We start from the raw sequence: 144179 nt of genomic DNA, 5'->3' as shown, positions 1-144179 counted from the left end.
CCAGAAAATCGCAATGTGGGCAGCAGTCACCAGAAAATCCTAATGTGGGCAGCATACACCAGAAAATCGTAATGTGGGCAGCAGACACCAGAAAATCGCAATCTGGGCAGCAGACACCTGAAAATCGCAATGTGGGCAGCAGACACCTGAAAATCGTAATGTGGGCAGCAGACACCTGAAAATCGTAATGTGGGCAGCAGACACCTGAAAATCGTAATGAGGGCAGCAGACACCTGAAAATCGCAATGTGGGCAGCAGTGACCAGAAAATCGCAATGTGGGCAGCAGTGACCAGAAAATCGTAATGTGGGCAGCAGACACCTGAAAATCGCCATGTGGGCAGCAGACACCAGAAAATCACAATGTGGGCAGCAGACACCTGAAAATCGCAATGTGGGCAGCAGACACCTGAAAATCGTAATGTGGGCAGCAGACACCAGAAAATCGCAATGTGGGCAGCAGACACCAGAAAATCGTAATGTGGGCAGCAGACACCTGAAAATCGTAATGTGGGCAGCAGACACCAGAAAATCACAATGTAGGCAGCAGACACCTGAAAATCACAATGTAGGCAGCAGACACCTGAAAATCGTAACGTGGGCAGCAGACACCTGAAAATTGTAATGTGGGCAGCAGACACCTGAAAATTGTAATGTGGGCAGCAGTCACCTGAAAATCACAATGTGGGCAGCAGTGACCAGAAAATCACAATGTAGGCAGCAGACACCTGAAAATCACAATGTAGGCAGCAGACACCTGAAAATCGTAACGTGGGCAGCAGACACCTGAAAATCGTAATGTGGGCAGCAGACACCTGAAAATCGTAATGTGGGCAGCAGACACCTGAAAATCGTAATGAGGGCAGCAGACACCTGAAAATCGCAATGTGGGCAGCAGTGACCAGAAAATCGCAATGTGGGCAGCAGTGACCAGAAAATCGTAATGTGGGCAGCAGACACCTGAAAATCGCCATGTGGGCAGCAGACACCAGAAAATCACAATGTGGGCAGCAGACACCTGAAAATCGCAATGTGGGCAGCAGACACCTGAAAATCGTAATGTGGGCAGCAGACACCAGAAAATCGCAATGTGGGCAGCAGACACCAGAAAATCGTAATGTGGGCAGCAGACACCAGAAAATCGCAATGTGGGCAGCAGACACCAGAAAATCGTAATGTGGGCAGCAGACACCTGAAAATCGTAATGTGGGCAGCAGACACCAGAAAATCACAATGTAGGCAGCAGACACCTGAAAATCACAATGTAGGCAGCAGACACCTGAAAATCGTAACGTGGGCAGCAGACACCTGAAAATTGTAATGTGGGCAGCAGACACCTGAAAATTGTAATGTGGGCAGCAGTCACCTGAAAATCACAATGTGGGCAGCAGTGACCAGAAAATCACAATGTAGGCAGCAGACACTAGAAAAAAAAATGCACCTGTGAAAAAAAACCAAATCACTTACCTGACAGAAGTCTTCTCCTCTCCCGGCATCTGGCTCGCAGCTCCCCGAGTCCTCCTGCAGCACATCTCCCGCGCTGACAGGCAGAGTGCAGGGCTACGGCAAGATGGCTGCCGAAGCCCTGTACTGGAGACACAAATAGTCTCCAGTGTAGGGCTTCTTCGGCGGCCATCTTGCCGTAGCCCTGCTCTGCCTGCCGGAGACTATGCAGGCTGCTGGAGTGGGGCTGCGGGGAATGAACTGGCGCAGCGTCTATTAGACGCTGCGGCCAGTTGAGCACCTTGCTGGGGGGTCCAGAGCAGCGCTCCCCCTACGCACAGTGAGCGGGCCCCAGAGCAGCCCCGGGCGGCAGGGCCCCCCTGCGGCTGAGAGAGTCGCATCCCCGGTAGGTACGCCGGTGGTGACAGCCTTTCCTCCTCCGGGCCCCTGACTTGCTAGGGGCCCCCCTGCAACTGCAGGGGCTGCAGGGTCTATTCCTACGCCCCTGCTCTTGTACCCACTCCCAAGGTGCACATACCCTGTAAATTTGGGGTATGTAGCATGTAAGGAGGCTTTACAAAGCACAAAAGTTCGGGTCCCCATTGACTTCCATTATGTTCGGAGTTCGGCCATGTTCGGCCCGAACCCGAACATCTAGATGTTCGCCCAACACTACACGTGACCCGTTCGGCCAATCACAGTGCTAGCCGAACGTTCGGGTAACGTTCGGCCATGCGCTCTTAGTTCGGCCATATGGCCGAACAGTTTGGCCGAACACCATCAGGTGTTCGGCCGAACCCGAACATCACCCGAACAGGGTGATGTTCTGCAGAACCCGAACAGTGGCGAACACTGTTCGCCCAACACTACTCAGGACCACCATTACGTTATTCAGCAATTTATAGTAAAATAGTTCTTCTGTGGAATGTGGTATAACTTTTGTACCTCACGCTCAGCGATGCCCCATAATCTCCCATAACCTTGTTGCCAGTTGAAACTTAGAACATCTCACAAAACCTGATGTTTATTACAATTTGCCTGATGCCTATTACAATTTGCCCCTCGTCAAAATCTTGAGGTCGGTTTAACACTTATTTTTTGTGTTTCAGTGGGGATATGATGCTCCTGCAGCACCCCACCACAACACAAAAAATGACAAACTTTTGACCCTGAAGAAGAGTGTCCTAACGGGGTCATATGCTTAGTGCCCTCCACTCAGAGAGGTGCTCCCTGCTGGGCAGAAAGTATGTTGCTGGAATTCCCATCACTCAACCACTCACTCCCAGTCCCATCCAGCTACCACCCTATCTCACTCCTACCCTTTGCTTCAAGATTCCAGGAGCATCTAATCCACCAATGCACCAATGCTTGGCTCCAACTCCCTATTTGATCCCTTACAATCCAGATTTTGGCCTCCCACTCCACCAAGACTGTCCTCACCAGTCGTTAACGCTCATCAAGATCGAAGGAAAATCCTTAATTCTCACCCGCCTAAACCTCTCATCAGTATTCATCACAGTCATTCATCCCCTGCTCCTCCTGTCCCTGCAATTTGCAGGCATCTAGCCCTAGCCTGGTTCACCTCCTGCCTCTCAAATCATTCTTCTAAGACCTCCTTCAATGGTTCCTCCTCCACCTCCTCTTGTTTGTGGTTCCTGAAGACTCTGTTGTTGGCCCCTTGCTGTTCTCACTTTACACCTCCTCCATCGGCAAACTTATCTCTTCTGTGGGCTTCAGCTACCACTTATATGCAGGCAGAACTCAGATCTACCTCCATACCATAGACCTCTTCACCACCACCATGGAGAAGGTATTCTAATGTCTCTCAACCATTTCCTCCTGGTTGTCAGCCATGTCCCTGAAGTTAAAACTGGATAAAACACAACTCCTAATTTTCCCACTCAATGCAATACCCTGCGGACATCTACTGTCGACAGTACCATCATCTGCCCTACTACACAGGCCTACTGCCTAGGTGTCATTCTGGACTGGGCCCTCTCCTTCAATTGCCACATCCAAACTATTACTAAGTAGAGATGGCCCCAACATCAGATTTTATGTTCACCAACCTCGAACGCAACCTTCCGCAAAAGTTCGAGTTCGCAGGAAGCGGGCAAACCGCCATAGATTTCAATGGGCAGGCGAATTTTAAAACATACAGGGACTATTTCTGGCCACAAAAGTGATGGAAAAGTTGTTTCAAGGGGTCTAACACCTGGAGGGGGGCATGCCAGAGTGGGATACATGCCAAAAGTCCCTGGGAAAATTACGTATTTGACTCAGAGTAGGGTTATATTCCCTAAAGGGCAGAAATCACATTGCATTCCTAAATTGGAGGCATAAAGTGCTTTAAAACATCTTGTGTGTGTATACATCGATCAGGTAGTGTAAGTAGTGTACTGCTTCACACTGACAGACCAAAATTCACTGTTTAATGCACCGTAAACAGCTGTTTGTGTAGTGATGGCCATGCTGGTGCGCATGTTGGCGAGAGTGCATGCGATGGCAGTTTTCCAGCCCATGTGGTCAGGCTGAGGTAGCTCAATGACAGAACAACAGTGACTGTCCAGCTGATCGAATTTGGTGTGTTCACAATGAAGCAACAACCTTATTATCTTGGGTGTGCCCCCAACACACTCATATAGGTCATTGCTTCATTGTGATACGCAAGCCCCTTTACCGCGGCAAGGTAACAATCACGAAGGGGAATTGACACATGTACTTTCGTTTTGTTGTTGTTGCATCCACAGTGCAGCCAGAAAAATTAGGCATGTACACACACCAGAAAAATTATTATTTTTGGTAGCGGCCGCTGCTAGCAGCGGCCTTAAATATTCAGGAATCCACCTGGAGTCCTGGACCCTGTTGGTGGTGGCAGAAAAGGCAGTCAAGTGGCCTGCAGGCATAGATGATGTGTGGGGACTGACTTAGTCTTCGGGTAGGCAGTTGCGCGGCGTGCAGGCAGAGATGCCATGTGGGGACTGAGCTAGTCTTCGGGCAGGCAGTCACGCGGAGTGCAGGCAGCGATGCCGTGTGGGGACTGACTTAGTCTTCGGGCAGGCAGTAGACCTCTGGGATCCATGCCTCATTCATTTTAATAAAGGTGAGGTGCTGAACGCTTTTTTTGACCTAAGCGACTTCTCTTGTCAGTGACAATGCCTCCTGCTGCGCTGAAAGTCCTTTCTGACAGGACACTTGAGGCGGGGCAAGCCAGAAGTTGGATGGCAAATTGTGACAGCTCTGGCCACAGGTCAAGCATGCGCACCCAATAGTCCAGGGGTTCATTGCTGCTCATAGTGTCTATATCCGCACTTAAGGCCAGGTAGTCGGCTACCTGCCAGCCCAGGCGTTGACAGAGGGTGGATCCCGAAAGGATGAGGCTCAGGCGAGGCGTTGGACTAAAGAAAGTCCGCACGTCCGGCATCACCATCAGATCGCTAGAGCGTCCTGTCCCCCCCGTGTGGACATGGGAGGAGGAGGAGGAGGATTATTGGCACCTTTTTGCCGTTGTGCTGTGACATCACCCTTAAATGCAGTGTAAAGCATACTTGACAGATTGTTGTGCAAGTGTTGCATCCTTTCAGTCTTTTGGTAATTTGCTAACAACTCCGCCACGTTGTGTTTGCACCGAGGGTCTAGTAGCGTTGCCACCCAGTACAGGTCGTTCCCCTTGAGCCTTTTTATGCGGGGGTTCCTCAACAGGCTGGACAGCATGAAAGACCCCATGTGCACAAGGTTGGATACCGACCTAATAGTCATCTCCTCTTCCTCTTCCTCACTTATGTCAGGGAAGTTCTCCTACTCCCGCCAGCCACGATCAATACCACGGGTACCTAAAAGGTGAGCAGCACAAGCCCCCGCGATGTTTGCTGTGGTTGTTCTTCCATCTCCTCCTCAAAACCACTTTCCTCCTCTGACTCCCCTTCCCCAGACGCGTCCTCCTCCCCCCCTCCTCTTTGCTGCCGCAGGTGTTGATGACAAATCTGGTGCTGATGGTGCCCACAACTCTTCCTCTTCCTGTTCACGCTCCTCTACAGCTTGATCCACCACTCTACGCACGGCACTAGTGGTGCTTATCTGAGCTAGGATATCCGAGGTACTCGGATATCCTAGCTCTTTTTTCACTATTCGAGCTCGAATACCGAGCTCGAATAGTATTAGCTATCCGGGCTGTGCTATCCGAGCGCACTCAGATAGCAAGCAGCTATCCGGAGATGTCCTAGCTATCCGAGCTCGGATAGCGTCACGAGCTCGGATATCGTCACGACAGACGTCACCTCGAGTCCTCACAAGCAAATCAGAGGGCTCCCAGCCCTCTGACTGCAGCCAATCACAGAGGGGGAGCCTGGCCAAGCCCACCTCTATAAATAGCGGACGCCATCTTGCCTCACTCGTCCTGCTTGCGACTAACTGACTGATAGTACTGAGGGACTGCTCCAGTGCTTTTTGTCTGTGTGCAAGTGCATTGCTATTGTTCTAAACGTAGCGTTTTTACACTCCAACACTTGATATTCAACTGTATTGCTTTGTATTGTAGATAGATTGTATTTTAGGCAGTTTAGTTTGTGTGATTAATAGGGGGACTAGGGAGGGAGAGAGACTGTCACTGGTGCTGCTGCAGGCCTGCAGCCAGCAGCTAGGCCCTGTGCCTAGGCAAGGCAGCCTGCCCTGCTCTGTGCTCTAGTCTCTAGTTACCTTACCTGTGCTCTCACCTGTCCTACTCTACTCCTGTACTACTACTTCTGTGTTAGATAGATTTGTACTATTTTGTAGTTAGCAAGGCCCAGCTTTACTGCTATACCTGTCCTGCTGTATCTGCTCTCTGTAATCTAGTCACACCTGTTCTATTATTTAGCTAGATTCTTCTATTGTTTAGTTAGTAGTACTGTAGTGTACTGTACTCTAGTCTGTGTATAGGTACCGTCCGTCACCGTGTTACCTAGGGTCTTTGTGTGCGCAGTGCACGTCTGCACTGTCCGCACCCTCTTGTTAGTGCTGCACCCGTCCTATTGTTTATATACTACTTCTATTGTGTATTCGCTGACTTGTACTGTAGTCTGTATATAGGGACACCGTCAGTCAGCGTCAGCTAGGGTCTTTGTGTGCGCAGTGCACATCTGCGCTGTCCACACCCTCTCGTTAGTGCTACACCCGTCCTATTTTTTTCTATTACTTCTATTGTGTATTTGCTGACTTGTACTGTAGTCTGTGTATAGGGACACCGTCAGTCAGCGTCAGCTAGGGTCTTTGTGTGCGCAGTGCGCACTCTCTCGTTAGCGCTACACCGACCTCTGCTGTAGAGTACACCTGTCCATCACCTCACACACCCACCACCACCAGTCCCACCCCATTAGAGTACCCCACTTGTCCCACCCACCTTTACATACATACGTTTTTTTTTCATTTGTATAATATTAAAAATATACAATTTCTGGCACTGGCAGCCGCGGTTTGGGCAGGGGCAGCAAGGGGAGCAAGGGCATCGCCAAGAGAGGAGGTCGTGGGCGTGGCAGCCGTGCCACCACCACCATGCGCAGTTCTGCGTCTGCACCAGTAGCTATTCCGCCATTAGCCACTGGCCGTGGACGCCTTGGCCGCCCAACAGCTGGGAGTCACGCTGCAGAGACACAGCAGCAGCAGCAGCAGCGTGTGGCCCAGATGTTCCTCCCACCGCCAGGTCGTAGCCGTCCTATTGAGGAGAAGGACGCAGATGCTGTGGTGGAACTGATGGTGGATGAGCAGGCCACCATTAGCATTAGTCCTCCACCCCTGCCACCACTCCTGTTCGCAAGAGCAGCAGCAGCCGACCAGCACTGCCTGGGGAGCAGGAGGAGGAGGAGGAGTGCAGTTCTCCAGCCCCAGCGGGCGACACCAGCACCCTGTCACTCAGCACCTTGTTATCCCCAAGCGCAGTGGGGTTATGGAATGTTGTTGCGGCAGAATTGGCGGAGGAAGGAATGCTGATGGGCACTTTGGGGGATGATGCTTTGGACAGTCAGACAGTGGTGACTGTCCATCCGCCCATGCATGCAGAAGGGGAGTTTGGGGGATCCCAGCAGGACATGTTTGCGGAGGGGGAGGATGATGATGACAGGGTGTTGAACTAAGACTGGGTGCCAGGTCCTGGGAGTGGGGATGTCATCAGCTCTGAGGAGGAGGAGGAGGATGCGTCTGCGGGCCTTGCTAGAAGGATCAGCATCGCAGGCATGGGCAGGATCACAAGTGGGCGTGGTATGCAGGCCACACAGCGTGCTGATCAGGAGACGAGTTCTGCCAGTGCCACCACCAGCCGCACCAAGAACCCCCCCCCCCCAACCACCACAGGGAGACCAGCGGAGCAGCAGCACCTTCCAGCCGAAGGGGCAACTTCACCTCCCCAATATGGAATTTTTTCACCCTGCCATATTTGGAGTGCAAGTATGCCACCTGCAACCAGTGCCGCAAGCAGCTCAGCAGAGGGATGGAACCCTCTGCGTTTGGCACCACCTCTCTGGTCAACCATCTTGCAGGGAAACACTTTCACGAGCATGAGGAGTTCGTGAAGTTGAAGAAAGCTGGCAGTGGCAGACCCGCCACCACTGCGAAGCCGTCGGCAGCAGCCACCCCCCCTCCTCCACCTCCTCCAGCAGCACCAGCAGGAGTGCGTCAGCAACGCACTGCTCCTCCTCCCTCTGAAACTCCTGCCGCCGACACTGAGGCCTGTTCTGGCAGCCAGTCCTCAGTGGCCTCCTCTGCTCCCTCCACTGCTTCCTATGCCAGCAAAAGGCCTCGCCAGACCCTGCTCAGCGACACCTTCCAGGGGGTGGTCAGGGTTCTGCCTCCCAGCAGCCATCGCGTGCGTCAGCTGAACGGCTTGCTGGCACGGGCCATGTGCTCCCAACTCCTGCCTTATTCCCTTGTGCAGGAGGGAAGCGACATGCGTGCGCTCCTGATGTGTGCAGCCCCCGATTGGCCAATCCCCAGCCGACATTTTTTTGCATGCACGGCCATCCCTGCACTTCACCGCTCTGTGATGGCCAATGTCGGGAGAGGGCTGGAGCACGTGGTGGGTCAACGGGTCCACGTCACCATGGACTCATGGAGCAGCCGGTTTGGGACAGGCCGCTATCTGTCCTTCACTGCGCATTGGGTCAGCTTGGTGGAAGGGGGTGAGGAGGGGGGAGCAGCATCGGGCACTGTCAGAGCAGCAGCACCAACAACGCAGTGGGTGGTGCCACCATGCAGGGTCAGCGGAACAGCAGCAGGTTCCTCTGATCCGCTTCCATCCTCCGCCACACCAGCCCAAACCCCCCGCCTCAGCAGCAGCGTGAAGCCCCGCCACTGCCAAGCGCTGCAGGAATTGGTCAGCCTGGGGAAGACTAAACTGACGGCGAACCACGTCCTGGCCAAACTCCGAGAGCAGGAGAGGAATTGGCTGACCCCCAGAGGCCTCAGAGTCGGAGAGGTGGTGTCCGACAATGGGGCAAACCTGGTTGCTGCCATCAGCAGGGGAGACCTGACCCACATCCCCTGCCTGGCGCACGTCCTGAACCTGGTAGTCCAAAAGTTCCTGCGGACCTACCAGGGGATGGACTGACTCCTTGAGGCAGCAAGGAAGGTCGTGCGTCATTTCCGGCTCTTGCCTACAGCCGTAGCGAGCCTGGAAGAGGTACATAAGGAGCTGCACCTGCCACAGCACCGGCTCATGATCGATGTTCCAACTTGCTGGAACTCCACCCTGGCGATGTTGGAGCGTCTGGTTGAACAGAGGCAGGCTGTCAGCCAGTACCTTGCACGTGCAACAGTTGCCTCCATCACTGCAACTGAGCGTGCCGCCACCAACCTCTCGTCCATCATCTCCACAGAGGACTGGGGGCACATGCAGCAGGTGTGCTCAGTCCTGGCACCCTCCCTGCAGGCCACCAACATGGTCAGCAGGGACCATGCAATGGTGTGCGAGTGGGTCCCCTTGGTGTGTGTGCTGGACAGGGCCCTGTATGCACTGGTGGAAGAGGGAGCGGCAGCCTTGGACCAGCAGGAGCTGCAGGCAGCTTCACAGGCCACTTCTAAGGAGGAGCAGGGCTTGGAGTTGGTGGAGGTCCCTGACCTTGCTGCTGATGAGGGGGAGCAGCAGAGCGCAGCTGGACTGGTGCGGGGGTGGAGAGAGGATGAGGTGGAGGAGGCAGAGGAGGACAGCAATGTCGGCTCTGGGGCTGCCGATGATGTGCCAACAGACGTGGCCAGACTCTTCCCAATGGCAGCGCACATGCTGAGGTGCCTGCACAAGGACCCAAGGGTGATCCAGATGAAGCAGAAGGAGGACATCTGGATCTGCATGATGCTGGACCCACGTCTGAAGGGGAAGCTCAGCCAGTTCCTGCCTGCAGGAGGAGACCGTGCGCAACAAATGAGGGATTTGCAGCTGTCCCTTGTTGAGCGCTTGGAGGAAGCCTTCCCTCAGACATCCACACCCACTGTCCAGCCAGCACAGAGGCAACAGCAGGTGCCTGCATCCACCAGCAGCAAGCGCACGCGCACCACAGACCTGCTGTCTCTGACCCAAGAGCTCTACATGAGTGTAGAGCTGCCAAGGACTAGAGAGGAGGTGCCTGCAGCAGCATCCTTCTCCAGTCACAGGCAGCGCTTGACCTGCATGGTGGCTGACTACATGGGGTCCTTCAGCGGGCTTGACAGCGTGGCCCCTGTTGATCCCATGGAGTATTGGGTCAAGCACCTGCCGATCTGGAGCGAGCTTGCGCAGTATGCCCTGGAAGTGCTCTCCTGCCCCCCTTCCAGCGTACTGTCAGAGCGTTGCTTCAGTGCAGCCGGTGGAGTCATCACTGAGAAGCGATCTCGTCTGTCTGACAAGTCTGTGGACAGACTGATGTTTCTCAAAATGAACCAGGCTTGGGTGGAAGGCGAATTCCTGGCCCCTGTTGTCGGCGAGAGGGGGACATGAAGTGGCGCACACACACATTACACCTGCTGCTGCTGCTGCTGTATTTCTTCCTGCTGTCTGTGTGTCTCCACTGCCAGGGAACACATTACAAGGTGCTGCTGCCCATGCGCCACCAGCTATTACAATCAACAATAGCTGCATTAATTTGAAAAAAAAATGTAATTATTTTAGAGGTGTCCGGGTTGAAAACTGTGCTGTCCCAATTGTGTATTGGACACAATGTGGGCTTCACGACCGCTGTCTGGAACCTCATGCTATGTATTTACGGCCCTGGAACCACCGCTAGGAACCAGGGCCTACTATGTCTCGCTGCCTGCTTTCCTGCCTGCTGCCAGTCTGCCACACACTCATCCTCCTCACGCTGCCTGCTGTTATATTTTCTCCTGCTGTCTGTGTGTTTCCACTGCCAGGGAACACATTACAAGGTGCTGCTGCCCATGCGCCACCAGCTATTACGCTCAAAAATAGCTGCATCCATTTGAAATTTTTTTTTTTTAATTAATTTAGAGGTGTCCGGGTTGAAAACTGTGCTGTCCCAATTGTGTATTGGACACAATGTGGGCTTCACGACCGGTGTCTGGAACCTCTTGCTGTTTATTTACAGCCCTGATACCACCGCTAGAAACCAGGGCCTACTATGTCTCGCTGCCTGCCCTCCTGCCTGCTGCCAAATGCCAGTCTGCCACACACACTCATCCTCCTCACACTGCCTGCTGCTGTATTGCCTCCTGCTGTCTGTGTGTTTCCACTGCCAGGGAACACATTACAAGGTGCTGCTGCCCATGCGCCACCAGCTATTACGTTCAAAAATAGCTGCATCCATTTGAAAAAAAAAATTGTAATTAATTTAGAGGTGTCCGGGTTGAAAACTGTGCTGTCCCAATTGTGTATTGGACACAATGTGGGCTTCACGACCGCTGTCTGGAACCTCATGCTGTTTATTTACAGCCCTGGTACCACCGCTAGGAACCAGGGCCTACTATGTCTCGCTGCCTGCCCTCCTGCCTGCTGCCAAATGCCAGTCAGCCACACACACTCATCCTCCTCATGCTGCCTGCTGCTGTATTGCCTCCTGCTGTCTGTGTGTTTCCACTGCCAGGGAACACATTACAAGGTGCTGCTGCCCATGCGCCACCAGCTATTACGCTCAAAAATAGCTGCAGCCATTTGAAAAAAAAATTGTAATTAATTTAGAGGTGTCCGGGTTGAAAACTGTGCTGTCCCAATTGTGTATTAGACACAATGTGGGCTTCACGACCGCTGTCGGGAACCTCATGCTGTTTATTTACAGCCCTGGTACCACCGCTAGGAACCAGGGCCTATTATGTCAGTCACATCACACTGCCTGACACACACTCCTCCTCCTCCTGTAGCTGCATTGAGCTTCTGCTGTCTGTGTGCTGCTACCACTGCCAGGGAGATCAGAAGAAGAACTATTTTCTGCTGCCACCTGCCCACCCACTCTCCTACCGAGTACCGACCGACTATTACCACACACTACAAATAGCTGCAAGCCTGCAACTACTTCCTCCTCCTGCTGATGTCTGTGTTTTACCACCGCCAGGGTACACAGAAAAAGGCGCTGTGGCTTGCAATGTGCCACTACCTACCTATTATGCCACCAACACAAATATAACTATGGTGTTATTAAAATAAAATATTTCCACAAATGAAGTAAAAAAAATATTACAAAAGAAAGGAAAACCAAGACACATAATATAATGATAGAGAAGAAGAGGAAGAAGAAGATGACGAAGAAGAAGAAGATATAGAAGAAGATGAAGAAGATATAGAAGAAGAAGATATAGAAGAAGAAGAAGAAGAAGAAGAAGAAGAAGAAGATATAGAAGAAGAAGAAGAAGAAGAAGAAGAAGAAGAAGAAGAAGAAGAAGAAAAAGAAGAAGATATAGAAGAAGAAGATATAGAAGAAGAAGAAGAAGATATAGAAGAAGAAGAAGAAGAAGATATAGAAGAAGAAGAAGAAGAAGATATAGAAGAAGAAGAAGAAGAAGATATAGAAGAAGAAGAAGAAGAGGAAGAAGAAGAAGAAGATATAGAAGAAGAAGAAGATATAGAAGAAGAAGAAGAAGATATTGAAGAAGAAGATATAGAAGAAGATATAGAAGAAGAAGAAAAAGAAGAAGATATAGAAGAAGAAGAAAAAGAAGAAGATATAGAAGAAAAAGAAGAAGATGAAGACGTAAGTGAAGACTGTTACAACAACCATTTTGGACACACCTTCTCATGCAAACACTTTTCATGAAGTTAATTTACTATTTTTGATACCTTTTTTATAACTACTACATCACCACATAATCACTTGATGTTTTTCTTCATAAAAAGGTGGTTTCATGCATCATTGACCTCCAATACAAGTTTTACAAGCTATTTAAGGCCAGCTCGAATATTTTACTCGAATACAGACTCAGATAGTGACGTCGGATATCTGAGGTCGAATCGGATATTCGATTAAATTGGATATTGAACTTCGAGTGAATTCGGATAGTTTACTATCCGAATTCGACCAAACTCGAATAGGATAATGAGGTATCCGAGCAACACTGCACGGCACACTCTAGAAAGATAGCATATGGGATCAGGTCGCTGATGGCGCCTTCACTGCGACTCACCAGGTTTGTCGCCTCCTCAAATATATGCATGAGCCTGCAGGCATTACGCATGAGTGTCCAGTACTTCGGCAAGAAAATCCCCAGCTCCCCAGAGTCTGCTCTAGCACCGTAGCTGTACAGATACTCGTTGACAATTTTCTCCTTTTGTAGCAGGCGGTCAAACATGAGGAGCGTTGAATTTCAGCCAGTCAGGCTATCGCAAATCAAGCGCCTCACTGGCAAGTTCTTTTTCTGCTGAATATCAGAGAAGCACGCCATGGCCATGTAGGAACACCTGAAATGCCCACACACCTTCCTGGACTGCTTCAGGACCTCCTGTGAGCCTGGGAACTTACACACAAATCATTGGATTATAAGATTCAGCACATGTGCCATGCAGGGCACGTGTCAACCTGCCCAAACTGTTGGTGTTGTTCATCTTGTAACAATAATGTTGTGGATCAGTAAAGTCACCACAAACATGTGTGAATAACTCATGCAACATCTGAGGAGAGGCTGTTGTGCTAGTAGTGGTGGTGGTGGCTGCCGGCTAATTGGTAAGTAGTTGTGGGGTGCCCGAATCAGAGCAGGAGGAGGAAGTTATATCACAGTTCCATCCGGAAGCTGAGGAAGATGAGGTGTTCTGTGTCATTAACCAGACAACTATGTCCACAGAATTTTGGGGGTTAAGGGTATGTGCCCTCTGAACACTGTGCATTGGTCGAGGGCCACACGAAATCACACCAGCACGACCTCGAAAAGACCTTCGGGGTGGCCTGCCTCTGCCTGTCATTTTTTCCACATTGGGGTTATGCAGTAGTACTAACAATATTTAATCGTGGTAGACAGTGTGTGTAATCACAAAGAGGCACACATCAGTGTCAAATACACAGCAGCTCTGTGTGAGTATCACAGGGCTGTGTACTTTAACACACACAAAGAGATATCCTATAGTATGTTCAATTATCACAAATACAGTTGCAAGCTAAGCACAGCTTATGATGATAGACAGTTTGCTGGCTTGTAATAGGCAGAAGAGTATAGTTGAACTGCAAGGCCCAGAAATGACTGTGGCCTGTCCTGTATGCAGTGTGTAAACCAAACAGACGGATATTCTATAGTATGTTCAATCACAAATACAGTTGCAAGCTAAGCACAGCTTATGATAGACAGTGTGCTGGCTTGTAATAGAAGAGGATACTAGAACTGCAATGACTGTGGCCTGACCTGGCCTTTATGCAGTGTGTAACCCACAAAGACAGATATCCTATAGTATTTTCAATCACAAATACAGTTGAAAGCTAAGCACAGCTTATGATAGACTGTGCTGGCTTGTAATAGATAGAAGAGGATACTTTTGAACTACAAGGCCCAGCAGTGACTGTGGCCCATGTGGAGTGTGTAACACACACATACAAATATCCTATAGCATAGATGAGGATACTTTTGAACTACAATGTGGCCTGGCCTGTATGCAGTGTGTAACCCACACAAACAGATGTCCTATAGTATGTTCAATCACAAATACAGTTGCAAGCTAAGCACAGCTTATGATAGACAGTGTGCTGGCTTGTAATAGAAGAGGATAGTAGAACTGCAATAACTGTGGCCTGGCCTGTGTGCAGTGTGTAACCCACACAGACAGATATCCTATAGTATGTTCAATCACAAATAAAGTTGCAAGCTAAGCACTGCTTATGATAGACAGTGTGCTGGTTTTCAATAGATAGAACATGATAGTAGAACTGCAAAGCCCAGCAATGACTGTGGCCTGTATGTAGTGTCTCTCTCTCTCACACACACACACACACCACACACACAAAACACAATAGAACAATATAAGCCCTCAAAAGGGCTTTTGTTTTGGGGTGCTTTCAGCAATAGACAGAAGCGCCTAGCTAACTGTCCCTGTCTCTGCAGCAATCTTTCCCTTACACTCACTACAGCAGAAGCAGCAGACTGAGAACATGGCCAAAGCTGCTGTGTTTTTATAGGGGGTCTGTGGGGGAGTGCAGCCTGATTGGCTTGACATGTGTCTGCTGACTGTTATGTAGAGGGTCAAAGTTTAGCCGAATGATGAGATATAAGGGGCAGGTCGAACACGCTTAGTGTTCGCATCCCACCGCGGACGCGAACAGCTGAAATTTGCGTGAACTACCTGTCCGGCGAACCACTCGAGCGGCGGGCCATCTCTATTACTAGGGCCTGCAATTTCCATTTAAGCAACACCTCCAAGATCTGCCCCTTCCTGATTCCAGATGCTGCCAAACTCTTTTTTAATAGACTGTTTGCTTTTTCCTTTTACCTGCAAATTTCCCCATTTCTAAGCCTTGCACTTACTTATTCTTAGCCCTATTCCCTACAACTAAAAGATGTGGTGGCAAATTCGATAACCGGATTTAACAAGGAAATTAACTTGTTTCCTGCAACTAGTGATATCCACAATTAAACATTAGGCTTAGCTCTGATCCAGGAAATTCATCTAATTGTCATTAAGGGTCAGCAAGGAATTTTATTTCCTCTCATGAGGTAGAATTGTCGACAATTTCCCAGGGGATTTTGTTGTGCCAAAATTGGGTTTAAAAGTGCTGGAATAGTAGAGAGAGCTTAAAGTTGATTATATGTGTCTTTTTTTAACTCAGTTAACGTTGTGGTTACCTATACCCTTAAATCTCGAATGTGTTCACATACTCACTCCTAAAACTTTTGGCTGCCCTTGAAGTAATACTTTGCGAAAGTCTGATGTAAATTCTTCTACAGCGGATGGAGCAGGCGGACCTGGCGGTGAAACGTTTGATGGATTGTGTCCCCACTGTGAACCCATCATCGTAGGTTGTTGTTCTGAGGTATATGGTGGGTTTGGGGCTGGTCCTGATCCTGAATAATGTAAAAAACACAAATAAATATTGCTTAATTTAGCCACTGGTGTGGCTCTTTGGAATGTGTCATTTTATGCCCTAAGCAAATAATCATCAAGAATAGAAGACTAATACTGCGTAATCCTTAAAATGTACTTATACTTAAAGGATTTCTATCATAAAAAACTGTAAAATGTTAAATGTTTCTGTGCACATACAGTAGCAGTAAAAAGTATGTGAACCCTTTGGAATTATATGAATTTTTGCACAAATTGGTCATAAAATGTGATCTGGTCTTCATCTAAGTCACAACAAAAGACAACAACAGTCTGCTTAAACTAATACTACACAAATAATTACATTTTCCATGTTTTTATTGAACACACCATGTAAACATTCACAGTGCGGGTGGAAAAAGTATGTGATCCCTTGGATTTAATAACTGGTTGAACCTCCTTTGGCAGAAATAACTTCAACCAAACGTTTCCTGTAGTTGCAGATCAGATGTACACAACGGTCAAGTGTCATTTTTGACTATTCCTCATTACAGAACAGTTTCAGTTCAGCAATATTCTTGGGATGTCTTGTGTAAATCGCTTTCTTGAGTTCATGCCAAAGCATCTCAATCAGGTTGAGGTCAGGACTCTGACTGGGTCACTCCAGAAGGAGTATTTTCTTCTGTTTAAGCCACTCTGTTGTGAATTTGCTTCTATGCTTTGGGTCGTTGTCCTGTTGCAACATCCATCTTTTGCTGAGCTTCACCCAGTGGACGGATGGTCTTAAGTTCTCCTGAAAAATGTCTTGATAAACTAAGGAATTCATTTTTCCTTCGATGATGGCAATCCGTCCAGGCCCTGACCCAGCTAAGCAACCCCAAACCATGATGCGCCCACCACCATACTTCACAGTTGGGATGAGTTTTTGATGTTGGTGTGCTGTGCCTCGTTTTCTCCACACATAGTGTGTGTTTTTTTCCAAACAACTCAACTTTGGTTTTATCTGTCCACAGAATATTTTGCCAGTGCTGCTGTGGAACATCCAGGTGCTCTTTTGCAAACTTTAAAAATGCAGAGATTTTATTTGGACAGCAGTGGCTTCCTCTGTGGTATCCTCCGATGAACTCCATACTTGTTTAGTGTTTTATGTATCATAGGTTTGCTAACAGGGATGTTAGCATATGCCAGAGACTTTTGTAAGTCTTTAGTTGACACTAGGATTCTTCTTCACCTCATTGAGCATTCTGCACTGTACTCGTGCAGTCATCTTTACTGGACAGCCACTCCTAGGGAGAGTAGCAGCAGTGCTGAACTTTCTCCATTTATAGACATTTTGTGTTACAGTGGACTAATGATGAACAGCAAGGATTTTGGACATACTTCTATAACCCTTTCCAGCTTTATGCAAGTCAGCAATTCTTAATCGTAGGTCTTCTGAGTGCTCTTTTGCGCGAGGCATCATTCACATCAGACAATGCTTCTTGGGAAAAGCAAACCCAAAACTGGTGTGTGTTTTTTTTATAGGGCAGGGCAGCTGTAACCAACACCTCAAATCTCATCTCATTGATTGGACTTCAGCTGGTTGACACCTCACTCCAATTAGCTCTTGGACATGTCATTAGTCTAAGGGTTCACATACTTTACATGACATGGTGTGTTCAATAAAAACATGGAAAATGTAATTATTTGTGTGGTATTAGTTTAAGCAGACTGTGATTGTCTATTGTTGTGACTGAGATGAAGATCAGATCACATTTTATGACCAATTTGCGCAGAAATCCATATAATTCCAAAGGGTTCACATACTTTTTACTGCTACTGTATACTGTATATGTAAGATCGGGGGGGAAATTACAGGAGGGGGGCAGAGCTGTGGGGGGCCCCTAACTACTAACCTTCCCTTTCTCTGATACAGGGGACAATACTGTTTTTGTGGCTACACTTGATATGGGTGTGAAGATCATGATGGCCACACTTGTTTTATGACCCGTGTGAGATGGGCACCAAGGCCATGGAGGGCATCCGGGGAAGGCAACGGAAGGGGTGTGAACATTGAGGGGCTCCATCAATGTTTTGCTGGGGGGGCCCCAGGAATTGTAGTTACGAGACTGTGTAAGATTTCCATGTGTCTCAGAGAAAAAAACTCTATAGATTAAATTTTTCCCCACGTAGCTACCACCATGCTTAGATGTGACATGATGCAGTTTGCTGCCTAGTAACGGCAACGTGTGTCAAATTCTGACACGTGTGAGGTCACAAATACTGCTATTCGGCTGCATGAAATTGCAGCCAAAGGCGCTCAGTGGCCGGCTGATTGGAGGCTGAATTGCCCAACCTGAATTGCCTAACAGGCATGCAGTGCAGCCTCCCATGTGAAAGAGGCCTTAAATATAAGAATAAGAATAATTTAAAAGGTAACAACAATGTGGTTATGAGCGCTTCTCTGTCTAGGAAAAAGGAACTAATCAGAATTAAATTGAGCACAAATGGATCGCCACACAATGGGGGGTAACATCCCTAAAATAGTATATGTATATGTAATATAAAATAGTATATGTACCTATGTAGCGCTCAACATAAAAGTTCACGTAAAATAGTAAAATAGTAGACCATGTCGGTGATATACAGTCCCAGGATACACAATCAATCCACACAGGGTACTCTCATCGAATCAGATGGCTGATTATGTTACAGATCAGCAAAAAAGGCACATCAGAAAGATCTTTGACCACTTGAATCCATTTGTATCTGGAACTCAGAAAAAATAAAGGCACATAGCGTAATCCAGCTTCAGATGGATGTGTGTGACGGATTGCGGAGAAGCCGCCGCGCGTTCTGACAGTGAGGCGGCGGTGTCCACGCACAGAGCGGCGGTTTCCCCGCAGCAACATGCGTCTAGTTTGTCTGGACCCAGTAGTGCACACAGATGGAGAGCTACGCACGCGCGCACCGCAAGACAGGCTCTTTATGCCAATAGGAGAAGGGTCAGCTGATCGAGGCGGTCAGCTGATCCCAGCTCAGCACTTGTTTGGTTGATGGGAGCTGGGCGGCGCTGGAGAGCGCTTCACTATATATATCTCTTGCTGTTCAGTTGCTGGTTGTCTGGCGTTGCGAATACCTATGTGTTAGCACTCAGACCTTAGTCAGATCGTTCAGTGTGGTGGAACCAGGTGGATCTGGGAATCCACACTTAGCCAGTTTACTGTGTATCATCTGTGTTATTCATTAGACCAGTTCCAGGGTGTAGAGACCACGGACCTCACACCCCAGACTAGGAATACTGTGTATCATCTGTGTTATTCCTTAGACCAGTTCCAGGGTGTAGAGACCACAGACCTCACACCCCAGACTAGGAATACTGTGTATTATCTGTGTTATTCCTTAGACCAGTTCCAGGGTGTAGAGACCATGGACCTCACACCCCAGACTAGGAATACTGTGTATTATCTGTGTTATTCCTGTTAGGAACCTGTTCAGGACTTGATCTACCTGCTGGTGGCAGTGTGTGCGGGACTTATGTACTTTCTATATCCACCACCAGGGGGCTGTGCACTTCATGTCATCAAACTTGCAATCCTCAGTCTTACCTGCAGATGGCATCAGACTCTGGAGTTTCTTGGGACTTCCACCTCCTGCCAGCAGAGGTCAACCTGCTTGGGACTTTGCAGGCCGATCTGCTGACACACCCAATGCTCACCTTACTTAACCACCTGAGCGGTCTGGACGAGCTGAGCTCGTCCAACACCGCCGGAGGTCGCCGCTCAGGCCCTGCTGGGCCGATTTTAATCAAATAAAAAGCAGCACACGCAGCCGGCACTTTGCCAGCCGCGTGTGCTGCCTGATCGCCGCCGCTCTGCGGCGATTCGCCGCGAGCAGCGGCGAAAGAGGGTCCCCCCAGCCGCCTGAGCCCAGCGTAGCCGGAACAAAAAGTTCCGGCCAGCGCTAAGGGCTGGATCGGAGGCGGCTGACGTCAGGACGTCGGCTGACGTCGATGACGTCACTCCGCTCGTCGCTATGGCGACGATATAAGCAAAACAAGGAAGGCCGCTTATTGCGGCCTTCCTTGTTTATTCTGGGCGCCGGAGGCGATCGGAAGATCGCCTCCGGAGCGCCCTCTAGTGGGCTTTCATGCAGCCAACTTTCAGTTGGCTGCATGAAATAGTTTTTTTTTTATTCAAAAAAAACCCTCCCGCAGCCACCCTGGCGATATAATCAGAACGCCAGGGTGGTTAAGACCAGCTCTCATTACAGCAGGTGCCAGAACATCACATAGCTTCCCCTGTGCTTGTTGAACTCTGGTCTCCTGTATTCCTGGTCCTTTGTATTTCTGGTTCTATCCTGATTATCTGGTATTTGATTTATGGCTAGCCTCTGACCTTGCTTCTGTGTTGCGATCTTGTACTGCGATCTGATGTGTATTTATATATATATATATATATTGTATATATTGTATAGAACCTGTATATTGTTCCTGTGTGGTTTCCTCAAATAAGTATATACTGTATATTTGTGTATGACTTCTTAGTTAGACTAGTTAGGGTTTTGGTTGCACTATTCATTTGTTTGTATATACACTGTGTGGTTGTGCTTAATAAACACCATTCACTTATTTCTGTGTTCAGTCTCCTTATATCCTGCTGCAAACAGTGATCACATGTGCTTGCTCTGTGGGGTTTGTAACAATTCCTTAGACCAGTTCCAGGGTGTAGAGACCACGGACCTCACACCCCAGACTAGGAATACTGTGTATTATCTGTGTTATACCTTAGACCAGTTCCAGGGTGTAGAGACCACGGACCTCACACCCAGACTAGGGAACTTGTGTTATCATACATCAGACTAGTTTCAGGGTGTAGAGACCACGGACCTCACACCCAGACTCGGGAACTTGTGTTATCATTCTGTTATACATCAGACTAGTTCCAGGGTGTAGAGACCACGGACCTCACACCCAGACTAGGCATTGTTTGATATCTGTTATGACTTATTGCTTTCCTGACCACTCCTCTGATCTCTGATTCGGTACCTTGCACTTCTGATATTCCGTTGCCAAACCCTGCTTGCCTTGGATACCGAATCAGCTTCCTGTCTTTGTACTTTATCTGTCTGTGTGTTGCCGACCCGGCCTGCCCGACCTTTCTGGCTGTCACCCACCCCTTGGGTGCTCAGTAGGGATGCTCATTCGGATTCCGCGGAAATGCAATTTCCGAAATTCCGATTGGAAATTGCATTTCCGCATCGGAATGCGGAAATCGGTAATGCAAGTGCGGTAGGCGGATTTCTGCCGGAAATTGCGGAAATTCCCGCCGGAAATCGCGGAAATTCCGCCCGACTTTAACATCGATTTTCTCAAAAACTATAAGGTCTTTTTGAAAACTTTTTTGCATCTTGTTCACAAGATTCAGTTTAATAAATCCTGAAAATTTGGTGTTTCTAGGACTTAAGGGGGCTTTGCAATTAACCGCTAAAGTCGGTGGATTTTTACTGTAATGTAAAATGCAGAAAATCTGCATCTGCCTATTTTCTGCATTTTACATTACAGTAAAAAACCGCTGACTTTAGCGGTTAATAGCAAAGCCCCTGCAAGTCCTAGAAACACCAAAGTTTCAGGGTTTATTAAACAGAATCTTCTGAACAAGATGAAAACATTTTTTTCAAAAAGACCTTATAGTTTTTGAGAAAATCGATGTTAAAGTCGGGCGGAAATTCCGCATTGGAATGCGGAAATTGTAGCGGAAAGCGGAGTCGGTAATTTGCAATGGCGGAATGCGGATTTACAGCGGAATCGGAAATTGGCATTTCCGACCATCCCTAGTGCTCAGCCTTCCTGCAGGGGCCCCCTGCTCCTCAGAGGGGGCACTGCTGCAAAACCAGTCAGGGTCTCCTCCTGGAGTCCTTGACTGCAGTAGAGTCTGTCTCTACTTATTGGACCACCTGCTACCCCGGTGGTCCAATTTCTACTGTTACACCAAACACTTACACGCTTCAGGTGTCCAGAGGTTAGCAATATATCTATATTCTGCAGATCATCAATAATCAGGTATATATCTGTATTCTTGGTGAGACTGCAGATCACCAATAATCAGATTCTCTCTGCGTGCTGACACCAATCGTTACAGAACGCCAGACCAAACCAATATGGACGCACTTAGCAGTCGTCTTGACACACTCACCACCTCGGTGGAAAACCTCATCAGAGTGATGGACGGTCAGCAGGCCCAGATCTCTGCTATATCTGGGTCACTACAAGTCCTTCAGACGACTGTAAATTCAGTGCGATCCCCTCCAGTTACAGACTTGAGAATGTCTGTACCCGAAAAGTTTTTTGGCCATAGATCTGACTTTCAGAATTTTATGAATCGTGTAATGTCATATTTTGAACTGAGGCCTAACCTGTCAGGAACAGAGGCACAGAGAATTATCTTTATTAAGACCTTACTCTCAGGGGATGCTCAGACCTGGGCGTATAATTTAGAGTCAGGGCATGAAGCACTCAGGTCAGTTGAGGAGTTTTTTAAGTCCATGGTTATAATCTATGAAGAGCCAGACATTTCCTCTACCGCGGAGCGGAAGTTGAAAACCTTGCGCCAGGGCAAGGATCCTGTGGAGGTTTATGCAGTGGAGTTCAGGAAGTGGTCGGTGTCGGCCAGGTGGGGGGCTTTTGCATTGCTGCATTGTTTCCTATCAGGGTTATCAGACGCAGTCTCAGGATTGATGTTGGGATATCCTGAACCAAAAACCATTGAGGAAGCAATCTCTTTGGCAGTGCGGGTTGATCGTCGGTTACGATATCAAAGAAATACCTGTGGTAAGGACCGAATCAGATATGTCTCCTATACCACTTCTCCACCGGCCTCACCGCCACCTGAGCCAATGCAAATTGGTCAGTCCAAATTAACGCGGGCAGAGAGGAATCGCAGGAAAACAGAACAGCTCTGTTTGTACTGTGCAGAGGAGGGTCGTAGAGTGCAGAATGGCCCCAGGAAGTCGGAAAACGCTGCCGCCTAGGAGTAGTCAGAGGTAATACCCTAGGCGTGCAGTCTTTACCTCTACATGACAATCGTCTGCTACTTCCCTGTTCTGTCACATGGGAGGGTCAGACTGTTTCCACTGAAGCTTTCATTGATTCCGGTTCAGCGGCTAATTTAATTGATTACGATTTTGCTAACAAATTGGGAATACCCATGCACCCTTTGGATCAACCGATCCGGGTCACTGCTGTGGATGACTCTCCTCTGCAGAGTAGGCACCCCTTATCTTGTACTCCAAACTTGCAACTCAAGGTGGGGGTCTTACATGGGGAAAGTCTGCAATTTCTGGTTTTGCATATGGCAACCTCTACCATCATTCTTGGCATGCCCTGGTTACAAATTCACTCGCCTCAGATAGACTGGGTTTCAGGTCAGCTAACGAGCTGGTCATCCCATTGTTATCATCATTCTTTAGCGAAAGTAACCATGGATAATACCAACATTCAGGTTGAAGGTGTACCGAGATAATACGCAGAATTTGCTGACGTCTTCTGTCCTAAGTCAGCGGACAAACTTCCTGCCCACCGTACCTTCGATTGTCCCATCGATCTGAGATCTGGTTGTATGCCACCCAGGGCAGGGGTCATCTTTATAACCTATCTGGGCCAGAGAAACTAGCTATGCAGGAATACATCAGGGAAAACTTGGCGAAAGGGTTCATCCGTCCCTCTCGTTCACCAGCAGGGGCAGGTTTCTTTTTTGTAAAGAAAAAAGACGGAGGCCTCCGTCCTTGTATTGATTATCGAGGCTTGAATAAGATCACAGTGAAAAACCGCTACCCTTTGCCATTGATTGACGATTTGTTCACACAGGTGACCAATGCCAAGATTTTTTCCAAGCTAGATCTCGGGGGTGCATACAATCTAGTCCATATCAGGGATGGTGACGAATGGAAGACGGCCTTTAACACACCCGACGGGCATTACGAGTACCTGGTGATGCCCTTCGGGTTGTGCAATGCACCGGCCGTCTTCCAGGAGTTAATCAATGAGGTGTTCAGGGAAGTGTTGGGGAAGTTTGTTCTAGTTTACTTGGACGATATACCGATCTTTTTGTCCAGTCTCTCTGAACATCGCCAGCATGTCAGATGGGTTTTAAAGAAGTTAAGACAGAATCAACTTTATGCCAAACTGGAGAAATGCCTCTTTAAGGTAGAGTCAGTAGCCTTCTTCGGGTACATTATCTCCACTTCTGGTCTCTCGATGGAAACAGGGAAAGTTTCTGCTGTCCTGGAGTGGCCTCAGCCTGTGGGGCTGAAGGCACTTCAGAGATTCCTGGGGTTTGCTAATTACTACAGAAGGCTCATTAAGGGGTACTCTACCATCATCTCTCCTCTCACCAGTCTCACCAGGAAAGGGGCTGACACTCACCACTGGTCACCAGAAGCTCATGCGGCCTTTTCGACCCTAAAGAAACTGTTTTGTTCTGCCCCGATACTGAGGCATGTTGATGTCGCCTTTCCCTTCATTGTAGAGGTTGATGCCTCAGAGGTGGGGGTGGGAGCTGTGTTGTCTCAGAAGTCAGGTTTGCAGGGCAAGCTGCACCCATGTGTCTACTTTTCTCGCAGATTTTCACCCACCGAGAAAAACTACGACATCGGCAACCGGGAGCTCCTGGCCATCAAATTGGCATTTGAGGAATGGCGACACTGGCTAGAGGGTGCAGAACACATTATCACAGTTTATACAGATCACAAGAATTTGGAGTATATTGAGGGGGCTAAGAGACTAAGGCCCCATTCACACTTGCATTTTGGCAAGTAAACGGACCGGATCCTAATCACATCCTGACCTGATCCTGATCAGAACCGTACGGTTCCGATCCAGATCCGATCCAGATCTGGTCCGTTTGCATCAGGCATGCATCAGGCTGCCATCCGGATCCGTGGGCAAAAAATAGCGAAATTTTAGAAAAAAATTTTGGGGTCAGCAGAAGGTGCACCTGGTGCACCTGTAGAATCAGGTTCCTCCGCTGTAGGCCTCACCTCCACCTCCGACATTCTGCCAAACAGCTCCAGCACGTCTGTCACTGCTGCTCCACTCCAGACATGCTTGACCCATGTGTCCTCATCCGAAATGGCCGCTTGGATACGCATAGGAAGTGGGGTAGAACGTCAGGTTTTTGTAGGCAGTGTGTTCTGTGCCTTCCATTTCCCATTGGTTTCTGTGTTCTAGATGGTGCTGTCAGGCTCAGGTCCGGCTCCGGTCCGGGTGCGTGGGCCGGAGATCCACACCCAAAAAATAGCGCATGTTGGAAAAGAGTCCATCATGATGGCCTCACGCTTTCCTCTATGCGTTGTCAGGGCAACACTCCAGCGCCCTTTGATGACACGCATTATTGGCCACATGTACGCAATTTACTGCCCGCTCAGCACGTAATTTAAGGGACCAGAAAACAACACCCAGGCACTTTGGCGCCAGGTGTGTTGCTGACAGATTGCTGGTAAGCTTTATTCCTTTTTTGCTTGAATCTACCTTTATATTTATTGCTTACATGCGACCTTTTTTAAAAAAAACCCCACTCCTTCATTATGGGCAGACTATTTCAAGTTTGTTCCAATAATCATGTTACCTATCAGTTCAGCTTCTTCCCCCTTCTTTTAAATTACATGTATATTCCTTCCTTCACACACCTTTCCTTGCCACCCTAACCCACACCACTCGAGCCGTTCCTTTCCCACTTCCTGAAGTATACAACTCCCACTCCTTCCCCACATCCCTTGTCAGTGTAAACGCACATTTAGAACCCCACTTCCCTGCAATATACTAACCATCCCAAACTCCCCCATAGCCTATTTCAGTCAATAACGCACATTTTAGAACAAATAGATTAACTATCATTTGAGCATGTTTGTCTTACCACACACCAACACGTGCCTTTGTCTTTTTTTCCCCCCAATAGTGTACTCCTACGTTTACTGCCTGAGGAAGCGGGCTCATACCCGCGAAACGCGTTGTATATCTATACCCTGGAGTGTACCAATAAATTGATTCTGATTATATTACACAGTTTTTGTGTCTGCTTGGAGGGGGCGGATCCACCACAGCCCCCTCAGCTATTTTTAATATTTTAATTACTGTTTTTATTCTTTTGGCGCCTCTGTTCAACTTATATTGCACTTTACATCCACCCTTGGTGGAGGGGGATACCCTTCTTTTCTCATCTACAGAGAGCGACTTCTTAATCCTGAGTGGGGACAGGTCAAACTCCTCACCTGCTTATACAGTGGTTGCCTGGAGGTAACCCTGGTTTGTGAGTATAAATCTACTCCTTTTCATTTATACCAATTGCCATAACCTACTACACCATATCGGGCTCTCGGTTCTCTCTCCTTTTGTAGATTCTCTCTGCATGCTGACACCAATCGTTACAATGTGCTAATCATGCAGAAGACCAGCTAACAGCGCTTATCAAGTCCTTGATCATCCGGACTCCTCTTAAAATATGCAGCTCCTTAAAAACTTAAAACAAACGCTGCATAGCGGAATACTGCTTTATTTAAAAAAAGTTTAAAAGCATATCAGTACACTCACATTTAAGTAGAAACAATGCGCATTATATATAAAATCCTCAGCATCCCACAGAGCTTCCACACTTGTATCTCCCAGCTCCAACACGCCAGAGGCTCCGCCTTACCGGTTTCGTCAAATGACTCATCAGGGCCTCTGATGAGTCATTTGACGAAACCGGTAATTTATCCGTCTGAAGTTGGATTACGCTACGTGCCTTTATTTTTCTGAGTTCCAGATACAAATGGATGCAAGTGGTCAAAGATCTTTCTGGTGTGCCTTTTTTGCTGATCTGTAACATAATCAGCCATCTGATTTGGTGAGAGTCCCCTGTGTGGATTGTTTATGGATTGGTTGTGTATCCTAGGACTGTATATCACTGACCTGGACTACTATTTTACTATTTTATGTGAACTTTTATGTTGAGCGCTACACAGATCTATACATATCACAATTTAAAACGCCTTTAAAGTAAACCAGAACAATATAAACAGATCGAACACATGGACAAATGAGCTTCAATGTTCCCTGTAAAAATAATAATGGATCTGTACCATAAGAAGTCCACTGCTGAGTTGGGTAACCTGCTCCTTGGCTTGCATTTTTCCATTGGTCCATCCTTGGATTTCTCTGTCAGATGAGAAAAAAAAAAAAACAATGTTAATTTAATATATGCTACACCATACATTCTTGCACTGTTTACTTATAAAACACTTTGCTAAATCATTGATGCAGAGGAACCCAATAGCTCACAAGCTTGGTCATTCAGTGTCTGTGCATTAAAGGGAACCTTAACTGAATGGGGGGTAAAGAGTTTCACTTACCTGGGGCTATTACCAGCCCCCTGCAGCAGTCCTGTGCCCTCGGAGCCGCTGGATATGTTCATTTGGATGATTAAATGATGTGTTCTGTTGTGACCAGTTGGTCACTGTATATAGTCTGCCTGATGTTATCTATATTATTTCTTGTGTATATATATATATGGGCTCTCCTCACGCCCTCCGTCTTTGCCCCGCCTTCCACCAGATGACAGACAGCGGCTTCGGCCGCTGATGTCATTGCGTCTCCCGTCCGGACGCCTGGCGGCTGCGCGCTTGCGCTGTCGTCATGGCGTCATCCGGCATGGTCCCCTAGCTTGTCCGCATGCGCGGCCGGCGTGGTGGGATAGCCGGATAGGACGGGAGAAGGGGGCAGAGCCGGAGGACATTGGAGATGTGTGTGGACGGGAGGGACACAAAGGAGGCGTCTACCTCAGCAGGTGAGCATTTCAGTCTCCTATCAGGTCCGCTGGAGTGTGGATGTAACTGATTGGTTTACAACATTTTGAAATGATTGGCTACTGCTGATGGGTGGCACTATATATGAGTAGGTGTATCATTGTATATTGTACATGCAGCAAGCTTGATAAAGAGGCGTATGCCTTGAAACGTCGCATTTAACTGCTGTCATGTTATGACAAAATAAAAGAGCAATTGATTATTCTTGATGGTGCCGGCTCTTCCCTATGCCTTCAAGATTGATCCAGAGTGCTGCTGGATCCGGGCCTGGGCACATCGTTTGAACGGCAACTTGGTGGATGCTCCACATCTCTTTTACTCGGAGCCGCTCTGGAATCCTCCGGTCCCCGGCTGTCACTTAGTTTCGTTTTTGACAACTCACCAGTCGGCCGGCCGCCATGCGTATTATTGGACGCATTGCATACTGCAATTAGCGCGGTTGTGGACCGCGACGGGTACAAAGATACGCGTTGCTGCATATCTACGCGTGCAAAATGCGGCAATGCGTATTTTTGTATGCATTGCGGTCTGCAACAGCGCTAATTGCAGTAGGGAATGCGTCCAATAATACGCATGGCGGCCGGCGACTGGTGAGTCGTCAAAAACAAAACTAAGTGACAGCGGGGGACCGGAGGATTCCAGAGCGGCTCCGAGGGCACAGGACTGCTGCAGGGGGCTGGTAATAGCCCCAGGTAAGTGAAACTCTTTACCCCCCCCTCCAGTTAAGGTTCCCTTTAAGGTTAGAAAAAGGGGGCCAACAACAGCCAAATACATACCAAGGCAATGCCGAATCTTCCGCTAGTATTGTATAAAATACCGTATTTACAGGCCAGAATTTTCACTTTCTATTTATTTTTTATTCTTTTATTCAACCTTATACTATTTACATCTTCAGGGTGATACAGAGACAAAATACGTTGCTCAGATATTGCCTAGCAATGCATCTATACAGTATTGGGGCACAACAGTGTCACTGGGAAGATCAGGTTCGATCAAGGAAGGCAACACACATGGCATACAAATTGTGCGTGTGTATGCAGCCTAAAGGTGGCCACACACCATACAATTTTTTAAATATTTTTTCAATTCTAGAATTGCAATACATTTTTTCTGATTGATTGTAACATTTCAAAACTTTGACCAATGTGCCACACACATATGTTCAATTTTTCCTCAATTATAGAAAAAAAATTATTGAAAAAAAAATTGCTTTGGTTTGTACATCAAATAATTAACAGTCTATTCCACACCAATTCAATTTCAAAAGTGGGTCATTTTATCGTATGATGTGTGGCCATCTTTAGAGGGAAAGTCTGACAAATCAGGGAATTTGCCTGCTCTTGTGTTATGTTGCTGTTATTGCTTGTCTTATATTTGCAATTCACACTGCTCAGTAATTTGTTGTATGTCACTACATTCATGCATATATATATATATATATATATATATATATATATATATATATATATATGTATATATATATATATATATATATATATATATATATATATATATGTATATATATATATATATATATATATATATATATACCGGTATATACAACAATATTTCAACAAGACATGCCATGAAAGTAAACCAGTTTGGAGGAGAGAATTGCAATGTAACTGTGTGAGTAATAAGAGACAGTAGATGTGACAGAAGAGAGAGGACTTTGTGCTTTTGTTCTATAGGTGATAACAGAGAGAGAATATCTGAAGTAAACACTGATAAGGAGTAATATAGTTCAGAGAAGGAAGGGCATACATTCACACACTGGTAACAAGCCACAAGGAAGTGCATACTGTATAAATGATTTACATCTCCTGATACTTATAGACTTTTAGTTTAGGATATCCAGACAGTAGTTTACTGTCCCTATTAGTTTTTATTAAGCATAGAGAACTGCATTTCTCATTTAGCACGGAAACTAATGCTGTGATACATAGATTGGGTGGGGGGTTCCTATCAGTTGTTCGTAGAATGAAGTAATAGGAGATAACAAGCAGCTGCCTGCCACCCATCAAGGATGACATCTATGAGACACGTTTGGTCGTTTGCCACATGTACACACACCTGATTGTCATCCAACAGACCAAAATCAGACGACGATCGTTGTTGGATGTGTGTTTGAGCCTTAAGAGGGACCCAAACGATTCTTAGGCAGATGTAGTCATCTACAGTATCTACTTAACACATTCTGCCAATGGACTAAGGCTCCATGTGCCACAGCCGTGTTCATATGGTCTGGCGGAGGGTGAGTTGGGTGCAGGGTGAGTCGAATGATGGCTCTCCCTGCTGCCGTTAAACTCCCCAGCGGCATTAAATACTATTCCCCCTCTGAGTCATTGCAACTTGGAGAAGCCCCAAATTATCATTGCTGCTATGGGCTCTAGTTTGGACACCCGGCACTGAGCACCGTGTGCCGAAACAACCTACTTCGCCACAGCCCCTCTCCCATTCCATACGCAGCAACTTCTTCTACATGCACAGCTCCATTGGGTGACTGCTCTCTACTTGCATGTTGTGCTCCCCATTTTCAGCATCCCTTTTTCATTTGCAGCCTTTTCTTCCATAACCAGCAACACCTCTTACATCGCCAGCCACCTCCTTGAGCAGCAGCCACCCTAAGCCTAGGCCTATGCGACTTTTTCAGAATTCTGATAAAGTTGGGGTACAAGATTTGGTTTCCATCTCTTCCTGTAAAAATATTACTCTCAACTCCTATGCCAAGAGACCAGGAAAGAAGGATTGCCTTGAGCAACATTATACATTTCATGCTAGATCACAAAGTTTATAAGACTGTGTCTTAATACTGAAGCCTGCAGGTCACTGCCCCAGCTGGGGAGGGAGCTTCATCAGCCCCTTCATCATGGTTTGAGACTGTAAAGACAAGGTGCATTTTGATATGCCTAGGCCTTACACTTACCATCCCAATAGGATCTGGACCAGGAGCCCTCAGGAAGTTCGTAGAGGAACTCCAAGGATTTCATAACCAACCAGATGTATTGGAATTCAGAAACTAAAAAGGATAGAACCTAAGTACATTCTCTATTTTATCCACCTTTATTTACTTTAGCTGTATTATTTGTTAATAGAGATGTCGCGAATCTCCGATTTTCGGTTCGCGAACCTTCAATAGACTTCAATGGGGATGCGAACTTTGAATAGAAAAAATTATGCTGGCCCCCAAAGTGAGGGAAAAGATGTTTCAAGGGGTCTAGCACCTGGAGGGGGGCATGGCGGAGTGGGATACATGCCCAAAGTCCCGGGGAAAAATCTGGATTTGACGCAAAGCAGCGTTTTAAAGGCAGAAATCACATTGAAGGCTAAATTGCAGGCCTAAAGTGCATTCAAACATCTTGCATGGGTATACATCAATCAGGTAGTGTAATTAGAGTTCTGCTTCACACTGACACACCAAACTCACTGTGTAACGCACCGCAAACAGCTGTTTGCGTAGTGACGGCTGTGCTGGACTGGTGCGCACCGTGGCCAGAGTGTAGGCCGTGGCGTTTTTCAAGCCCATATGGTCACCAGGCTGTGGTAGCTCAATGATAGAACAACAGTGACTGTCCAGCTGATCAAATTTGGTCTGACCACAATGAAGCAACAACCTTATTATCTTTTGTGTGCCACCCCCACCCGAGACACTCAAATAGCCGGCGGTCATTGCTTCATTGTGATACGCATGCCCCTTCACCGCGGCAAGGTAATGATCACGAAGGGGGATGGGCACATGTACATGCCTTTTGTTTATTTGTTGCAGCCGCCTGCAGTGCAGCCAGAAAAATTAGGCAGGCAAGTACACGCACCAGAAAAATTAGTGTAGTGGCCGCTGCTAGCTGCGGCCTCAAAATTCAGGAATCCGCCTAGAGTCCTGGACCCTGTTGGTGGTGGCGGAGAAGGCAAGCGGCCTGCAGGCAGAGATGCTGTGTGGGGACTGACTTAGTCTTTGGTCACGCAGTAGCCCTCTGTGATCCATTCCTCATTCATTTTGATAAAGGTCAGGTACTGAACACTGTCGTGACTTAGGCGACTTCTCTTCTCAGTAACTATGCCTCCAGCTGCACTGAAGGACCTTTCTGACAGGACGCTTGCAGCAGGGCAAGAGAGAAGTTGGATGGCAAATTGGGACAGCTCTGGCCACAGGTCAAGCCTGCGCAACCAGTAGTCCAAGGGTTCATCGTCTCTTTTCGCAGTGTCTACATCCACACTCAAGGCCAGGTAGTCGGCTACCTGCCGGTCCAGGCGTTGGTGGAGGGTGGATCCAGAAGGACTATGGCGAGGAGTTGGACTAAAGAATGTCCGCATGTCCGACATCACCCTGAGATCGCTGGAGCGTCCTGTCCTTGCCTGCGTTGACTTGGGAGGAGGGTTACTGCCAGTGGTACCTTGATTGCGTTGTGCAGCCACATCACCTTTAAACGCATTGTAAAGCATCATCGACAGCTTGTTCTGCAAGTGCTGCATCCTTTCCGCCTTCTGTTGAGTTGGTAACAGGTCCGCAACTTTGTGCCTGTACCGAGGGTCTAGTAGCGTGGCCACCCAGTACAGGTCATTCGCCTTGAGTTTTTTGATACGGGGGTCCCTCAACAGGCTGGACAACATGAAAGAGGACATCTGCACAAAGCTGGATGCAGACGTACTCTCCATCTCTTCTTGCTCTTCCTCAGTGACGGGACGCAACTCCTCTTCCTCCCCCCAGCCACGAACAATACCACAGGAACGTGGAGCAGCAGAAGCCCCCTGTGACGGCTGCCGTGGTTGTTCTTCTTCCGCCGCCTCTTCCTCCTCCACAGAAACACCTTCCTCATCACCATCATCAGAGTCTGACTCCTCTCCTTCCCCACACGACTCCTCTTCTTCCTCCTCCTCCTCCTCCTCCCCCCTCTGTGCTGCCGCAGGTGTTGTGGAAACATCGGGTTTGGATGTAAATCGCTCCCACGACTCCTGCTGCCGTAACTGTTCTCGTTCACACTCCTCCACAGCTGTATCCACCACTCTACGCACGGCACGCTCCAGGAAGTAGGCGTAGGGGATCAAGTCGCTGATGGTACCCTCAGCGGGGCTCACTAGTTTGGTCACCTCCTCAAAGTGCTCCATGACCCTGCATGCATTTCGCATCAGTGTCCAGTTGTTGGGCCACAACATCCCTATCCTCCCAGATTGTGTCCTTGTACTGTAATTATACAGGTACTGGGTGACGGCTTTCTCCTGTTCTAGCAGGCGAGAGTACATCAGCAGGGTGGAATTCCAGCGAGTCGGGCTATCGCAAATCAGGCGTCTCACCGGCAAGTTGTTTCTACGCTGAATGTCCGCAAAGCGTGCCATGGCCTTGTAAGAGCGCCTGAAATGCCCACACAACTTCCCGGCCTGCTTCAGGACGTCCTCTAAGCCTGGGTACTTGGACACAAATCTTTGCACGACCAGATTCAGCACATGTGCCATGCAGGGTATGTGTGTCAGCTTTCCCAAATTCAACGCAGAAATGAGATTGCTGCCGTTGTCACACACCACTTTCCCGATCTCAATCTTGTGCGGAGTCAGCCATTGCTCCACCTGTTTGTTAAGAGCAGCCAGGAGAGCTGCTCCAGTGTGACTCTCCGCTTTCAGGCAAGACATGTCTAACACTGTGTGACACCGTCGGACCTGGCATGCAGCATAGGCCCTGGGGTGCTGGGGCTGTGTAGCTGGAGAGGAGATCGTGGCACCAGCCAAGGAGGAGGAGGAGGATGATGACAGCGAAGAGGTGGTAGCAGGTGGAGAGGAGGTGGCTGGAAGCCTGCCTGCAAGCCGTGGAGGTGTGACAAGTCGGTCCGCTGCGCAGCCACGTACTCCCTGCTTGCTGCCATTGGTCACCAGGTTGACCCAATGGGCTGTGTATGTAATGTAGTGGCCCTGCCCGTGCTTGGCAGACCAGGCATCCGTGGTCAGGTGGACCCTTGACCCAATGCTCTTCGCAATAGATGACACCACTTGCCTCTCAACTGCACGGTACAGTTTGGGTAAGGCCTTTTGTGAAAAATAATTGCGGCCTGGTATCTTCCACTGCGGTGTACCAATGGCCACAAACTTATGGAAAGCCTCCGACTCCACCAGCTTGTATGGTAATAGCTGGCGAGCTAATAGTTCCGCCACGCCAGCTGTCAGACGCCGGGCAAGAGGGTGACTGGCAGACATTTGCTTCTTATGCTCAAATACTTCCTACACGGACAGCTGGGTACTGTTGTGGGCAGAGGAGAAGGAACCGCTGAAGGGAAGAGGTGGTGTGCAGGAGGGTGGCTGTGAAGGTGCAAGGGAGAACGTGGATGAAGACGATGCACCTGAAGTAGGAAGAGGAGAAGGAGGGTGGCTTGTCTTTTGTGTGCTGCTTTTCCTCAGGTGTTCTTGTGATAGCTGTTTGTGCCTTCTCTCCAGGTGCCTTCGTAAGGCACTTGTCCCTACGTGAGAGTCGGCCTTTCCACGGCTCAATTTTTGCTGGCAGAGACAACAGATGGCTTTGCTCCGATCTGAGACACACATGTTAAAAAATTTCCAAACCGCTGAGCCCCCCTGGGGTGATGGCGCTACAGTGGCATCAGCAGCTGACGTTGAAAGGCATGTTGGCTGGCTGTCCATAGCTGGCGATACATGGCGCTGGACACTGCCCCCAGCTGTTTCTGAGGACGAGCTCCCTCTGCTTCTATCATGGAGTCGTCTCCTCCTACTCCTCTTTGACTCCCCCTCTGAACTGTCCCCCTGGTCATCTCCTCTACCGGGAACATACGTGGCATCCGTATAATCGTCATCATAATCCTCCTGCCCAGCTTCGCTTTCCTCAGACACCTCCTCAACAGCACCAACTTCAGGTGGTTCATCATCCCCCTCCTCACACGTTACGTCCATACTATCGCCACCTAACTCAGACGTATGAGGTGGTGTACCTGCGCCTTCTTCTTGTTGTTGCAGTAGTGACTGTGAATCAGTGATTTCTCCACCACCACCAAATAACTCCTGTGAAGTGTCAAATGCAGCGGATGTGGTGCTTGTTGTAGCGCTGGTGGCTGCGGGAGATGAGGTGTTCTGTGTTAAATACTCAACCATGTCCTCACAATTTTGGGAAGTGATGACATGTGCCTGCTTCTGAGCACTGTATTTTGGGACAGGTCCGCACGAAATCACAGCAACACCACCTCGCACAGACCTGCCAGTGCCTGGTGGCCTACCTCTGGGTCTGCCTCTACCTCTTCCTCTACCTGGTTTGTCCATTTTGTCCATCTCGGGTGGATGCTAGGTATATGCAGTGAGCTGGGTTCACTCAAAACAACAGGTAGTTAGATGCAGTGAGGTGGGTTCACTGAACAGTAAAGGTACTTAGATGCAGTGAGCTGGGTTCACTGAACACAACAGGTAGTTAGATGCAGTGAGGTGGGTTCACTGAACAGTAAAGGTACTTAGATGCAGTGAGGTGGGTTCACTCAACACAACAGGTAGTTAGATGCAGTGAGGTGGGTTCACTGAACAGTAAAGGTACTTAGATGCAGTGAGGTGGGTTCACTGAACACAACAGGTAGTAAGATGCAGTGAGCTGGGTTCACTGAACAGTAAAGGTACTTAGATGCAGTGAGGTGGGTTCACTCAACACAACAGGTAGTTAGATGCAGTGAGGTGGGTTCACTGAACAGTAAAGGTGCTTAGATGCAGTGAGGTGGGTTCACTCAACACAACAGGTAGTTGGATGCAGTGAGCTGGGTTCACTGAACAGTAAAGGTACTTAGATGCAGTGAGGTGGGTTCACTGAACACAACAGGTAGTAAGATGCAGTGAGCTGGGTTCACTGAACAGTAAAGGTACTTAGATGCAGTGAGGTGGGTTCACTCAACACAACAGGTAGTTGGATGCAGTGAGCTGGGTTCACTGAACAGTGAACGTACTTAGATGCAGTGAGCTGGGTTCACTCAACACAAAGCTAGGTATATGCAGTGATGAGGTGGGTTAAGTAAACACAACAGGTACTGGGTATATGCAGTACTGGGTAGTACAATTTGCAGCTCCCTGTCACACACACAGGTAGTCACTGAATGTGCTGGGCTGCTGGCAGTGGCACACACAGTATCAATTAGCAAGGCTGTGCATGCAACAAAAGTGTCAGTTTGACACACAGAAAAAAAAAAAGTACAGGATGAGCTCTGAAAAGAGCTGTTGAGGGGGTGCTATAAAAGCAATAATAATCAGCCACGGAGCAAGCTAAGCAGCCAAGAACCTAACTAATCTGTCCCTAGAAGAACAAGTCTGCAGCAGCTGTCCCTAGTCTGTCTCTAGCAGGCACACAAGTGAGGCTAATGGCTGCCGCAGCCTGCCTTATATAAGGGGGAGTGGGGCTCCAGGGCTTAGTGTAGCCTGAATGGCTACAATGTGCCTGCTGACTGTGATGCAGAGGGTCAAAGTTGACCCTCATAGTGCATTATGGGGCGAATCGAACTTCCGCAAAAGTTCGCCTGGTGCAGGCGAACGCGAACCCCCAAAGTTCGCCTGGAACCGTTCGCAGGGCGAACCAATCGCTACATCTCTATTTGTTAATGATGTTTTACACTTTTCTCTATAATCACTTAGAGGGAGTGTTAGTTTAACTTTCCCAGGGCTTCTTCTATCCCCCTGTAGTCCTTCTGGTCCCTTACCATCATTCTACTCTGCCCCGTTTAGCCGCTGTATCCCTCAGAATTCCATGGCCACATGCCTCTTTGATCGTGCTCTTGTAGCCAGGACAGTTTGGTGCATTCACAGTTGCAATTCTTATGAACTGCGCAAGTGATGGATGCTCCTGTCCACAGGATTGAGGAGACGTGTGGCCTGGGGCCATGCATGCAGCTTTCAAAGGGGTACAGCGACTGAAGGGAGCAATGCGCAATGACGACAAGGGACCTGGAGGAGTACAGGGAGCAAGAAGAAGCCCTAGGCACGGTAGTTAAAGGATACCCGAGGGGACATGATGAGATAGAATTGTGTATTCACACTAATATTGATGTTGTGTTGCCTTTTTATACTTTCTCTGCCTGAAAGGGTTAAACATGAGGTATGTAAGTGGCAGTTTCTGTCTGGGTCGGACTACAGTGTAACTCTCACTATATAACATTTTCCTGGCAGAAAATGGCTTCTGAGAGCAGGAAAGAGATACAAAAGGACAATAGTTCATAGATTTTAGCTCTGAGATACTTCAATGAATGAGTCTTTGAGCAGAGACAATGAAACCGTAAAAACGTAAAAAGTAGTTTTAGATATAAATAAAAACAGGGATATCTAAAAAAAAATCATTTCTAGGAGAAGAAGGATAGATGCAATAGTTTATATCATCAGTTTATTTTCATCTTGGTGTCCTTTAAACTGGTGACAAATTTTACTTAACATTTCCTTTAATGCACTATTTTTACTTTCTTAACCCTCCTGGCGGTATAAAAAATTCCGCCAGGAGGCAGCGTAGCAGTTTTTTTTTTCTTCTTTAAATCATGTAACGAGCCCAGGGCTCGCTACATGATAGCCGCTGCTCAGTGGCATCCCCCCGCCCGCTTCGATCAGGAAATCCCGTTCAAAGAACGGGATTTCCTGGAGGGCTTCCCCATTGCGACGGGGCGGGATGACGTCACCGACGTCAGCGACGTCGTGACGTCATTGGGAGTCCCGATCCACCCCTCGGCGCTGCCTGGCACTGATTGGCCAGGCAGCGCACGGGGTCTGGGGGGGGGGGCGCGCCGTGACGGATAGCGGCGATCAGTGTGCTGGCGCAGCTAGCAAAGTGCTAGCTGCGTCCAGCAAAAAAAAAAATTAAGTAAATCGGCCGAGCAGGGCCTGAGAAAACCTCCTGCGCGGCTTACCCCGAACTACGTTCGGGGTTACCGCCAGGAAGGTTAAATAAATGCTATAAAATCATTTTAGGCTAATCATCCTGCTCTGAGTATACACAGTTAAAACCCACCGCTGAACGTTACTGTAGAGATATTGGGCTAAATGCATTTCACTTTTTCTCCTGTGTTTTCTCCTAGGTGATATTTTCACAACTTGTAAATAAAATACCTTTTACACCACCAGCAAGCAAACAAATATTCAAAATAATTTTAACAGTACTTTTTGGCCTACTTGTTCTTACTTTTTCCATTGCAAAGTGCTAAAAAGTTAATTTAAATTGAAGATGAAAACTCAATCAAGATGAAAAACTCAATCAAGATGAAAACTCAATCAAGCCCAAAATGTGAACAGGCCCATAGAATTGTATGAGCAGTGAGTTTACATTCAGAATTATTCTGCAACGCAACTGAGCACTTAAGCAAAGATTGTTCTGTATAGCTGTCACCTTTAGGTCATGTCCCTGTATTAGACACATGGTGGCAAGTCTCTTGTTAACCTTCTCTCACCTGGCTGATTGTAGTTCCAGTTGCTGGAAAATCTATGTACAAGCTGTGAGAGGTCAGGGGATAGTGACACCTCAGGTATTCTACTTGTTGAAAAACCCTTGTTATTAATAAAGAATTTGGAAAAAAATTAAATGCTGAACTAGATCGTTAGACAAGTACACCAACCCCCTGCTGTGCAAAACCTGGAGATCAGCCCCTCCCCCCAGAAGTGACCTAGTCAACAAGATCCATACGAATTACGTAATGTAGAAGATTACGTCATCCTTTCGGTAGTCCACCACCTCACTTGAGAAAACCTGGAACTCTAGTCTGCGTATCGTTTAGCTGCCCTATGTTGTTTGCTACCTTTTGTTCTGCTGCTCTCACACCCTTACCTGTATAATTCATTGTATGAGAAATGATTCATATTTTCAGTGTAATTTTTTTCACACTGTTTATTTTATTTCATCTTACTCTGTTTTCACTAAGGTCTAGTTCACAGTGCTTAGTTGCATTGCAAATAATTCTGCATGTCAACTTGCTGCCCATACAATTCTATGGCCCTGTTCAAAGTACTTCTATGGCCCTGTTCACAGTTGTAATGGATCGCGCTACTCTAACTCACTGCATGAAAGCTTTAAAATAAAGTCTATGTCCAGTTTCCATTGCAGTTCACACCCATTATAACGCATGTGTTATGCAACACACCACGGTAAACCTAGTTTCATGGTTTTATTTAGCATTGTTTTGTTTTGTTTAACCTATTGGGGACCGACGCAGTACAAATCTACGGCGGGTGGGTGACGCTGCGGTTCTGACCGGACGTACACTCTACGTCCCATTCACTGCACATCCCTGCCCGTCCCCGCCGCACTCGACGCTCTGTCCCTGCCGCAATGTGCTTCCCTGCCGCCTCTATGACAGCAGAGCACTGTGAGCCGGGCAGGAGCCGTTTTCATTGGCTCCTGGCCCTGTCATTACTGTAAGCCAATCCCATTGGCTTACATTGAGTGACAGGGTCAGGAGCCAATTAAAGCGGCTCCTGACCGGCGCACAGCGCTCTGCTGTCATAGAGACGACAGAGAGAGCAGCCTGCGGTGGGGAAAGAGCGGCGTGACCAGCGGGAGCAACAGATTATTGCGGCCATTCGTCGGGATGTGGCGTTTTAGCATACCAGCAGCCTCTGGTCCTTAAAGAGGAACTCCAGTGAAAATAATGTAGTAAAAAAAGTGCTTCATTTTTTACCATAATTATGTATAAATGATTTAGTCAGTGTTTGCTCATTGTAAAATCTTTCCTCTCCCTGATTTGCATTCTGACATTTTTTACATGGTGACATTTTTACTGTGGGCAGGTTATGTAGCTGCTCCTAACTGTTTTGGCTGTTACAGATAGCTGTAAGCAGCTATTCCCTGTCTGTGAACATTGTTACATTGTGGCAGTTTGCCTAGAGTACCGCGGTACTCAGAGCTTCTTGTGGGAGGGTTTTCAGCACAAAATCAGTCACACAGCGCCCCCTGATGGTCTGTTTGTGAAAATCATTATATTTCTCATGTAAAAGGGGGTATCAGCTACTGATTGGGATAAAGTTCAATTCTAGGTTAGAGTTTCTCTTTAAGTGGTCAGAGGCTGCTGGTACCGAAGTGTTTAAACAAAATTTGAAAAAATACTCAATAAAAAGAAAGTTACCAAAAAACAAAAAACAAGTACACCGACATTACGCAATGGAAAACAAACTCTTTAGTTGGGTACATTTATCTCCATCATAAATACACAATAAACTATATGGCATATTACTTTGGACAGTTATCAATAACCAGCTGCTATCTCTGATGTTAGTGCTATATAACAGGCTCTTGATAATCACTGCTTTCCTTATATGAAAAGCAATAATACATTTTGTTTCCATAACTACCAATAACTGCAAACATTTTAAAACAGCACAAATCTTATCCAGATTATTTGTTCAGCCAAAAGTAATTTAGATGCATACATGCCAGTTATATTGCCATTAATATGATTCTACACGCTGGTGTGGAATCATATTAACCCTTCAGTTACATCTGACAATCAGTGTGTCACAGGTTAAAGCATTTCATTTCTCAGCTTAAAGAGACTCTGAAGTCTCCCTAAAATGAGGTTTTTCTTTTAAAAACCTCATTACCATTATTGTCCGACCTAAAACGCTGCATCCCCGCGGCTGAAAACCCCCTCGATCACCCCAAACTCACAGGGGTACACGGCGGGCTCCTTCCGCATAGAGGCAACGTGGCTCTGCCTCTATGCGCGTCAATCAGCGCCGGATTGCCGCCTTTCCCTCGCCCCTCCCCTGCTCCTCTCAGTCTTCCTTCAGCGCTAATTGATGCGCATAGAGGCGGCAGCAAAATCCACGACCAAGAAAGTAGTGGATTTTGCTGCCCTGTACCCCCGTCAGTTAGGGGTGATCGAGGGGGGTTTCAGCAGCGGGGATGCAGCGTTTTAGGTCGGACAATAATGGTAATGAGGTTTTTAAAATAAAAACCTCATTTTAGGGAGATTTCAGAGTCTCTTTAACCAAGATGTTATCTCTAGTCCTAGAAGGCAAGTCTGGATAAGCATAGTTCACGATTCGTATTCAGAGAGCAAGGCACTGCTTTGCTCCTTTGACCACTTAGTCACTTCAGCCTACAGGTGTTTTCACCTTCAGGACGGAAGCAATTTTCCCTGTCAGCGCTCCTCCCTTTCATCCGCCAATAACTTTTTCACTACTCAACACATGTAAATGATCTATCTTGTTTTATTGCCACACATTAAGCTTTTTGTGGGCGATACTTGTTTTCAGTAATTACTTTATTTTCTATGCATTTTATAGGCAAATACACACACACACACAAAAAATACACTATTTCTCTGATTCCAGACCCTATAGTTTTCAAATAAGCAGTGCTACTATAAATAAAACCCCCACATTTTATTTGCCCATTAGTCCGCCCTTATATCCTAAAATAACAGTAATATACCCTCATGACACACATATAAAAAAAAGTCCCTAAGGCAATTATTTATGTTTTTGTTTTGTTTTTTACTGTTTTTTTTTTTGGGGGGGGGGGGGGGGGGGGTTAATCATATTTCTTTTAATAAAAAAAAAATCTCTGGCATGTAATTTAACTTTTTGCCACTAGATGGTGATAGAAACGCTCCCTGGTTTACTAGGAGGTGTTCTGTGTTTTTTTGTAGTTCATTCACGTACTTTATTATGAATGGACATGGCCCCTGATCGGGGTCAGGGGCGCCTCTAGGCACAGGCAGTACAGGCCATTGCCTGGAGTGCCATTGGTCCTGGGAGGCACCATGTTGCTGGATTAATCCCCACCCCCAAATTAAGCCCCGCCCGTGGGTGTTCTATTTCTTGCTTCTGCTGCATCTACTTAGCGTAAGTTGTGGGCAGCTGGCTTCCACTTCTGTGCCTTGTGCTTCCTTCTTTCCCCCTTTGTGCACCTGTCTGTCCCTTTTGTGCCGCCTTCAGTCTCCCTGTGTCACCTCTGTCTCCTGTGCCCCTTTGTGCCTCCTTATGTCCCCTTTGCTGTATTTGTCCCCTTGTGCTACCTCTGCCCCCTGTTTCTCCTTCAGTCCCACTCTGCCTCCTTCTGTCCCGCTGTGTGCCTTCTTCCTTACATGTACTTTCTGGTGAAACGCTGCCGCAAAAGTGTAATTTCTGGTGAAACATTGCCGCATTACAATTAGTTTCTGGTGAAACATTACCCCAATACGATTATTTCCTGGTGAAACGCTGCCGCATTACGATTATCTTCATGGGGGCCACCATGGGGGCGGGTGGGCACCACAGGTTTTCTCGCCTGGAGTGACAAAATGGCTAGAGGTGCCCCTGATCGGGGTCATGTCCATTCAATACAGGCACTGCAATTGGTTCTTGGTACCGCTGCTTGCAAACTGGACAAGAATATTCATCCAGTTTGCCTTAAGCTGCGCCTTTCTGGACAAAAATACTCGTCCAGATAGGTTTAAGTGGTTAAACTGCAGTAATTATATAATTTCCTCATTTACCCACAGAAAGAGGATGCAATCTTTAGAAACATGGGTTTAAAAAAATCGTTAAACAACCACTATAGCGGAAATAAAGTAAACAGTTAAAGTCAGACAGATCTGACAGGTTTTGGACTAGTCCATCTGTTCATGGCTGGGTTCTCAGTATTTTTTTTTATTCTTGTCAAAGGCATTCCCTGAGCGGCAGTTGCTAGTGTGCAAGCCAGTAGGGAGATCAGAGGCCCCCTAGCCTATTCACCTTGCTGCAAGGGACTGTGTATTGACCTAAGGAAGTGGGCTAGTACCTGCGAAATGCATTGTCTATTTTGTGTTTTAAATAAATACTTTTCAAGTTATACTGGTTTTTTTTTGTCTTCAGGAGAGATAAGAGATTACCTCTTATTCTAATTTTATTATTAGAAGTTTATTTTTATATATTTTTTTACACTTAGGCACCTTCATCCTTACAAGTATCCTGTAGGGAGGCTGGCTAGGATCTTACTAGATGGACTAGTCTAAAACCTGCCATATTTTAACTGCTTATTTTTTTCTCTTTAGTGATCCTTTAAGGCAATCCTTGTATTTTGTAATAGAAAGAGTTGCCTACAGTTACAAGTTCAGTCTCTCTATTAAAAAAAAAAAAAACCGTTAGGAAAATCTTGCATTCATACTGTATAACTGATGCTGGGAAATACTAATATTGTGCTGATTCACATTGTCTCCTTTAATCTTAGCATTAAGTCTGATAGCGTAATCTGACATTTATTATACATGACAGAAAAAGCCAAGGGACAAAAGGTGGTGAACCTGCCTGCAGGGATAGGATACACTTGTTCAGTGCCAAAGGTTGCAGAGAAACTGCTTTAATTAAGATTAAACGTTTTTAAAGTTTTTTTCCTAAGGAATACCAATGAAGTTGCTGTAGCACTTCACTGGATTTGATTTTCCATCTCATCTGTCTTACTTTGCCTATTTTTCATCATGTCACCACTCAGTGCTGGGCCGAAATTACGCATGAGCGTAATTACGCATCGTAATTCAATGTAAATTTACGCGTAAGCGCTACGCGTCACTTACGGTCTTACGCGTAATTATTTACGCGTAAGGAGTTAAGTGGTATCGTAATTACACTGTCTACCGTAATTGCTAGGTATGCGTAATTTTACGAAGACTTACGCGTAATTTTATGCGTAATTACTAACGTAAAAACTCCCCTTTTCTAAGAGTAGCCAATCAGTCAACATCCTAAGCAACCAATAGTATCTTCTCCCGCCCTTCAGTATATAAGCGTACGTTTTGACGCATACGAATGATGTGTACGCAATAGCTGTCACATTGATGGCTATTGCGTACACATCGTCCGTATGCGTCAAAAAATACGCATTAATGGGTATTACGGCACTACGCGTAACATCGTAGTGTAAGCGCCTACATTACGGTATCCTGACGCGTAACTGCGTAAGTTAACGCGTAATTACAGTGATGAACCGTAGATAATTTCCTACGCCGTAACCGTAATTGCGTAATGCGTAATAGCGTCAAATTACGCGTAATGATCCGTAAGCGTAGATTTTTCCATTACGACCAGCACTGCCACCACTACACTAAGCTTTGAATTGCTCCTAGGTTACAGGCCACTGTAAAATTAACTATGTATGTTTCCACTGTGTCAGAGCTCTGGTGCCTGACATCCACCACACTTATTGGCCAGGTTACACCACTCATATTGTGTCAATATCACTCTTGGCTGATGGCCATGGTTCGTGAGTTATTTTACCAGCATGCAATGTCTGGTGGTGATGAGTTGCCATATCTGTATATTGCTAAGTGCTGTGCAATAAATAGTAGGTGTTATAAATCATAACTGGATCCTGCCCAACTGAGCTTATGGTCAAAGTCGATTGAGTGGCACAAAGTATACAATAGTTATGACAGATGTCACTGTAGTTAGTAAGGGAGGAGAGCTTAAAGTGTACCTGAGACGACATGTGACATGATGAGATAAACGTGTATGTGCAGCACAACACATATTAATAATGAGGCTGTTTTACTCATTTGATTTTGCTGCCTAAAATAGTTAATTTTTAGGGATGGAAGTGAAAGCTTTTGTCGGGAATATACTAAACCTCACTGATAAGCAAATTACAGCCATAAACTGTTTCCTGGCAAAATACAACTTCTGAGAGCAGGGGGAGATAGAAAAATGTCAATAGTTCATGTACAGTGCTGCCCATAATTATTCATACCCCTGGCATATTTTGACTTAGTTATTTTTATTCAACCAACAATTTATTTTTTGACGGGAAATGACATAGTTGTCTCCCAAAAGATAATACGACGATGTGCAAGAGGCATTATTGAGAAGAAAAAAAATCTCAGCTTTTATTTACATTTAAGCAAAAAGTGTCCAGTCCAAAATTATTCATACCCCTCATAAACTGTCACAGTCTGTGGTAAAATCCAAAGTTCTATACCATTCCAAATAGTCCAAGCTGTTCTAAAGCATCATAATTACTCTGATTAATTGGGAACAGCTGTTTTAATCAACTCAACAGGTGAAAAACAGCAGCTTTTTGCAGTTGGTTTGTGGACAGTCATGGCTAACACAAAGGAGCTTAGTGAGGACCTGCGGCTGCTCAAAAGTTAGGAAAGGGCTGCAAGGCAATTATTAAATGTTTTCAAGTTCCATTGGCTACAGAGCAAATTATTATTAAAAAATACAAGATGTTCTGCACTGTGGAAAATCTCAGAGGACATGGTCACAACCAAATGTGATACCTGTGCTGGCTAGGCGGATAGTGAGAGAAGTGAAAAAGAATCCAAGGATCAACATCAAGGCAATCCTGGTGAATCTGGGCTCTGCTGGTTGCAATGTCTCAAGGCAGATGATCCAACGGACACTGCACACTGCTGGGTTTCATGGATGCAGACCAAGGAGGATGCCGCTTCTCCAGATAAGGCACACAAAAGCTTGCTTGGCCTTTGCAAATGCTCATCTGGACAAAGAAGAATACTTCTGGTCTTCTGTGTTATGGTCAAATATAACAAGAATTGAATTGTTAAGCCACAATGATGTTCCCCTTCATTTGGCGTAAAAAAAGGAGAAGCCTTCAACCCAAAGAACACCATCCCCACTGTCAAACATGGTGGTGGGAGCTTAATGCTTTGGGGGTGCTCTTCAGCCAATGGACCAGGGAACCTAATCAAAGTAAACAACGCCATGAAAAAAGAGCAATACATTAGGATTCTCAACAACAACATCAGGCAGTCTGCAGAGAAACTTGGCCTTGAGCACCAGTGGACATTTCAGCATGACAATGACCTAAAACACAACAACAACACAACAAAAATGGTGAAGAAATGGTTAGTAGACAACATTAATGTTTTGGAGTGGCCCAGCCAGAGTCCTGACTTGAATCCAATTGAGAATCTGTGGAGGGAGCTAAAGATCAGGGTGATGGCAAGAAGACCCTCCAACCTGAAAGATTTGGAGCTCATTGCTAAAGATGAATGGGCAAAAATACCTGTGGAGACATGCAAAAAACTTGTCTGTAATTATAGGAAGTGTTTGAGTGCTGTAATAGCCAATATAGACTTTTCTATTAATTATTGAGAAGGGTAGAAATCATTTTGAACTGGACACTTTTTGCTCAAATGCAAATAAAAGCTGAGATTTTTTTCCCACAATAATGCCTCTTGTACATCATATTATCTTTTAGGAGACACCTATGTCATTTCCCGTCAAAATATTACTTGCTGGTTGAATATAAAGTAACTTTAAGTCAAGCTTTGCCAGGGGTATGAATAATTATGGGCAGCACTGTATTTCCATTAAGGGACACCTAGTAGGCTTCCACTAAGCAGAGACAACAAAACATTAAAGCTACTTTACAATAAGGACTGCAGCCTTAAAGGGAACCAGAGACGCCGGACATAGAAAAAGAAAAAAGATTTCATACATACCTGGGGCTTCTTCCAGCCCCATAAGCCTGGATCGCTCCCACGCCGCCATCCTCCGCTTCCTGGATCCGCCGCTACCGGGTCCCGTCACTTTCGGCGGACGCGGCCAATTGTCCGCATGATCAAGGGATCCCTCCATATCCTTGTGCAGTATGCAGCCACATGCGTAAGGGTATGCTGGGAGCCCCTGTGATGCGGACAATTGGCCGCGTGCTGACGACGACTGGCCGAAACTACGGGACCCGGACCCGGCTGATACAGGAAGCGGAGGACGGCGACGTGGGAGTGATCCAGGCGTATGGGGCTGGAGGAAGCCCCAGGTATGTATAAAATCTTTTTTCTGGCGTCTCTGGTTCCCTTTAAAACCCCTTAAGGACCAGACACTTTTTTTCCATTCAGACCACTGCAGCTTTAATGGTTTATTGCTCGGTCATACAACCTACTATCTTAATGAATTTTACCTCCTTTTCTTGTCACTAATACAGTTTTCTTTTGGTGCTATTTGATTGCTGCTGTGATTTTTAGTTTTTATTATATTCATTAAAAAAGACATGAATTTTGTAAAACAAAATGATTTTTTTAACTTTCTGTGCTGACATTTTTCAAATAAAGTAAAATTTCTATATACATTTTTGTCTACATTTATTGTGCTACATGTCTTTGATCAATAAATAGACACTTATTGGATTTTTTTTTTTTGTTTGGGTAAAAGTTATAGCGTTTACAAACTATGGTGCAAAAAGTGAATTTCCCCAGTTTGAAGCGTCTCTGACTTTCCTGAGCACCTGTCATGTTTCATGATGTGCTAGAATTCCAGGATAGTATAAATACCCCCAACATGACCCCATTTTGGAAAGAAGACATCCCATAGTATTCACTAAGAGTCATGGTGAGTTCATAAAAGTTTTTTTTTTTTTGTCAAACGTTAGCAGAAAATGACACTTTGTGACAAAAAAAAAAAGTTTCCATTTCTGCTAACTTGTGACCAAAAAAAAAAAATGAAATCTGCCACAGATTCACCATGCCCTTCTCTGAATACTTTGGGGTGTCTACTTTCCAAAATGGGGTCATTTGTGGGGTGTGTTTTTCTGTCCTGGCATTTTGGGGGAGCTAAATTGTAAGCACCCCTGTAAAGCCTAAAGGTGCTCATAGGACCTTAGCACACCTAGGCTGCAAAAAAGTGTCACATGTGGTATTGCCGTACTCAGGAGAAACAGTATAATGTGTTTTAGGGTGTATTTTTACACATACCCATGCTGGGTGGGAGAAATATCTCTGTAAATGACAATTGTTTGATTTTTTTACACACAATTGTCCATTTACAGAGATATTTCTCCCACCCAGCATGGGTATGTGTAAAAATACACCCCAAAACACATTATACTATTTCTCCAGAGTACGGCGATACCACGTGTGACACTTTTTTGCAGCCTAGGTGAGCTAAGGGGCCCAAAGTCCTATGAGTACCTTTAGGATTTCACAGGTCATTTTGAGGCATTTGATTTCCAGACTACTCCTCACGGTTTAGGGCCCCTAAAATGCCAGGGCAGTATAGGAACCCCACAAGTGACCCCATTTTAGAAAGACGACACCCCAAGGTATTCCGTTAAGAGTATGGTGAGTTCATAGAAGATTTCAATTTTTTGTCACAGGTTAGCGGAAATAGATTTTTATTGTTTTTTTTCGCAAAGTGTCATTTTTCACTAACTTGTGACAAAAAATGAAATCTTCTATGAACTCATCATACACCTAACGGAATACCTTGGGGTGTCTTCTGCCTGCTGACATTTTGGAAGTACAGGGCAGGCAAACCAAGTGAGGACCGATTGCCCTGTATCCGCGGCCAGGGTTTCTGAAGTCCGCTGTACGCTGGATTGCCTCTGTTTATTTTAATAAAGAAGTTTCATCGGACGTTCATCGGAGGAGCGGGGATTACTGCATATTATCATTACGTGCTGAGAATAAAGGTGCTATTCGGTGAGTGGATTCACTAGAGGGGGGAAGAGTTGTGTCTGATCCCATTGGTGAAGACACATCCCCCTGGAGTGCAGCACGAGGTGGAAATTGCACTAAGTCCAGATGGTGCTGAGCACCATGTGCGCTCTTTTTATTTATTATAGGGGTCATATCTCTGCTGAAGATTAAGACTAAGTATGCGCAGCAAGTGATTCTTGGATTTGTGTTGATTGATTGGAGTGAGGTGACTCTGAAACTAGCTGCGATCCCCTATTGAGTATCAATTATCTGTGGAGCGCAGTATTTTTTTCAATTAAATTGTTTAAATATAAAATAGAACTATGGGATATAAAATAAGGTCATTTTTAGGAGTAGGAGGATAAATAGAGTTTATTTCATCAGTTTATTTTCACCTCGGGTTCACTTTAAAATAAAAGTTGAAGAAGTTGTGATTTTAAAGAAGTGGGTCTTTATGGCCTACTTGAAGGTGTTAAAAGGTCATATCTTGGGACATGACAGTCCATTCAAAACAGTGCAAGGAGGTCTAGAGAAGTCTCGGCGTCATACATGACAAGAAAATATTAATAGAGTGATTACAAAGGATGGTAAAAAATGTTTTTCTTCTAAGGACACAGGAACAGGATGTAAAAAGTAATTTCAACAGAAAACGTAACAGTTCGAAATTAATCCTGAGATGAACCAAAACATTTCAGAGGAGCCGCAGGTGAGAAGTGAAGATGAGACGAGTCACAATGGTTTGTAGAATCTTGTTGTGAAACACCAGATATGTGGACATTACACTAGTTGGTAAGAGCGATTATGATGGCACAAACTAGGAGTTGGCAGTTTCAACCATAGATCAAATGAACATACTGTAGGTCCTTAGGTTTACTGTAAATAGCATAATTCAGATAAGGAGAAGGTGAAATTAAGGGGATTTTTTATGTTGTTTAGCTTAGCAATGAGCCTCAAATTTACCCTTTAAGGTTTAGAATGTCTCTTAGCCACCATGTTAAATGTGTTCTTTTGCCAAAAAAGGCCACCAGTGGCTTTATCTCTCCTTACCTATTTCTCACCTCATTTATAAAATAACTTTTCAGAACTTTCCAACCAAGAACAATCTAAATAAGTTGTTTCTGATCAGCTTAACTTCATTATGACCTTCTTCACTTTAAAGTACACCTGAACTGAGAGGGATAAGGTGGCTACCATATTTGTTTCCTTTAAATAATACCAGTTGCCTGGCATCTTGCTGACCTTTCTGGCACCAGTAGTTTCTGAATCACACACCTGAACCAAGCATGCGGCAAATCCAGTCAGACTTCAGTCAGAAACATCTGATCTGCAATCTTGTTCAGAGTCTATGGCTAAGATTTATTAGTGACAGAGAATCAGCAGGACAGCCAGGCAATCTGCATTGTTTAAAAGGGAATAAATATGTCATCCTTCATAATACCTCTCTATTCTATTTCATTTTAGTATACTTATTATTTTATTTATTTATTTTTGTTGAGAGCTTAAAAGATAAAAATCAAACAATGCAAGGTCATTTATGAGAAAGTTTTTGTGATATTAACCCCTGGATGTTTTGCTCTGCAGTAGTGATGTGCTTTGAATTTTGACCAAATTTACAATGAAAACTTTAGGCCAAATATCAGTACTTTAGATCAAAGTAGGCAATGCTGAATTTTGCTTCCAGAAATTCAACTTTTAGTGCATTTAACCAAAATGCATTAAATACTATTAGAAGGAAGAATTTACAGTGTTTTATGGTCATTTCTCATTGATAATCACAAACCAAAAAAACATCCTAAGTTTGACTTCTCCTTGAAGGAGAATTTGTCATCATCTAATTATTATTTTTTGTTATTATTACTATGCAATAGATAGTGCTGACATCTCCCACAGTACTGTAGACAGTCCATAGTCCTGTCACTAGCAGTGCCTCGAGTAGCTTACATTCACAATCTAATCCCTCCCATGTTATTGTGTAAACATGTTATTGTATTCTAAATTGTATTTATACCATTATCATAATGTGCCCACCCTAGTCTGTCGCTAACTTTGGAGGAGCCAATTCTTATAAGTATGTCTTTATGATGTGAGAGAAAACTTCTTCCAAGAAGTCCAATGCAGGGTGGTTTATGGTGATACAAAAATATATTTCCTAAGCAGACGTGAACCCAGGGCCCAAATGCAGTTCACTTTTTCTCCAGAATTTTCTCCTAGGTGATAAGTTCACAACTGGTCATAAAATGCCTTGTAAGCCACCAGCTAACAAAACAATCCTCAAAATAAATTTGATAGCATTTTTTTCACCAACTTTTGGATACTTTTTCAACTGTAAAACGCTGAAAAGTTAGTTTAAAGAGAAGATGAAACTTATCTCCTAGAAGATAACTCCGGTGAAAAAGTTAATTGCATATGGGCCAGGATCTCTAAACTACTGCAAATGTATCAAATCAACATATAATATTTCTTTTAAAATCACACTGTTTATTTACATAACACGATATAAAACTGAACAAAAAAAAAAGAAAGAATAATTACTCACGTTTTGTGTGTTCCACTCGTGGCTTGTCACGTAGGAATATTGACAGTTGTGCCTTCGTCTTTTTAAGATCTCATAATGACTCATAAATGGAGATTACATGCCAAGTCATTATCTGTTATCAATTCCACAAGTCCAGCTTATCTTTTGTTAGACATTCTGACTTCATGGCTTCATGCAAATAACTTTACAAAGCGTAACTGATTAGTATTTTATATTTTCAGTTTTCTTTTCTTCCTTGGCTGTGAGAAGCCAAGCTGATCTCCACAACCAAGAGCAAAACTCTTTCTCAATTCTTTGAGACTCTACATTTTCCTTGCACTACACCCCACCTCACACCTCGGTCAGGTCACATAATGAAGTCCTGGCCAAAAGTTTTGAGACTGTCAAAAATATTAGTTTTCACAATGTTTGCTGCTAAACTGCTTTTAGATCTTTGTTTCAGTTGTTTATGTGATGTACTTAAATATAATTATTATGCAGGAGAACAGAGGCGCCAAAAGGATAAAAGGAAGCTAAATGAGCTTAAAAAACCAAATTCTTGGTAAATAGAGGAGGCAGTGATGGACTTACCTCCTCCAAGTAGACACACAACGACTGTAGTAAAGACAGTCAATATATTTTATTTATGAACTCCAAATATGCAACTCGTTTCGCAGGTTTGATACCGCTTCATCAGGCAATAACAACGGACCAATAGCTGTAAACAGAGATAATTGGCTCATAACCCATGTGTAGTCATACAGTCATTAATTATATAAAAAAATAAAATATATATAAAAAGTTATAACTATAAATAAATATCAACCATTAGAGGTGAGATAGATATTAAAAAGTGGGGGTGGTTGGGATAAAGACAATGGAAACGGTAATTGTGGGCAGTGATGAGCAAAACTGTTAATATTCTTTTCACATAAAATCTTGCAAAAATAATGTTTGATTCAAATTTCGAGCAAACAATTTTGGGAAAAAAATCCCGTTATCTTGCGCGGTTTTCGCACACATTGCAAATTTTCACGAAAAAACACTGATCTTTCGGGCTAGAATAAAAATTAGTCGTTTTGCGCTAAAGTATAGTTTTATATGTTTTCACAATAAAATATTGATCTCGTGCATTTTTGCGCTAAAAGCAAAGAATGTAAAAATCCAAGATATACCTTGAATCGAAAAACCGAATTCTCAATGCAAAAATTCACAAGCAATGGAAAAAATGAAGGTATCATAAGGAAAGGAAAGCTGGGACTTACCATATGTGGCCAGTAGAAGAGCCAGGCACCTCTGTGAGGGCTCACATCCAGGAGTACTCATTTATCCTACTTTGGGGGTTGATTGGCCAATCACAGTGCTTGGTAAATGTGCTGAGTCATTCTGCACGTGTGCAGATGCAACTAGCAGTTGCTGGTGCCATTTTGGTATAGGGCAAGAGTAAGGGCAAATTCATTCTAGTGATGTAGTGCCATCTAGTGGTGAATTGTGATTAATGCATATAGGTGATTGAATGAAAAATGCATAGCAGAGCGTAACAAACATTTAATGTCATCTACTGCCATCTAATGGGGGCGATTGGTGTTGTCAAAGTCATTAGATTGAAATAAGCATCTTGATCCAGTTGTTAGTACATAATATCACATAGGCGTTTCACAGGTGTAAAGGCAAATAACGGAACACAACTGTAAAAACAGATAAAAAAGCTTAAAAACTGAGGACCCTATGAGTATAGTTTGTTACTACTAAATCCCGGGCCGGAATGAAAAAGGTTGTATTGTCATTACCTTAGTGGGGCAGAAATTCTCATGGGGTGAATGTTATTAGTATTGCATATTACCTTAACAGATAAATGAAACCCAATCTTACACCCAAAGAAAAAATTTGCTCTCAAATCTCTCCTCAACAATCCAGACCTCATTATAAAATCCGCCGACAAAGGTGGCGGTATAGTTATCCTTACTATAACAGACTACTTAGAGGAAGCCACAAGGCTCCTCGAAGACCCCAGACACTACAATAAACTTTCCTCAGACCCCACCATCATACTCAACAAAATCCTTAAAGACTTCATTAACCAAGCCCTACTACTAAACATCATCACCAAAAACGAACGTAACTTAATTCTTCATTTTCACCCAAAACACCCTTCTTCTACTATCTCCCCAAAATACACAAAGATCTCCATAAACCACCCGGCCGACCAATTATATCAGGTATAGATTCCATGACAAGCAATCTCTCCCGCTTTATCAACCGACACCTACAACCAATAGTTACCAACCTCCCATCATATCTGAAGGACTCTCAACATCTGATACAAATATTATCTCACATCCCCTGGTCCACTGAATACCATTGGCTCACTTGTGACATCACATCACTTTACACCAACATTCCCCATCAGTTTGGTTTATCAGCTATACAATTCTTCCTCACCACTGTTCCCTCCATGCCACCCATACAACAGAATTTTCTTTTACAATGCACCAAATTCATCCTTAACAATAAAATGTTTTCTTCAATGACAAATACTACCACCAAATCAGCGGCACAGCCATGGTTAGCTACTTTGCACCATCATATGCAAACCTCACCATGGGCTACATTGAACAACAACTAATAGAAACTGAACATCCATTTACCGACAGCATTATATTATACAAACGTTACATCGATGACCTGTTTTTTATCTGGGAAGGCGACATCACACTCAGGATGCTTTCATACAATTTCCAAACACAAACAAAGCCGGCCTTCAATTCAACCTCACAACATCACCCTGTATCCATCGACTTCCTGGACCAAACGATTTTCCACGAACACAATAAAATCAATACCAAGACCTTCTTCAAATCTGTAACTTACTAGCCCCCAGCAGACTCCGATGCCACAAAACTGAGAGTACGCCTAACCAAGCCCCCTCCACACCAGGATCCTGGTCCTGCAACCACATCCGTTGTCTAGAATGCACCTTTGTCTCTAATACCTCCTCATTCAAATCATCTGTCACCAATATCCATTACTCCATAAAGAAACACATCTCCTGCCAGTGCAAATTCGTTATTTATGTGATTACTTGTGCCTGTCCTCTCCAGTATGTTGGCAGAACAACTCAAGAAGCCTGGAGCCGAATCGGCCAACATAAAAGGAACATTCTAAATAAATTTCCCATGCACAGTGTTTCACGCCACTTTCACCTCATGCACCAGAGTAAACCCGACACTTTTTCCATCACCTTAACCACTTAACGACCGCCCACTGCACAGGGTGGTCGGAAAGTGGATGCCACACGGACCAGCTCATGCCCAGAGGCGGCGGTCCTTGTAGGGGCATGGGCGGCGCGATCGCGTCATTTGTGACGCGATCGGCTGCCAGGGACTGGCTCCGCCTACCTCGCGCTGTAACCCGCCGGCCGTTCGGAAGCGCCGGCGGGTTACTAGCACCCGGATCGCCGCATACAAAGTGTATAATACACTTTGTAATGTATACAAAGTGTATTATACAGGCTGCCTCCTGCCCTGGTGGTCCCAGTGTCCGAGGGACCACCAGGGCAGGCTGCAGCCACCCTAGTCTGCACCCAAGCACACTGATTTCCCCCCCCTCGCCCCCTGATCGCCCACAGCACCCCTCAGACCCCCCCCTGCCCACCCCCCAGACCACTGTTTGCACCCAATCACCCCCCTAATCACCCATCAATCACTCCCTGTCACTATCTGTCAACGCTATTTTTTTTTTATTCCCTAAACTGCCCCCTGCTCCCTCCTGATCACCCCCCACCCCTCAGATTCTCCCCAGACCCCCCCCCCCCAGACACCCCCCCTGGGTACTGTATGCATCTATCCCCCTGATAACCTGTCAATCACCTATCAATCACCTGTCAATCACCCATCAATCACCGCCTGTCACTGCCACCCATCAATCACCCCCTGTCACTGCCACCCATCAATCAGCCCCTAACCTGCCCCTTGCGGGCAATCTGATCACCCACCCACACCAATAGATCGCCCGCAGATCCGACATCAGATCACGTCCCAAGTGCATTGTTTACATCTGTTCTCTACCCTAAACACCCACTAATTACCCATCAATCACCCCTATCACCACCTGTCACTGTTACCCATCAGATCAGACCCTAATCTGCCCCTTGCAGGCACCCAATCACCCGCCTACGCGCTCAGATTGCCCTCAGACCCCCCCTTATCAATTCGCCAGTGCAATATTTACATCTGTTCTTCCCTTGAATAACCCACTGATCACCTGTCAATCACCTGTCAATCACCCATCAATCACCCCCTGTCACTGCCACCCATTAATCACCCCCTGTCACTGCCACCCATCAATCAGCCCCTAACCTGCCCCTTGCGGGCAATCTGATCACCCACCCACACCAATAGATCGCCCGCAAATCCGACATCCGATCAGCTCCCAAGTGCAGTGTTTACATCTGTTCTCTACCCTAAACACCCACTAATTACCCATCAATCACCCCCTGTCACTGCTACCTATCAGATTAGACCCCTATCTGCCTCTAGGGCACTCAATCACCCGCCCACACCCTCAGAACGCCCTCAGACCCCAGCCCTGATCACCTCGCCAGTGCATTGCTTGCATCTATTCCCCCCTCTAATCACACCTTGAGACACCCATCAATCACCTCCTGTCACCCCCTAGCACACCTACCCATCAGATCAGGCCCTAATTTGCCCCGTGTGGGCTCCTGATCACTCGGCCAAACCCTCAGATCCCCCTCAGACCCCCTTCCGATCACCTCCCCAGTGCATTGATTGCATCTATTTTCCCCTCTAACCAACACTTGCGACAAAAAATAAAATCTTCTATGAACTCGCCATACTCCTAACGGAATACCTTGGGGTGTCTTCTTTCTAAAATGGGGTCAATAGTGGGGTTCCTATACTGCCCTGGCATTTTAGGGGCCCTAAACCGTGAGGAGTAGTCTTGAAACAAAAATGACCTGTGAAATCCTAAAGGTACTCATTGGACTTTGGGCCCCTTAGCACAGTTAGGGTGCAAAAAAGTATCACACATCTGGTATCGCCGTACTCAGGAGAAGTAGTATAATGTGTTTTGGGGTGTATTTTTACACATACCCATGCTGAGTGGGAGAAATATCTCTGTAAATGGACAATTGTGTGTAAAAAAAATCAAACAATTGTCATTTACAGAGATATTTCTCCCACCCAGCATGGGTATGTGTAAAAATACACCCCAAAACACATTATACTACTCCTCCTGAGTACGGAAATACCACATGTGTGGCACTTTTTTGCAGCCTAACTGCGCTAAGGGGCCCAAAGTCCAATGAGCACCTTAGACTTTACAGGGGTGCTTACAATTTAGCACCCCAAAATGTCAGGACAGTAAACACACCCCACAAATGACCCCATTTTGGAAAGTAGACACTTCAAGGTATTCAGAGAGGGGCATGGTGAGTCCGTGGCAGATTTCATTTTTTTTTTGTCGCAAGTTAGAAGAAATGGAAACTTTTTTTTTTTTTTTGTCACAAAGTGTAATTTTCCGCTTACTTGTGACAAAAAATAATATCTTCTATGAACTCACTATGCCTCTCAGTGAATACTTTGGGATGTCTTCTTTCCAAAATGGGGTCATCAGAGATGCTGGAAAATGGGAAAATTCACTTTTTGCACCATAGTTTGTAAACGCTATAACTTTTACCCAAACCAATAAATATAGGCTGAATGTTTTTTTTTTATCAAAAACATGTTTGTCCACATTTTTCGTGCTGCATGTATACAGAAATTTTACTTTATTTGAAAAATGCCAGCACAGAAAGTTAAAAAAATCATTTTTTTGACAAAATTCATGTCTTTTTTGATGAATATAATAAAAAGTAAAAATCGCAGCAGCAATCAAATAGCACCAAAAGAAAGCTTTATTAGTGACAAGAAAAGGAGCCAAAATTCATTTAGGTGGTAGGTTGTATGAGCGAGCAATAAACTGAAAGCTGCAGTGGTCTGAATGGAAAAAAAATGTCTGGTCCTTAAGGGGGGTAAAGCCCACGGTCCTCAAGTGGTTAATAGACACCATTAACGAATCAGAACCAGCGGCATTTGAGAAACTCAAAAAACTCGAAATGTATTGGATCCAGACTCTGAGGACACTCGCTCCACAAGGATTAAACGAGGTCCTAGAAAAAATCTATTAATTTTCTAAGCAATATATTCATACTGTTCCGTTCACACTTTTATCTAGTCCTCTCTTTAGTTTTTAATTTTTAATTTCTGATGTTATGATTTTACAGTTTTATATTTTCACTGTAAATTATGAACAATCAATACATTGCCACAACACTGTGATAACCTATGGATGAATAGACAACAATATGGTTATTTATATCATGATGCTACAACATCAAGTAACACAGATGTGACAATTAGAGTGGGGCCGAACCTCCGATTTTAGGTTCGCGAACCGGGTTCGCGAACTTACGCGTAAGGTTCGGTTCGCGTAAAAGTTCGCGAACCGCAATAGACTTCAATGGGGATGCGAACTTTGAAAAAAAAAAAATTATGCTGGCCACATATATATAATTAATGACTGTATGACTACACATGGGTTATGAGCCAGTTATCTCTGTTTACAGCTATTGCTCCGTTGTTATTGCCTGATGAAGCGGGATCAAACCTGCAAAATGAATTGCATATTTGGAGTTCATAAATAAAATATATTGACTGTCTTTACTACAGTCGTTGTGTGTCTACTTGGAGGAGGTAAGTCCACCACTGCCTCCTCTATTTGCCAAGAATTTGGTTTTTAAGCTCATTTAGCTTCCTCTTATCCTTTTGGTGCCTTTGTTCTCCTACATAATATTGAGTCCACCCTGGGTGGAGGGTTGAACCCCCTTTTTCTCATCTACAGAGAGCGACTTCTTATTCCTGATTTGGGTCAGGAAAATCTCCCCACCTGCCTTTACAATGGTTGCCTAATGGTAACCCTGGTTTGTGAGTATTAATATTTACTCTATCTAGTAACCATTTACCATTTACCAGTACATATTATACTATTGGGGCTCTTGGTGTTCCTTGTTTTTATGAAATATAATTATAAGCACTTCATACATTCAAAGGCTTTTATTGACAATTACATGGGATTTATGCAAAGAGTCAGTATTTGCAGTGTTGGCCCTTCTTTTTCCGGACCTCTGCAATTCGACTGGGCATGCTCTCTATTAACTTCTGGGCCAAATCCTGACTGATAACAACTAGAGATGTCCCTGAACGGTTCGCCGGCGAACGGTTCCAGGCGAACTTCGGGTGGTTCGCCTTCGCCGGCGAACTCGAACTTTCCCGGAAGTTCGATTCGCCCCATAATGCTCTATGAGGGTCAACTTTGACCCTCTACATCACAGTCAGCAGGCACATTGTTGCCAATCCGGCTACATTCAGCCCTGGAGCCCCACCCCCCCTTATAGAAGGGAGGCTCCGGCGGCCATTACACTCACTCGTGTGCCTGCACATAGACAGACTAGGGTGAGCTGCTGCAGACTTTTTCTCCTAGGGACAGATTAGTCAGGCTCTTGGCTTGTTAGCTTGCTCCTGGCTGAATCCTATTGCTTTAATAGCACCCCTCATTCAACAGCTCTTTTCAGAGCTAATCCGGTTGTGATCATTTTCTTTTCTGTGTGTCAAACTGACACTTGTGTTGCATAGACCGCATTGATAATTCATACTGTGTGTGTGCCACTGCCAGCAGCCCAGCAGCAGCACATTCAGTGACTACCTGTGTGTGTGACAGGGAGCTGCACATTGTACTGCCCAGTACTGCATATACCTACTACTACATGTTTTGCTTAGTTGACCCACCTCATCACTGCATATACCTAACTTTGTGTTGAGTGAACTCACCTCACTGCATCTAACTACCTTTGTGTTCAGTGAACCCACCTCACTGCATATAACTACCTTTGTGTTGAGTGAACCCAACCTCACTGAATATACCTAGCATCCCCCCAGGATGGACAAAATGGACAAACCAGGTAGAGGAAGAGGTAGAGGCAGACCCAGAGGAAGGCCACCTGGCACCGGCAGGTCTGTGCGAGGTGGTGTTGCTGTGATTTCGTGCGGACCTGGCCCAAAGTACAGTGCCTAGAAGAAGGCACGTGCCATCACTCCCCAAAATTGTGAGGACGTGGTTGAGTATTTAACACAGAACACCTCATCTCCCGCAGCCACCAGCGCTACAACAAGCACCACATCCGCTGCATTTGACACTTCACAGGAGTTATTTGGTGTGGAAATCACTGATTCACAGCCAATAATGCTACAACAAGATGAAGGCGCTAAAGAAGTTACAACACCTCATACGTCTGAGTTAGGTGGCGATAATATGGACGTAACGTATGAGGAGAGGGATGATGAAGCTCCTGACGTTGGTGCAGTTGTGGAGGTGTCTGAGGAAAGCGAAGCTGGGCAGGAGGATTATGATGACAATTATACGGATGCCACGTATGTTCCCAATAATAGAGGAGATGACCAGGGGGACAGTTCAGAGGGGGAGCCAGAGAGGAGTAGGAGGAGACGAGTCCATGAAAGAAGCAGAGGGAGCTCGTCCTCAGAAACAGCTGGGGGCAGTGTCCGGCACCATGTATCGCCAGCTACGGACAGCCAGCCAACATGCCCTTCAAGGTCAGCTGCTGATGCTACCATAGTGCTATCACCCCAGGGGGGGCTCAACGGTTTGGAAATTTTTTAACGTGTGTACCTCAGATCGGAGCAAAACCATCTGTTCTCTCTGCCTCCAAAAATTGAACTGTGGAAAGGCCAACACTCACGTAGGGACAAGTGCCTTATGAAGGCACCTGGAGAAAAGGCACAAACAGCAATGGGAAGAACACCTGAGGAAAAGCAGCACCCAAAAGACAAGCCACCCTCCTTCTCCTCTTCCTCCTTTAGGTGCAGCATCTTCATCCGCTTTCTCCCTTGCACCTTCACAGCCACCCTCCTCCACACCGCCTCTGCCCTTGAGCGGTTCCTGCTCCTCTGCCCACAGCAGTAGCCAGGTGTCCGTGAAGGAAGTCTTTGTGCGGAAGAAGCCAATTTCTGCCAGTCACCCTCTTGCCCGGCGTCTGACAGCTGGCGTGGCGGAACTATTAGCTCGCCAGCTATTACCGTACAAGCTGGTGGAGTCAGAGGCTTTCCGTAAATTTGTGGCCATTGGGACACCGCAGTGGAAGATACCAGGCCGCAATTATTTTTCACAAAAGGCCATACCCAAACTGTACCGTGCAGTTGAGAGGCAAGTGGTGTCATCTCTTGCGAAGAGCGTTGGGTCAAGGGTCCACCTGACCACGGATGCCTGGTGTGCCAAGCATGGGCAGGGCCACTACATTACGTACACAGCCCATTTGGTCAACCTGGTGACCGATGTCAAGCAGTACGTGGTTGCGCAGCGGACAAACTTGTGACACCTCCACGGCTTGCAGGCAGGCCTCCTGCCACCCCTTTCCTTCTCCTCCTGCTACATCCTATTCGCTGTCATCCTACTCCTCCTCCTTGGCTGAGTGGCAGTTCAACTCTAGTGGTGCTGCCATCTCCTGCTCTCCAGCTACACAGCCCCATCTACCCAGAGCCTACGCTGCATGCCAGGTACGACGGTGTCATGCCATTTTAGACATGTCTTGCCTCAAAGCGGAGAGTCACACTGGACCAGCTCTCCTGGCTGCCCTTAACAAAGAGGTGGAGCAATGGCTGACCCTGCACCAGCTCTAGATCGGCAACGTGGTGTGTGACAACGTCAGGAATCTCCTTTCCGCTTTGAATTTGGGAAAGCTGACACATGTACCCTGCATGGCACATGTGCTGAATCTGGTCGTGCAAAGATTTGTGTCAAAGTACACAGGCTCAGAGGACGTCCTGAAGCAGGCCAGGAAGTTGTGTGGGCATTTCAGGCGGTCTTACACGGCCATGGCACGCTTTGCAGACATTCAACGGAGAAACAACTTGCCGGTGAGACGACTCATTTGCGATATCCTGACTCGCTGGAATTCCACCCTGCTCATGTTCTCTCGCCTGCTAGACCAGGAGAAAGCCGTCACCCAGTACCTGTACAATTACAGTAGAAGGACACAATCTGGGAAGATGGGGATGTTCTGTCCACCGAACTGGACACTGATGCAAAATGCATGCAGGATCATGCAGCCGTTTGAGGCGGTGACTAACCTGGTGAGTCGCGCTGAAGGCACCATCAATGACTTGATCCCCTACACTTACTTCTTGGAGCGTGCCGTGCGTAGAGTGGTGGATGAAGCTGTGGAGGAGCGTGAACAGGAACAGTTACGGCAGGAGGAGTCGTGGGAGCAATTTTCATCCGAACCAGATGTTTACTCGACACCTGCGGCAGCACAGAGGGGGGAGGAGGAGGAAGAAGAGCAGTCGTGTGGGGAAGGAGAGGAGTCAGACTCGGATGAGGATGAGGAAGGTGTTTCTGTGGAGGAGGAAGAGGCGGCGGCAGAAGAACAACCGCAGCAGCTGTCAGAGGGGGCTTGTGCTGCTCCACGTTCCCGTGTTATTGTTCGTGGCTGGGGGGAGGAAGAGGAGTTGCGTGACGTCACTCAGGAAGAGCAAGAGGAGATGGAGAGTACGTCTGGATCCAACTTTGTGCAGATGGCCTCTTTCATGTTGTCCAGCCTGTTCAGGGACCCCCGTATCAAAAAACTCAAGGAGAATGACCTGTACTGGGTGGCCACGCTACTAGACCCTCGGTACAGGCACAAAGTGGCGAACCTGTTACCAACTCAACAGAAGGCGGAAAGGATGTTGGACTTGCAGAACAAGATGGCAATGATGCTTTACAATGCATTTAAGGGTGATGTGACAGTACAATGCAATAAAGGTACCACTGGCAGTAATCCTCCTCCTCCCAAGTCCACGCAGGCAAGGACAGGACGCTCCAGCGATCTCGGGGTGATGTCGGACATGCGGATATTCTTTAGTCCAATGCCTCGCCATAGCCCGTCCGGATCCACCCTCCAACGCCTGGACCGGCAGGTAGTCGACTACCTGGCCTTAACTGTGGATGTAGACACTGCGAGCAGCGGCGATGAACCCTTGGTCTACTGGGTGCGCAGGCTTGATCTGTGGCCAGAGCTGTCCCAATTTGCCATCCAACTTCTCTCTTGCCCTGTAGCAAGCGTCCTGTCAGAAAGGACCTTCAGTGCAGCTGGAAGCATTGTCACTGAGAAGAGACGTCGCTTAAGTCACAACAGTGTTCAGTACCTCACCTTTATCAAAATGAATGAGGCATGGATCCCGGAGGGCTACTGCCCGACCGAAGACTAAGTCAGTCCCCTCACACAGCATCTCTGCCTGCAGGCCGCTTGACTGCCTTCTCCGCCACCACCAACAGGGTCCAGGACTCTAGGCGGATTCCTGAATTATTAATGCCGCTGCTAGCAGCGGCCGCTATACTAATTTTTCTGGTGCGTGTACATGCCTGCCTAATTTTTATGGCTGCACTGCGGACGGCTGCAACAAAAAAACAAAAGGCATGTACATGTGCCCATCCCCCTTCGTGATCATTACCTTGCCGCGGTGAAGGGGCTTGCGTATCACAATGAAGCAATGACCGCCGGCTATATGAGTGTCTCGTGTGGGGGTGGCACACCAAAGATAATAAGGTCGTTGCTTCATTGTGGTCAGACCAAATTTGATCAGCTGGACAGTCACTGTTCTGTCATTCAGCTACATCAGTCGAGCGACCATATGGGCTGTAAAGCCACCATCACCTGCACTCTCGTCATGGTGCGCACCAGTCCAGCACGGCCGTCACTACACAAACGGCTGTTTGCAGTCACTGCATACCTTTCACTGCATCTGTGACTGCACATTGTATTATACCTGGCAGTCAGTGCATACCTTGCACTTGAATGGATAGCAGACTTGCCCTCCATAACTGATTCTCGTGAAAGGCAAGTGGTGTCATCTTTGTCTGCCATAACAGATTCTCGTTAAAGGATTTAAAGTGAATTTGTTTCAAAAACAGCTGGTCCTCCCGAGTCCCGTATTGTTATTTTTGGTCACTACTTCGGGGCGGGCATGCCATGCCTGCTGCCTTCCTTACCTGGATGTGTGGTGGTAGCCGTTTCTTAGGCTCCAACTCCAGAACAGAGTAGAAACCGGATTCCTCGGCCATTACCCGTGGTCAGTCACCATGGTACTGAGAAACTAGAACAATCGAAAGTTTCACACACTTGAAGGAATGGCAGACTTGCCCTCCATAAAACATTCTTGGCAAATGCTTTCAAGTTGATTTGTCTTCCGCTGGGTCAAGGGTCCATCTGACCACAGATGCCTGGTCTGCAAAGCACGGTCAGGGCAGGTACAGCATGGGTCTCAACTGGCTCCCACTTCGGACCGGAATCGAACCTTGATTCCCCGGCCATTACCCGTGGTGACAATGGCAGACTTGCCCTCCATAACTGATTCTCGTTAAAGGATTTAAAGTGAATTCATTTCAAAAACAGCAGGGCCTCGAAAGTCCTCCCATATTGTTATTTTTGGTCACTACCTCAGGGTGGGCATGCCTGCTGCCCTCCTTGCCTGGATGTGTGGTGGTAGCTATTTGTTGGGCTACAACTCCAGACCAGAATCACACCAGGAAGGGTTCCCCCGCCATTACCCTTGGTCACAATGGCAGACTTGCCCTCCATAATAGATTCTTGTTGCAGGTACTGAACAGCAAGTAGAAAATGTAATGTAAAAAAAATAGATGTAAGCTTTAACAATGGTAGAGCAAGAACCATCGAAAGTTGATAAGGCAGACAGACATTACCTAACCAGACATCACTGAGTGAGGAAGAGCAATCTCGCCATGGTGCGCACTTTGCAGTAGTCCACCACGGCCGTCACAACACAGACAGCTGTTTGCGGTGCATTACACAGTGAGTTTGGTGTGTCAGTGTGAAGCAGTACACTAATTACACTCCCTGATTGATGTATACACATGCAAGATGTTTGAAAGCATTTTAGGCCTGCAATTTAGCATTCAATGTAATTTCTGCCCTTAAAATGCTGCTTTGCATCAAATCCAGATTTTTCCCCGGGACTTTTGGCATGTATCCCACTCCGCCATCTGGGGGTCCAGGTGTTGGACCCCTTGAAACATGTTTTCCATCACTTTTCTGGCCAGCATAAGTGTTTCTAGTTTTCCAAGTTCGCCTCCCCATTGAAGTCTATTGCGGTTCACGAACTTTTCCGCGAACCGAACCTTCCGCGGAAGTTCGCGACATCTCTAATAACAACCCATTCTTTCACAATCACTTCTTTGAGTTTGTCAGAATTAGTTGTTTTTTTGTTTGGCCACCCGACTCTTAAGGAATGACCACAAGTTCTCAATGGGATTAAGATCTGGGGAGTTTGCTTCTCATCCAAGGGAGTGAGTTTACTCACAATTTTGCCAAAAAACACAGCCATGAATAAAGAATGGTACCAAAACACCCTCCAACAGCAACTTCTTCCAACAATCCAACAACAGTTTGGTGAAGAACAATGCATTTTCCAGCACGATAGAGCACCGTGCCATAAGGGAAAAGTGACCAAAAAGTTGAAATTTTGGGTCCATGGCCTGGAAACTCCCCAGATCTTAATCCCATTGAGAACTTGTGGTTATTCCTCAAGAGGCGGGTGGACAAACAAAAATCAACTAATTCTGAGAAACTCAAAGAAGTGATTATAAAAGAATGGGTTGCTATCAGTCAGGATTTGGCCCAGAGGTTGATTGCAAGCATGCCCAGTCAAATTGCAGAAGTCCTGAAAAAGAAGGGGCAACACTGCAAATACTGACTCTTTTCATAAATCTCATGTAATTGTAAATAAAAGCCTTTGAAACGTATGAAGTGCTTATAATTATAGTTCAGTACATAACATAAACAACTGAAACAAAGATCTGAAAGCGGTTTAACAGCATTCTTTGGGAAAACTAATATTTTTGACAGTCTCAAAACTTCTGGCCAGGACTGTACTTCTCAGAAGCAGGGCCACATCTACTATTTCCTGCTACACTTGGATGGGCACCTGTATCTCCCCTATATCCATGGCCGTATTTCAGGCAGGCCACATAGGAAGGCAGTACCAGTTAGCCTGCCGAACATTCATCTTGCTACACACAGTTTGCACATAGCATTGTGCGGCTACAAACAGCCGAATCTGGCATTAAGGGGATGAAGGGGCAGTGAATGGGCACTTACAGTGATCTCTGAGCTGCCTGTCACTCACCAAATGTGCCGCTCGCCAAGGAGCTTACAATCTAATCCCTGCCATTACTAATCACTAACTTTCCTCAGAGGAGCCTACAAACTAATCCCTGCCATGTTGGGGGAGAGGGGGGGGGGGCAGAGAGGGAGTATAGGATGCTGTCGGTCCTGGGGCAGCTGCTGATAGTAGGCCTTGGGCGGTAAAAATTACAAATCCGGCCCTGCCTATATCCTTCTTGATATCAGTAATTCAAATTCAAGTTTAGATGGAAATTATGTTTAACAACCATACTGAGTTCACCTCTGTTGACTGTGTATCAAAATGCTGAAGACTTACAACAGTTGTATAATTATAATATACTGTATGAAGTATGTTGTTTTAAATAAATGGTAATGGGTTCTTGTACAAATGTTATTCCCACCGGGATTTCAGTATTTCAGATTAGCAATTTTGCTAAGAAGACATAGGTTTCAATTCGTCAAGACAAATTCAGTAAAAAATAAACGGTCGGTAAAATTAACTAAGATTTTCACAATGATAGTTTGGTTATTTACCAAAAGATTTTCACAAAGATTTTTACCTCATTCGGTATTTCATTCAGTATTTTTAGGGATGAATGCAGTATTTCATTCGGTATTTAGTGGATTATTGTAGTGTGGAAAAATGGATGAAAGCTGTGATACAAATAGAATTTGTATTATACTGACAGGTAAAGTGCAAGTCCAAGCTGCATAATATTAACATTTGTATCAGCTCAAAACTATTAGTATCTTGTAAATCCATTTTTAATTTCTACATAATAATATTGTGAAATTAGAGAATATGTTTTTATTATAAACTTTCTTATTCTCCTGAATAGTTTAATTAAAGTGGACCCAAATTAAATTTTTCAGCTGCATGATGACAAATATAAAATATTTTACATTTATTGGAGGAACCCCTTCCTTCCTTTCATATTGGCGGGACAGAATCCGGCAGACTGGTGGAGTAGGAGGTGTCTGGCAAAGGAGGAATTGCTAATGGCTGCCACCTGTATGGGTTATGAAAAGAGAAGGGTGAAAAGCATGCACTAAAATGCTCATAGGCTTAAAGGAGTGTTAATTTATCCTTGTATGTGTCAGAGTGGTGCAACTAAATATTTCAAATTAAAAAAAAATGTTTGGTTTGGGTCCGCTTTAATGTCACCTTTTCTCTGCTCTGTTTCCTCCCTTCTGTAACCTTACCCAATGGCTGATTGTTAGTTACTGACAGCTGTAGGCAAAATACCGAACATCTCACTTGTTTTACTTAAAGCTTTATTCTTTGTGAATTGACATTAAAGGACACCCGAAGCGAAAATAAACTAATGAAATAAACAATTGTATCTATCTTTCTTGTCCTAAAAATTACTTTTTAAGATATTCCACAGTTTTATTTTATGTTTAAATCTACTTTTTAAGTTTGAACTGTTTTATTGTTTTTGCTCAATGACACATTCATTGAAGTATGCCAGAGCTACAATCTATGAACTATTGATCCTTTTTATCTCTTTTCTGCTCTCAGAAAGTGTTTTATAGTTGGAATTTCTTATCAGTGAGGGTCACACTGTAGTCACTTCCTGTCAGGTCAGGACTGAGTCAGCCACTTACATACCTGATATTTAACTCTTGCAGGCAGAGAAATAAAAAAGAAACACAGCATAGTTACTAGTCTGCTTGGCACTGTACATACACATGTCTATCTCATGTCACACGTCACTTTGGGTATCCTTTAATGAGGTATTTACCTCACTAGTCATCCATTTACCTCATGAGTCATTAATTTACGTCTGTAATTTCAGTTTTCCATGCGGTAACAGCCTTCATGAAATGTTATGTAAAATCAGCTGTATTCTGCTTCACTGAATGTGGTAATGCATGGTGAACTGAAGCTAAATTGCAAGGCTTAGCATTTTCTCATGGCATCTGCAGCTGTGGGCAATGATACACCAGCAACAGGATTCATTTTCATCTAATAGTGTGGCAGAGGGGGGTGAAAAGTTAACCTTGATGGAGAATAGAAAGCAAAAGTTGACCCTATACCATTTAATCCTGATTGCACAATCCTTACCAAGATTACCAATTCTATGTAGTTAATGCCTGGTACACTCCATGCAATTTCCCATCAGATAGATGCGTTAATAGATAATTTCCCACAGATCCGATCGGATTTCCGATCATTTTACGGATAGATTTTCTGATCGCTTCTATGCAAATCGATCAGAAAGACGATCAGGAATCAGATGGGACCTGTCATAAATTATCTATTCGATCCATCTACCTGACAGGAAATTGCATGATGTGTACCAGGCTTAAGAGACTGTGAAAGATCTTTCAGAGAGAGAAAGTATCCGTAGGAGTAAGGGGTGGTCAACAGTATCAGATGCTGATGATAGATGTAGAAGGATGAGTATGGAATAATGACCTTTGAATTTAGCAATAAGAATATGATTGGCTGCTTCAGTAAGGGCTGTTTGTGTCGAGCGGTTAGAGCGAAAGCAAGACTGGAAGTGATCAAGCAGGGAGATAAAGCAGTTCTAGCAAACTGGATGCATGAAAAGTTCCAGTTTGCCCCTCTTAGCTACAAACAGGAAGTTTCAGTTTCGGTTCGATTACCACAGTAGGAGGGTGTTGAAGCACTCCATCACAAGTTCCCTTATCGTGCTACCAGGGAGTACTTATTAGTTAGACTCTGAAGAAAATCTGCATCTAACATTTCTCTTGTTTTGTTTTGTTTATTTTTTCATCTTACCTTCTTGCCACAAGGAGACCACTTTCAAGCTGTCCTAATAGGAAATTGCACTCCTACCATCAACTTCTTGCAAGCATCAGGGCTGATGCTCAGTATTTTATTTTAACATGCACCCACCACTTCTCTCAACACCTTCATCCTTGCACCCCCACACCTTTCATTTTACCTCCCGACTTGGACCCCTGCACCTCTACTCTCACGTCCCTCACACCCCTCCATACTTACACCCCCAAAACATTTCATCTCCCACTACCCATTATTTACATACTTACAATCCCAGCACCTTTCATTTCCCCTACACCCCTATTCCTGCAACTCCACAACTTTCATCTATCCTCAGTTTTTCTTTTTCACTTACCATCGCTCTACAATCTCACTGCTGCAACCAATCTTTTTCACTGTGGTATCAGCATAATGTTTCCCCAACACTTTAATTATATTTACATACAACATCTACTTAGGCCCATCTTGCTCACTTCATCACTTCATTCATCTGTCTCTCATTCTGCTGTCTTCTACCCTATTAAACAGAAATTTCTTTACAACTGCTCTGAACTTTGCTAGCATCACCAAACTTCAGCTGTTACCTTCTCCAGTTTGTCCTAACTGAGATGCTCATTAAAGTCATTAAAGACAGGAGCTAGTTAGGACGTGAATGTGAGGAATAAGAGAGAGGAGTCAAATTTTACCCCTAAGCACTGTGCTTTGGGAACTGAAGGTATAGCCTAGGGGTGTAATTATCATTGATTGTTATATCAGGCAGAGAAGTTGACAGAGAAGGTGGAAAAATGATTAGTTCTGTTTTACTCATATTAAAGTGGAATATTTATTTTTATTTATTTATTTATTGTATTTATAAAGCGCCAACATATTACGCAGCGCTGTACATTAATTTAGGTTACAGACAATATTTAGGGGTGACATACAGCAAAATGACAATACCTGAATACAAGAAAGACCAGATCACGCAGCACAGTATGAGTACAAGGTAATGCTTAGTCACTGGAGGGGAGCATGGAGATTAGGCAAGTTAGGTTCACTCAGATGCATAGCATGGGTGTACAGTAATGGAGGTGCATGATCAGGTTGGACACAAAAGGAGGAGGATCCTGCCCAAAGGCTTACAATCTAAAGGGAGAGGTAGGGACACGAGAGGTAGGAGACCAGAGTTCAGCTGTGGGTTTAGAGCACTTGTGAGGGGTAGTAGGCCAGAGTGAAAAGGTGAGTTTTGAGGGCTTTCTTGAAGATGTTGAAGGAGGGGGCTGCCCTAATGGGTGGACGTAGGGAGTTCCATAGTGTTGGAGCAGCTATTGAGAAGTCCTGGAGGCGTGCATGGGACTGGGTGATGCGGGGGGCGGTTAGGCGAAGTTCATTGGAAGAGCGGAGTGAGCGGCTAGGTGTTTACCTCTGAGTAAGATCGAAAATGTAGGTTGGACAGGTTTTGTGGACAGATTTGTAGGTCAGACAGTATCTTGAATCTGATTCTGGACTGGATAGGAAGCCAGTGGAGGGATTCAAGGAGGGGATCCGCCATGGTGGAGCGATGGGAGCAGTGGATAATTCTGGCTGCCGCATTCATGATGGACTGCAGTGGGGCTGTTCGGGTCATAGGGAGACCATACAGCAGGGCATTGCAGTAGTCAAGGCGGGAAATTATGAGGGTATGGATGAGGAGTTTGGTGGTGGCAGAGGTCAGGAAAGGGCGAATCTTACAAAAGTTACGAAGGTGGAAGTTGCAGGACTTTGTGAGGTTTTGGATGTGGGGAGTGAAGGAGAGTGCGGAGTTCAGGGTGAAACCCAGACAGCGGGCTTGAGAGGTAGGGTGAATGGTAGTGTGGTTAACAGTGACATGCACATCTGGGAGGTTTATGGATGTCCGGGGTGGGAAGATCATAAATTCCGTTTTGTCTAGGTTTAGTTTCAGGAACCTAGCAGACATCCAGGAGGAGATGGCTGATAGACAGGAGGAGACCTTGTCCATGGTAGTGGTGGATATGTCAGAAGTGTGGAGGTAGATCTGGGTGTCATCTGCATACAGATGATAGTTAAAACCCATGGAGGAGATAACCTTGCCAATGGAGGATGTGTATAGGGTGAACAGTAGGGGGCCAACGACCGAACCTTGGGGGACTCCCACCGAGAGGTGGTTGGGGGTGGATGAGGACTCATTGAAGGCGGTCGTGAAGGAGCGGTTGGAGAGGTAGGATGAAAGCCAGGACAGGGCAAGATCGTGAATGCCCATGGACTGGAGGGACTGGAGGAGTAGGGGATGATCTACTGTGTCAAAAGCTGCTGAAAGGTCAAGAAGGAGGAGAATGGAGTATTTACCTTCAGCTTTAGCTAAGGCAAGGTCATTGACCACTTTGGAAAGAGCAGTTTCGGTTGAGTGGGCAGGCCGAAATCCAGATTGCAGTGGGTCTAGCAGTGAGTTGGCATTGAGGAACTGGGTCAGGCGTTTGTGAACCAGACACTAAAGGAGTTTTGAGGCAAAGGGGAGGAGGGAGATAGGACGGTAGTTGGAGGGTAGCGAGGGGTCGAGGGAGGGTTTCTTGAGCAGGGGTAGTACAGTGGCCTGCTTGAAGTCTGAGGGGTAGGTGCCTGTGGATAGGGAGAGGTTGAACAGGGTAGTGAGGACTGGGGCCAATTCCGTGAAGTGAGGCTGGAGTAAATCAGAAGGGATGGGGTCAAGGGGGGAAGTAGTGGTATGGGAAGTCTGCAGTAGGTGGATGACTTCCTCGGTGGTAGTAGGAGTGAAGGATGTGAGGGGAGGATAGGGTGGAGGAGGAGCTGGTTGGGAGGGGGTGGGAGGTGAAGATTGGAGATTGGATATTTTCTGGCGGATGGAGACAATTTTGTTGGTGAAGTGGGTGGCTAAATCTGTGCCAGAGAGGGAGGAAACGGAGGGTGGGGGGGTGGGTTTAAGCAGGGAGTTGAAAGTGGCAAAGAGACACCGGGGGTTGGAAGCTTGTGCTCCAATGAGCTTGGTAAAGTATTCCTGCTTCGCATGAGCAAGGGCAGTGTGGAACTGCAGCAGGTTGGTCTTGTACTGTAGGAAATACTGGTTAAGTCTAGTTTTCCTCCATTTCCGTTCAGTGGCGCGTGTTTCCCTCTGGAGGTTGCGAGTATGGGTAGTGCGCCAGGGCTGGGGGTTAGGGGGTCGGTTGCGGCAAAATATTGGTGGAGCAGCTTTCTCTAGGGCTGATGAGAGAGTTTGGCGATACTGAGCTGCAGCAAGATTAGGACAGGTTAGGGTGGGGAGAGTGGAGGAGAGGGAAAGATTATTTACAGCATAGCCATTCACTTTTTCTCCTGGGTTTTCTCCTAGGTCAGTGATGGCTAACCTTTCAGAGGCCGAGTGCCCACACTGCGACCTAACATCGACTTATTTATCTCCGAGTGCCAACGGGGGGGGGGGGATGGGGGCATGATATTGCATGGGCGGAGCTAACGTAATGATGTAACAGCGAGGCATAAGAAAGCAGTGTTTCCGCCATGATGTGGTGAAACGAGGATTCGCATCATGGGTGTGCAGAAACTGTGTGATGCTATTTATTAGTATACCCGCCGTAACCCCAAAGCAGCAAATATAGCCAACTATGACCATTAAGGGCTCATTCACACTATGTGCTGCGCTGTCAGTTTTGACGCAACACACATAATGTAAGATTCATATGGTAACATGAAAGTCAATAGACTTCCATGTTACCATTCACACTACAGGTGTGCGTTCCCATGCGTTACATTGTAACGCATCTGGGAACCATTTTAACGCACAACGCATACGTTTCCCCGATGGGTACAGCTGCCGACGTCCACGCTTTAGCACACCACAATGTGCATTCCGTGCGATCACTGTGAGTTGGCAGCGCATGCATGAAATTGCATTCGTGCATACGTTCTGTAGTGTGAATGAGCCCTTAATAATAAATGCAGCAACAGTTACCCCAGACACCAGAAAATAAACGCAATGTGTGCAACATTTCAGCAGAAAATCATGCAATGTGGGCCACATTTCACCAGAAAACAAACGCAGTGGGCCACATTTCACCAGAAAATAGACGCAGTGGGCCACATTTCACCAGAAAATAGACGCAGTGGGCCACATTTCACCAGAAAATAGACGCAGTGGGCCACATTTCAAGAGAAAATAAACGCAGTGGGCCACATTTCACCAGAAAACAAACGCAGCGGGCCACATTTCACTAGAAAACAAACGCAGCGGGCAGCATTTCACCAGAAAATAAACGCAGCGGGCAGCATTTCACCAGAAAACAAACGCAGCGGGCAGCATTTCACCAGAAAACAAACGCAGCGGGCAGCATTTCACCAGAAAACAAATGCAGTGGGCAGCATTTCACTGTAAATAAACGCAGTGGGCCACAATTCACCAGAAAATAAACGCAGTGGGCCACAATTCACCAGAAAACATACACAGTGGGCCACATTTCACCAGAAAACATACGCAGTGGGCCACAATTCACCAGAAAACATACGCAGTGGGCAGCATTTCACTGTAAATAAACGCAGTGGGCCACAATTCACCAGAAAATAAACGCAGTGGGCCACAATTCACCAGAAAACATACGCAGTGGGCCACAATTCACCAGAAAACATACGCAGTGGGCAGCATTTCATAGTAAATAAACACAATGTGGGAAACATTTTAGCAGAAAACAATACAGTGGGCCGCATTTCACCAGCAAAAAAAAAAGTAATGTACTCACCTGACAGAAATCTTCCCTCTCGGCTGGGCTCTGGCGCGCATCTTCCCCGGATCTTCTGCAGCTGAGTCTCCCGCGCTGCCGCTGACAGGCAGTGTGCAGGGCTATGGGAAGATGGCTGCCGCCGAAGCCCTGTACTGGAGACACAAATAGTCTCCAGTACAGGGCTTCGGGACGGCAGCCATCTTGCCGTAGCCCTGGTCTGCCTCCCGGGAGACTGCGGGGCTGCGGGCTATGAACTGGCGCGGCGGCGTCTAGTAGACGCTGCGGCCAGTTCATAAGCAGCGGTGGCGTGCCAGCAAATTAGGCTACCTAGGACAGCGGTGACGAACCTATGGCACGCGTGCCGGGCCCGGCACGCGTGCCATAGGTTTGCCACCGCTGTCCTAGGTGATATTTTCACACCTTGTCATAAAATGCCTTTTAAACCCCCAGCAAGCAAGAAAATACTCAGAATAATTTTGACATCAAGCTTTCACCTACTTTTTAGTATTTGTTCAAGTGTAAAATGCTTAAAAGTTGTTTAAAAGAGGATGTGAAAATTATCTCCTAGGGGAAAATTTAGGAGAAAAAGTAAATTGCATATGGGTCCATGTTTTTTTTTTTAAAGTAAAACAGCATTTAAAGGGTTACATCACAGGACTGACTTTTTCTCCTGCAGGGGCAACCCACATCCAAACTGGTGATAAGCCTATCTTCTGTATACATTCTTTAATTGATACTATTAAAGAGGAACTCCAGTAAAAATAATGTAGTAAAAAAAAGTGCTTCATTTTTACAATAATTATGTATAAATGATTTAGTCAGTGTTTGCTCATTGTAAAATCTTTCCTCTCCCCGATTTACATTCTGACATTTATTACATGGTGACATTTTTACTGTGGGCAGGTTATGTAGCTGCTGCTAGCTGTTTTGGCTGTTAGAGACAGCTGTAAACAGCTATTTCCTGTCTGTGAACCTTGTTACATTGTAACAAACTGCCAAAAGTACCGCGGTCCCAGAGCTTCTTGTGGGAGGCGTTTCAGCACAAAATCATTCAACAAGTCATACAGCGCCCCCTGATGGTCTGTTTGTGAAAAGCATTATATTTCTCATGTAAAAGGGGGTATCAGCTACTGATTGGGATAAAGTTCAATTCTAGGTTGGAGTTTCTCTTTAAAGGGGAACTGAAGAGAGAGGTATAAGGAGGCTGCCATGTTCATTTCCTTTTAAGCAATACCAGTTGCCTGGCAGCTCTGCTGATCCTCTGCCTCTAGTACTATTAGCCATAGCCCCTGAACAAGCATGCAGCAGATCAGGTGTTTCAGACTTTAAAGTCAGATCTGACAAGACTAGCTGCATGCTTGTTTCTGGTGTTATTTAGATACTACTGCAGAGATATAGACAAGCAGGGCTGCCAGGCAACTGGTATTGCTTAAAAGGAAATAAATATGGCAGCCTCCGTATACCTCTTACTTCAGTTCCCCTTTAAGTAAACATTATCTGGCTGTGCAGAAACTTATGCTAATGAGTCCTGAAGTGAAACACAGGTCAGAAATCACTGCGGCTGCATTTACAACCGAATTACAACAGTTATGAATAAAATGCACCAGCAGCTTTCAAAGTAAATAAACTGAACTTTGGGAGGTTATAATTTCTAAATGAATTATAATACTTGTGCACAAAAGCAAATATGATAATTGTATGGGTTATAAAAAGTAGGAAAACACATTTTTGTTGAATATTTTGTCAGAGTTTTAAACCGCTTTAAGTTTTAAGAAGCGAGCGGTCATGGCAGAGGATATAGCAGACAAGCAGTCAGGAACACGTGTGAGGCAGGAGTTAAGGTCTGGGGCTCGAGAGGTACAGTTGTGTATCGTTCGCATATAAGTGGTATTGAAACCCACATGGGTTGATTAAGTTATCACGACTGTGCATATAGATGGAAAAGAGGAGGGGGCCAGGGACAAAGCCTTGAGGTACCCCTACAAATAAAGGATGATCAGATCTCATCCGAGTAAAGCCTGGTACACACCATGCAAATTCCCATCAGATGGATGGGTCGATAGATAATTCCCCACAGATCCGATCGGATTTCCGATCATTTTTCTGATCAATTTTCTGATCACTTCTTTGCAAATCGATCAGAAAATTGATCGGTAATCAGATCGGACCTGTCGGAAATTATCTATTTGATCCATTTATCTGATATACATATACAGTGGGATGTGAAAGTTTGGGCAGCCTTGTTAATTTTCATGATTTTCCTGCATAAAACGTTGGTTGTTACAATACAAAAATGTCAGTTAAATATATCATATAGGAGACACACAGTGATATTTGAGAAGTGAAATTAAGTTTATTGAATTTACAGAAAGTGCACAATAATTGTTTAATAAAATTAGGCAGGCGCATACATGCACTGTTGTAATTTTATTGATTCCAAAACCTTTAGAACTATTTATTGGAACTCAAATTGGCTTGGTAAGCTCAGTGACCCCTGACCTACATACACAGGTGAATCCAATTATGAGAAAGAGTATTTAAGGGGGTCAATTGCAAGTTTTCCTCCTCTTTTAAGTTTCTCTGAAGAGTAGCAACATGGGGGTCTCAAAACAACTCTCAAATGACCTGAAGATAAAGATTTGTTCACCATCGTGGCTCAGGGGAAGGATACAGAAAGCTGTCTCAGAGATTTCAGCTGTCTGTTTCCACAGTCAGGAACATACTGAGGAAATGGAAGACTGCAGGCTCAGTTTAAGTTAAGGCTTGAAGTGGCAGACCAAGAAAAATCTCGGATAAACAGAAGCGACGAATGGTGAGAACAGTCAGAGTCAACTCACAGACAAGCATCAAAGACCTACAACATCATCTTGCGGCAGATGGAGTCATTATGCATCGTTCAACCATTCAGCACACTTTACACAAGGAGATGCTGTATGCGAGAGTGATGCAGAGGAAGCCTTTTCTCCGCCCACAGCACAAACAGAGCCACTTAAGGTATGCTAAAGCACATTTGGACAAGCCAGCTTAATTTTGGAATAAGGTGCTGTTCACTGATGAAACTAAAATTGAGTTATTTAGGCATAACAAGGGGCGTTATGCATGGAGGAAAAACACAGCATTCCACGAAAAACACCTGCTACCTACAGTAAAATATGGTGGTGGTTCCATCATGCTGTGGGGCTGTGTGGCTAGTGCAGGGACTGGGAATATTGTCAAAGTTGAGGGACGCATGGATTCCACTCAGTATCAGAAGATTCTGGAGACCAATGTCCAGGAATCAGTGACAAAGCTGAAGCTGCCCAAGGGCTGGATCTTTCAACAAGGCAACAACCCTAAACACTGTTAAAAATCCACTAAGGCATTCATGCAGAGGAACAAGTACAACATTCTGGAATGGCCATCTCACCATCTTAGTCTCCAGACCTGAATATAATTGAAAATCTGTGGTGTGAGTTAAAGAGAACTGTCCATGCTCGGAAGCCATCAAACCTGAATGATCTAGAGATGTTTTGTAAAGAGGAATGGTCCAAAATACCTTCAACCAGATTCCAAACTCTCATTGGAACCTACAGGAAGCATTTAGAGGCTGTAATTTCTGCAAAAGGAAGATCTACTAAATATTGATTTCATTTCTTTTTTGTGGTGCCCAAATGTATGCACCTGTCTAATTTTATTTAAACAATTATTGCGCACTTTCTGTAAATCCAAAAAACTTCATTTCACTTTTCAAATATCACTGTGTGCGTCTCCTATATGATATATTTAACTGACATTTTTATCCTAACAACCAACGATTTATACAGGAAAAACATGAAAATTAACAAGGTTGCCCAAACTTTCGCATCCCACTGTAGAGGTGTTCATCACCAACAAAGCACCAATGCAAAGCTAATTAGATGGATGGATGGTCACTAGTGGGCCCCAGTTCCGTCACTACCTACTACTTATACTACATAGATATGATAAGATTGGACAAGATTGTACAGTCAGGATTAAGTGGCCCGCTTTAGAGGGTGCATGTTGCTGGGTGTTCGCTCCTAGGAGAGATTAGGTCATTTGGCAATACCAGGTGGCCAGTGTTGGGACAATGGTCAGATGAGTGAGGGTGCCAAAAAGCTGTGCTTCCTGTCTGCTGTTTTAATCTTCTTGAAGGCTTGCCTCAGCCCAGGAGAAGGTCCCCTAAAGCTTATCACTATGTCCAGAGTGCCTCTTCACCAGGTAAATGCTGCCGGGTAACTTCACTGGAAACACCCTGAGTAAAAATATTCCATTGTTACGACTCATGTATTTCCTTCTCCTGCCTGCTGGTGGCAGTAGTTACTTGGTATATCCTGAACTTTCACGGTGCCACCAACAGAGGGCTTATTGGACATGTAGCAGCCCTGCAGTTCTGCCTTCCTCCAGCGGGTGGCCGTGTGCTACTTATGCAAAAGACTTGCAATTCAATGTCTGGCCTGCAGATGCCTCTAATGGGACTTATGTCAATTATCTCCAGCTGCTTCCTGTTTCATGGACTATATACATCTGCCCCTTCCTCCAAGTCATTGCCAGAACTTCGTTTGTCATAGGTCTGAGTCACTGGACACCTCTGATTACCTGTTACCTGATTCCGTTGTTTCCTGTCCCCTGTACCTTGTTCCTTGATCTGATTACCTGTTGCTGAACCTTTGCTTGTCCTGACTCTGCTTCTGTGTATTCCACTGTACCTCGTATGTATCTGATAACTTGTTGCTGACCCTGCTCTCCTGCTGACTCTGATATTCTGCCTGATCCCTTTTTGTACTGGGATTGTGTTTATTTATTGAGATTTTGAAAATATCACCTAGGGGAAAACTCAGGTGAAAAGGTGAATTGCATATGGCCCCTAGGGTCTTAGCCATTACTACTCAAGGTCAGGGACACTGCCTTGTATTCATCTGATCCCTGCTCCGTGCACTGCATATCCCAAGTTGATGCGGATCAGTTCGTTTTGGTGTCTGGCACTGAGTGTCAAAGTTGGGCGCCGTCATAGCAGCAATGCTATGCTGTGCGCCTGGCGTAACAGTAATTTGGGGCTCTGGCAGCTGCCAGCCCCCGAATTACATCTCCCTCCAAGTTGCTACAACTCGGAGGGGGAATAGTATTTAATGCTGCCATGGATATGTAGCGGCAGCAGGGAGAGACGTCATTTGGCTCACCCTGCGCTAAACTGCCCGGCGCCGTAATAATATGCCCCCATTGCTGGGAATAAATCTAATTGAAATGTGGAATATACAGCCATAAATGGAACAACCTAATAGGAGGGCTAATTTGTTGTTTTTGGTATGCTATACTAGCAACTGTTTTTTGATATACTCTGGAATGCCATACACTCCACCTGGCAAACAGCAATAAGGTAACATCCCTGGCGGACTTATATTTCCAGTAGTAGACCTAAGCCCGTTACAATAATGGGCTCTAGACCTCCCTCACAACCCCCCTCCCCTCCTGCCGCTGTCACCGCCGCCATCCGCTGCCGCACACCATCACGCATGTGTGCGCACGGCCCGCGCACACGCCCGCCCCCTGGCCCCGTCCTCTTCCTGCTCTAACTGCCGCCTGTGTGCCGCGCATGTGCATTACGCAAAACCACAGCCACAGGGACACACAGGAAGAAGATGCAGGGACACAGGGGTTTTATTGTATAGGATAAAGTACTAGAGGCAGAAATGGATTAAGATGAAATGGGGCCCTAGGCAAGATAACAGTTTTTGCCCACTGCCGATGGTCACCTGAGTTTCATTACTGCAAACCTGAATTGATTTTCTGGATCAATATCTTTCATGCCTGTTCCTTAGTCGGAACTTCTACAATCAATCGCTGTACTAATACAGTTCTGGAACTTGATGGATAATACACATTCCTTTGCAAAGCTTGGGCTTGAGATTGCAATATGCACTTGATGTCTGTGTGTCAAAATAAACAATACTGTACCTTTGAGTCAGTACGATGGTACAGTATAACATGTGGTAGGACAGCCCTGTCCATAGTTTGATTCACTGACAATGGTGGTCTTTCTCTTTGGTGCTTGGGTGCAATTAGGAGACTGCAGGTCAATGTGCTCTCCATTTTTAACTTACTTATAATCCTTGTATTATAATTGTGATGAATAATGTACTGTATACTTTTTAGATATGTTTTGGATTCCTACGAAGTTTTTGTAAAGATAGTTAGTAACAATATTTTATTTCCCATTATAATGTGTCTAAAATGTAATGGTTTGGGCCTTAGGCCCTGGGATAAATATATACTGTAAGTACAGTGGATGACCCCTTGTGTTCACTTTATTGCTGATGCAAAAATAACTTATGAAAAATAACCTTTGGATGTAACAAAAATTACACCAAATGAAGAAAAAAGCTAAACACAATTGTTGGTTGTCCTGTAGAGGGGATCTCACACATGTCTATATTAGTTTGGGCCAGGAGGCAGGCTTGAGGGAACACTGGAGCTTTCGTTTAGGAAGATCGCTTTTTCCAAACCTTTCTGCTGTGTTTAAACTGGCTGGTTGGTTGCCAAGGCAACTGAATGGTTTTCTGCCATATCTGTGCTTGCAGACACTGAATTATTGACAGGAGATGAAGCCGATGCATTCTGATGCTCCTCTTGCATGATAAGACCCTGATGGAGGAAGAAAGCAGTCAGTGTAATTACCTACTACAGCGTCAGGGAAATACAAAAATGAAACTAATACTGAAAACATATGCGTGTGTGTGTACATTTTTGAGAAAATATCAATTGTTTTAGAGAGAGTGTGTTTTGGTGCATTTAACCATGTAATGGACTTATAATTGCTCTAGAAGTTTAGCACAATTAATAGTATGGACCTTATAGTGACGTGGAACAAGTAGTTTCGGCACCGGCAGGCATCTCATAGACGAGTGTGTTAAATATCAGCAATAGGGCACCCAGCCAGTCATTAGAGCTCCCTATGTGAGTAATAGCCAATCAGCTTCTGCATAGCATTTAACGGCGGTTGCTGATCATATATCATTGGCTACTATTATCGGTAGTTTTGCTGCTGACATTTAATTACCTTTAGGCACCTTTAGGGGTGTTAAAGAGAATCTGTACTCTAAAATCCTTACAATAAAAAGCATACCATTCTATTCATTATGTTCTCCTGGGCCACTCTGTGCTGTTTCTGCCACTCCCTGCTGCAATCCTGGCTTGTAATTGCCAGTTTTAGGCAGTGTTTACAAACAAAAGACATGGCTGCTAACCAGCTTGTGATAGGCTGAGAGGAGCTCAGTCTGTGACTCACACAGAGCCTGCAGGGGGCGTGGAGAGTGTGTGTATAACTTCTATCCTATCACAAGCAGAGCAGCACATTCCTGCCTGAGTGCCTGAGCCCGGCAAAGCTGACAAAGGAAAGAAGATTAGATTATATAACAGAGATAATACAGCCACTGTGCAACTAGGAAAGCCTGCAGTAATCCAGTCCATATTAGAACAGGTATAGGAACTTATAGGATAGAAGAAATAAGGCTGAAAATGTTGTTACAGAGTCTGTTTAAGGTTAGGCATTAGGGAGGGGAGGCTAAGGTTAGGTACCTCCAGGGGGTGTTAAGGTTAGCAACCTTGACCTAAGGGTTAAGTATAAAAATAGGTGCCACATAAGCCCACATTTTACTGCTATTGGCTTATACCGACACCCAACTCTTGCAGAACTGCGATGATACATACTCATGATGACGAGCCCTATCAATAATAAGATGAGCACCCAGATGAGGCACCCCAGGTTTAATTGAATAAAATTGTATGACATTTGGTAGCAGGCATGGGCCACTGAAAATGGTCCAGACAGTGGACCAATGGGAAGCCCGGTGGGAGCTGCAAATATGGAGATCTCCAGATTAAAGGAGACCCCCAGATGAAGCAATGATGTCATGCATCAGCTGGTTTAGACATGTTCTTTGCAGGTCTAAGTTAACGCTCATGTCTGATGGGAAGTCGACGCAGAACTGTGCGTTAACGTAGATGTCTGAACGAAATACAGTAAAACGGGTGGTGGAGTTGGCGCCCTTTTGTCAGAATACTGTTCATCCTGCCCACTATCTCTTGCAGTTGAATTCTACCATTTATCATCTGAGATTCATTATTGATCATATACTTTCTCAGCCTTAGGGCTCTGTACATGGCTGTACCATATCTTTACATGGACACAAAAAGAAGAAAAAGCACACACTGTGATACTGGTAGGTGAGGTCTCTAGGCCCTATAGGAAAGGTCTCAACTGGTTGTCGAGGCTAGAGAAACCTATATAGGTTTGCCAGATGTCACGCTTGTGATGCTTGAATTCTTTATTGCGCCCTCATTTTATGCTTGATAAAGCAGGGTTGCTCCCCTGGGAAACGCGTCGCAATAAAGAATTCAAACACAGCCTTTGCATATCATTGCGGCTAACACCGCTTTGCTTTGCTAGCTCTTGTTATCTCCAACTACACTCACAGCCAGGGAATCAGGCTTGTACCAGCCGAGCACAGAAAAACGTTAACACGCCCACCACAGCGTGTTCCAGATAACCACCATGGAATCCCGACCGGATAACCATCCAGAAAAAACAATGTATCAGTGCGCTCACTAAAACTTGTCCCAAGAAAAAAAGAAAAAAAGGAAAAAAAGGAAAAAAGGTCCTTGTTACTTAACAAACAAACAGTTCTTCTGGATCGCAGCGTCAGTCATCAAGCATAAGATGTAGTCCAGATATTTCACCAAGACACTGCGCTCACAGATTCAATGCGTCCTCATTCCATAAGTGTAACTCGAGAGAAAGGAGACATAGAAAACATAGCATAATACTGTTTTGAATGTATTATTCCTTCCCACAACACCCAGTGCTGCAAGCAATGATCTCGTGTATGAATATCAAAAGGGTCTCACAGGTCCTCACCATTTAGCGTGGCTGCCAGATCACAGACAGCAATATAAGCCTTATAGTGTCACCAGGCAAGCAAGTGTTGTCCCTCATCAACAAGTGACACTCCCAGAATCCCAACACCATCACACATGGACTCTCACCTACTCAAAATGCCATCCAGATATTAAGACAGCATAAGCGCTTAGTATGTTACATCAAAAGCCGCCTCTTGTCAGATAGGATCCACATCACACCCTTTATTCTTAATGCCTAATGAACTGAAGAGCTTCACATAGCGTAAAAAAGTACTTTAATCTTTAAAATTTTAAAATCACTGCACTCACATGGTCCAGGTAAATACAATCATAAAACAATGTCCTCTGGGACAAGTTTTAGTGAGCGCACTGATACATTGTTTTTTGAGATTTTATTAGTTTAAGCATAATTGTTGGGTGCAGCACACAATAATGGAATTATTGAATGTATTTGATAGAGCACAGGTTGACTTAGACCTAATCTTCACGAAAGAGGATAATCCCCAAAAGGGAAATGTGGAAAGCTGTTTTAGGAATATGCACTCCTTGATGCAGAAAGAGATTAACACTTGGTGGGATATTGCGAGTTTGAAGAAATCCATCAAGGAGGGGATTATTCCTAAACGGTTTCGGTGGGATTTAATGGTGTATGATGGTGAAGAAGGGGAAGATAATGATAGGGAATTGGGTGAATTCCTGAATGAGTGTGGGGTTAACTTATTGAAGATACTCCTAAAACGGAAGAATGGCAGAGCAGAAAGGATAAACAATGAAATTGAAGAGCAGAAACAAAAACTGGAAGGTTTTAAAGAGGATAATGATTTTAGACAGCGTACTGAAGTATTAGTAAAGAATTTGATTAAGATTGATAAGGAAGTTGGTGAGGTGAAAGTTGGTCGTTTTCAGCGGGACTGGCAAGAGTATAGCAACAAACAGGCCTACAGATGGCAAATAGAGCAAACAAAAAGAAAGGAAAGGGCAGAGAGAGATGCCAATAACCCCATGGAAGGAAGGATGGCACAACAAGGTGAGTATTGCCCACAGAGACAAGTAGAATACAGGGGGAATATGGGAGGTCTCCAACAGATGCAATTCTATTCCCCAGGTGCTGCTGGGAGATGGAAGGAGGACAGCCCCAGACCACAGAGACCGGGTTTGAGTAGATGGGGCAGGCACAATGGGTATCAGGGAGAAGAGAGGTACCATGGAGGGACTGCCTATGGGGGACCTCATCATCAGCCCAGAACCCCGGGATACAGAGTAGGAGGAGGGCCCAAGCCCAGGAGGGAGTGGAGGCCGCAGAACAGGCAGCCCACTACACCCAACCACACAGTCACGCAGAATCGTTATGACCCATTGAATGCGGTGGGAGATGATTTTTTGGGGAAGATATGGGACGAGGTGAGGAGGAAGCGGGAGGGGGGAGTGGACTCGGGGGGTGTGGGAAGAAAGAGAGGAATAGAAGAGGGTGCAGAGGGGGGAGAGGAAAAAAGAAGAAGATAAAGGGTAAGGGGATTTTCAACATCAGTCAAGTTGAGCTCAAACCAGAGGAGATGGCGATTCTAGACAAAGGCCTTAAATATGCCCCAAAACAGGGGTTGGACAAATTTGGTACGTATATCAATATCCAGAAATATGTTAGGAAGCTTAACATTAAGAAATACTTTCTTTCGAAGGAGAATGTGAATGATAGGAACAAAACAGTGCCGGAATATGTACATACTGGACTAAGGAATAGGTCCTTATTCAATCCCAATGTCAACAGTGTGGGCCATACGGTGGAAACTTTTAAGAGGATGGTAGTGGCAGATTTGGAGAATTTGGCTGAATCTAGGAAGGATGGTGAATTTGCAACAGCATTAAAACTGGCAGAAAGAAAAGACCTGGTAATTAGACCTGCTGACAAGGGGGGTGGGGTGGTTGTCATGAGAAAGGAACAGTATGTTGAGGAATTGGACAAAATTGTTGGGGATAGCCTTACTTATGAGAAACTGAGGGGAGATCCCACTAACCAGTATAAGGTCAGGGAGATCCCATTAACCAGTATAAGGTCAGACTGAGAGATATCCTCAGGGAAGGTTTAGAACAAGGGATTATTGATGATGCAGAATTCAGATATCTTATGATCGATGTGCCCCGAGTACCTGTTATCTATCAGAACCCAAAAATACATAAGAATATAGAGAAACCCCCAGGCCGGCCCATTATCAGTGGGATAGAATCCCTAAACCAGAGGGTTGGGGAGTACATTGATAAATTCTTGCAGCCCGTTGTGAGTAAATTGCCCCACTTGATAAAAGATACTAAACAGATGATCCAGGAGGTGGAGAAAATAAGGGTGCAGGAAGGCGACATTTTGGTAACAGCCGATGTAGCGTCACTGTACACTATAATACCACATGACCAGGGGATGTGGGCAGTGGAAAAGGCCTTAGAAAGTGAGGGAAGTATAAAAAGGGAGCAAATTCTGTTCATATTGAGATTATTGGATTTTGTGTTACGTCATAATTATTTTTGGTATGCCGGGAACTTTTTTCGACAGATTACTGGATGTGCTATGGGGGCGAAGTTCGCCCCAAGCCTGGCGAATATTTTTATGGATGAGTGGGAAAGGAGTATTCTTGATGATGGGAGGAGTAGCCCAGTAAGGCACTGGTTTCGGTATATAGATGACCTGTGTGGTATTTGGAGAGGGAACCAGAAGGAACTGGATGAATATATAGAGTGGCTTAATTGCAATCAGAAGGGGATTAGACTTACTGCGGAATATGATGTAAACAGAATTTGCTTCCTGGATCCGGATTTATATAGAAGGGGGGATAGGTTACAGATGAGGACACATTTCAAAAAAACAGATAGGAATGGGTATATCCCTTACTCTAGTTGCCACCATAAGAAATGGCTGACGAACATCCCCAAGGGACAAATGTATAGAATTCGACGGAATTGTACGGAGGTCATTGACTATAGAGAGCAAACAGACATGCTGATCGATAGATTTGTCGAGAAAGGCTATGAGAGGGAGACGCTTGTACAGATACGAGACGCTACTGAAAGACTGGACAGAGGACAAATGGTGATGCAGAGCGAAGGTGGAAGCAGGAGGGAAGACAGGTTTGACTATGCAGTAACGTTGGATTATAACTGTAGGCACACTGAAGTAGAAAGAGTTTTTAGAAAACATTGGAATGTCCTAAGGGCTGACAAGGTCCTGGGTAAGGTCATACCTGCACAACCACGATTCCTATACAGAAGGGCCAAGACTCTGCAGCAGATTTTGGTTCCGAGTTTCGTAGATGGCCCCAAGATTAGCAGGGGGATTTGGGTGGTAACAAAGGTTTTTTTCCCTGTCGAGACTGTGTTGGATGTAGGGAAGCAAGACCGGAAAGGGGAAATGCGTTTGTGGGAAAAGTTAATAATAAGAATTATGAGATTAGAGATTGTATAACTTGTAATACGAGCCACATTGTATACATGTGCTGGTGTCCGTGTGGATACCAGTATATTGGCAGAACCACGAGGAAGCTGAAGGAGCGTATTGGTGAGCATGTACGGAACATTAAGAAAGGCAATATTGGGCATAATCTGTCAAAGCATTTTGCTGAGAAACATGGGTGTGACCCCTGATTAATGAAATTTTCTGGTATTGATAGATTGAGGGCGAAATGGCGGGGATGTAACAAAGTAAGGGAATTGTCAAGGATGGAGTCACGCTGGATATATGAGCTGAAAACTTTGCATCCGAGGGGACTCAATGTTGAGTTTGATTTGAATTGTTTTATTTCCAATGACTGATAGTGGGTTACATGCATGCCCCCCTTTTGGGGCATGCATGTATCCCACGAGGATAAGGATTCTACCAGGGGGTGGGGGGTGCGCGCTTTTTTGGGGGGAGTGGGTGGGGCATACGGATAATGGGATTGGATTCAGGAGTGGGCGGTGGTGTGTGTTTGGGGGGTGTGGGCACACACTATTCCAAAAGTGACTGTAACGTTTGATGGTTTGGGTTGTGCCCAGGATTAGAATTATATACGTGCAAAATGTGATGGAGGATGTGTAGTTTTGGAATTAATATGTTGAAATTGATGATGTAGGTACTTTGTTTTAAAAAACTTTTGATTCTGAATATGCAAAACAGCAGGCTCCTGTATAACTATGGTGGGAATATGATATTGTATATTATGTGGGCATTGACTGTTTTTGTTTGTGCTATCAGGGGTTTGAGAAGTGTGTGTAGACATAGAATGGGTTAATGAATAGACGTATGTCTTAGCCAATCATTGCTCTAAGTTATCGGCAGCAGTAGCCAATGGAGTGAGCAGCGGCGCATTATCCACCAGATGATGTAGATGGGCGGGACCTCACACGCCGTGATGACGGCACGCGCTCTGTGGGGAGTGCGGAGGCGCTAGCCGTGAAGGACGGTATCTAGTCCCGCCCACTCTGATGTGGCACAAGAGCTGTAAGATATTCTTAGCGCTCTGGCGTAAGATAGGCGGAAATGATGTATACAGAAGGGCGGAAGGTGCCGAGCGGCCATGTTGGGCATGGGCAAGTCAGCCCATTGGATGAGATAGCGGGGATTATGAAATTTAAGACGCTTGCTTGATACACGTCTCCAGCCCCTGATGAGTGCGCATGCACGAAACGCGTAGGGCGGAGCTACAGGCGTGCAGAGCCGACGTGGAGGACATTGTTTTATGCTTGTATTTACCTGGACCATGTGAGTGCAGTGATTTTAAAATTTTAAAGATTAAAGTACTTTTTTACGCTATGTGAAGCTCTTCAGTTCATTAGGCATTAAGAATAAAGGGTGTGATGTGGATCCTATCTGACAAGAGGCGGCTTTTGATGTAACATACTAAGCGCTTATGCTGTCTTATAATCTGGATGGCATTTTGAGTAGGTGAGAGTCCATGTGTGATGGTGTTGGGATTCTGGGAGTGTCACTTGTTGATGAGGGACAACACTTGCTTGCCTGGTGACACTATAAAGCTTATATTGCTGTCTGTGATCTGGCAGCCACGCTAAATGGTGAGGACCTGTGAGACCCTTTTGATATTCATACACGAGATCATTGCTTGCAGCACTGGGTGTTGTGGGAAGGAATAATACATTCAAAACAGTATTATGCTATGTTTTCTATGTCTCCTTTCTCTCGAGTTACACCTATGGAATGAGGACGCATTGAATCTGTGAGCGCAGTGTCTTGGTGAAATATCTGGATAACCATCCAGGACCGTGAGGATATCCGTGCAAGCCGGGTCCCCGGCACAAGAGGGACACAAGCATGACAGCTGGCAAACCTATATAGGTTTCTCCAGCCTCAACAACCAGGTGAGACCTTTCCTATAGGGCTTAGAGCTCTCACCTACTAGTATCACAGTGTGCGCTTTTTCTCCTTTCTGTCTCCATATCCAGCACTATTCCATACCGGTAGCAGCACCTGTGATACAAGGGGACCTGCAGATCATTCTCTGATAGTAAACCTTACTACCAGAATCCACAGATCTCCATATCTTCACATGCATTGCATACAAATTGTATGCTCAAGTCTTGCTTTGAAAAGCCTCATTGCATTAATTATTGCTCCATTGTTGTGACAGCCAGTGTATCATGTTATATGTTCCAGACTAGGTCTTTGCATTACATGTCCTGTCAATTCGATTGTCATTTTGTGTTTATATGTGTTAAGCAGAGCCAGATCATCCATCAGGCAACCTAGGCAGATGGAAGTGAACAGCGCTACTTAAAAACAGATAAGTGCCTACCTGCAAGAGAGTGCAAGCCCCACTTGTGGGATCAAATACACACCTAGCATACACATAACCTGTCTACCACTGGAGGATGTTGGTTTCCTGTAACAGCTTGCATGCAACTTGTTAAGTACTCGTCCCTCCCACTGCGGAGAAGTCATCCTCATATGGGAGGGGACCTAACACTAACTAAATCCTAGCCTATGTAAATGCATAGCCTGGGTGCGCTACCAAGTGGTGTATATGCAGAGCTTCTGGGTGGTGTATGTGCAGAGCTTCTGTTTGGGTTCAAGGTGCGTTTGCAGTTTCTGGGGGGGCTCAGCACACCTCTGATTGGAGGCCATTCGGAGGCGGCCTGGTGATGCGCTGATCCACCTTTTGCGCAATTTTCAATTTTACTTGGTAGCGCACCCTGGCTATGCATTTACATAGGCTAGGATTTAGTTAGTGTTAGGTCCCCTCCCATCAAGGATGACTTCTCCGCAGTGGGAGGGACGAGTAACAAGTTGCATGCAAGCTGTTACAGGAAACCAACATCCTTCAGTGGTAGACAGGTCATGTGTATGCTCGGTGTGTATTATATCCCACAAGTGGGGCTTGCACTCTCTTGCAGGTAGGCACTTATCTGTTTTTAAGTAGCACTGTTAATTTCCTTGCCATGTACTAATTTAATTTATTTTTGGTCAGCTGTTCCCACTTAACAGCCTTGCTTTTGGTGTATATGCAGAGCTTCTGTTTGGGTTCAAGGTGCGTTTGCAGTTTCTGGGGGGGCTCAGCGCACCTCTGATTGGAGGCCATTCAGAGGCGGCCAGGTGATGCGCTGATACACCTTTTGTGCAATTTTCAATAATCTTGTCATACTATTCAAAATCTATTGGCCCTGTAGCTACATGGAAGTGGTAGAATTGGCCAATTATTGGCCAATAAAAATTGGATGCATGTACCCGTCTTAATGTAGCCACACATTGATGTATAGTTGCCCGTTGTGGCACAAAAAATAGATCCCTCTTTGATTAGAATCTGATCAGAGTTGGATTTATTCCTTTCACTCACTGCCCACAGATTTTTTTTAAAAGATTTCATAATGAAATCTATTGAAAATCAAGCAAACCACACTATTGCACAACTTGATGCAGTACAACGCTATAGGCCACTGTTCCCTCCCCGCCCCCAAGCAATAAAAAATTTCCACCCAATTATTCCAATCAATTTCGGCCAAAAATACATCTAAATTTTGGGCACAGATTTATTACAGATTTGATCTGAGTGATCGAATATGCTGAGAGAACTGTTGAGTGTGTTGCTACCTTCAGACTTTACATTGAAATCTCCATTAAAGGAATAACCAAGTAAATTGTCTAGGCTTTAGCTGATGTCCGTAGTTACAGAGGCGCCAGCAGAATAAAAATTAGTAGTCTATTAAAACCAATAGAAAATTGGGGGCTGAGGTGGATCCGTCTCCCCAATATATATGACACAACCACCATATATGGTATCCAGAAAAATATATATTTAATCAGTACTGCACATAAACTTATGCAACACGTTTTGCGGGTCCCAAGCCCGCTTTCTTAGGCAAATACAAGAGCAGGAGTAACTCTGAGGTTGTGCAGATAGGCGCCGCACCTATCTGCACAACCTTGGAGTTACTCCCGCTCTTGTATTTGCCTGAGAAAATGGGCTTAGGACCCACGAAACGTGTTGCATAATTTTATGTAGCGTACTGATTACATATATATTTTTCTGGATACCGTATATGGTGGTTGTGTCATATATATTGGGGAGACGGATCCACCTCAGCCCCCAATTTTTTGGGGGTTTTAATAGACTACTAATTTTTATTCTGCTGGCACCTCTGTAACTACTAGAATTATCATTATCCACCTGGTGGATGGGTGTGTACACCCTTATTTTTCTTCTACAGAGAGCGACTTCTTAGCTAAGTGGGGACAGGCTTAATATCCCCATATACGATTGGAGTGGTTGCCTGGGGCCGGCAAACCCAGACTTGTGAGTATATCCATATCTGCTGTACAAATTGAAGATTACCTTATATCAACAATAATACACTATTGGGGGCTCTCGGTTGTTCTTTCTTTTTGTCTTTCTATTTAGCTGATGTCCATTGACGAGCGTTGGTGATTCCACTTCTTGCTGGCGACACCACGTTGCACGAAGCTCGCGAACAGGGAGTCAAGCAATTGCGGTACTTTAACCACTTGAGGACCCAGCCTTTACCCCCCCCCCCCCCCCCTTAAGGACCAGCGTGTTATTTTATGATCTGTGCTGGGTGGGCTCTGCAGCCCCCAGCACAGATCAGGTTGCAGGCAGAGTGATCAGATCGCCCCCCCCTTTTTTCCCCCCATGGGGATGATGTGCAGGGGGGGTCTGATCGCTCCTGCCTGCCTGGGTGTTGCGGGGGGCAACTCAAAGCCCCCCTCCGCGGCGAAATTCCCCCCCTCCCTCTCCACCCTCTCACCCCTGGTGATTGGGGCTGCACAGGACGCTATCCATCCTGTGCAGCCTGTGACAGGCTGTCATCTGTCACATGGCGGCGATCCCCGGCCGCTAATTGGCCGGGGATCGCCGATCTGCCTTACGGCGCTGCTGTAGCAGCAGCGCCGTTCAATGTAAACAGAGGAGACAAACGTCTCCTGCATTTACATTTAGTCTGCGAGCCGCGATCAGCGGCTCGCAGGCTATTCACGGAGACCCGCTCTGTGATCTAACAGGAAATGGCCGCTCACGCGAGCGGCCCTTCCTGATTAATTAGGGAGGCACCTGGCGATGCAGATGTGCGTCGCTGGTCCTCCAGCTACCACTTTGCCGCCACACGGTATGAGTGTGCGGTCGGCAAGTGGTTAAAGATCTGATCTGCCATTGCTAAACGTCGTACGCATGATCGCACGCCTGTACCCACGCCGGGAGTCCACGGAAACAACCACTGGTCCTGGAAAAAATCATCGGGAAAATCGTGTGGTGGATATGGGCCTTTACTTCTGTCCTCCTAAAGAACATAACATTGATTACTAAAGTTAAATATTCAGATGATGATACTTTACCTGGGAAACATTTTGAGATTTTTCCTTAAGCCAGTGAGCACTGAAGACTATCAGAGAAAGAGATACACAGAATTGGATGGCAGTGATGAAGATCAGTAGGACATTACTAATCATCTGGATAACCTGGAAACATATAGTGGTTAATTTACATATTATAACACAACATGGTGAAGAAACATGTTATTACTTATCCAAAAGTAGACTTCAGGCAGAGGTCATAGCATAACAGAGCTGCCATCGGGACCGGGAGATGAGCCAGGAGGACGCCAATGGAATTCTGATTTTACAACCTGCTCAGGATCCCGTTAAAGTGCTGTTAACTTACATACACTCAGGGGCATAGCTAAAGTGGACCCCCCCAGATCTGTTTGGTGCCCCAGCCTCCAGGACCATGATCCCCTAGTTTATTATATAATAGTGTTGTCCGGATCATGAACAATTCGGATCATTGATCCGAATCTCTTTTGTGAGTCGAATCATCCGAATCATTAAAATGAGTGATTCGGATCGCAAAGGGGACGGGGCCAGGAGCGGCACGCCCCCCTCTCAGCGGGCAGCGGGGTCCTGGAAGCAGAGCAGAGATGGATCGCTCTGTTGTAGGGGAGCCAGCCTTGCAGGGACAGGGTACATGAGAAAGAGGGGACATCGGTGCCACTGCCAGATATGTGTAGAGCGCACATACTGGTTATAATGTGCTGCTCATTATAGGCTGTCTGTTCCGTAGTTGTGCACATTGAACAAATTGGAAACTTTTGGCACAGCTCAGTAACTTTGTAGACAGCATGCTGGGCTAGAGCAGGGCAGGCACTGTGACTGCTGTGCAATATGATCCTCCTGCACTGCTCTAAACAGCTGCACTTCACTTCTGGGAATGCTTTCGGGAATGCTTTCTTTCACTGTGTGACGTTTGCATTCAAAGTATACAGATGAACATATAGGTGAAATTTATGTAAAGCATATGATTGCAGCATGTGGGTATTGTGTGCAAACAAACATTTCTGCTCTCTGCTCGTCCCTCCTCTCTTCTCTGTCCACTCCCTGCCCTCTGTCCATCTTCTCCCCTTCTCTGTGTGTCCACCCCCCTCCCCCTCCCTGTCCACCACAGGGAAAGTCCTGTCCTGCTAGTCATTTCACCCCCGAATGCTTCCCTAGTAAAATGATCCGAGATTCGGATCAAAGATCCGGATCTTTTCAATGGTCCGATTCGAATCATCCGAATCATTGAAAAGATCCGAACTTCCCATCTCTATTATATAACGCCCCCAGACAATATTATATATTACCTGCTTCTGGTGCACATGTCTCCTCCACTTCCTGGTTTGTTTGGGAGTGCCGTGCAGCCAGCCAATTACCATGATAGAACTGAAGCCAGAGGGTGATTGGCTGGCTGCACAACTCTTGCAAACTAATCAGGAAGTGGAGGAAACACAAGCACTGGGAGCAGGTAATGTATAATAACTTTCCACTGAGGTCTGCATTATAATGTACAGGACTGCCCCACCGGCTCTTGCTCCCCCCCCACCAACACCACTGCAGGGGCTATAGTTGTGACAGTGCATATGCTAATTGTGCATAATGACAGATGCTTCCCCTAAGGATAGAAATGTTTCAAACAGGCTTCAATAAACTATGCAAAATTGTACAAAACACATCACACTATGTAGCCTTTGCTTACAGACTTGACCTGAAAAACAATAGAACACCAAGGGCTATGCTTCTTAATAGAGTTGGCCAACATGATGTTAGTAATTCCATTTGAATGCAAATTTAATGCAAAGTGTGTGCAGCTTAAAGTGAACCAGAGACGAAGCACCCTCATGTATTATACCATATATATCAACGGGAACAAGACAGGAAACACCTACCCTGCTCTCTGTTTCATCCTTCTCTGCTAAATCTGCCTGTTATCAGCCCTGATAAGAATCCCTGACTGAACATTCAGTCTGCCTACACCGGAATAATTATAGCTGAGTCAGTCTTCTCTGATGTCTTTTCAAGCCCAAGCCTGCCCCCTTGTGGCTCTGATTTGCTGCTTTCAGGATAAATAGCAGGAAAGCAGAGCCACAAGGGGACAGGCTTGGGCTTGAAAAGACATCACAGAAGACTGACTCAGTTATAATCATTCCGGGCAAAGCCAGACTGAATGCTCAGTCAGAGATTCTTATCAGGGCTGATAACAGGCAGATTTAGCAGAGAAGAATGAAACAAAGAGCAGGGTAGGTGTTTCCTGTCATGTTCCCATTGATATAAATGGTAAAATACATGGGGGTGCGGGGCAGCGCATGGCCGTGACATTGCATGGGCGGAGTTAACATAATGATGTAACAGCAAGGCATAAGAAAGCAGTGTTTACGCCATGATGTGGTCAAACGAGGTTTTGCATCATGGGTGTGCAGAAACTGTGTGATGCTATTTAATAGTATGTCGTAACCCCAAAGCAGCAAACATATCCAACTGTGGCCATTAAATAATAAATGCAGCAACAGTTACCCCAGACACCAGAAAATAAACGCAATGTGGGCAACATGTCAGTACAAAATAAACGCAATGAGGGCAACAGTTCAGCACAAAATAAACGCAATGGGGGCAACAGTTCAGCACAAAATAAATGCAATGGGGCAACAGTTTAGCACAAAATAAACACAATAGGGGCAACAGTTCAGAACAAAATAAACGCATTGTGGGCAACATTTCACCTGGAAAAAAAAGAATTTACTCACCTGACAGAAGTCTCTGGCCTCTGGCGCGCAGCTCCCTGGACCATCTTGCTCCTCCTGCAGTCTCGCACGCTGGAATGTAATAGCAGGGCTATGTCAAAATGGCGCCCGAAGCCCTGTACTGGAGACACAATTAGTCTCCAGTACAGGGCTTCAGCAACCATCTTCCCATAGCCCTGCTCTGCCTGCCGGAGACTATGCAGGCTGGTGCGGGGTTACGAGCTATGAACTGGCGCAGCGTCTATCAGACACTGTGGCCAGTTCATTCTGTACGGTGGCCAGAGTCCAGAGGCTGGGACGTCCCGCAGCTAAAAGAGTGAAGTTTCCCAGGACCTCATGCAGCCTGGGACAGCGGACCCCGAAGGCGGGACGCGTCCCAGGTAAAGCGGGACGTATGGTCACTCTACTCTCACCTGATGTTCTAATTAAGTGCTAAATGAATACAGGTAGTGCACTTCTTACGATCGCCTGTCTTACAATTTTCAGGATTTTTCTTTTACAAATAAAGTATGAGTCTCCCCTCTTTCTTGTTTTCTAGGTCTCCCGTCATGTCAGCATTAAATCCTCCTTCATTTCTAGTTCCCACTCCATGTCAGCCTCCTTTATTATTAATACATTGGTTGCAGGGGGTCAGGATGCGGAGCATGCAGAGCAGATGTTGTGTAGACTGGGAGCCAGGCATTACGGCAATTAGGGACTCTGTCACCATCATCCCAGCTTCCTGTTAGGTCTGAGACCACTGCTTCCTCCTGGTTGCACAGAATAAACCTGCGCTGAGGCAGAGCACAATGGAAAGGGTTCCCTCTGCAGGTGAGGCATGTCAGTAGTCTGCTGGGAAGTGCAACATGAAGCATGGTTGTGACATGATTACAAAACAAACTCCTGGGCCCATATGCAATTAATCTTTTCTCCCAAGTTTTCTCCTAGGTTATATTTTTACACCCCGTTATAAAATGCCTTTAAAACCACCAGCAAGCAAGAAAATAAAGAAAATAATTTGTATAGTACTTTTTCACCAACGTTTAGGAACGTTTACAATTGTAAAATGCTGAAAAGTTATTTTAAAGTAAAGATGAAAATTATCTCCTTGGAGATAACTCAGAAGAAAAAGTAAATTGCATAAGTGTCCTCCTGGTATCTAATCTATTCCTAAATAGATGATTACTTGTGTTTAAAATGAACAACACAGACCACTTTGTTTTTCAGAATTTTCAGATGTGACTAAAAGTGGCCGCTAACGGTCCAATTTCTAGCAAAAAAACGTTCAAGCGATCTGATAATTCTGATCGGAAGAAAAATCAGTCACTACACCATCAACAAACCAATCTTTGCTTCCTATCTATCACAACCAACAAGAAAATCCAAATTTTGGATTTACGAAAATCCATTCGGATGACTATTTTTATAATCGTTCGTAATCAATTGTGCCCATCAATAGAGATTATTTACAACCAATACGATCAGAACTTCTGATCACTTAAACAATTTTTCGCTGGGAATTGAACCGTTAGCGGCCACCTTTACAGTATTTAAGGTCTTCCACACTTTCACGGTACAATAATTTATTCTTGCCACTAACCCATCATGTTTTATCATATGTGAATATTTCTAATTTATTCAGGGTAAACAATTTTCAGCATCCCAAAAATCAACCCAGTCAACCAAGCAAAGACATGAGAATACTCACATAGATGGTGTCTTGAAAAAGAGAGCAGGGCTGTGTATAGCAGGGCCCATAAATACTATAATAAGTAAGTGATAAGTCACCAGTGGCCAAACCAACCTCCATCAAAGAAACCAAAGCAGAGATGACATTTGTGGCCAGAACCCATGTGATCTAGAGGGAATAAAAGGATGAAAAAATTATCCTTATTGTTATTTTTCAAATAATGAGAAGACTGAAGGTATGCAAGCACACCTGAAGTGAGAGGGACGGTGAGTCTGACATATGTATATCTTTTCATATAATGCACAATGCCTGGCTGTCCTGCTGATCCTCTGCCTCTAATACGTTTAACCATAGACTCTAGACAAGCATGCAGATCAGTTGTGTTTCTCACTGAAGTTTGACTGCATTAGCCTCATGCTTATGTAGTGATCCGCTCAGCTGCCTGCGCAGGCAGGCAGTTTTTTGACCACTGTTCAGGTCTGCATTCTGCAGGTCTCTGGAAGAGAGACCTTTTGTCAGTTTTGCAGCTTGCTGCTGCTGAGGAATTTGCATACGTTTGTCATGCAAATTGCCTAGCCACATCCTCTGGAGGTTTGTACTATAAATACCATTTGATATCACAGACCTGGGCTGGTCATAAGGGTTTGTCCTGTGAAACACTCCTGAAGTGTCAGCCTTGCTCATTGTTTAAAGATTAGCTTAGAGTAATTCCTGGGACTGCACTAGGCAGGTTTCCTAGTGCAGTTAGGATTGCATATCTGTTTGTTTGTCTGTTGCGATTGTCCTGTCCCAGCGGTGGTCGACAGGAAATCGTTCTGTGTGTCTGGGTGCTAACCGGAACAGCGGTTGTTACTGGTAGCCCCTTCTGATCTGTCTTGCCTGGATCGCACTCGCCTTGCGCTAGTGCTGTGGATTCTTCTGGTCTGCAACTCTCTTGCTGTACTTGGATCCCACTTGCTCTGGCGGAAAGAGCAGTGGATCCAGCTCGCTCTGTTTCTATACTTGGATCGCACTCGCTCTGGCGGAAAGAGCAGTGGATCGTATCTCTCACTTATTACTGTTTTCGTGTATCTGTCTTGTCTGCTACGAACGCTTGCTGGAGGCTCAGTGAGGTAACCGTTAAGCAAGCGCTCGCGTCCTCTGTTTCATGTTTTTCTGTCGGTGGTTAGTTAGGCGTGCTTGTCTCTGTTGTGCTTATCATGCAGAGACCGCGCAGAAAATGCGTTCGCTGTTGCGAATGAGTGCAGTGTTCGCGTTTAGTTAGCGTTTGTTATTTTCCTTATCTTCTATGATTTGCTGTGCCTTTGCTACTCTCGTGCTCTGCCTTGCTGTAGCCTTTTGTCACCTCTGGCAATCGCCTCTCTCGCGATTGCGTTCCTACTTCATATCTGCTGTTGTGTGTGCACCGTCGCGGGTTGGCGACTAGATTGGGGCACATACATACATTCTATCCCTGTGCTCATTCTCTTTCACAATCGCTTCTCTTGCGATTGCGTTCTCACTTGGTTTCCTCTGTTGTGTGTTGGTCGTCGGAGGTTGGCGGCTAGATTGGTGGACATACATACATTCCTCATCTGTGCTTATTCGATCTTGTGTCACTGTTAGCAACCGCCATCTCTGGTGATTGCCTTCTCACTTTATCTTCCTGGTTGTGTGTTCATTGTCGCAGGGTGGCGACTAGATTGGTGGACACACATACCCTCTGTCACTTTGATCTCTCTCTTTCAGGGCTATCTTGCCCTGCGTTTCTTCCCTTCGTGCAATTCCTGTCTGGCGTCTGTGGCAGGGCAGAGGAGCTAGTCCTCTGCACTCCACAGCTCCACCTGCCGACAGGAATTTCCCTCTACAGGTGCATTGCACCTTTTGCTGGGTTCCCTCAAATTATACGCTTGTGGAGTATTTCCGCAGTGTCAGCGCACGCCTTGTGCGCTGATCACGGAGAGAATTCCACTATCGTTACAGCTTGTTTCAGGTGTGTGATTCGGACACTACTGATGCCAAAGTGAGCAGCGGCCTGCCAGGCACCTGGTTTCTATTTAAAAGTAAATAAATATGGCACCCACCATATGCATGAAGGAGGCCCTCCAATGGCAATACTCAAACTTGCGTTTAATCTAACAGGTAGCTAAACACAGTGTCCCTGTAACTGAAAAACTATGATGTAATTTGTAGTGGAAAGATATCAGATGAAACCCCCCCCCCCCCCCCCAATATTGTTAAAATGTTCCTCAATGCTTTCTTTTAACATTCTTGTGGAACATTTTAACAATATGGGGGGGGGGGGGGGGATACCGTACTGTGAGCGAGCCGTACCATTGGTGACCTTGCACTACGCAAAGGCAGGTATCGACAGGAAACTTGTGCATAGGACTTTGTAATATACAGGCTACCGGCCAGAGCCTGGCTATGCATTCCATCTACACCCAGTGGGACTTGTGAGTATAACTAAGGATACCATTACTCTGACATTTAGCCGATCTATCTTGTGGGTTGAATTATTGGACATCGCTATACTGTGGAGTTAAGTGACCATTCTTCCCTTTACGAACTGCCTACCTGTGCAAGCAGGAGCATTTATCTAACCTATTTTCAAGAAGACAATTAAAATAGGACTCGTTCTTAGCATTTAACATTTTTGCATTTTCATTTCAACAACATATATAATTTGCTAAGCTACTTCTCTCTGTTTAGTGTGATTTAGTCTTAATTACTTATTTGTTAAAGATTTGGTAGACAGAATACAGAGTAATGTTGCCATCTTTGCAGATAATACAAAATTATACAGAATTATCAACACTAGTGACATCCTACCAGTGCTGGGCCGAAATTACGCATTAGCGTAATTACGCATCGTAATTCACTACAAATGCACCGTAAGCGTTACGTGTAAGGTTACGGTATTACGCGTAATTAATTACGCGTAGACCGTAGGTTACGTTATTACGCGTAACAAATTACGCGTAAGACAGTAAACTCCCATTGAAATTACACAGTCTGCCGTAATCGCGTAATATTACGCTCCCGTATAATATAAAAAAGCCGCCGACTTTAAGGGTTAATAGCAAAGCCCCCTTAAGTGCTAAGAGCCTCAAATTTGAAGAATATATTAAGGAGATCAGAAGGAATAAGAGGAAAAAATTTTTTTTCAAAAAGACCTTATAGTTTTTGAGAAAACCGATGTTAAAGTTTCAAAGGAAAAATATATACATTTAAAAACCCGCTGACTTTAACGGTTAATAGCAAAGCCTGCTTAAAATTTAGGAACACCAAATTCCCAGGGTATATTAAGGGGATCAGTGGGAATAAGAGGAAAAATTTTTTTTTCAAAAAGACCTTATAGTTTTTGAGAAAATCGATTTTTAAGTTTTAAGGGCAAAAATGTCATTTAAATGCGGAAAATGTCAGTTTTTTTTGCACAGGTAACAATAGTGTTTTATTTTCATAGATTCCCCCAAGTGGGAAGAGTTTTACTTACTTCGTTCTGAGTGTGGGAAATATAAAAAAAAACGACGTGGGGTCCCCCCTCCCAGACCTCTTTAACCCCTTGTCCCCCATGCAGACTGGGATAGCCAGAATGCGGAGCACCGGCCGCGTGGGGCTCCGCACCCTGACTATACCAGCCCGCATGGTCCATGGATTGGGGGATCTCGGAAGGGGAGGGGCAGCCAAGCTTTCCCCTCCCCCTCCGAGCCCTTGTCCAATCCAAGGACAAGGGGCTCTTCTCCACCTCCGATGGGCGCTGGAGGCCGCGATTTCCTGGGGGGGGGGGGGGTTCATGGTGGCATCTGGGAGTCCCCTTTAAAAAGGGGTCCCCCAGATGCCCACCCCTCCCTCCCAGGAGAAATGAGTATAGAGGTACTTGTACCCCTTACCCATTTCCTTTAAGAGTTAAAAGTAAAAAAACACAAACACATAGAAAAAGTATTTTAATGGAACAAAAAACATAACCACGAAAAAAGTCCTTTAATATTCTTAATTAACCATTAATACTTACCTGTCCCTTTAAAAGCCAGTTCCCACGCAATATCCTCGGAAATATACTAATCAGTTACAATGTAACAAAGTTGTTACAATGTAACAACTTTGTTACTTTGTAACTCCACCGCACCCGACGTCACTCGCCGCTCACCCGCCGGCCGCCGCATACACGCTAAGTCCCCGCCGGCTCCCGCCGTCCACTCCGCCCACACCTGTCACCCATATACATGCTGGCACCCATGGGTGCCAGCATGTATATAGGTGACATGTGGGAGAGGCGGGGAGGGTAGCGAGAGCCGGCGGGACTTAGCGTCCTTCACCCGACAGAGCTCTGAGCTATATAGCTCAGAGCTCTCTAAAGCATCTTTGTATTTGGGCTCCAAGGAGCCCCATTGGTCCTTAGCAGACCAATGGGGTTCCTTCTGATTTAAAGGAACCCCATTGGTCTGCTAAGGACCAATGGGGCTCCTTGGAGCCCAAATACAAAGATGCTTTAGAGAGCTCTGAGCTATATAGCTCAGAGCTCTGTCGGGTGAAGGACGCTAAGTCCCGCCGGCTCTCGCTGCCCTCCCCGCCTCTCCCACATGTCACCTATATACATGCCAGCATGTATATGGGTGACAGGTGTGGGCGGAGTGGACGGCGGGAGCCGGCGGGGACTTAGCGTGTATGCGGCGGCCGGCAGGTGAGCGGCGAGTGACGTCGGGTGCGGTGGAGTTACAAAGTAACAAAGTTGTTACATTGTAACAACTTTGTTACATTGTAACTGATTAGTATATTTCCGAGGATATTGCGTGGGAACTGGCTTTTAAAGGGACAGGTAAGTATTAATGGTTAATTAAGAATATTAAAGGACTTTTTTCGTGGTTATGTTTTTTGTTCAATTAAAATACTTTTTCTATGTGTTTGTGTGTTTATTTACTTTTAACTCTTAAAGGAAATGGGTAAGGGGTACAAGTACCTCTATACTCATTTCTCCTGGGAGGGGGGGTGGGAATCTGGGGGACCCCTTTTTAAAGGGGACTCCCAGATGCCACCATGAACCCCCCCCCAGGAAATCGTGGCCTCCACCTCCACCGCCCATCGGAGGTGGAGAAGAGCCCCTTGTCCTTGGATTGGACAAGGGCTCGGAGGGGGAGGGGAAAGCTTGGCTGCCCCTCCCCTTCCGAGACCCCCCAATCCATGGACCATGCGGGCTGGTATAGTCAGGGTGCAGAGCCCCACGCGGCCGGTGCTCCGCATTCTGGCTATCCCAGTCTGCATGGGGGACAAGGGGTTAAAGAGGTCTGGGAGGGGGGACCCCACGTCGTTTTTTTTAATATTTCCCACACTCAGAACGAAGTAAGTAAAACTCTTCCCACTTGGGGGAATCTATGAAAATAAAACACTATTGTTACCTGTGCAAAAAAAACTGACATTTTCCGCATTTAAAAGACATTTTTGCCCTTGAAACTTAAAAATCGATTTTCTCAAAAACTATAAGGTCTTTTTGAAAAAAAAAATGTTTCCTCTTTTTCCCACTGATCCCCTTAATATACCCTGTGAATTTGGTGTTCCTAAATTTTAAGCAGGCTTTGCTATTAACCGTTAAACTCGGCGGGTTTTTAAATGTATATATTTTTCCTTTGAAACTTTAACATCGATTTTCTCAAAAACTATAAGGTCTTTGTGAAAAAAATTTTTTTCCTCTTATTCCTTCTGATCTCCTTAATATATTCTTCAAATTTGAGGCTCTTAGCACTTAAGGTGGCTTTGCTATTAACCCTTAAAGTCGGCGGCTACCTAACATTGATCCATGCGTCAACTTTTCCGCTTGGCAGCATGACCGCATTAATTGCTAGTAGGAATTTACGCGTAAGCCAATAACGTAACAACCTGAATTACGGTATTCTTACGCGTAATTGCGTAAGGGCTATGCGTAATTACAGACATGTACCGTAAATGAATGTCTACGCCGTAAGCGTAATTCCGTAATGCGTAATAGCGTAAAATTACGCGTAATGATCCGTAAGCGTAGTTTATTCCATTACGCCCAGCACTGCATCCTACAGCAGAATGCCAACAACATGTCCTTATGGGCAGGCATATGGCAGATGAAATTTAATGTTGATAAATGTGAAGTCATGCATTCCAGATGTGCCAACGGTAAAGAACCATAGTTAAAGCGGAATATAACCCAGCATTTCAACTTTGCTCTAAAACATTATTTACAGCAAATTATATGCAACCAGCATATTTTTTTTTACTAGACCAGCATTGGAAGGGTTACACACAGAGCTTTAAAGTTCGGTGGAGAGAAATGCTGCCGCATCCGCAGCTTAGATAGGTACATTTAAGTAAACACAATGTAACAAGTGTGGAATGGGACACACTATGGTTGTGCAGGAGCTCCCGGACAGAGAGAGAGAGAGTGAGTCACATTCCTCACTTGTTACATTGTGTTTACTTAAATGTATCTATCTAAGCTTCGGATGCGGCAGCATTTCTCTCCATGGAACTTTAAAGCTCTGTGTGTAACCCTTCCAATGCTGGTGTAGTAAAAAAAAAATGCTGGTTGCATATAATATGCTGTATATAATGTTTTAGAGCAAAGTTGAAATGCAGGGTTATATTCTGCTTAATAATTGGCATACAGCTGGATGCCAAACTTGGAGAAAGACTTGGTAATACTGGTTGACAACAAGTTAAGTAATCATATACAATGTTAAGCAAAATTTTATTCCAGGATGCATAAAAAGAGAGATAAAACCATGAGATACCAGTAAACAACTATCGGTAAATACATTAGAAGGCACTACAAAAACTTTTGTGCCTAAGCATGTACAAAGGACAAGGGGATTTGATTTGTGTATGGAAGTAAAAAGGTTTTGCCATCTATTTAGGAAGGGTACTAGGTATGACAGAAGACAGAAAAAACACAGGGACACCGGGAGCCCGATATCGTGTGATAACGTCTCAACAATGGGACAATAAAGTAAAAGATGATATACTCACAAAGCTAGGTTGCTTATGAAGGCAACCACCATCAGCATATGTGGAGAAGTACCATCTCCACTCGACCTTTTGGTCGCTGCTCCTAGGACAAAAGTGGTGCCCTTTACCAGGATAGGAACAACCTCCCTAGCCAGTAAGGTATAAAAGTTCAGGAAAAAAACAACAGTAGGAGGCGCCCTCTAGTATAGCACAATAGCACTTAACTGTTTAAAAGATTATAAATTCACAGGGTAAGAGTAAATAATTCTACCTGTGTTGAAGATACTCAGACCGGTATAGCTTCAAAGCACGCTTATTTGACCTGAGGAAGCGACTGATGTCGCGAAACGCGTTGTCCAAGTGCTAAACTCGAAATGTCAATAAAAAGTTGTTGAGCAATTTACCGGTCTGAGTATCTTCAGCACAGGTAGGATTATTTACTCTTACCCTGTGAATTTATAATCTTTTAAACAGTTAAGTGCTATTGTGCTATACTAGAGGGCGCCTCCTACTGTTGTTTTTTCCTGAATATTTAGGAAGGGGGTTCTTTACAGTAAGAGTGGTTAAAATGTGAAACACCTTACTACAGGAAGTAGTTAAGTCAAATTATATATCTACATTTAAAGAAGGCTTGGATGCATTCCTTACATTGAAGAACATACATGGCAATAATTACTAGCTAATTCCTGTTGGTGTTGATCCAGAGTTTTTATCTGCCTACCAGGCCTTGTAAGGGTTTTCACCTTCCTTCAGATCAACCAGGATGATATACAGTATGTGGGTGCAGGACAGGTTTGGGTTTTGTTTTGTTTTCTGGTTAAAATTTATGGAAAGATGTATTTTTTTCAATCAAAATGAATTATGTTACAATAAATTTCGTTGCTCTCCACTAGTCTATTCTGCAACACACATGAGGTCTGTAATATTAATGTATTTAATATATTATATTACTAATACTGAATATAGGAAAATGTGTACAATCAACTTACTAGACTGTGAGATGTCTTCTCTGCTGCTGCAACTGCCAGAGATCCTGATACAATGTACTGCAAGAATTGAATTAGCATACTTAGCATACTCACAAATAGTATATTAATAAAGCATACATATTACTACGTGCATCTCAAACTTGCTGTAAATTTCAAAAGCAATGCAATTGTCTTGTGATGGTACCTTCACATCGGTGCATTGGTAGTGTGGTGCAGTGGAATCCATTGGCGTAGACTTGACAACCTCCCATTAATTTATTAAGGGAAAAAGATCATAACTGGGAAACTACTGACCATTAAAGAGTAACTGTCAGGCTGCAGAAGCTAATTTAAACCTCTATTCTCCTGTGTTAAACAGTTTAGAAGGAAGCCAAAAAGGCATTACTGAAGATAAAAATCTCTCTTACCTTTGATGTGTGCTTATCAGCAAAGCTGTTAGACCCAAGCAGGACGCAAGCCGCATACTATACTGCAAAGCATTCTGGGGCCCTCCCCTCGGCTGCTAATGAGACGTTACAGCAGCTTGTAATCAGTCAAGCGCGTAGCACTGATAAATCTCCGGGCAGAGTACACTGCAGGAGTCAGCTATTGTTCCTAGCCACATGGCTAATTAATATTCACTGCACACTGTGTTATTCAGTACGAGCTTTTCTGTGATCAGGAAGCAGGCAGGACATGACGACACATTTGGCTTCATAGAAGACAGAAAAACATTGAACCTGCCATGAGCTGTCAGGAGCATCAATCTCTGCATATACTATATAAAAATTCTGTGAAGTACAAACGTGGACAGTGAAATGCATATGTAATGTAAGTACAGCCAATCTTTAGCTACTGATATATGTGTTTATTTTCTCTGAGACCTTATACCTAACAGCTCCTCTTTAAAGGAAACCAGAGATGTAGACTCTTCAAAGTTTTTACATACCTGGTGCTTCCTCCAGCCTCATCCGCACAGATCGCTCCCACGCCATCCTCAGTCTTCTCCGTCATCTGCATCGGGTCCCGTAAATTCGTCCAGCGTGGTCAGTCTGCACAAGCGCTGTGCGCTCTCTCCGGCTGAGAATAATACTATTTTCTGCCAGAGGGAGACAGCTTGCTCAGACTTGCTGTGACTGGCCGAACTTACGTGACCCGGTGTATAAGACGGAGAAGGCTGAGGACAGCGGTCTGGGAGCGATCCATGCAGATGGGGATGGAGGAAGCCCCAGCTATAAAACTTTGAAAAGTCTTAATCTATGGTAAACTTTAGGCTGAACATCTTGTGTGTAAAATGTTTGAAGGTATTCCAAGGGATGCTATACAAGACTTTCTTTATAGCACAGAATAATCATGAGTTTACTAACAACAGGTCTCACCAATATGCTCAGCTTTTATGAAGTGGTGAATGCAAATTTAGATGGGAAAGCAATAGATGTAGTGGACTTGGACTTTGCAAAGGCTTTTTATACTGTTCCCCACAATATCATGGTGCTGAAGCTCAGGAACGGATCTAGACCAAGTTGCGCCTGGGGCACGGTCAGGTTCTGGCGCCTGAACTGCCATTCCCCATCCAAATTTTGCCGCCTAAACTGCCATTCCCCATCCAAATGTTGCCGCTTTTTTAAGAATTCAACAAACTGAGCCTGGAGCAAGATACCCGCTTGCCCCCCCCCCCCCCCCCCCCCAGATCTGTTCCTGCTGAAGCTGAGGATACAGGGACTAGGAGAAAATGTGTATATATGGATAGAGAACTGGCTAAGGAACAGAAGGCAAAGAGTGGTGGTAAATGGGTAATATTCAAAATGGGAAGCTGCTAACAGTCGGATCCCGCAACGGTCAGTACTAGGTCTGATCCTTTTCAATGTATTTATTAAGGATCTATTAGATGGAATACAGGGTAATGTTGCCATCTTTGTAGATGAAATAAAATTATGTAGAATTATAAACTCCAAGCAGGATAGTGACATATTACAACAGGATTTCAACTGCATGCCCACTGTATGGGCAGAAGGATAACAAATGAAATTTAATGTAAGTAAAATTAAAGTTGTGCACCTTGAATGTGCCAATGGTAGAGTAACATATAAGATAACTGGCTTATAACTGGAAACATCGCACTTGGAGAAGGACTCGGGAATACTGGTTAATAACAATTTAAACAGCTGCACTCAATGCCAAGCAGTGGTAGCTAAAGCAAATACAATTCTGGGCTGCATAAAACAGGAAGTAACATCAAGAGATGCTAGTATACTACTCCCTCTGTATAAATCATTTCTAAGGCCACATCTGGAGTATGGGATACAGTTTTGGGCAACAAATTATAGGAGGGAAATTGACATACTAGAACAGGTACAGACAACTAAATTAATCAAAGGAATGGAAGTTCTAACTTAACAAGAAGGGTTGGACAAACTGTGCTTATTTAGCTTGGAAAAGAGAAAGCTCAGGGATAACATGATTTAAATGTATAAAAACATCCAAGGGCAATGCATAAGCTTGGCAGATGAGATTTTTGTCCCCAGGCTTGTACAGGGGGGCATGATCTGTCTATGGATGAAAAAAGTTTTTGCCATCTATTCAGTAAGTTTACAGTAAGAGTGGTTATTTCACCACAGTAAGTAGTTATGGAAAATTCTATACCTGCATTTAAAGGAGGCATGGGTGCGTTCCTTGCATCGAAGGACACCCCTAACTATAATTACTAGGTTATTCCCAGCTGAGTTGATCAGGATTTTATCTGACTGTCACCTAAAGCTGAGAAGGAATTTTGTCCTTATTGGCCAAGCCTTATATGGGTTATTTGCCTTCCCTCAAGATCAGCTGGATAATGTCTGGATGCAGAACAAAAATGTAAATCATTTTTCCTTATTGATTTATTTTTTTCTCCCGGTTGAACTTGATGGATGGATGTCTTTTTTAATAAAACTAACTATATGTAACAATATTAAATGACTGTAGATGTATATATTTTTTACAATCAAACAATACTGATGTGTTATCCCGGTAAGGCAATTCTGTTGACCTCTAATACAGAGACATGTCATAAGTAAATAGACACCCTGATTTAGCCATGTTTATTGTAATGCCCGCTTGACACGGAAACCAATCACAATATATTAATATTTTGTTGATCCATCTCCAGCTTTCTGCAAAGTGTTGACTTGGTCAGGCATGGAAACAATGAGTTCCGTAATCTTGGACTGAGGAATTGTGGCCCACTCCTCATGCATAATTGCAGGGATGCCTTTATATGGAATTACTAAGAATTGCCCAGATATATTCTATGGACTTCATACCAGGCAACTGACTGACCCATGGCAGCTTGTGGAAGCCATGTTTTGCCTGCTAGGCCTGGTTGTGTTTACCACAAAGGCATGGAGCGCTATCTTCCATGAACAGAGTGGATGTTTTCAGAAGAAAATGTTGGCAGCATTTAGGAAACTCCAATTATGGGATCCTGTCCCAGATATACTCCCTACTCAATAGCCAGACAGACTAGGACAGAATAATTAGAAGTGAAAGGGAAAAAATTAGGACGCCCAATCACAGATTCTAGGTAGAAGAAAATACTTCTACTTCCTCACAAGGCAACAATTTGGCCAAATACCAAGAATCAGATACATAACCAACGGTATTACACCCCCAAGAAGATTCATAGGCTCTTCCCAAACAAGAGTTGTAGATGTTGGAGATGCCTTGAAGAGAGAGGTAATTTCATGCACATCTTCAGGTCCTGTTCAAGATTTAATAACCTCTGAAGGTTAGTGTAGCAATTGGGGATTCAGAGGTTGTAACCACAAATGGGCCCTTGGACCAGAGGGGCCCACTAGAGGTCCTCCCCCAACTACAGTATTATCTCTTCAATGGCCCTGTGCTGGTAATGATCACTTCTATATATGCTTTACATAGTTGTTATCATTAACAAACTGTTCCCCTCCTCTGCTTACACCTCTCATACCGTGGATGTCCTTGGCAGGTTTGATGGTGCCATATTATTATTATTATTATTTAGTATTTCTATAGCGCTGAAATGAAATGTTATGTACAGAATGATTGGGGAACCAATGTAAAACTTGCACTGGGGCCCAAAGGTCCTTAGCTACGCCACTGTATCAAGGACTGTATGGCAAAGACATCAGGCTCATACCTTCCCCATGACCCTTCTCCTACTGCTTCTTCCTACTGCATAATAATAATTGGAAAATATCCACATACAAAAATAATTGATCACTAGACAGCTTGTCAATGCAATTTGAATAGCCAGAAATTGGAGGTCCAAGGATGGAGCCTTGTGATACGCCAACAAACAGTGGGCGAGGAGACGTGTTAGTATTGGTGTAGGCGACAGGGAAAGAAAGTTCAGAAGGGTAAGAGCACATCCAGGAATGTGCTAGACTCTTGATCCTGAGGCATAAATCAAAAATGCTGCCAGATAATTTGGCTGCCCAGAAAAGCTGATAGTACAATATCTGTAAATCAGATATACTACTATTTAAGTGGAAAAAAATCATACTAAAATATTGGTATTAAATACCAATATTTAACTACAGCTAAACCTAAGCCTATTCTCACACTGAACTTTCCCATTACCAATACCTAGCCTTAGCCAATCCCCCCCCCCCCCACACACACGGTTAACCTTGACCACCCAACCCCCACAGCTAACCTTAACCACCCACTCCCAAGGAAAACCTAACCCCCCATCCCACGGTTGACCTTATCCATCCATGGCACTGCAAAAGACACCCCCCGCAAAAACATTAATTTTTGGGTGCCACCAAAGGTGCCCATTGAATTATCGTTAAGGAGGGGAAAGTTGGGTGCCCGCAACGCCCAATAAATATTGGGAGTCAGGGAGAGGAAGTTAGACTTTGGACTGGACAACAGTTAGGGAGAGCTGTAAGGTCCGAAGAAGGCTTTTTGATTAGTGGTGTGGTGATTGCATGTTTATAGGGACCCTGAGCGGTGGCAAATAAAAGAAAACTAGACTTACCTGGGGTGACCTCCAGCCCAGAGTAGCCCACGAGGTCCCCCGGCATTCTCCTGACCCCTTCCGCGGTCCCACTGGCATCTCTGGTAATGCGGTGACTTTGTGCATGCGCGCCCCCACCGCACACCTGTCGTGTCATCACCCCGGTCGCCATAGGAGTCCTGTGCATGCGCAGGACTCTTACGGTGACTGGCGTGATGACACGACAGGTGTGTGGTGGGGGGCACCAGTAGGATGCTGGGGCACCTCACGTGCTATGGTGGGCTGGAGGAAGCCCCAGGTAAGTCCAGTTTTCTTTTTTTTTGTTTGTCATTGCTCAGGGTCCCTTTAAAAGAGCAAGGGAAAATGGCAGTAGAGATGGAGAATTTAAAAAGCATTGTTCAAGAATGAATGAAGGAGGAGGAGAGCTGGGGTATGAAATAAAAGGGGTAATAGAGTCCAGGGCACACGTAGTGAGATTTGATTTAGGGATTAGTGAGGAAAGGCACTGTTCATGAATTAAAAATGTGTGAAAATATAAAGGACAACTTCGAACATGCAGAGATTTTATCCCTTTTCTGATTTGTCATTTGAGTGAAGATCCTTCTCCACATGATAGACAGCTTGAGTTGGTATTATTAGCTAGTGTTTCACAAGATTCATATGGCAAAACCGTGTTGTTTTCTATGCTGGATTTATGTCTGACTAAGGATGTCCTTGCATAGCTTTGCTATCTTCACTTCCTCTATGACTATTCTTATGTGCTAACAGGGGAAAAAAGACAATACAGAAAGTGTACTTTGCTCTTCAGACCATATCAAGGGGCTTCCACACCGTGGGAAATGAATCAAACTTTGGCACTATACCTTTTTCCACTATGGTACTGCTCCTATTCTGCAGGGTACAGATGAGTGAACAAAGAGAGGATGGGAAAGACAGAACACTCATATAGTGTAATTCAGAATATATTGCTCATTAACCTCCTGACTCAAACTTGACGCTCCAGTTTGTGTCCCCTTAAAACAATCAGGCCGTACTGTATATACTTGTCCTGTCAATCAGCGGCAGGCACCCACATGCGGCAAAAAAAACATAAAGGTAAAGGAAAAGGGGAATTTGGGGAGCATATGTCATAAATCAAAACCAACTAAATAGAGTGAAAAAATACAAAATGTATTAATAATATATTTAAAGGAGGTTAAAATAAGCACCAGTACACACTGCCAAGAGGCCTCATTCCACATAGATACAACCATACAACCATACCACTACCTAGGATCACCTAATGTGATCAGGGATCCCAAAATCCGCCATAACGTGGGCCTGGAAATGCTCCTATATAGAGTGTCCTCAAACAAGTTATGCCAGGTAGCAAACTGTCAGTGTTCAAAGTAAGCACAGAGAATCCAGGTGAAGCAGCACACAAGAGCAAGCAGTTCAATTGTTGCAGTTAGCAAGCAAAGCCCAGGTCAGTTGAGGGAAGGGTTGCAGCAGAAGCAAATAAGCATGTGAGCATAGAGTGAAAACATACTGTACCCAGTCCAGATGCAGCAGGATGGAGTCCGGCTAGCTCCTAGCTGGAAAATGTTCTGGTCTCTCAACCTCCAGGTCAAAGCTCATTGCTTGGGGAGTGACCAAAGGTCCAGTTTCAATGTGTCCATGCATGTGTGCTGCTAAACAATGCTATAAAGATGACCCATGCAGTTTGTTGTTGTTGCAGCAATCTGCCTGACATGGAAGCTGCAGGCTCAGCTGTTGTGAATCTGGCAAGCACCTAGGAGCCAAGAATTGACCAGGCTGGCAGGGAGTGATAGTAGAAGGCATGCAGGTGGAGGGCCGCAAGGCAGGGACCGTGCTAGCAACACGCCAGCAGCCCTGACATGTTTTGCCGGATCTACCAGCTTTTACGAAGGAAGGCATGGCTAAAGATGTTCCCCGCGGTTAGCCTTATATGAAAGACGCGCAGCCGGACACGTGAGTGTCCGTACGCGTCACTCCATACGCGTCACTCAACTCCGCCTCCAGCAAGCGGCCAATCACTGTGTCGGAAAGACGATACCGGCAACTCACAGCAGAATGGTATAGCATAAGTAATTGGTCAGAGCGGAGGAGGAGAGAGGGCAGGGCCAAACTGTGGGAACAGAATAAACATTAAAGCAACTACCAAAATAGACAGGTAATAATCACAAAACAATCAAACTTAACACACAATGTAACTCTGAAATTCATTCTGAGCTGGAAAGGCACATCCACAAAAAATACTCAAATATGGACACTGTAAAGCTGCATGAAAGCAGAAATATGTCCAAAGAGTGTGCTAACATAGCACAGTCAATTAGGAATAAACCAAAATGCCTACTGTGCAGTGATGTCACAGGGGGGAGGATGGGGAAACACAGGCAAAAGCAGACACAGCTGGCAAAGGACCCACAAAGAGTCCGTATCTTAGGGCAAAGACAGAGGGGCCAAAGGGGGGATGGTCGAGGATACGGATACCGGGGGCAGGGTAGATCAATTAGGCTAAAAAGCCGCAAAGCCGACCGTTTCGTTGAGGCCAGGATATTCAGTGGCCCCTAATTCGAAAATCCATCTGGACTCTTTCTGCAACAACAATCGGTCGTAGTTGCCTCCTCTAATGGTGGTGTGTACACGGTGCAGGCCAACAAACCGTATACCCCGAGGGTCCCCCCCATGTTCTGATCTAAAGTGTCTCGCAACCGGTGTGGTGGACGCAATGCTCTTCATGTTTGCAACATGTTCACCAATTCTAGATTTAAAATCGCGTCCGGTCTTACCTATATAAAAAGCACCATATTGGCACATCAGAAGGTAAACCACAAATTGGGTGTTACAATTTACATAATGTTGCAAACGCCAGCGATGTCCACCGGGGAGAATTACTTCCCTACCGATAGATAAAAACCGGCAAGCAGTGCATCCACCACAACTGTAAGTGCCGGTTACGATACAATGGGAGCGTGTGACCTCAGTACCCTTAAAATGGCTCCTAACGATCAGGTCGCGGAGAGATGGTGCACGTCAGAAACGTGACCTTAGGTTCACATGTCACAAGTGGCTCAATTTTGGGGTCATTGGTAAGAATATACCAGTGACGCTGCAACACACGAGTAATCTCTTTATATTGTGCAGAATAGCGCCCACATAAGCGTGCACCATTAGTATCGTCTCTCATCCACATGCGGTAATTGACGAATGGGAACTGTTCCCTGAGCTAATTAAAGTACTAGGAAATGAATACACATGACTCCAATCAGGAGCCACGTTCGTTCATAAAATTAAAAGTAAAAGTGTTTTAAAAAAGTAATCAAACACTTCCTGGTATTTTTAAACTTGTCAATAAAATGCATTTTAAGCCACCAGAAAGCAAGAAAATACTCAATTTTGATAGTACTTTTTCAACTACTTTTGTGGTACCTTTTTAGTTGAAAAGTGCTAGAAAGTTATTTAAAATGAAGATGAAAAATTAACACCTGGGTGAAAACTCACCCCTGGGCCCATATGCAATTCCCTTTTTCTCCTGAGTTTTCTCCTAGAAGATATTTTTAATTTTTAATTTAAAATAACTTTTTAGCACTATGTAATTGAAAAAGTACCAACAACGGGTTGAAAAATTACTGTAAAAATTATTTTCAGTATTTGTTTGCTTAAAAAGGCATTTTATTTTAAGTTGTGAAAATATCACCAAGGAGAGAACTCAGGTGAAAAAGTGAATTGCATATGGCCCCTGATATTTAAAACATCTCACCATATCTGTCTGATGGTGTGGGTAATTATTTCTTGGTCATGATGACTTCTGTCATCTGCCATCTTGGCCCACCGAAGCACACCTGTTACACCTGTAACCAATAGTCTTCAAATTTACAGTAAATTAATAATTATTTAAACACTATAGCTATTCACATAAGCATACATAACATATAATTATCTAAATGTATCCATCTATATCTTTATTTTATAAAAAGTTACAGCACATTAATAATTATGATCATCATACAGCTGCATCGCTACTACATAAAACTGCCAGGTGGCACTGCAATATAATGTAAAAGCCTTTCATTAGAAGTGAATATCAATTTGACATTTTATAAAGTTATGCTAGGTACACACCATACAATTTTCTGTAAAATTACCTGTCAGATTTTTTCCAACATATTGGAAAAAAATCTATCTGGCAGGTAAATCTAACAGAAAATCTAACAGAAAATGGTATGGTGTGTACTTAGCATCACAATAACTAGGCTCTCACAACCCACAGTAATCTTTCTCTAACTGGAATTTAAAACAATTCTTCATGAAGAATTTTATCTTATCTCCTGGGTGAGAATTCTTTGAGTCAAGGACATGTTACAATCTTGCTTCTAGCTAACGTAAAGTATATCCTGAATTTAAATGCTGCAGAATATTGCTACATAAGGTAGATTATTCATAAAATCACAGTTAAACTTCAAATTAAACAGTAAAATAATTTTCAAATATTTTATCTGTTGGACTTCTATTTTGGACTTCTTTTCTCTTTTTTTTATTTTTTGCTTGTATTCTCCATTTTTCTTTCTTCCCTCTTAGTCTTCTCTTGGGCTTGGGATGGGTACCTTAAGAGGCTGGTATGATTCTCCCAATCCTAATTAGTTCTTCTATTGCAAAGTGCATGGAACAGCTTCCTTTGGGCTCATTGACCTATATGTTATGTTCTTGGTTTTGTTATACAAGTTCAAATGCACGAGTTATGCTTATCTGGTATAAGAGGCTATATGATGCCTTCACACTCAACTGTGTGGGATGCAATATATTGTATTATTCAGTGTTATGCATTTGTACTATTTGTTATTTTATATTGCTCATAAAATGTACAATAAACATTTTAAACAAAAAATATACAGGGACAGCATTTTGATACTCAACCATATCAAATTTGTTTGCACCTCAAAGGCATCCCTACCGGCTAATATGGATTTTAGTACATGTAGATTTCGAAAAGACATTTAGGCATGGAACACACTTGTCTTTCAGTTTTCTGTGCCAGTTTTTCTGCATACGTTTTCTGCAAAGCGATGCTAACTGTAACTTGTGAAAAGCCCCTGATCACGCCTAAACCACGTTTGTGCACGCTAATTAGCAAAGTCCCGCGCGCATAACTTTGTGCGTGCGAAACGTCGATAACGGTGCACCTATGCACCTCTAAAGTCGCATTGGATGCGCCCTAAACATTGCACCTATGCCGCGGGACTTTGTGCGCAATCTAATTTTCACTGGTGCGTGAAAAGTACTTAGCACCCTAGTTAGCACGCCCAAAGCCTTTAGGCGTGCTAACTAGGTTAGCACCGAATAGTGAATCAGGTCCCAAGTGTGTTTCTATGCAGAAAAACGTGTGCGTTTTTTCACAGCAGCTAATGTAATTGATAGAGAAAATTGACAAAATATGCAGAATCATGATGCGGAATGTCAGCTTTTTTTCTGTGCGCGAAAAACACATAAAGGGCTTGATTCACTAAACCGTGATAAGTGATATCACAGTCATGGTAGCATTTTGCGCCTTACCGTCTTTGTGCAAAAATTCACATTTGCGCACGAAAATTCACGATTGTGCAAAAAAAAATTTTGCTTGTTATAACACGTGCAAAACGCTAGCGCGACCGTGATAGCAGTTATCACGGCTTAGTGAATGAAGCCCTAAGTGTGAACTAGCCCATTGATTAACACGAGTTCTCAGTTTTTCTGTGCAGAAAACGCTTACGAAAACAGTCAAGTGTGTTCCCTGCCTCCATAAACACAATACAAACATAGCTGGCACTGACAATTTTTAAAAAATTAGCTGTCAGTCTAAGGGTTAAAAACAACTTTAAGGTGCCCATTAACGGTACATTCTCCTTAACATGTGTGATCGATCGAGTACCATTAACGGTGCTGATTGACAATAAACGATTGTTATATTGATCGTTACATGGATCCAAATTTCAAAATTATTTTTTAAAGATGCCATTACGGTACAGTCTACCGAACAATTGGCCTTTTGATGGATCAGGTACTGTTAATGGTGCAGAACGATGATGAACAATTATTCTATCGATCCAAATTTCTGAACAATTCCAAACATTCTGGAAATTAATTTGTAAATGAGCACCTTTAAAATATCACTGCTGACCAGGGCCAGGGCCAGATTTAGGCATTTGTCCAGTTTGATGACACCATGCTTTTAGTGAACTACACAGATGCAGATGCACTAATGTAATGCACCCACCAGGGGCATAACTACAGGGGAGCAGCCACTGCAATTGCAGGGAGTCCCAGAGTTGTAAGGGGGGCCCAACTACTAAAGTCCATCCTTCAGGTCAGGTGTTTTTGTGGCTACACTTGTTATAGGTGTGAAGATTTTGATGGCCACACTTGTTTTATGACAATTGTGAGATGGAGACCTAGGCAAAGGAAAGGGGGTAAATATTAGGGGACACCATTAAAATTTTGTTGGTGGGCCCCAAGATTTAGAGTTATGCCCCTGGCACCCGCCACACATATCAGTGACCAGTGCGGTAGCTAAGGAGCTGTGGGCCCCGATGCAAGTTTTACAATGGGGTCCCCTAAGCACTCTATACATAACAATTGATAAAGCGCACCAAAACCTGCCAATGGCAACTACAGTGTCAGAGGTGCAAGAAGGGGATGGGAAGGAGTTTGTTAATGATTACCGCTATTCAAAGTATCTATAGAAGTGATTATTATGAGCACAGGACCAATAGAGAGCTAATACTGTAGTTGAGGGAGGGCCCTTCTGGGCCCCTCTGGCCCAAGGGCCCCGATGTGGTCGCAACCTCTGCAACCCTATTGCTACGCCCCTGTCAGTGACACATCTGGCTGCAGTGACCAATAAAAAATAAATAACATTACTTTTTTCCATAAATCACCACCACAGCATTACTCACATGCATATACATTAAACATCATGTCACACTGCAATTACATAAAGCACATTATTAGAAGCAATGCATGAAGAGCACAATGGTAAACATGACCTTGGCCAAGCAGCACCTGGCTTAGATGGAGTTGCAGGAAAGGTCTTCGCAGCCCTGTTCTCTCAGGGGCCATTCACAGTTACTATTGTGTTTAATGCATCATTCAAAAAAAGTTTAGCAAAACAACAGTGACTACTTACAAATAGTCCTCCCCAATAACTAATGAAGCTCAATGCCAAGTATGATGAGAATGCACTCAGAGTGAAAAGCAAAATAGTACCTACTGCAAACTGTACAAAACCCAATGGAATCTGAACTGCCTGAAAGAAAACAAGGAAAAGAAAATAGTTAGAAATCAAATGTGTAAAGAAGAGTAAAGAAGATATGGTTTGAGATTTAACTGCGGACAGCCAACAAGAGTTGGGAGTGATTTTCACAACTCTAAAGGTGGCCACTAACGGTCCAATTTCTAGCGAAAAATCGTTAGAATGATCAGAAATTCTGATCGGATTGGTTGTAAATAATCTCCATTGGTGGACACAATCGATTATGAATGAGTGAAAAAAATGTCGCCCGAATGAATTTTCGTCGAACCAAAATTTTCTTGTTGGTTGTGATAGATAGGAAGATTGGTTCGTTGATGGTGTAGTGAACGATTTATTACAATATTTCACTTCCGATCAGAATTTCTGATCGCTCGAACGACTTTTCGCTAGAAATTGGACTGTTAGTGGCTACCTTAAGGTTAATTTGCTGTCACAAATCTGCAAATTCACTTGACTATTGTAATGAGGAAAGTTCTCAGCACTATTGCATAGATATGTATTGCACAAATCCATTATTTAACATAACAACAATGACCCATAAAACGTGTCGAGGCAGCCACAGAGGAAGCGCTTATACGCAGAATGCCCATAAGACACGTACATTTGAAATAGCCAAATTTCAGTGCAAGATGAAGCCGAAAGATGGTTCACCTTGGGTGGCGTTAATTCTATTTCCCCTCTGAGTTGTCACAACTCGCGTGGAATACATAATTATTGCACTGGCTTTTGCGTCTCCACCTGTTTGTTGTGTTTGGTTGACTTTCATGCAACCTCCCTTTGTGAGTACCACTTTTTCTTTGCTTCACCAATTACCAATTTTTGTGACATACTGCACCATTGCAGGTCCTGTCTCTGTGTTTTTTTCACTGCTGCACATTGGTATGTTTTATGTGACATTACTGTTATGTTAAATAATGGATTTGTGCAATTAATAGATATCTATGCTGTACTGCCATAAACGTTCTTTTCTCATTCCTCAATAGAAAACAATAGCAACATGGGGGTAGTGCAGACCCCCCGATGCGATCAGGCCCCCACAGCAATATGCTCGGCTGCTCCCAGAAAAAGTCACTGCAAATATAAGAAAAAACAAAGGAGCGCTCTGAGTCCTTCGTTTATCAAGTAGAGTCCCCAAAAAGGACAGGTCTCACCTGGATTCAATGAGGCTGGCACAGCGTACACAGCCTGGATGCGCCTAGTCCCACTTAGCCAAGCCGGGGACTGAGCTCAATCGCGGGGCGGATGTCACGTCACTCGTTCCAGGAACTCCCAAGTTAGTTGCCAGGAAGCGCCAGGACGCTCCTTTCAGAGCTGCCTTCACGGCTCAGTGGTAGGCGTACTAGTTAACTAAGTCCCCGTGGGATAGAGGCAATGCCAAGGTGGCTATAAAAGTATAAATTTATTTTAAAACAACGTGTTTCGCGGAGAAAAAGTCTCCGCTTTTTCAAGTTGATAAAAAGTTTATACTTTTATAGCCACCTTGACATTGTCACTATCCCCACGGGGACTTACTTAACTAGTACGCCTACCACTGAGCCATGCAGGCAGCTCTGAAAGGATCGTCCTGGCACTTCCTGGCAATCAACTTGGGAGTTCCTGGAACGAGTGACGTGACATCCGCCCCGCGATTGAGCTCAGTCCCCGGCTAAGTGGTACTAGGTGCATCCAGGCTGTGTACGTTGTGCCAGCCTCATTGAATCCAGGTGAGACCTGTCCTTTTTGGGGACTCTACTTGATAAACGAAGGACTCAGAGCGCTCCTTTCTTTTTTCTTATATCAATAGAAAACAGACACCTGCCATTAAACCAATAAAAGAAAATTAATTTGCCATACAAACAAATAGGTGAAGTACTGTCATTGATAAGAACCAATTAGGTGCTTACTAATAAATAAGAAATCCATGTGCAGGACTGTCCTGAGTGATCAACACAATAGTGTCTACAGTGTTTGACAGTACTTTCACAATATGCACATTGCGTTGTGTAGGCAGGCGCAGTAAGAGGTTGTCTCTTTACTACGCCTGCACAGGACGCGTTCGATGACGTAAACGCTTCCAAGGATATGCGTGGCTAGGGCCACGCAAGCGCAGTTGACTTCCAACCGATCAGTCGGCAGAACCTAAAGTAAGCCGTGACGGAGAAACAGAGGATCGGTTTGGCATGCTGCGGGGACAGGATGGCTGCGGGGGGCTGGTCCAAGCCCCAGGTAAGCTAAAAACTCTTGCTTTTATTTTCAGTTAAGGAATCACTTTAAGGGACATGAATGAGAAAATTCCAAAGTAAAAATTCTATGTAAATTGTGAACATATTTTCACTAATTTGTACTAACCATAATCATATGGTTAGAGTGAAAATATATTCACAATATAATTTACAATTTTGCAATGCAATTTATTCAGAAATAAGAGAAATTTCAGAATTTTGCCATATTTGGATTTCAGCAATTCTAACCATCCCTACTGATCTTAATATTGTAAGGGGCCCATAGTTTGTGCCTTTATAAGAAACAATGGAGAACAGTGATGTTTGTTTCATACATCCCGATCACCACTCTGGTATTTTAGAAAACAGTGGTAAGGAGCTATGAGTAAGAGTCAAAGGGTTCCTTAAATTTTTGGCAAGAACTAATGATCTTGTGTGGGGGTCACTTATTCCATCAAGGAATCAGGGGTCAGTTATTCCATCAATTTCTGTATAGGAATTCAACAACTCTGAAATCTTGATCACCTTGTTCTCCATTTTCTTTACCTCCCACCCCCCTCCCCACTTCCACCCCCTTACACCTATAAACAGGTAAATTTTTGTGCGCTGAGTCACATCCAGGCTTTCACCTAATCATATCCTGTTACATTTTTGTTTTGAGTATACACTTTTCAGTATTATCAATTTATTCCAGTAGATGGCACCACAGGATCATGTAGTAACATCTAGCACAGCGTACCCAGATAGCTTATGGTGACCCAGAACATAACTGTGAAGCATTTTACAATTGAAAAAGTACCTAAAAGTTGCTAAAAAAAGGTTGCTATCAAAATTATTTTGAGTATTTTCTTGCTTGCTGGTGGTTTAAAAGGCATTTTATGACAAGGTGTGGAAATATCACTTAGAAGATATCGCAGGAGGAAAAGTGAATTGCAGAGGCCCTAGTCTCATTCTCACATAAAAGACTTCTCTCAACATTTCCTACTTTTCTGGAATGCCCTTCCCTAATCTGTTTATTGCTCACTCACACTTACTATTTTTAAGAGAAACCTGAAAACTTACCTCTTAAAGGGAACCAGAGAGGAATGGGTTGTTAAAATAGAAAAAGCTTTTATACATACCTGGGGCTTCTTCCAGCCCCATAAGCCTGGATCGCTCCCACGCCGCAATCCTCCGCTTCCTGGAACCGCCGGTACCGGGCCCGTCACTTCCGGCAGACGCGGCCAATTGTCCGCATCACAGGGGCTCCCTCCATACCCGTACGCATGCGGCTGCGCAGTAGGCAGCCTCATGCGTACTTATATAGAGGGAGCTCCATGTGATGCGGAGAATCGGCCGCGGCCGACTGGCCGACTCGCGGAAATGAAGGGACCCAGTACCAGCGGTTCCAGGCAGCAGAGGACGGCGGCGTGGAAGCGATCCAAGCGTATGGGGCTGGAGTAAGCCCCAGGTATGTATAAAAACCTTTTTTGATCCTCTCTGGTTCCCTTTAAGGCAAGCATATACTCACCTAAGACACTTAACTAGCCACCAGCTTATACACAGCTGCCCCTATCTGTTGTTCTACCCCTGTCTCCCTTAGACTATAAATTAATTTGGTTAAGGCATTTGGGTAAAGATCTCCTTCCCCTTATGTACTATTACTACTGTGTAAAGTGTTACATACATTCTACCTTCAGGTGTGTTGATATTGGTATGGAAATAATATTCTGAATTAGCTTTTGAGTGAAGAAGAGGTTTCAGTATTAACCCTTCCAATAACTTGGAAACCACTTAAATAATTATTTTATTATTTTTATGCTGTGTTAAATGTTTTAGATCATGTATGAAAGAAAAATAAAAAACCGAGACTCAGGTCTATGTTCTATTTCCCTTTAGTAAAACACATACAATTAATTATCTTGTGAGTTTACTTTCACTTCAAGTTTGTTTTAAACAGCAGAACATAATTATATAAACTATTTACACTAATCAAACCCTATTCCTAGAATTTTATTGTAGTAAAATATATTTTTATTTGATGAAATGTAATGTTCATATAGATATTTGATATTTTAGAAAACATTTTTAGAAAGAATGAATAATTATTGATAAGCCTATAGCTTACTCCCAATGGAGTATGATAATGGCACGTCTGATGATTTATTTGTTTACTCCAAATGTTATCGATATTTTATATGAGGATTTATTTACTTCTGTAGATATTTTCTGCATTTACATTTTTCAAAAGAAAATAATATGGAATTTGATCTTAGGTTAAAGAGACACTGAAGCGAAAAAAATATGATATAATGAATTGGTTGTGTACTATGAATAATTACTAGAAGATTAGCAGCAAAGAAAATATTCTCATACTTTTATTTTCAGGTATATAGTGTTTTTTCTAACATTGTATCATTCTATAATATGTGCAGATTACACAACACTCAGCATTCAAAATGAGTCTTTCAGAGCAGTCTGTAAAGTAATGAACTCTCCTCTGGCAGAGAAAAAGTAAATAGTCCAGGAACAGTTGAGATAATAAGTCAGATAACAGCCCTCTCCAGGACTAACTTAGGGCTGGTTCAGACGGACGTTTGGAGGCGTTGCGTTTGCTGGCGTCGCGTTCAGCAGCGTTCGTGTGCGTTTGGATGCGGTCGCGTTTTTTCTTCCCCTAGGGGGACATTAGCCGTCGCGGTTAACCTCCCCTGGAAGCTACATGTAGCTTCCAGGGGCTCCTTGAACGCCAGAGAAAATCGGGACCCAAACGCCGCGTTTGTGTAAACGCGCTTGAAAGCTTGGTACAAACGCTCCCATTCACTTGAATGGGAGCGTTTAACACCAAGCCCTGAACGCTGGCTGTAAACGCTCTGCAAACGTCCGTCTGAACCAGCCCTTAGTCAGAGAGCTTAATGGCTTGTTTGCATAGAGATAACAACTGGAGTTTCTCAACTCTTCCTGTACTGGAAACAATTACACTGATGTATCTGATCTTAATGTTTTATTTCTTAGCTGTGCTACACATACAAATCATAATATCATCTTTTTTTTCACTTCAGTGTCTCTTTAAATGTGAATCAAATGTGGATGTTGTTCTTACTATTCCCAAACTTAATTTTAGACATTTGTTTTGACATGAGGAAGCTGGTGAACCCCAAGATTTACAAATCTATTATTACTACTGGTGTTGAATGAATTCCCCACTTGAGATAAGTTATTTTAGAAGGTAAGTTTTTCCATGCAGATGTCATATGCATTTAATTGTGTTATAAAATGGGGTGCTCCTATACCAAGCTTGAACTAAACATATAATTCCCATATTACATTAACCAGAAAAGTAATTAAAAAAAAATAATAAATAACAATTAAAAAGGTAAGATAACAAATGATGCATTATCCACAAAAAAAGACAGAATGCCAAATGTATGTCTTAATAGAAAAAATACTAATAGCTATGTGCAGTGAAAAAAAGTCAACAAAATTAAAGGCAATTAGTAAAAATAACTTTTTTGGAAAAGATGCCTTGCCTTTAGGATAATGAAGAAGCAATGCAATAAAAAAAAAAAAACTGTATTGTGCTTACAAAGGTAGAAAAACATATTAAGGCTGCTTAATACAATATACAGTAGAAGAACTAGAGACAATGCATTTCTAAATAATTTTAAATTATCCTATCCTTACCCCAAGAGCTTTTGGTTGTCCTTTCAGGAATGTTTTATAGAAAGTGGGGGCCATCAAATGGGAGCCATCATTATTGGCTGTGGATACTGTGCTGGGATCACTGGCTGTACTCAGTGGGAAGGCCATTGCTTTAATACACTGCAGAAAAAATAGAATCAGATATTATTTAAGTGTCAAAAACATTTTAAAACTAAAAAATAAAATGAATAATTTAATGTCCATAGGAAAATTATTTGGAGAATAGCAGAACCAGAATATACAGTATATTGCCTTTGCTGTAAGATAGGTAGATACGACAATATTGTATTCAAAGGGAAAGGAGGGCAGGAAGAAAGTGGAGCTATAATACCAGAAATTACCAACTTTCATAACCTTTGTTTACGTCCTGCTAAATACGGATGTAATGAAGACAAGAGTTCTCAGTCCCCGATGGGTCCTAGTGGAGAGGGGAGGTGGCATACACGCCAGCCAGTTTCACTCACCACAAACATGGGCTTCATCAGGGTGAAAGTGGGAGGTGGGCTACATCACGGATATATCCATAGCCTCACCTCCCACACAAATAGTTAAGCCAATGACTCTGTTGTGAGGAATATTTGTTCCAGGTATTTGCAAGACAAGTAAATGGGGCCTGGGGGTGTGTCGGTACCAACCCATGTACATTACAGCTGCATATTAAAGAGCTAATTTAAACTCAGTGTCACACCACTTGCTTGCTGGAGAGATATACAGTGCTGGGGTTATACAAGTCTATAGACAAGTATTTCATATATGCCATGCAGGCAGACCAAATAGAGTCAATACATCTACATTGCCTCACACTGTAGGAATGCATTTTCAAAGGGACTAGACCTGAAAGATGAGCTGATTGAGTCTATGCACAGGGCTCACAGACCCACTGTAGAACCACAATGGCAATCGCTGAAAGTGCTCTGCTACAACTGTCCTAGGTTTTCCACTAGCAATTTCCTGCATATTTTCCAACGGTCTTACCTTGAATAGGCGTGTTGTCATGCTCACATAATATAATCTACATGGGCAGATTAATAGGTAGACTGCCCATTCCATGTTACAGTTCATAAAGGATCTGATTCTATATGACTTTTTGCTGTCGCAATTTACAACCTGTTTCTACGCACAATGAAGCGACATGGGGGGGATCCTATTTAGCCAAGTACTAGAGCACTTTACTGGAAGCTCAGACTGCACCAGCACATCTCTCAGGTTTCTAGCACAGCTGGGCTGTAGGTAAGGGTTTGCGGGCCCAAAATCGGTCTTAGCCTTGGGTCGATTTGTTATACATGCCAAGATCTTGTCTAAGTCCCCTAATCTCACTCCACTGCTGGTTGAACTGGTTGATGATTTGGAAATTCCCACCCTCTCCAACATTTGGGGGGGGGGGGGGGGGGGCGGGGGTGCAAGAGAACATTCCTGTCAGCACCAAGGACATGAAGGTAACCATGATGCAAAATGCCATTTGAATATCTGTACTTACGGAAGCGCTTGTGCATCGATGTTGCCTCTTGTTTGAACTGCTCCACATTGGAACAGTTACACCTAAATCTGAAGAATTGACTGGTGAGGAGGGACATCGGATGATGGCTCTGTGACGAACATTACGGAAAGTCATGCGCAATCGCCAATGATTTTCGTATGGTCCAGCCATTACTGTCAGTGCTGTGTAAATGTACAAAAAATGTCTTTCCTTTCTCTTGTGAAGGGAAGCAAGCCCCTCACCCCATTCCCCAGTGTCCTGATAACATGGAAAGAATCTCACACCTAGCCAGACCTCCCGCTGGGCCAGTTTCTGGCACAGCATTCCCCAAGGAAACTAGATGCAACCAGTAAGATAAGAATTTCCCTCCAAGCTCATAGCTTCAAACAAAGAGAACATTTACTTTATTAATAATTCAAAATAGGTTTGGCACAGCAAGACAAAAATTACATTTCCTGATATCTAGAAATCAGTTCTATCAGTCACATAAATTGCAATTTTCTAGCTATCAGGAATCTGTAGAGAAACCACTTTATCCGGCCTGCATAGCGTGAATTCGATAGAATAGGCATGTATAGCCTCGTTTGATACAGGGCCGCAAGCCGCTTATGAATATAGTCTCGGATTTGCGATGCGCCAATCTGGGGAAGAGTTGCACAGATTATTAATAATCGGTACATTTCTTGCTCTGAGTCTGTGGGCGGCAACCTGCTGATTAGGAGGTAACCCCGCCTGAAACACACCTACTTTCCAGGTAGTGACAGCCCAAAACTCAGGTCAGTCAAAACTGGTTGTGAGGGACCCCTTCCTCAGTTCTCCAATTTTCATCGACCAGGAAAGTCCAGACATGTGCTCAAGGAGAACCGGCGCATGCTGTGTACAAAGGACTCTTAACCTGAATGCCTGCTTTAAACTGGACTATTTTTCTTCATTCTTCAAATGGACTGCTCAGCTAACTAAGTAAGAATTTTCTGATTTTATTCCTTTTTATTTTTAAGCTGTGTGTTTATATGTTAATTGGTGTATATAACTGTATGTAATGCATTTTTGTTAGTACACGTTTTAAAAATCGTTTAGCGGTTATGACCTGTTGCTGAGCATACACAATCGTACCTATTCTCCTGAAATCGCTACCCTGTGTTTAATAGAAGTATACACTTATAACCTGTATACGAGAACCCGGCCCAGATAACGATCTGACCCAGGTTCCGGCATACTGCTAAGGGTTATTAGAGCATTCTCGAAGTCCTAGTATAATTACAGTAGCGGGCTGTGTAACTCGCTTGGTGGCAGATCTTTGAATTGTATGTGTGAGGTGAATCCGTTAGTGACAGAACGCTCCCTCCATTAGTCAGTTCATCAAATTGCGAACGCGGGTTACCCTTCGTGATGAACAAATGACCGTGTGAGAGCATTTCTGACGCTGATCGATTTACCCCACCTGCAGACCGGCCTTGCGGTCTGTGACAGGCTCCACACGTGGAGAAAGGTATTGCCGGCAGTTGGCTTCTGAAAAGTCCTAGTTTCTATACTTTTGGCTCTACAGCAGATGTCTAAATCCAGGAATTAGGTTTTTTCCTTACTGGTGGAGAATATAAGACAGATGTTTTGTTCATTGCAATTCAGTTGAGAGACAAACTTCTTAAATTTCTCCACCGATCCCCTCCACACAACGACCACATCATCATTTGCCTCAACTTCATGGCCACCCCCAGTGCTGGTTTAGCCATAAAGCAGGGTGAATTTTTTGCCTCAGACTGCATTAATTGGAAAGCAGCAAGCTGGAAACACAAGTGTACACATAGCCAAGATGCAGAGGCTCTGTGCTGTTTTACTGCACAAAAGGTCAAGAGTGCCACCTGCTCTAATAAGGTAGCACCTGTTCAGGCAGTTCAGGCATGGTGCTTCTACCTGTACTCGCTGTGGCGCCCTGCCCCCTTCCTGTCCCGGCCACACGGTGGCAGTTTTACTGTGTCTCTGAGACACAGCCTGGCTGCACTGTTGATGTGCTGATTCCCATCTGGCCAGAGGAGATCCGCACAGCAGCAGCAGCAGGGTGAGTGGAGGGAAAGGATTGCTGCCTAGCTTCTCTGACTGGCATTCTGGGACACTAGCAGGGAGAGGTTGCAGGGATGCACAGTCCACAGTACTTCACTGCAGTTTACAGAAGTCTGCTGTCATTATTGCACATGTTCACTGGTCTGTCTGCTGTGACACCGAGTTTCCTGGACTATTGATCATTATGATCAGAATAATTAATCAGTAATGTAGAGCAATCTGGTGTTGCAGTGGCCAGTGATACAAGTAATGCTGGCAGCTGACCTCTGTAGTACAAAGAGTAGCACAGTGTAAACTCAAGCAATTTAGATTAGCTTGCTTACCTCTGATCTCTCCTTTTCAAGTGTGTCTCTTCCCAGCCTCCCCCCTCCCCCCCTCCACCTCTGCTTTTTATCAGTACTTTCCTGTCAAATGGGACAAGTGAAGGCTGCAGTCCTGGTGAGATCTCCCTGCTGTTTCTCCTCTCCCCCATGTTCTCTGTGATTTTTACCTCTACCTCTGTATCCCCTCTCTTATGCCTCCACCTTTTTCTTATTTCCCCCTTTTCTCTTTCCCACATTTCTCTTCCTCTTGCCCCAATATTATGCATGTGTCCTCTTTCCCCCACATCCCCTACACTGTATTCTCTTCCCCGTCTCTCCTACCATCTCCTGCCTATGCTGTTTATTACTATGGTCCATACCCCCCCCCCCCCCCCCCCCAAAAAAAAATCAGCAATGTCTGACCTTCACTATCTCAATATTATTATTTTATATAGCACAGATGTCTTCTCTGGTGCTTTACAGAATACATAGTCACATCACTGAATGTTCTCATAGGAGCTCACGACTAATCATACCATAGTCATAGTCCTACCATATTATTAGTATTATTATTATGCATTCATATAGCACTGACATCTTCTGCAGCACTTTCCAGAGTACATAGTCACAGTGGTGCTCAGCAGAGCTCGAATATTCGAGTAGCTCGAATATTCGAGCTCTTTTTCAGCTATCCGAGCTCGGTATTCGAGCTCCGAATAGCTGTAGCTATTCGAATGGGCTATCCGAGTACACTCGAATAGCCCATTCACTATTCGAGCTATTCGAGCAAACGGCGCTATTCGAGCTCGGTACCGAGCTCGAATAGCGTCATAGCCCAGATTGATGTCCTTAGAGCCAATCAGAGGGCTCCCAGGCCCTCTGACGGCAGCCAATCACAGAGGGGGACCCTGGCCAGCCCCTACCCTATAAATAGCGGCCGCCATGTTCCGTTTCTCCATGCTTGCCTGAGACTTGTACAGAGAGAGAGTTGCTCCTTTGTGCTTTGGCTTAGCAAGTGCTCTATTGTGATCATTTACCTAGCGTTTTTGCTCACCTACACCTGCCATATACACCTATATTGTTGTTAGTTAGATAGACATTGTATTTTAGTTAGTAGCTTGTGTGTTACATTAGAGACAGGCAGCTGCTGCAAGCTTACAGGTTTAGGCCTCAGGGGGGCCTTGCCTCTGTGGGCAGCTGTCCTCTGTTTATTTCTCTCATCTATACCAGTATTTCTGCTGTCCTTTACTAATAGTATTGTAGTTATACTGTACTAGGAGTAGGACACTCACTGACTGTCACTGTTTATAGGCTACTAGCTAGCTCCTGCGTGTGTGCACTCACTCACTGTCTGTGTGTACACACACTCTATTTCCTTCTGATTACTGATAGATTATTGTTAGTTAGTTGTACTTACTGTTACTACTTACTCTTACTGTACTAGGAGTCTAGGACACTCAGTCAGACAGTCACTGTGTTCATAGGCTACTAGCTCCTGCGTGCGGTCACTCACTGTCTGAGTGTACACACACCACCCACACTCCATTTCCTTCTGATCGCTGATTGATTATTGTAATTAGTTAGTTCTACTTACTGTTACTACTTACTCTTACTGTACTAGGAGTCTAGGACACTCAGTCACTGTGTGTTCATAGGCTACTAGCTCCTGCGTGCGGTCACTCACTGTCTGAGTGTACACACACCACCCACACTCCATTTCCTTCTGATCGCTGATTGATTATTGTAATTAGTTAGTTCTACTTACTGTTACTACTTACTCTTACTGTACTAGGAGTCTAGGACACTCAGTCACTGTGTTCATAGGCTACTAGCTCCTGCGTGCGGTCACTCACTGTCTGAGTGTACACACACCACCCACACTCCATTTCCTTCTGATCGCTGATTGATTATTGTAATTAGTTAGTTCTACTTACTGTTACTACTTACTCTTACTGTACTAGGAGTCTAGGACACTCAGTCACTGTGTGTTCATAGGCTACTAGCTCCTGCGTGCGGTCACTCACTGTCTGAGTGTACACACACCACCCACACTCCATTTCCTTCTGATCGCTGATTGATTATTGTAATTAGTTAGTTCTACTTACTGTTACTACTTACTCTTACTGTACTAGGAGTCTAGGACACTCAGTCACTGTGTTCATAGGCTACTAGCTCCTGCGTGCGGTCACTCACTGTCTGAGTGTACACACACCACCCACACTCCATTTCCTTCTGATCGCTGATTGATTATTGTAATTAGTTAGTTCTACTTACTGTTACTACTTACTCTTACTGTACTAGGAGTCTAGGACACTCAGTCACTGTGTTCATAGGCTACTAGCTCCTGCGTGCGGGCACTCACTGTCTGAGTGTACACACACCACCCACACTCCATTTCCTTCTGATCGCTGATTGATTATTAGTTAGTTCTACTTACTGTTACTACTTACTCTTACTGTACTAGGAGTCTAGGACACTCAGTCACTGTGTTCATAGGCTACTAGCTCCTGCGTGCGGGCACTCACTGTCTGAGTGTACACACACCACCCACACTCCATTTCCTTCTGATCGCTGATTGATTATTAGTTAGTTCTACTTACTGTTACTACTTACTCTTACTGTACTAGGAGTCTAGGACACTCAGTCACTGTGTGTTCATAGGCTACTAGCTCCTGCGTGCGGTCACTCACTGTCTGAGTGTACACACACCACCCACACTCCATTTCCTTCTGATCGCTGATTGATTATTGTAATTAGTTAGTTCTACTTACTGTTACTACTTACTCTTACTGTACTAGGAGTCTAGGACACTCAGTCACTGTGTTCATAGGCTACTAGCTCCTGCGTGCGGGCACTCACTGTCTGAGTGTACACACACCACCCACACTCCATTTCCTTCTGATCGCTGATTGATTATTAGTTAGTTCTACTTACTGTTACTACTTACTCTTACTGTACTAGGAGTCTAGGACACTCAGTCACTGTGTTCATAGGCTACTAGCTCCTGCGTGCGGTCACTCACTGTCTGAGTGTACACACACCACCCACACTCCATTTCCTTCTGATCGCTGATTGATTATTGTAATTAGTTAGTTCTACTTACTGTTACTACTTACTCTTACTGTACTAGGAGTCTAGGACACTCAGTCATTGTGTTCATAGGCTACTAGCTCCTGCGTGCGGGCACTCACTGTCTGAGTGTACACACACCACCCACACTCCATTTCCTTCTGATCGCTGATTGATTATTAGTTAGTTCTACTTACTGTTACTACTTACTCTTACTGTACTAGGAGTCTAGGACACTCAGTCACTGTGTGTTCATAGGCTACTAGCTCCTGCGTGCGGTCACTCACTGTCTGAGTGTACACACACCACCCACACTCCATTTCCTTCTGATCGCTGATTGATTATTGTAATTAGTTAGTTCTACTTACTGTTACTACTTACTCTTACTGTACTAGGAGTCTAGGACACTCAGTCACTGTGTTCATAGGCTACTAGCTCCTGCGTGCGGGCACTCACTGTCTGAGTGTACACACACTAAATTTACTTGTGATTACTACTGATTATTGTAACTGCTAGTTGTACTTCCTGACTGTTACTACTTACTTACTGTACTAGGGGACACTCACTCAGTCACCTCACCAACCAACCCACTCCATTAAAGTACCCCACTTTTCACCCGCCCTTTTAAAAAACTTTTGTCTATACGCCCAAAACATTGAAGATGTCTGGAAGTGGCAGCCAGCGCGGTTTGGGCAAGGGGAAGGGCAGCAAGGGAATCAGGAGGAGAGGGAGCAGCATTGTGGCAAGCCGCGGCCGCGGGCGCGCCACCATGCACAGTTCCGCAGCAGCAGCAGCAGCGTCAGTGGCTAACATTCCTCCCATAGCCACTGGCCGTGGACGCCTTGGGCGCCGCCCAGCAGGAGCATCTGCAACTCACGCTGCAGAGACACAGCAGCAGCAGCGTGTAGCACCTGCTCCCATTTTCCTCCAGCCGGGTCGGAAACGTCCCATTGAGGAAAAGGATGCAGACACTGTGGTGCAACTCATGACGGAGGATGAGCAGCCCGCCATCAGCTCTGCATCCGAGGCCTCCACCCTCACCACCACCACCACCCCTGTTCGCAGCAGCCGCCCAGCAGGGTCTGGGGAGGAGGCCAGTTCACCGTCACTCGCCGACCTGTCATTCAGCAGTCTTTTGACCCCAGGCATCATGAGTAAATTGTCTGCTGTTGTTGGCGATCTTGAGGAGGAGATGCTGATGGGCACTTTGGGGGATGAGGGATTGGACAGCAAGACTGTGGCGACAGTCAAGCAGCCCATCCATGCATCAGGAGAGGAGTTTGGGGGGTCCTCATCCCAGCAGGACATGTTTCAGGAGGGGGAGGATGATGATGACCCGGTGACAGACAGAGACTGGGTGCCACCACCTCCAGGGGATGTCGTCCTCAGCAGCTCTGAGGAGGAGGAGGAGGATGCGCTTGTGGGCCTTGCAAGGAGGCGCATCATTGCAAGCATTGGCAGCGTCCCACACCCTGCTGGTGTCTCAGGCTCAGCAGCAGCAGCATCAGCCAGTACCACCACCAGCACCCAAGCCCCCCCCCCCAACCACCACAGGGAGACAGGCAGCAGCGCTTCCATGCCGTAGGGGGATGTTTCTGTCACCAATCTGGCGCTTTTTCACCATGCCCACTGTGTACAGCAAGTACGCCACTTGCAACCACTGTCAGCGGAAGTTGAGCAGAGGTGCAGACCCCTTAAAGTTCAGCACCAGCTCGCTCATCAACCACCTTGCGGCTAAACATTTCCACCAGCATGAGGAGTTCCAGAGGCTGAAGGCATCTGGTGCTGGCAGTGGCACCACACCCATCACTGCACAGCCTTCAGCAGCAGCAGCAGCAACAGCAGCCACCCGCCCTCCTGCTCCTCCAGCAGCACCAGCAGGAGTGCGGAAACGCACTGCTCCTCCCCCCTCTGCAACTCCTGCCGCCGACACTGAGGCCTGTTCTGGCAGCCAGTCCTCAGTGGCCTCCTCTGCTGTGTCTGCTGATTCCCGTGTCAGCAAAAGGCCACGCCAGAGCCTTTTGAGCGAGTCCTTCCAGGGGGTGGTTAGGGCTCTGCCTCCCAGCAGCCGTCGCGTGCGGCAGCTGAACGGCTTGCTGGCACGGGCCATGTGCTCCCAACTCCTGCCGTACACGCTCGTGCAGGAGGGGAGCGACATTCGTGCGCTGCTTGCTTGCGCAGCCCCAGACTGGCAGCTCCCCAGCAGACACTTTTTCTCCCGCAAGGCCATTCCTGCACTGCACCGCTTTGTGATGGCCAATGTGGAGCGAGGGCTGGAGCACGCGGTTGGTGAAAGGGTCCACGTCACCATGGACTCCTGGAGCAGCCGCTTCGGGACAGGCCGCTACCTGTCCTTCACTGTCCACTGGGTCAGCTTGGTGGAAGGGGGTGAGGATGGGAGAGCAGCAGCGGGCACAGCAGCAGCAGCAACACAGTGGGTGGTGCCACCCCGCAGGCTCAGGGGAACTGCAGCAGGTTCCTCCGATCCTCTGCCATCCTCCGGCACACCTGGCCAAACCCCCCGCCTCAGCAGCAGCGTGAAGGCCCGCCACTGCCAAGCGCTGCTGCACTTGGTCAGCCTTGGGAAGACCAAGCTGACGGCAACCCATGTGTTGGCCAAACTCCAGGAGCAGGAGAGGATTTGGCTGACCCCCAGAGGCCTCAGAGTCGGAGAGGTGGTGGCCGACAATGGGGCCAATCTGGTTGCCGCAATACACAGGGGAAACCTGACCCACATCCCCTGTCTTGCCCACGTGCTGAACCTGGTGGTGCAGAAGTTCCTGCGCACCTACCAGGGGATGGGCGAACTGCTGGAAACGGCAAGGAATGTTGTGCGTCACTTCCGGCGCTCGGCTGCAGCCTGTGCGAGCCTGGAAGACGTGCAAAAGGAGCTGGATCTGCCACGCCATCGGCTGATCCTTGACGTTCCGACTCGCTGGAACTCCACCCTGGCAATGTTGGAGCGTCTGGTTGAACAGAGGCACGCTGTCAAACAGTACCTTGCCCTGGCCACTGTTTCCGCAGCTCTGAGAAGGGACAAGACCAGCAACTTCCCGTCCATCGTCCCCGATGATGACTGGAGGCACATGCAGCAGGTGTGCTTAGTGCTGGCTCCCTTCCTGCAGGCCACAAACATGGTGAGCAGGGACCATGCTATGGTCTGCGAGTGGGTGCCCCTGGTTTCTCTGCTGAACAGGGCCCTCGATGCTTTGCTGGAACAGGGAGCGGCAGCCTTGGACCAGCAGGAGCGGCAACCAGCTGCGCAGTCCACCTCTGAGGGGGAGGAGGAGGAGGACTTGGTGGAGGTCCCTGACCTGGCTGCTGATGAGGGGGATCAGCACAGCGCAGCTGAGTTGGTGCGGGGGTGGAGAGAGGATGAGGCGGCAGAGGAGGAGGATGAGGACAGCACTGACGTCGATGTGCCAGCAGACGTGGCCCGCCTCTTCCCAATGGCAGCGCACATGCTGACGTGCCTGCGCAGGGACCCCAGGGTGATCCAGATGAAGCAGAGGGAGGACATCTGGATCAGCATGATGTTGGACCCACGCCTCAAGGGGAAGTTGAGCCAGTTCCTGCCGCCTGCAGGAGGAGACCCAGCGCAACAAATAAGGAGCTTGCAGCAGGCCCTTGTTGAGCGCTTGGAGGAAGCCTTCCCCCAGCCTTCCACCCCCACTGTCCAGCAGCCAGCACAGAGGCAGCAGCAGGTGCCTGCATCCAGCAGCAGCAAGCGCCCCACAGACCTGCTGTCTCTCAGCCACGAGCTCTACAGGACTGTAGAGGCTCCGGCAGCAGTGACTAGAGAGGAGATGCATGCAGCAGCATCCTCCTCCGGTCACAGCCAGCGCCTGACCCGCATGGTGGCTGACTACATGGGGTCGTACAGCGGGCTTGACAGCGATGCCCCTGTTGATCCCATGGAGTATTGGGTCAAGCGCATGGAGATCTGGAGCGAGCTGGCGCAGTACGCCCTGGAAGTGCTGTCCTGCCCCCCTTCCAGCGTGCTGTCCGAGCGCTGCTTCAGTGCAGCTGGTGGCGTGGTCACCGAGAAACGCTCACGTCTGTCTCACAAGTCTGTGGACAGACTGACGTTTCTCAAGATGAACCAGGCGTGGGTGGAAGGCGAGTTCCTGGCCCCTGTTGTCGGCGAGAGGGGGACATGAACTGGCTGCCGGAACCATCGTTAATGTGCCTTACCACCCTTTACCACCTCCTGGCTCCTGCTCACTAAGCCAGCCTGGTTCACTTTGACTATTACGTCGCCTGCAGCCACACATTTTACACCTACAGTGGGCTGCTGTGTACTGCCCTTCTGCTGTCTGTCTGTGTTTCCCACTGCCAGGGTATACAGATGATTTACCTTCTGCTGCCACTCTGCCACCAGCTATTACGTCAAACAATGGCTATATTGGTTGCAAAACCAAAAACCAAAAAACCATAAAAAAAAAAAAAAGGTTTAATTTTTCTGAGGTGCCCGGGTTGAAAACTGTGTTGTCCCAGTTGTGTATTGGACACAATGTGGGCTGCACGACCGCTGTCTGGGACCTCCTGTTGTGTTTATTTACAGCCCTGGTATCACCGCTAGGTACCAGGGCTATTATGTCACGCTGCCTACCTGCTGCCACACTCACACTGCTCCTCCATACCTCCTCCTGCTGCTGCTGCTGCTGCTGTCTGTCTGTGTTTCCCACTGCCAGGGTAAACAGATGATTTACCTACTGCTGCCACTCTGCCACCAGCTATTACGTCAAACAATAGCTGCTCGCCTACTCCTCCATTCCTCCTCCTGCTGCTGCTGTCTGTCTGTGTTTCCCACTGCCAGGGTACACAGATGATTTACCTTCTGCTGCCACTCTGCCACCAGCTATTACGTCAAACAATAGCTATATTGGTTGCAAAACCAAAAACCAAAAAACCATAAAAAAAAAAAAAAGGTTTAATTTTTCTGAGGTGCCCGGGTTGAAAACTGTGTTGTCCCAGTTGTGTATTGGACACAATGTGGGCTGCACGACCGCTGTCTGGGACCTCCTGTTGTGTTTATTTACAGCCCTGGTATCACCGCTAGGTACCAGGGCTATTATGTCACGCTGCCTACCTGCTGCCACACTCACACTGCTCCTCCATACCTCCTCCTGCTGCTGCTGCTGCTGTCTGTCTGTGTTTCCCACTGCCAGGGTACACAGATGATTTACCTTCTGCTGCCACTCTGCCACCAGCTATTACGTCAAACAATAGCTGCTCGCCTACTCCTCCATTCCTCCTCCTGCTGCTGCTGTCTGTCTGTGTTTCCCACTGCCAGGGTACACAGATGATTTACCTTCTGCTGCCACTCTGCCACCAGCTATTACGTCAAACAATGGCTATATTGGTTGCAAAACCAAAAACCAAAAAACCATAAAAAAAAAAAAAGGTTTAATTTTTCTGAGGTGCCCGGGTTGAAAACTGTGTTGTCCCAGTTGTGTATTGGACACAATGTGGGCTGCACGACCGCTGTCTGGGACCTCCTGTTGTGTTTATTTACAGCCCTGGTATCACCGCTAGGTACCAGGGCTATTATGTCACGCTGCCTACCTGCTGCCACACTCACACTGCTCCTCCATACCTCCTCCTGCTGCTGCTGCTGCTGCTGTCTGTCTGTGTTTCCCACTGCCAGGGTAAACAGATGATTTACCTACTGCTGCCACTCTGCCACCAGCTATTACGTCAAACAATAGCTGCTCGCCTACTCCTCCATTCCTCCTCCTGCTGCTGCTGTCTGTCTGTGTTTCCCACTGCCAGGGTACACAGATGATTTACCTTCTGCTGCCACTCTGCCACCAGCTATTACGTCAAACAATAGCTATATTGGTTGCAAAACCAAAAACCAAAAAAACATAAAAAAAAAAAAAAGGTTTAATTTTTCTGAGGTGCCCGGGTTGAAAACTGTGTTGTCCCAGTTGTGTATTGGACACAATGTGGGCTGCACGACCGCTGTCTGGGACCTCCTGTTGTGTTTATTTACAGCCCTGGTATCACCGCTAGGTACCAGGGCTATTATGTCACGCTGCCTACCTGCTGCCACACTCACACTGCTCCTCCATACCTCCTCCTGCTGCTGCTGCTGCTGTCTGTCTGTGTTTCCCACTGCCAGGGTACACAGATGATTTACCTTCTGCTGCCACTCTGCCACCAGCTATTACGTCAAACAATAGCTGCTCGCCTACTCCTCCATTCCTCCTCCTGCTGCTGCTGTCTGTCTGTGTTTCCCACTGCCAGGGTACACAGATGATTTACCTTCTGCTGCCACTCTGCCACCAGCTATTACGTCAAACAATAGCTATATTGGTTGCAAAACCAAAAACCAAAAAACCATAAAAAAAAAAAAAAAGGTTTAATTTTTCTGAGGTGCCCGGGTTGAAAACTGTGTTGTCCCAGTTGTGTATTGGACACAATGTGGGCTGCACGACCGCTGTCTGGGACCTCCTGTTGTGTTTATTTACAGCCCTGGTATCACCGCTAGGTACCAGGGCTATTATGTCACGGCGAGCTGCCTGCCTCATTGACTGCCTGCTGCCACACACTCATCCTCCTCCTCCTGCTGCTGAATTTACCTCCTGCTGTCTTTGTGTTTCCACTGCCAGGGAGCACATACAATGGCGCTTCCAACATGCGTGCGCCCACCAGCTATTTGTTACGCTCAAAAATAGCTGCATTTCTTTAAAAAAAAATTGAAAAGAGAAATACGTGAAGAAGACGATATTGAAAAGGAAGGAGAAGATGAAGAAGAAGAAGAAGAAGAAGAAGAAGAAGAAGATGAAGAAGAAGAAGATGAAGAAGAAGAAGAAGAAGAAGAAGAAGAAGAAGAAGATGAAGAAGAAGAAGATGAAGAAGAAGAAGATGAAGAAGAAGAAGATGAAGAAGAAGAAGATGAAGAAGATGAAGATGAAGAAGAAGAAGAAGAAGAAGAAGAAGAAGAAGAAGAAGAAGAAGAAGAAGAAGAAGAAGAAGAAGAAGAAGAAGAAGAAGAAGAAGAAGAAGAAGAAGAAGAAGAAGAAGAAGAAGAAGAAGAAGAAGAAGAAGAAGAAGAAGAAGAAGATATAGAAGAAGATATAGAAGAAGACGATATAGAAGAAGATATAGAAGAAGACGATATAGAAGAAGACGATATAGAAGAAGACGATATAGAAGAAGACGATATAGAAGAAGACGATATAGAAGAAGACGATATAGAAGAAGAAGATATAGAAGAAGACGATATAGAAGAAGAAGAAGAAAGATAAAGAAGAAGAAGAACAAGTATATACAGTAACACTACTGAACAAAATTAAGGACACAACTTCTCTTTCCACATTTTCTTTTAAAGGAACATCCCCACATAATCACTTGCTGTTGTTACTTGGAAAAAAAGAGGTTTCTTGCATCATTCACCCTCAAAACAAGTGTTGGAAGCTATTTAAGGCCAATTCGAATAGTCAGCTCGAATAGTTAGCTCGAATACCGACTCGAATAGTGAGCTCGAAGTCCGAGGTCGAATCGAATAGTAAAAATTATTCGACTCGAATATTCGAATGACCTCGAATAATTTACTATTCGAATTCGACCAAACTCGAATTTTAAAAAGGGGTATTTGAGCACCACTACATAGTCATGTCACTGACTGTCCTCTGAGGAGCTCACAATCTAATCCTACCATAGTCATAGTTTAATGCCTTCCATGTAATAATTATGTATTTATGTAGCACTGCATCACTTTACAGAGTACTTAGTCATGTCACTGACTGTCCTCAGAGGAGCTCACAATCTAATCCTTCCATAGTCTGTCTAATCTCCTACCATATTATTATTATGTAATTATATGGCACGGACATGTTCTGCAGCACTTTACAGAGTACATGCAAATTGTGTGCTGTGCAATCATTCCAAATTTGGAGGAGGGGGGGCAACCTCACAAATTGCAGGCAAAAAGTGTTGAACTGGCCCTGGCCACCCCATCCCTGTACAACTCATTGACTAAAACCTCCTGTTCCTCCCAAACCCCCAGACACAGACAGACAAGCAACCCCCTGCTCGTCCCCCGAGACTTATGGTAATACCTGCCCTCAAACACAAAATAGTTGTTAAGAAACACAAAATCCATTAAAACAATCAGGTAGATATTGTGGACATTGTGATTAGGGTAGGTCTCATCAAGTATTGTCTGCAGGGCCTCCAACCCCACAACATGGGGTTTTGAGGTATACAAAGACTCAACATTAAGTGTTGCAAATAACCAGTCCTCCTCAATTTGGAAACCCTGCAACTTATTCAGGACCTCCATAGAGTCCCTAACATATGATAACAACTGTCAAATAAGGGGTTGTAGTTTCCTTTCCAAGAATCTGCCAACTGCCTTGCAGGGACCCACCACTGCTAAAACAATTGGCCTGCCTGGTGGAGGCACAATTCCTTTGTGGATTTTTGGGAGGATATACCGTATATACTCGCAAGCAAGCCGAATTTTTCACCCCCCAAAAGTGGCCCAAAAGTTGGGGGGGTCGGCTTGCTTGCGAGTCATGTGCCAGTATGGGTAGGTGGGTGGGTAGGTAGTACCCCTCCCCGCTCCCAACGTGGCCGCCGCTGCTATTACCTTAGGCGGCGCCGCTTCCTCTATCCCTGTCCTGCTCCAGTAACTAATTCACAGCAGCGCGCCCCTCGGCGGCTGCTGCTGTGATGATGGAGGAAACCATAGAAAGCAGTTCCCATAGTAACGGCGATACATATCGCCGCTACAGGAAGCCGCTCTCTATGGTTTCCTCCCTCAACACAGCAGCAGCCGAGTGGCGCGCTGCTGTGAATTAGTTACCGGAGCAGGACGGGGATAGAGGAAGCGGCGCCGCCTAAGGTAAGAGCAGCGGCGGCCGCGGGGGGGGGGGGGGGGGGGGAGGGGATGGGGAGGGGTACTACCTACCCACCCACCTACCCATACAGGGACTATACTAGCCATACTGGGCACAATGCTAGCTATACTGGGGCACTATGCTAGCTATACTGGGGCACTATACTGGGCACTAGCTATACTGGGCACTATACTAGCTATACTGGGGCACTATACTGGGGCACTATTCTGGCTATACTGGGGCACTATGCTAGCTATACTGGGCACTATGCTAGCTATACTGGGGCACTATGCTAGCCATACTGGGCACTATACTAGCCATACTGGGCACTACACTAGCCATACTGGGCAATATACTAGCTATACTGGGCACTATACTAGCTACACAAGGACACTATATTAGCTATACTGGGCACTTTACTAGCTATACTGGGGGACTACATACCCATACTGGGCACTTTACAAGCTATACTGGGTCGCTACCTACCCATACTGGGCACTATACTAGCTATACTGGGACACTATACTAGCTATACTGGGCACTTTACTAGCTATACTGGGGGACTACCTACCCATACTGGGCACTTTACTAGCTATACTGGGCACTTTACTAGCTATGCTGGGCACTATACTAGCTATACTGGGCACTATACTAGCTATACTGGGACACACTGGGGGGGGGGGGGGGATCACGCGGCCAGCATTTCCTACCCCCGGCTTATATGGGGGATCAATCATTTTTTCCTGGTTTTTAAGGTAAAAGTTGGGGGGTCAGCTTACATGCGGGTCGGCTTGCTTGCGAGTATATACCGTATACTGTATATTGTGGGTGTGGTGTATGGGACCACCTTCAAGAAGGAGAATTATTCGAAGTTTAAAATGCGATCCTGAACCCAAAGCAGCAACACCAAGCATTAGGCGTATGTAGCAGAGGGTTAGTGTGAGTGTGAGAGATAGGTTAGGGAAATTGTTAGCAGAATATCAGTAATATCAACAATATTCTGCTATTACTACATCACCCTAATTACCTTACTCCTTTTTTTTAAATGCACACCTTTAAAATATAGCAATTAAAAAAAAGCCTTGTACACAAATAAAAGCCATTTGGGGCTGAGGATCTAGCGTGTGTACAGCTGCCCCGAAACACAGTGTAAAGGTCTAACACACTGTATTTTCAAACAACACTAGTGAAGGAGAGCATTGTTCCCCTTCTTACCTTGATGCTTTCTCCCTTCCCCATGGCAACAGTACACATCAATCAGAAAGACATGTTTGTATAGATTTTGTTATACTAAAGGTGGCCAAACACTATACAATTTTTTAAATTTCTTTTCAATTCAAGGTTTACAATACATTTTTCTGATTGATTGTAACCACTTGCCGACCAGGGCTGTATTGGCTAATCTGTGCTGCGTGGGCTCTCCAGCCCGCAGTACAGATTAGTATTATGCCAGGGCGATCAGACTTCCCCCTTTTTTCCCCACTAGGGGGATGTCCTGCCGGGGGGGGTCTGATCGCCGCCGGCCATCTGCGTTTTGCAGGGGGGACTCCTCAAAGCCCCCCTCCACAGCCATTTCCGCCCTCTGCCTCCTTACCTCCCTCCCTCTCTCCGTAATGCGCAGGACGGAGTTCCGTCCTGCGCATTGAAGGATAGGCTTCCGCCTATCAGATGCCGGCGATCCCCGGCCAATCAGAGGCCGGGGATCGCCGATCTGCCTTACGGCGCTGCTGCGCAGCAGCGCCGTATAATGTAAACAGCGGGGATTTCTTCCCCCGCGTGTTTACATTTTGCCGGCGAGCCGCGATCAGCGGCTCTCTGGCTGTTCACGGAGACACCCTCCGTGAACTGACATGGAAAGGCCGCTCGATTGAGCGGCCGTTTCCATGGTGACCCGCAGACGACCAGTTTACGCCGATCGTCGTTAGCTGGTCGTCAAGAGGTTAAAAAAATCTGACCAATGTACTACGCATGTATGCTCAATTTTCCCCCAATTATGAAAAAAAAATATTGAAAACTCTGAGAAAATTGCTTGGGAGTATATATAAGGAAATTATTCCTTATAAATACCTACACCATTCAATTTTCATAAAAATTGATCAGAACTCCACTGCACTCCCGACTTAAAAACAGGAAACCCGATAAAATTTCTTGCTCAAATAAAAAAAAAAAAAAGCTTTAAACTTTTCAGGAAATCCAATCGTTTTTATTGAATTGCCGCTAAATTGGATCATTTTATTGTATCGAGTGTGGCCATCTTTAGTCTTTCTGCAGAATTATCCTGATGGGTAGGCCATACTAATGGTGTTGTGTATATACCTTTACTGCCTGTCTTTTGTAAAATGGTCTTAATATTAAGAGATAAACCCTGGAGCATACAGAAATACACAGTTCAGTTCAGCCTTTCATGGCTTTAGTGTGCAGACAAGCAGCATTGATGCTTCATGCCTACTGTAATATGGTACACATATAACATAATAATCCACACAGCACAACACAATGATAATGATGACTAATTATTTTTAATTCGTTCAGAGCTAAAAAGTGCTCAAGTTATGTTGCAATACTAGTCAATGCTTGGTGTAATATGCTGCACTTGCAAATCTAAAACTAGAATAAACCCCACTAATAGCACAATGTACAGATAATGAACAATACAAGTGTAACGATCGGTGTAACACAGAGAGAATCTGATTACCGGTGATCTGCAGTATCACTGGGAATACAGATATATACCAGATTATAGATGATCTGCAGTATCACCGATAATCCAATATACTAGCTAACCTCTGGACACCTGAGTAGAGTGTAATGTTTGGTGTAACAGTAATACTTAGAGGACAAGCCTCAAAGCAGTAAGGAGTACTGCACTGATTCCTTCCGAAGACCTGAACTCTCCTAGGAGGGAGGAGTCAGGCTGACAGTAGGAAGGACTAAACTGATAGTGACACTCAAGAGGAGGTGTCACTAATAGGACCAGGAACCGCCTCTAACAGCCAGGTCGGTTCTCGAGGTCGGACAAGCCAGGTCGTACACACACAGACAGATAAAGTACAGATTCAGCAGGCAGAAGCTAAGTCTAAAGTACAGGCAGGGTTCGGCAACAGGGTATCAGAAATATCGAGGTACAAAATCAGAAGGCAGATGCAGAGTCTAAGGACGAGCCGGGATTCGGCAACAGAGTATCAGAATGACAAAGTACAGGATCAAAGTTCAGGAGAATGGTCAGACAGGCAGAAGGTCAAAACAGATAATCACAATCAAACTAGTACTTTAAGCTATCAACAAATCTAGCTAAGTGTAGGATTACAGCTCCAGCTGGTCCCAGCACACTTTCGGATCTGACTCAGGTCTGCGTGCTACCACGTAATGATCGCAACGCCAGACAACCAGCAACTGAACAGCCGGCAGTATATATATATATACACACACATCTCTCCAGCACCTCCCTAAGTGCTGGACCAATGAGGAGCGGAGCCAGAGTCAGCTGACCAGCCTGGTCAGCTGACTCACCTCTGGGTGTCATATATTCCCTGCCTCAGTGCGCGCGCGTCACTCTAAACCCAGAGGGACAATGAGTCCCAGCCACACCAGCGCCATCTCCGTTGCCTGCCGCGGGAGCCGTCGGACTGCACACGGCGGCTTCTCCGCGTTCTCTGTTGTTCACGCGGCATGCGGCGGTTCCTCCACGCCGCGCCGCCATGCTGGACGCGGAAGCAGCCGCCCTGATCTGAGATCAAGCGGCTGCTTTTCCGTGCTTCCTCACAACAAGTAGTTAGGGTAATAATGTACAGACTGATACTAGCAGCAGTGCTTGTCAATAGTGTAATATGCTGAGCTTGTAATCCACTACAGTAAGTCACATAACTATTAGGCACCAGAATTCAATGATGATAATATGTGCATTAAAACAGTCATAAACTTCTTTTGCCTTTAGATCCTTGTGGAGGAGCAGTTCACTCCCCTAGGACCTCCATCCCTATGCAGAGTCCTGAGCAGAGCATAAATGAGAGTTTAGTCACTTGGCTCTCCGCATTCCACTGACAAGATCTCCCTTCAGTCGGGGCACCACTAGCTGTCTACCTAATGCTAAAGGACATCTGTAGCTACCTATGACGAATAAGGGAGAAGTCACAGCTGGGTCAACCAGCTCACTTGCGGTGCAGTTCAGCGGGTGTTTGTGGGTTTCTGGAGGGTGAAGTTTGGGGTGCCAGGACATCTGTGCCTATAGGCTCCTGTGATGTAAATCCGGGCCTGCCTATACAAGATGCTTCTACCCCGAGTACCCCACTGCAGATTGTGGATAAGCTCAGATACCCTGTAGTGGAGACCTCCTTGCATGTCACATCCTTCTATGACCTCAACCTCCTGCCCTTGCAAGATCAAATCAAAACTAAACTCCAATCCTGGAATACATTACCCCTCCTTCTCATTGGCAGAGCCAATTTGGTTAAGATGTGTATACTACCTAAGCTCTGGTACCTTTTTCTGTAACACCCTGGTTCTCATACCTGCTAGTTTCTTCTCTGCTTTGAACAAGCTTGTTAACTCATTTACTGTATCTGGGGAACTGCGGCTCCTTCTATTGCGCTGACAAATCTGCAGCTCCCTTTGGATGGGGGGGAGGGGTCGCTCTTCCTAATTTTAAATTCTACTATTGGGCAGGAGTCCTCCATACCATAAACTGGTGGTTTGCCCAGTCTGACTATAATCCTGCCATGGTTTTGGAAGCCTCTATATTGGGTTCCTATATGGCATTATCTGCTCTCCCATTTCGGGGCTCTAAGCTGCTTCCCTCTCTCACAATTCCAATGTGGACCACTGCCAAGGTGGGTGATGGTCCATCTCTATTCCTTGGATGGGAACCAATGGTCCCCACATACGCCCCTTTGGAACAATGTTAGCCTCAAGAAATTTATAACAAGCCCAGACCTCTCTATCTGGGCAAACAAGGGTATTTTCAAACTCAGACGTAGTGGGTGATGATGGACTATTATTGTCAGTCAATGCATTCAAGGCCCAGTACTCCCTATCTAATTCCATGTACTTTAGATATCTCCAACTATGTGATGCATATACTACTCAATTCCAATTACGTCCACTGGTGCTTCGTTCTAATGCTGTGGAATAGTTGCCTGGGAACATGACTTCCCACATTTATCTACTGCTGATTGGGAAAGTAAAGTTTCGATTGTGTCAAGACTCCTATCGCTGCACATCGCTTTAGTGCCCTCAAATATTTATACAGGGTCTACCTAACCCCTTGTAGGCTGTCAAAAATGAAACTGGGTGCATCTGATACATGTTGGCCCTGTGGTGTGGTACTGATGGGTCTGGTTTCTTTCAAGTGTTCTGGGAAAGCTGGGAGCTCCGCTCATTTTGGACCCAGGTTCATGATCTCCTGGTAGAGATTGTTAATGTTCAGATCCCATTTACAGCTTAGGCTATGCTTCTCAGTCACTTTGGTGAAACAACACTTGAGTGAGTGAAAGCTCTTTCTTGCCAAATTACTCCTTTTCTATGCCAGGAGGGCCATTGCCTTAGCCTTGAAGAGCCCGGTGGCTCCGATGATCACTGACCTTAAGTCTGAGGTGCATACAGACTTGCCTTTTTATAAGAATATTTATGAAGGTAGAGGGTTGGTCAAGCAATGTTATAAGATTTTGAAGAAATGGCTGTGTTCTGTGTGATATCTGATTTTCTCCCATATGTTCACTATTTTCTGTGATTGCTGTTTTGTACGCTACACGCTACTTCAGCTATGGGTGGGGGAGGGTTGGTTCAGGGGGAGACCATCGGGTTTGATTGTTTGGTTGTTTCTGTAATCTGTTAAAAAATCAATAAAACTGTGGGGGTTTTTGTTTTTGTCATAAACTAGTTCTTCCCTGACCAACAGACCCGATCTGCACTAAAACCTGGCACATACCTTCAATTTTTATTGACCAATGATTAGCCAATTTTTCCACCTCCATGAAGTAGGAGGGTCAACAGATTTTGAATACCATGAGCAGATTGTGCAGGTAAACCTTCTTACAACATGGAGATGGTAAAATTGGTGAGACATCGACCAATCAAAATTTAAGGTGTGTACCAGGCTTAACTGAAATGTTAATGGCAGAAACCAGTTCTTTCACTGCAAAAAATGTCTGTCACCTTCATGAATTCCCTGCTCAATCCTGGCTGCTGGTTTGTGGACCAGGTTATTAGGGGATAGCTCAGTAAATTTGTACCAAATATCAGTATTGTTCAGTTCTAATCAGAGCCAACCAAATTACTAATATGTAGACCACTTTGCCTTGAAATCAAACCCAGAGGAAGATGGAAGTAAGCTCAACTCTCTTCTCTCTAAATATTAATAGCTGAGATAAAGGTATAGGGTGTTCCTCTGACTCGGTCATATACAATCTAGGAAGAGAATAGAGGCTGAGAGGATTATGCAAGGCTTGAAATGCAAAGGGGTTTTTAGGATAACAGCTGCAGAATACAATAATAAAAATTACATGTAATAACAGGCTGTCGGGCTTACATGGATATACGCTGCCAGTCATTTTGGCGCAGGGTGAGCCGACTGACAGCTCACCCTGCTGCTGAACAAATTCCGGGCGGCGTTAATTACTGTTCCCCCTACAAGTCATAGCAGCTCAGAGGGAGAAGAAATTTGGGGTCCGTCGATCGTCGGCACCTGAATTACACTGCTGCACAGCCATAGACATAATAACATTATGTGGTGGCTGGATGGTGTAATGGTTAAGGGGTCTGCCTCTGACACAGGAGACCTGGGTTTGAATCTCGGCTCTGCCTGTTCAGTAAGCCAGCACCTATTTCAGTAGGAGACCTTTGGCAAGTCTCCCTAACAGAGCTACTGCCTATAGAGCGCGCCCTAGTGGCTGCAGCTCTGGTGCTTTGAGTCTGCCAGGAGAAAAGTGCAATATAAATGTTATTTGTCTTGTCTTGTCTTGTGTATGGCAAAGCCCAGGTCAGGCGCAGCGCAGTTAGAGCGCCCGCCAAAATGACTTGCTTCAGGTTGTCGGGCCTCACTCTAGTCACAAGGAATGCTGTGCATTTTCATTTGTCACTAGAGTTACACATTTAAAAATTATAGTAGAAATACTGTATCTTCTCTCTTCAGTTCACTTTTTCCCCTCAGAAAAAAATATCTAAAAGAAACAGATAAAAGACACACATGTTACCTCCTTGTTGCTACTTCCTGTGCTGATCCAAAAAATACAATCCTTTGTATTAATAAATGCTCTCAAATCGTCATCTGTCGGGCATGAATGTAGATTTGAAGGTATGTTTCTGTAGTTGCTTCAGGCCATTCAGACACAGCTAGCTTCAGTAGCACTTTCTAAACAAAGGATGCAGAGTGGGGTAGCGTTACCTGCTTGTAACTGAATCTCTGTGTTGTGCTCAGTAGTGTAACCTGTATCACCTCGCTGCACCAATCTATCTGACACTTTCATAGTTACGGCACTTGGCCAGACTGATTGAAAGTTCACACAATGCTAAAGTAGGCTTATACCATCTTCAGCATTTTGTCAGATACTAGTAACTCCACACAACATGGGTTTGCTTGACATTTTCTGCTAATTTTGACTAAGAAAATTAGTTAAAGGGGAACTGAAGTAAGATGTATACGGAGGCTGCCATATTTATTTCCTTTTAATCAATACCAGTTGCCTGGCAGCCCTGCTGGTCTATTTCTCTGCAGTGGTATCTGAATAACACCAGAAACAAGCATGCAGCTAGTCTTGTCAGATCTGACTTTAAAGTCTGAAACACCTGATCTGCTGCATGCTTGTTCAGGGGCTATGGCTAATAGTATTAGAGGCAGAGGATCAGCAGGGCTGCCAGGCAACTGGTATTGCTTAAAAGGAAATAAACATGGCAGCCTCCATATACCTCTCTCTTCAGTTTCCCTTTAAAGAAAAATGGACAGCCATACTTTCCCAGGAACAAAAACATATATATAAGTATATAAATATTTGTTCTACTTACATAACATATGTACAGTATTGTTCTGTCCACGTTTTGATTTCAGT

The 144179-nt window shown here is 45.2% G+C and overlaps 1 protein-coding gene across 1 annotated transcript; it reads right to left on the bottom strand.

Annotated features, from left to right (window-relative positions):
- Positions 1 to 78587: 78587 nt before the first annotated feature.
- On the bottom strand, positions 78588 to 143382 carry LOC137536172 (membrane-spanning 4-domains subfamily A member 4D-like). The gene is made up of 7 exons (XM_068258258.1): positions 143328 to 143382; positions 120365 to 120502; positions 114462 to 114497; positions 102262 to 102318; positions 94340 to 94489; positions 89936 to 90058; positions 78588 to 78843 (listed from the first exon to the last, which is right to left on the bottom strand). Exons 2-7 carry the CDS (start codon positions 120488 to 120490, stop codon positions 78718 to 78720), a joined length of 618 nt encoding a protein of 205 aa, XP_068114359.1. The 5' UTR covers positions 120491 to 120502; positions 143328 to 143382; the 3' UTR covers positions 78588 to 78717.
- Positions 143383 to 144179: the final 797 nt, after the last annotated feature.

Source organism: Hyperolius riggenbachi, chromosome 10, assembly GCF_040937935.1.
Source record: "Hyperolius riggenbachi isolate aHypRig1 chromosome 10, aHypRig1.pri, whole genome shotgun sequence".
Classification (NCBI taxonomy): Eukaryota; Metazoa; Chordata; class Amphibia; order Anura; family Hyperoliidae; genus Hyperolius; species Hyperolius riggenbachi.
The sequence above is the reverse complement of the archived record's forward strand: the minus strand, read 5'-3'. Positions and strand labels throughout refer to the sequence as shown.

Excerpts from the sequence above, each read along its gene's own strand:
- LOC137536172 (XM_068258258.1), bottom strand. The coding sequence starts at position 120,490 with ATGGCCTTCCCACTGAGTACAGCCAGTGATCCCAGCACAGTATCCACA. Across the intron at positions 114,498-120,364 it reads GACAACCAAAAGCTCTTGGG|GCAGTTCAGATTCCATTGGG; the intron begins GTAAGGATAGGA and ends GTTTTCTTTCAG. Across the intron at positions 102,319-114,461 it reads TGGGTTTTGTACAGTTTGCA|TACATTGTATCAGGATCTCT; the intron begins GTAGGTACTATT and ends CAATTCTTGCAG.